The following is a 125,401-nucleotide window of genomic DNA, read 5'->3' as shown; positions in this document are numbered from 1 at the left end:
TTTTTGTATTTTTTAGTAGAGACGGGGTTTCACCGTGTTCGCCAGGATGGTCTCGATCTCCTGACCTCGTGATCCGCCCGTCTCGGCCTCCCAAAGTGCTGGGATTACAGGCTTGAGCCACCGCGCCCGGCCTTAATTTTTAAAAGAAATGGCGACATTGAAAAATAAAAGGCAACGGATATACGTTGACAAAATTCTGAGTGCCAATGCTTATTTTTATTTTGGGGGGATTTTTTGTTTTGGTTTGTTTTTTTTGAGACAGTCTTGCTCTGTTGCCCAGACTGGAGTGCAGTGGCATGATCATGGCTTACTGTGGCCTTGAACTCCTGTGCAAAAGCAATCCTCCCACCTCAGCCTCCTGAGTAGCTGGGACCCCAGGTGTGTGCCACCATATCTGGCTATTTTTTTTTTTTTTGTAGAGATGGGGGTCTCACTATGTTGCCCGGGCTGTTCTCAAACTCCTGAGCTGAAGAGATCCTCCCACCTCAGCCTCCTAAAGTGTTGGGATTGTAGGCATGGCCCACCATGCCCAGACTTATTTTTGTTTTTTGAGATGTGGTCTCCCTATATTGCTCAGGCTGGCCTCAAACTTCTGGACTCAATCTTCCTGCCTCAGCCTCCCTAGTAGCTGAGATTACAGGTACATGCCTGTGCACCCAGTTGACAATGTGTGTTTTTTGTTTTTCTGAGATAGAGTTTCGCTCTTTTGCCCAGGCTGGACTGTAGTGGCACGATCTCGGCTCACTGCAACATCTGCCCCCTGGGTTCAAGTGAGTTTCCTGCCTCAGCCTCTCGGGTAGCCGGGATTACAGTCAGGAAAGACTGTGTATTGTATGATTCTATTTATATGAAATGTTCAGAATAGGCAAATCTATAGAGACAGAAAGCAGATTAGTGGTTGCCAGGGGCTGGGGTGACAGGAGCGGGAGAATAGGGGAGTGACAGTAATGGATACGGGGTGCCTTTAAGGGTGGATGAAAATGTCCTAAAATTGATTGTGGTGATAGTTAATACATTAAAAACACTCAACTGGCCGGGCGCGGTGGCTCAAGCCTGTAATCCCAGCACTTTGGGAGGCCGAGATGGGCGGATCACGAGGTCAGGAGATCGAGACCATCCTGGCTAACACGGTGAAACCCCGTCTCTACTAAGAAATACAAAAAATAGCCGGGTGAGGTGGCAGCGCCTGTAGTCCCAGCTACTCGGGATGCTGAGGCCGGAGAATGGCGTGAACCCGGGAGGCAGAGCTTGCAGTGAGCTGAGATCCGGCCACTGCACTCCAGCCTGGGCGACAGCGCGAGACTCCGTCTCAAAAAAAAAAAAAAAAAAAAAAAAAAAAAAAAAAAAAAAAAAAAAACACTCAACTGTACACTCTAAATGGGAGAATCACATAGTATGTAAATTAAATATTTAAAACAATTTAAAAAACATATCAACCTAGCAATCATGCTTCTTGATATTTATCCAAATGAATGGAAAACTTATGTGCACAGAAAACCTGCACATGGATGCACAGAGCAACATTATTCATGAGTGACAAAACCTAGAAGCAACCAAGATGCCCTTCAGTAGGTGAATGGATAAACAAACCCTGGTACATTCAGACAATGGATTATTATTCAGAGCTAACAAGAAATCAAGTCATGAAAAGATATGGAAGAAACTTAAATGCATATTACTAAGTGAAAGAAGCCAATTTGAAAAGGATGCATACAGTATGATTCAAACTATATGACATTCTGGAAAAAGCAAAACAGTAAAAAACAAAGAAAAAAAGATAGTAAAAAGATCAGTGGTTGCTAGGGGTTGAGGGGAGAAAGGGATGAGTGGGTAGATCACGAGGATTTGTAGGGCAATAGAATTATTCTGCATGATCCTATAGTGACAGATACAGTTCATTATTCGTTTTTCAAAACTCATAGAACGTGCAACACCACAGGTGAACCCTAATGACTATAATGGCTCAACTATAAACTTTGAGTGATAACTGCGTGTCCATATAGGTTCATCAGTTTTAATAAATGCACCACTCCAGTGTAGGATGTTCGTAGTTGGGAAAGTTGGCAGGGACAGGGATTATATGAGAAGTCTCTGTACTTTCCATTCAATTTTGCTGTGAAGCTAAAACTCTTCTGAAAAATAAAGTCTATTTTAAAAAGATAGCAGCAATCTTCCTATTTTATGTGGGTATGTAAGCATATATAATTTCACTGTGATCTAGCTTGTATAATTGCTATGAGAAATTGACTGCAGATCTAATTGTAGCGTCTTTACAGGTGATGTGAGTTTTTCCTGTGGTCTTTTTCTTTTTTTTTTTTTTTTTTTTTTTGAGGCGGAGGCTCGCTCTGTCGCCCAGACTGGAGTGCTGTGGCGTGATCTCTGCTCACTGCAAGCTCCGCCTCCCGGGTTCACGCCATTCTCCTGCCTCAGCCTCCCGAGTGGCTGGGACTACAGGCGCCCGCCACCACGACCGGCTAATTTTTTGTATTTCTAGTAGAGATGGGGTTTCACCGTGTTAGCCAGGATGTCCTGTGGTCTTTTAAAATATTTCTGTCTTAAGTGTTCTGCATTTCCACTGCAGTGTGTTTAGGTGTTGACTCATGTTTATTTATCCTGTTTCCTGTAGCTATGGGTTCTAGTCTATCCTCAGTACTAGACATTTCTCAGCCATTCTCACTTCAAAGATGCCTCTCTTCCATTTTCTGTATTCCATCCTTGTGAAGTTCTGATCGGGATATGTTGAACCTTCCCATCCTACTCTTCTGATTTTCTTTTTTTCTTTTCTTTTCTTTTTTTCTTTTGAGACGGAGTCTCGCTGTGTCGCCCAGGCTGGAGTGCAGTGGCCGGATCTCGGCTCAATGCAAGCCCCGCCTCCCGGGTTCACGCCATTCTCCTGCCTCAGCCTCCGGAGTAGCTGGGACTATAGGTGCCCGCCACCTCGCCCGGTTAATTTTTTGTATTTTTAGTAGAGACGGAGTTTCATCGTGTTAGCCAGGATGGTCTCTATCTCCTGACCTCGTGATCCGCCTGCCTCAGCCTCCCAAAGTGCTGGGATTACCGGCGTAAGCCACCATGCCCGGTCTCTTATTTTCTTACTCTTATTTTCTATCTCCTTGGTCTCTCTCTTTCCATTTTGGATAAATTCTCTCGTCATCTTTATATACTCTTCTCTTTAACTCTTCCATGGAGTAGTTTTTTTTTTCACTTTTAATTCTGAGAGAATTGTAGATTCACATGCGGTTTTGAGAAATAACATAGAAAAATCCCACGTACTCTATCCAGTTTCTGCCAATGGTAACATCTTGCAAAACTACAGAACAGTATCATAACCAGGACGTTGACAATTATGCTATCAAGATACAGAATATTTCCATCACGCTTATGGAATCTCATGGAACATTTGCTCACCCAAGAATCCCTCATGCTGCCCTTTTATACCCACCCCTACTTTTCTCCCACCCCACCCATTTCTGGCAACCATTAATCTATTCGCCATTCCCCATTTCTATAATTCTGTCATTTTAAGAACGTTATATAAATGGAATCATACAGTATGTAACCTTTTGGATTGACTTTTTTTCCTCAGCATCATTCTGTGGAGATTCATCCCCTCTACTCCTATTTTTCTGGAGTCATTTGTTTAATAATGAACATGAATCATTTAAGGTGTTGAATTTTGTCCAAAACTTTTTTTTTGCTTCAATTGATATAATCTCGTAGGTATTTTTCTTTAGCCTATTAATATGGTAAATTATATTGATTGATGTTCAAATATTGAACCGGCCTTCCATCCCTGGAACCCTGCTTAGTCATGAGGTATAATTCTTTTTATATATTGCCAAATTTTATTTGCTAATACTTGTTAAGGTTTTGCACATCTATATTCATGAGGGAGATTGGTCTATTGAGTTTTTATTTCAACAATTATATTTTTAATTTCTAAACCCTTAGTTTGTTTTAAAATCTGTCTTGCTACTGACAGTCCCTTGTTGCTTTCATATTTTTGTGTTTCTAGCTTTGTTTCTTTGGTGATAATGAATTGTGAGTTCATATTTGGTTTATCTAAATCTGGGAGGAATCCCTAGAGCTTACTTTGGGGATGGTTTCCTCCAAATATAATTTGCATTTTCTTTTGTTGCATGCCAGAGAGCCACTCTCCTAGGGTCACTTTAACCCTCTTTGTTCCTATCTCCTCTCATCAGGTCTCAGGCCAAGTTCCCATTCCAGCCCTTTGCTACTGGCCCAAGGATCAATCTCTTGACAACAAGACTGCAGGTAGCATTTACTGTCCAGGCTCCTCTGCCTCTCAAGACTTTTCCCTCTTGAAAATTTCTCTCCATTTCTCACAAACCCAGCAAAGCAATACAAATAATGGTTTAGGCAAGATCTAGGATTTCCTTCCCTCCCTCCCTCCCTCCCTCCCTCCCTCCTTCCTTCCTTCCTTCCTTCCTTCCTTTTTTCCTTCCCTTCCTCCTCTCTCTTTCTTATTTCTTTTCATTTTCATAGGAGATGCCCTAAGAATATCTTGTCTACCACACTGCTGGTAGTGGAATGACATTCTATTGTACATCTACCATATAACAAATACTTCAATGCCTGACACTTCAAATGTTAAGAACAGGGAGTAAATTGAACCCTTACACATTGCTGGTAGGAGAATAAATTCAAGACAATAACTTTGGAGCACTAGTTATTATTATCTAGAAAATTTGCAAATGCACATATCCTACATTTTATTTCTAGCCCATACTCTACAGAAACTCTTCCACATATGGCTAATAGAGACATGGAATATTCATTGTGCATTGTTTATAAGAGCAGACTAAATGTTCATTAAGAGCATAATTGTGGTATGTTTATGCAATGGAATACTATGCAGCAATGGAAAGGAATAAACCAGACCCACAAGTATTAATATGGGTAAGTCTCACATACATAAGAAGAGTAAACACAAAGCAGAGAAATGCATATAATATGACTATGTTTGCAGAAAGTTTAAACCATGCAAAACAATAATAAATATGACTTAAGAATGCATATACATGTAGTAAGAATATGAAGAAATGCATAATAGCAAGAAACACCAAACTCAGGACAGCAGTTGCCTCTGAAGAGAAGGCTGAAAATATAAAATATAAATAGAAAGGCAGGCCCAGGGACTGAACTGGTATTGTTTGTTTTATTTCTTAAACTGGTGATGAGGACATGGTTATTCACTATATTACTCCTTGTACCTTTTAGGGGGTCTTGCCTTGTCTTCTAGCCAGCTTAATACCTCTGAGTACTTCTAATGGTGTGAATCCCAGAGTCACTAGTAGCGATGGAATTAAGTTCAGCTAGGAAGAATGTGTGGTATGAGAAGACACCTGAGGTCCACCAATATCTCTGAAGGCTGAGAAGGGGTAAGACTTGGCAAGTGTGGTGTTTTCAAATCCATAGGAGGGGAGAGTTTCAAAAAGGCTTATGTAGTAGGCAGCTTCTGAACTGGCTCCAAACAATCTCCACCTCCTGGTATTCACATTCTCATGTAATCCCCTCCCATTGAACATAGGATAGACCCAATCACTTGATTCTAACAAATAGAATATGGTAAATTGATGGGATGCCCTTTCCTAGCTTAGGTTACAAAAGAGTGTGAATTCTGTGGTGCCCAAACTCTCTTTTTCTGGCTCATCTTACTGGCTTGCTGTGATGAAGCAAGCTGCCATGCTGTGAGTTGTCTGATGGAGAGACCCACATGACAATAAACTGAGGGTGGCTGCTAGTCTACAACAAGCAATGAACTGATGTCTTCGATCCAACAACACTTGAGGGACTGAATCCTGTCAACAATAATGTGAGTAAGCATGGAACTGGAGCCTTCCTTAGTCAAGCTTTCAGATGAGACCACAGCCCCAGCCAACACCTTGATTGTAGCAAGCCATGCAATCTGCATGCCACAGAAACTATGAAACTACAGAAACTATGAGGTAATAAGTGTTGTTGTTATAAGTCATTACGTTTTGGGGTAATTTGTTGTGCCTCCATTGATAACAAATACAGATTTTGGTAACTGGAAATGGGGGGCTGCTGCTAACTAACACCTAAAAGTGTGGGAGCAGCTTTGGAATCCTTGGTGTGCAGAGGCTGGGAAGATTATGAGAAGCATATTAGAAAAAGCCTAAATTGCCTTGAACACATTGTTAGTAAACATCATGACTTTGAGGAGGCTGCCAATGGGGGCTAAAAAGGAAATGAGGAAAATATTATTAGAAACTAGAGGAAGGATGGGTGTGTGCTTATTGTATAGTGATAGAAAGCTTAGTGACATGTCAATCTGAAATCACATGGAAGCCAGAATATGTGGCTAATGAACTAGGTGATCTAGTTAAGAAGATTTTCAAGTGAAGTATTGAAGATGCCTCCTGGTTTCTTCTTGCTGCCTATAGTAAATTGCAAGAGGAGAAAGATAAATCAAAGGAAGGACTATTAAAACTATTAAACAAAAAAGGAGCCAGGACTTTATGATTTTGAAAGTTTGCAGTCTCTGTAGATGGCAAACTATATGAAAGTTAAGAAATGGCTTCTTGGCTGCATGCAGTGACTCATGCCTATAATCCCTACAATTTGGGAGGCTGAGGCACGAGGGTTGATTGAGTCCAGAGGTTCAAGACCAGCCTTGGCAACATAGTGAGACCCCTATCTCTACAAAACTTTTAAAAAATTAGCTGGATATGATGGTGCACACCTGTAGTCCCAGCTACTACGGAGGCTAAGGTGGGAGGACCACTTGAGCCTGAGAGGTTGAGGCTGCAGTGAGCCAAGATTGTGCCACTGCATTCCAGCCTAGGCAACAGAGTGAGACCCCATGTCTAAAAAGAAGAAAAATATTACTTCTGAGCACTGTCAGGAAAACATGGTCTGGCAATAAAATAAAGGCAAAGGTGTGACCTACCACCTTTCATTAAGACTTCAGAAAGACCAAAGAATCAGAGTATTAGTCACACACGGGGCTCTTTCAGGAGAATTAGGGTGTCCCTCCCCGCTCCTTTCCAGTAAAACAATAGGTCCTCCAGGAAGTTTAAGAGCATCGGCCACCAGCAGAAGCCCAAGACTTTTGACAAATAGAGTGAACTCTGGTGAGATTCACAGAAGATGCACAAAGTTTTTGAGAAAATTATATAAGCAGAAATACTGCCAGCTTGGGCTGAAAGGGACTAAGATGCACAAAATGAAAGAAGTCTTTTGGACCTCCAACATTTTACTGGGAGGAAAGAGGCTGCGAAAACCATTCAGGTGCAAAGGATTTTTACCTTTCATGATAAAGGAGGGATGGCTCAGAGGCCCAGCCAAGAGCCTAAAAGATGCAGGCAAAAGTCATGGAGAATTATTGCTAGGTCTTGAAACCTCATCAAGGAACTCCCAACATTTTAATCAGCTGGATTTGAGAATTTCTGTGAACCAGTGGTTTTCTTGCCTCTCATTTTCCCAATTTTTGATCAGGAATCTCTACCACAGCGATCCATGTCTGTCCCACCACTGCATGTCAGGTGGATTGATGCGGGGCACACATCTGGTGTCTTTGGTTTCATGAATCCACAGATGGAGAGGAAACACACGTGAAAGTTGGAGCTACACCCCAGGAGCCTCCATCACTGGAGGCTGGACCTGATTGAGATGATGATGCGGAACTGGACTTTGAGCTGATGCCAAAATGGAAGGAGAATTTAGGGCACTTTGGGAAGGAGTTAATGCATTTTGCATGTGAGGGGGTTCTGAGTCTTTGGGGGCCAGAGAGAGTGGACTGTGGTAGGTAGGCAGCTTTTGAGAGGGCCCTCAATGTCCCCACCTGTGAGCGTTCATAAGTGTGATGTAATTCCCTTTCCTTGAGCTACTGGACTTAATGAGCCTTTCTGAAACCAAGGGCACAGACCGGAGGCCCTCCAGACCCGAGTCCTGTGGTTCAATGCATGGCCCTGTAGCTGCAGGTTCCCTGAGAAGGGCGGATGGCAGAGCAGAGTGTGACATCTCCAGGTGGCTCCTGAGCACCTGCTCTGCTCTGTTTCCCCTCCAGGCTTTCTGATTTTGGCTTCTTGGCCGCTCGCCATCTTCCAGGCTCTCCACTCATTCTGTGAGGGCGTGACCTGATCTGTGCTTAGCCTGCAAGCTCTACTCTCTCCCCCGGACACCTCACACTCTGTGGGGACCCTGGAAAGAAAGGTAGCCTTGGGCTTCTTGGAAGTGCCAGGAAAGGAAAACAATCCAATCATTTAGGAGCTCCACTTCCCATTGGAGCTGGGGACCCTCATCCCCTAGGAAATGCTAGTCCTTAGTCACTGCCCTCCTGACCAGACCTGCTGCTGCTATGCCCAGCATCTTTTCTCACCAGCCTCATCCTAATATGAAGGCTGAAGGCACATTTGGGCTGTGCCAGGAGCCAGGGTGATTGACAGCTGGAGCTCCTAGAGGGGCTCATTAAGTGAAACTGCGTGGGGCCTAGGGGAGCTCACTTTCCCCTGCCAGTCCCAGACCCAGGAGATAAGCTGGGAGAGGGCAGGAGAAGGTGTCAGAGCAGCGAAGCTGGATGTCCTCTGCAGCCTGCCAGCTTGAGGCCCCAGCTGTGCCCACTGCCGAGGGCCAGCCTCTGCTCCTGAAGGCCCAACAGCCAGCCTGGAATATTCATAAGTGCCAGAGCCTCCCACCCCTGGGTCTGTGGGCCTCCTTAGAACCCCTGGAACATGCCCTTCATGGCCTTTCGTTCTAGAGACACCACAAGTTACTATGCACCACTCCCAACACTTCCTCCTCCCTGTCCAAGTCCTTGCTTTCCATCATTTCCCAGTCTTGCAACACACTGGGCCTGCCTGTCATTCTGATTTGCAAATTTAATCTCCCGAGAGCTAGTTATAATATGCAACATTATAAAGCAGAAGTACACGTGTCTGTGTCTAATAAGGGCTACTGGCGAGACTTCTTTTCTGTTTATACCCTTTTATCTTCTTTAAATATTTTTGTGTCTTTTTAGTTCCTTTCGAAATCAGGAGAAACAAGAGATATTTCCTTTTAGAAGGGGAAAAAGCCCGTTACTTCCCCTCCTGGTGGTAAAGAGCAAGGGCCCTGCAACCAGGCTCATTGTGTTTGAATCCTTATCCTGGGTGGCCTTGGGCAAGTCACTTAACCTCTCTGTGCCTTAGCGTTCCCATGTGTAAAATGGAGTTAACAATTCCTTCCTCAGAGGGTTGTGAGAATTAAGTAGTATGTATAAAATGCTTACTGATACATAGCACATCTTTTTTTTTTTTTTTTTGAGATGGAGTCTTGCTTTATAGCCCAGGCTGGAGTGCAGTGGCACGATCTTGGCTCACTGCAACCTCCATCTCCTGGGTTCAAGTGATTCTCCTGCCTCAGCCTCCCAAGTAGCTGGGATTACAGGCATGCACCACCATGCCCGGCTAATTTTTGTATTTTTAGTAGAGACGGGGTGTCACCATATTGGCCAGGTTGGTCTCCTGACCTCGTGATCTGCCCGCCTTGGCCTCCCTCACGCTGGGATTATAGGCGTGAGCCACCGTGCCCGGCCAATGCAGAGTGAATCTTAAATAAATATTTGTTAAATAAAATTTAAAACTCAGCTGCCTGGGAAAGGAGGCCGGTGAGTCGTAAGGTCCAGCGGCTCCCATCTCAGCCCCTACCTCCATCTCTTCCTACCCATTTCCGACCTCAGGGTCCAGATGTGAGAATTTGTGCTGGTTTCAGTTTCTACTCCAAGCTGTTGGCCCAGGACACTGCCCAACTCCAAGGCTCCTGGCAGGTCCTGTGCACTTTCAGTCACCTGTGTCCTTTACCTGTAAGCTCCATATTGAGGACCAGCAGAGCCTGTGGACAGGCCACGCACACCCCATCTGCTCTCCCATCTGACTTCCCAGTGTTACTGAATCCTTCCCTGGGCCACCTTAAGGCCCTAGGACCCTGACTGCAGACTACCTGGTCCTCCAACAGCACCAAGCAGGCCTGTAGCTCCACCAGCTGTGCTGACCCCTTGCCATGGGCCATGGTCTAGGACCAAGTCCCAGGCTTCCCTCTCTGGGTGCAAAGTCCTCTCCCTGCCGGTAAAGTCTGCGGTTCCCTCCCAAGGACCCAAACTCTGTCATCATCCTTTCTCAGCCCTGCCCTGCTTCTCTTGGGACAGAGACAAACTTGAAGATACTTGAGGATTCAGTTGTCACTAGTGAAGAATCAGGCTGGGCTCAGGCTGTGCAAAGACTGCTTTCTGGTATGACCAGGGAGGGGGACTGCGGGCAGAGCCAGGGGCAGCGAAAGGGGATGTGTAATGGTAAGGGGTCTTCCTCATGGAAGAAGAGGCAGGGCTGGGGTCACGTGAGGGCCAGAGTTTGGCAACAAGACAGCCAAGAGAGAGAAGACTGCTAGCTAAATAGAGTACTTCCTTGTGATGCTTTCTGCCTGAGCATCAGGGCTGTTCTAGAGATGGTTTCCAAAAGGAGCATCTGCTTAACAAGTGTCCTGGGGCAGTGATCAACCTCTCTGACCTTTAGTCTCTTTATCTGTAGGATGGGATGATAATGCCTTTCTCTAAGACGTGTCAGGAAGATCCCATGAGATATTGTTGTGGTGACTGCAAAGTGTTTAGTACATTGCCTGGCATGATAAATCTTAAACATGAATGCTGGGGCTGGACTTGGTGACTCACGCCTGTAATCCCAGCATTTTGGGAGCACAGGTGGGAGAATTGCTTGAGACCAGCCTGGGCAACATAGTGAGACCCTGTCTGTAATAAACAAACAAATAAATAAATAAAAATGCTGAAAAGCCTTCTTGACGGTTATTATCAAGGTCTGTCTTGGGAGGTGGGTCCTAGAATAAGAGACTGACTATGAGTGAGGCATTGCAGGCCAGATCACAAAGTGACAGGAGGCATGAGGTGAGCCTGGCGATGATGGCAGCTATCTTCTCATGACATTAATTCCCCAAGAAGTTCTCTACTCCCAAATTCTATGTTCTCCCTTTTTTGATCACAACTTAAAGAAACCCTAAGCCTGAGATGGGAGCAGTGATAATAGGTTCCACAAGCCTGGTTTATACCTGGAGCTCACAACAGTGCTGTGGCGGCTGTTCTGTCTGTGTGGAACAGCCCTGTCCCCCTCCCCAGGAGGCACCAGGGCATAGCTTGGGGTACCACTAAAAAGCAAATTCATAAAGACAGAAAGTATAATACAGATTACCAGGGACTAAGGGGAGGGGATAACAGGGAGTTATTTTTTAATGAGTACAGAGTTTCTGTTTGAGATGATGAAAAAGTTCTGGAAATGGATAGTGATGGTTGGATAACATTGTAATGCCACTAAACTGTACACTTAAAAATGGTTAAAATTGTTGGGCGCAGTGGCTCACACCTGTAATCCCAGCACTTTGGGAGGCCAAGGCAGGTGGCTCACATGAGGTTGGGAGTTCAAGACCAGCCTGACCAACACGGTGAAACCCCATCTCTACTAAATACAGAACATTAGCCGAGTGTGGTGGTGCACCCCTATAATCCCCGCTACTTGAGAGGCTGAGATAGGAGAATAGCTTGAACTCGGGAGGCAGAGCTTGCAGTGAGCAGAGATTGTACCACTGCACTCTAGCCTGGGCAACAAGAGTGAAACTCTGTCTCAAAAAATAAATAAATAAATAAATGGTTAAAATGGTCAATTTTATGTTATGTATAGAAATGTATGTGTATGCATATACACATTTTTCTCAAGTGCATGTAGATCATTCTCCAGGATAGACCATCTGTTAGGCCACACAAGAAGTCTTAATACATTTTAAAAGACTGAATTATCATACAACATATCTTTTATGAATACAATGGAATAAAAGTAAGAATGAATCACAGAAAGAAAACTGAAAAAGTCACAACTATGTGGAAATTAAACTTACTCTTTTTTTTTTTTTTTTTTTGAGATGGAGTTGCCCTCTTGTTGCCCAGGTTGGAATGCAATGGCGTGATCTCCGCTCACTGCAACCTCCGCCTCCTGGGTTCAAGCAATTCTCCTGCCTCAGCCTCCTGAGTAGCTGGGATTACAAGCATGCACCACCATGCCCAGCTAATTTTGTATTTTCAGTAGAGATGGGGTTTCTCCACGTTGGTCAGGCTGGTCTCGAACTCTCGACCTCAGGTGATCCATCCGCCTCGGCCTCCTAAAGTGCTGCGATTACAGGCGTGAGTCACCACACCCAGCATCTTACTCTTAACCAATGGTTATTTAAGAAGAAATCACTTGGGAGATGCTCTGAACCTGTTCTGGTTCAGGGTGTGCCCAGAAAAAAAAGAAGAAATCACAAAGGAAATTTAAAAATACTTAGAGATGAATGAAAAACATAAAAACAGGCTGGGTGCAGTGGCTCACACCTGTAATCCCAGCACTTTGGGAGGCCGAGGTGGTGGATTGCTTGAGCTCAGGAGTGCAAGACCAGCCTGGGCAACATAGTGAAACCCTGTCTCTACCAAAAATACAAAAAATCAGCCAGGCGTGGTGGCACGTGCCTGTAGACCCAGCTACTGAGGAGACTGAGGTAGGAGGACTGCTTGAGCCTGGGAGAGGGAGTTTGCAGTGAGTCAAGATCTTGTCACTACACTCCAGCCTGGGTAACAGAATGAGACCCTGACTCCAAAAAAAAAAAATTAAAAAAAAAAAAATATATAAACAACACATCAAAACTTATGAAATGCAGTGTTTTGAGGGAAATTTATAATAGTGAATGACCTCATTAAAAAAGAAGAAAGATCTCAAATTAATAACCTAGCCCAACTTTTCACAGAACTGAGAAAAAGAAGAGAAAACTAAACCTAATGCTAGCATAAGAAATAAATAATTTTTTTAAATGGAGATAAATGAAATGGAGAATGGAAAAACAATAGAGAGAATCACTAAAACCAAGACTGGTTCTTTAAAAGATCAACAAAACTGGCAAACCTTTAGCTATATCAACAAAGAAAAAAGATAGAGGATGCAAATAACTAAAATCAGGAACAAAAGTGTGGGTATTACTACTGACTTTACAAACTAAAAAGGATTATAAGAGAATACTATGAATAATTGTACACCAATAAGTTAGATAACCTTGGTAAAATGGGCAAATTCTTTGAAAAACACAAGCCACCACACTTACTCAGAAGACATAAGACATCTGAACAGACCTATAACAATGAAAGGGATTGAATTAATAATGAAAAACTTCCAAACAAAGAAAGGTCTAGGGCCAGATAACTTCACTGGTGAATTCTGCAAATACAGAAAAACTAATGCCAGTACCTCTCAAACTCTTCCAAAATGTAGAAGAGGGAACACTTTTTAAGTCATCTTATGAGGTCAGTGCTATCCTGATACCAAAGCAAGTCAAGGACACCACAAGAAAAGAACACTATAGAGGGTGGCTCTTACGAACATAGGTGCAGAAATCCTCAACAAAATACTAGCAAACTGAATCCAAGGGCATATTAAAGCACCATGGCCAAGTCAGAGATTTATCCCAGGAATGAATGGGTGGTTCAACCTAAAAAAAAAAAAAAAAAAAAAAAAAAAAAAAAATCAATCAGTGTAATATACCACATTAATAGAGCAAAAGAAGAAAATCATGAGATCATGATCAATGTTGCAAAAAAGCATTTCACAAAATCTAAGCGCCTTTCATGGTAAGAACACTCAGAAAAATAGGGATAGAAGGGAATTTCTCAATCTAATGAAAGGCATTTCTGAGAAACCCACAGCTAACCTCATAGTCAATGGTGAAAGACTGAAAGCTTGCCCCTAAGATCAAGAACAAGACATGATGTCCATTTTCACCACGACTATTCAACATTATGCTAGAAGTTCTAGCCAGGCAATTGGGCAAGAAAAGGTAATGAAAACCGTCCACATTGAAAAAGGAAGAAGTAAAACTATCTGTATTTGCAGATGACATGATCCTATATTTGGAAAATCCCAAATAAGTCACAAAAACTACTATTGCTAATAAACAATTCTAGCAACTTGCAGGGTGCAAAATCAACACATGAAAATGAATTGTGTTTCTACACACTATTAATGGACAATTCAATTTATAATAGCATCTGAAAGAATAAAATATCTAGGAATAAATTTAACCAAGGAAGTGAAAGACTTGTATATTGCAAACCATAAAATGTTGCTGAAAGACCTTAAGGAAGACCTGAATAAATGGAAAGACAACCCATGTTCATAAATTGGAAGACTTACCCTTAAGATGGCAGTACTACCCAAAGCTATCTAGAGATTCACTGCAATCTCTATTAAAATTCTGCCTTTTTTTTTTTTTTTTGGCAGAAATGGGAAAGCCAATTCTCAAATTCATATGAAATTTTAAGAAACATTGAGTAGCCAGAACAATACTGAAAATGAAGAACAAAGTTGGAGGACTCACATTTTCTGATTTAAAGACTAACTATAAAGCTGCAGTAATCGGTTGGGCGCTGTGGCTTACACCTGTAATCCCAGCACTTTGAGAGGCTGAGGCAGGGGGATCATGAGGTCAGGAGTTTGAGACTAGCCTAACCAACATGGTGGAACCCTGTCTCTGCTAAAAATATAAAAATTAGCCAGGCGTGGTGGTGCACACCTGTAATCCCAGCTACTCAGGAGGCTGAGGCAGGAGAACTGCTTGAAGCCGGGAGGCGGAGGTTACAGTGAGCCAAGATCACGCCACTGCACTCCAGCCTGGGTGACAGAGCGAGACTGTCTCAAAAAAAAAAAAAAAGCTACAGTAATCGAAACAGTGTAGTACTGCCACTGGGATAAACATGTAGAAAAATGGAATAAAATTGAGAGTCCAGAAATAAACCCATTCACTTAGGGTCAATTGATTTTTAACATGGGTAACAAGACCATTCAACTGAGGAAAGACTGTCTCTTTAACAAATGTTGCTCAACAAATCCACATACAAAAGAATGAGTTTTTTCATTCTTATCTCACACAATATACAAAAATTAACTCAAATACTTGAGGGGATGGATACCCCATTGTCCATGATGTGATTATTATGCATTGCATGCCTGAATCAAAACATCTCATGTACCCCATAAATATATATACCTTCTATTGTACCCATGCAAATTTAAAAATTTTTAAATTGGGCTGGGTGTGGTGGCTCATGCTTGTAATCCCAGCACTTTGGGAGGCTGAGGCGGGCAGATTGCTAGAGCTCCCGAGTTTGAGATCAGCCTGGGCAACATGGCGAAACCCCATCTCTATAAAAAATACAAAAATTAGCCAGGCATGGTGGCACAAGCCTGTGGTCCCAGCTACTTGGGAGGCTGAGGTTGGAAGATCGCTTGAGCCCAGGAGGCAGAGGTTTCAGTGAGTGGAGATTGTGCCACTGCACGTCAGCCTGGGAGCTGGAGAGAGACAAAAATAAAATTAAAAAAAAAAATTTTTTTTAATTTAAAAATTAACTCAAAATGGATCAACAACCTGACTATAAGGGATAATACTATAAAACTCTCAGAAGTAAAGATATGGGAAATCTCATGACCTTGGATTTGCCAATGGATTTTCAAATGTGACAACAAAAGCATGAGCAACACAAGAAAAAATAGATAAATTAAACTATGAAAACTGTAAGTTTCTGTGCATCAAAAGACATTATGAGGAAAGTAAAAAGACAACTTGCAGAATGGTAGAAAATGTTTGCAAATCACAAAGAAGTCTTACAACTCAAAAGCAAAAAGACAAACAACCAATTCAAAAATGAGCAAAACGGCTTGGATAGGCATTTCTCCAAAGAAGTGATACAAATGGCCAATAAGCACATCGAAAGATGCTCAACATCATTAGTCATTAGGAAAATGCAAACCAAAAACCACAGTGAGATGCCACTGCATATTTACTAGTATGGCAATAATTTTTGAGCACCAGAAAATAGCAAGTGTTGATGATAAACTTTTTCTGATTTAAAAACCTAAATTGGAATCCCTCCATATTGCTGGCATTAATATAAAATGGTGCAGCCGCTGTGGAAAGCAGTTTGGCAGTTCCTCAAAAAGTTGAACATAGAATGATCATTTGACCCAGCAATTCCATTCCTGGGCATTTACCGGAAAGAACTGAAAACAGGTATTCGAACAAATATTTGTACGCTTGTGTTCACAGTAGTATTATTCACAACAACCAAAAGGTGAAAACCACCCAAATGTCCCTCCGTGGATGAATGGAGAAACAAATTGAGGGACACACACACCCTGGGGCATTCAGCAGGAAAAAGGAATGAAGTACTGATACATGGTACACATGGATCAACCTTGAGAACATGCTAAGTAAAAGAACAGAAGGTCACATATTGTATGATTCCATTTATATGCAATGTCCAGAATAGGTAAATCTATAGAAACAAATCAGATTGGTGGTTGTCAGGGGTTGTGGGGAAGAGACAATGGAGAGTAATCACTGAGTGGGTACAGGGTTCTCTGGAGTGATGAAAATGTTTTAGAAATAGAGGGGGTGGTTGCTCAACATTGTAAATGCACCAAATGCCACTGAATTGTTCACTTTAAAATGGCTAACTTGGCCGGGCGCGGTGGTTCATACCTGTAATCCCAGCACTTTGAGAGGCCGAGGTGGGTGGATGACCTGAGGCCCGAAGTTCAAGATCAGCCTGGTCAAATGTTGAAACTCAGTCTCTACTAAAAATACAAAACATTAGCCGGGAGTGGTGGCACCTGCCTGTAATCCCAGCTACTTGGGAGGCTGAGGCAGGAGAATCACTTGAACCTGGGAGGCAGAGGTTGCAGTGAGCCAAGATGATGCCATTGCACTCCAGCCTGGACAACAGGAGTGAAACTCTGTCTCAATAAATAAACAAACAAACAAATAAATAAATAAATAAATGGTTACCTTTATGTTATGTGAATTTAAACTCAATAAAAATAAAATTGTGTAGTTATTGGATGATGTAATAGAATTTGGTGGTAAAATAAACTGGATTATAAATGTAAATGTATAAAATAAAATTACAAAACTTTTAGACGAAAACAAGAAAAAATCATCGTGACCTGGCGTTAGGCAAATAATTCTTAGACATGACACTAAAAGCATGATCCATAAAAGAAAAATTGGGTTTCACTAAAATTAAAAACTTCTTCTCTGTGAAAGATGCCATTAAGAAAACGAAAAGCGCTGGGTGCGGTGGCTCATGCCTGTAATCCCAGCACTTTGGGAGGCTGAGGCGGGTGGATCACTTGAGGTCAGGAGTTTGAGACCAGCCTGGTCAACACAGTGAAACCTCGTCTCTACTAAAAATACAAAAATTAGCCGGATGTGGTGGCACACACATGTAGTCCCAGCTACTTGGGAAGTTGAGGCATGAGAATCACTTGAACCCAGGAGGCAGAGGTTGCAGTGAGCTGAAATTCCACCACTGCACTCCAGCCTGGGCGACAGAGTGAGACCCTGTTTAAAAAAAAAGAGAGAGAGAGACCGGGCGTGGTGGCTCATGCCTGTAATCCCAGCACTTAGGGAGGCTGAGGCAGGAGGATCACTTGAGTCCAGGAGTTTGAGACAGCCTGGGCAACATAGTGAGACCTTGTTTGTACAATAAATGAAGAAAATTAGGCCAGGCACGGAAGCTCACACCTGTAATCCCAGCACTTTGGGAGGCCGAGGCCGGTGGATTATTTGAGGCATCAGTTTTTAGCTGACCTGCTACGCTTAACGGCAGCAATACCAAATGATTCCCCGCAATGCTCTGAGCCCTAGGATTTATTTTCCTTTTTACAGTAGAAGGCCTAGCCAGCATTGTACTAGCCAACTCATCATCAGACATTGTATTACATGACATTATGTTGTAGCCCACTTCCACTACGTCTTATCAGTAGGAGCCATATTCGCTACTATAGGGGGCTTTAGAAATTCAAGACTAGCCTGGCAAACATGGTGAAACCCCGTCTCTACTAAAAATACCCAAAAAATTAGCCAGGCTTGGTGGTGCGCGCCTGTAGTCCCAGCTACTCGGGAGGCTGAGGTATGAGGATAGCTTGAACCTGGGAGATGGAGGTTGCAGTGAGCTGAGATTGCCCCACTGCACTCCAGCCTGGGCAACAGAGCGACACGGTGGTGTGTGCCTATAGTCCCATCTACTTGGGAGGCTGAGGTGGAGGGATATCTTGAGGCTGGGATGTCAAGGCTACAGTGAGCTGAGATCACGCCAGTGCACTCCAATCGGGGCAACAGAGTGAGACCTTGTCTCAAGGGGGGAAAAAAAAAATCAATTCAGTAATAAAGTAAACAACCAACCCAATTAAAATATGTACAAAATAGACATTTCACCAAAGAAGATATACAAATAGCTATAAGCATATGAAAGGCTCTCAATATAGTCAATTTGGAAAAGCAAATTTAATCCACATTGAGAACCACTACACACCCATTCAAATTGCTATAATGAAAAGAATTGTTGAGATTAGGCCAACTACCAAGAATCTCTATTTCATGTACATTTGGGAACTGAGGAAATGCCCACTGCTCAATGGACCTATTCTGGGCTGGAGTTTAGCCAGAACTCCATTTATACCTAGTCACTATATGCTTTTATTCCTTTTTTTTTTTTTTTTTGAGACAGCTTCTTGCTCTGTGGCCCAGGCTGCAGTGCCCTGGCATGATCATAGCTCACTGCAGCCTTGAACTCCTGGGTTTAAGTGGTCCTCCCGCCTCTGCCTCCTGAGTAGCTGGAACTACGGGCATGCACCACCACACCTGGCTAATTTTAAAATTTTTTGTAGAGATAGGTTCTTCCTATATTACCTGGGCTGGTCTCCAACTCTTGGCCTCAAGTGATCCTCCCCTCTTAACCTCCCAAAGTGCTGAGATTACAGATATGAGCCACTGTGCCCAGCCTATATGTGCCTAATTCTAACAGGGGCCATGATTACACTTGGGATCTTAGGTTATTCGTATCTACTATAAGTCTGTGTCTAATTGTCCTCAAGATGTTTAGTATTTTCTTTCCCCAGTGCCCAATTACCCAAGTAAATAGTGTTATGTCCCTTTGAGGGAAGGCCTGAAGGAGTCATTACATATTCAATTGCCACGTGTTGCAGGAGTCTTCCTGCTGGAGTTGTAGGTGCTGCTTCAATCAGTGGGTTCTAGGTTCAAAAAATGACTCAGTGTAGAAACTGGGCAAGGGAGAGTGACTTTTTATTGGAGCAACTATCCTCAGCTTCATCATCACCCATCCTTGATTTCTTTTGATGGTTCAATTTGAATAGCACTCTGTTGGCTAATGCAACTATTTCGCCTTTTGTTTATACCAAGTTCTATGAACCATCTCCAGAAGTCTCTTCTGAACGGACGGTTAGCGCCACTCCCACCGTGCCGCTCACTACGATCATCGCGCCCCCTGGCGCCAGCAGTTCCGCGCTGCCACTTGTCCTCCGTGGCTCTGGAGTCCCGGCCTGCCGGTGGCTAACTGGGCCACTTTACAGAAGCGGAAGCAAGCTCGGGGAGGGTAAACAGGAAGGGTAACTAATTTTCCTGAGATCACACAGTCGGTAAATGATGGAGGCAGCATCCATCCCAGGCCGTCTGGCCCCAGACACCACACTTTTACCCAATTCCCACAACTGCCTGGAAAATAAATAGAAATCAAATAGAGGTTAACAAGGACCTTTGGGAGGTGTCCGGCGTTTGGGCGAGGGGTTGCTTTTCTGTTTCATGTTAGTCCACCGCCCTCACGTGGCCACGTCCTGAACTTCACCCTTGTTTGGTCCCAAACTGTCAAGACCCTCACCTTGCTGGGAGCCACAGCCCTGCTGGCCTCAGACTGCAGGACAGAATCCTTACCCCTCCTGGGCCTCTGTTGTGTTCTTTCCAAAGTGGGATAATGGTAGCAGGTTAATGGAAATGATTAAAGAAAATAATCCATCTAAATTCCTGGATCGAACGAAGGGCCCAATAAACATTAGCTGTGCTGCTGTAGTGCTCAGTGCTTCTCTCTCAAAAGCGGGTGGCAATAGACTCCCTCACACCTTTGCTGTCATGAGAACACTGCAAAGCCAACTGCAAGTATTAGGAATAGGTGTCCATCACGAGCCAACCCCGTTTCAAGGCTGCTTGGAAAACACTTTGCTAGACTAGCTTGGATCTTGCTAGCTTGACTCAGATCGCAGTTGAACAAATGCGCAGAAGAGGAAGAGATGAGGGAAGGCCTGGCTAAGTGTGCTCAGAGCTTCAATTTTGAGACTGTTCGGGAGGAAAAGTTCCTCACCAGACAGTGCCCTGCTGCTCTTCAAGCTAGAAACAGAAAGATTTCTCCACAGTTGGGGTCATGGAAGTGTGTATTTTCTTTTTTTCTTTTCTTTTCTTTTTTTTTTTTTGAGACGGAGTCTCGCTCTGTCGCCCGGGCTGGAGTGCAGTGGCCGGATCTCAGCTCACTGCAAGCTCCGCCTCCCGGGTTTACGCCATTCTCCTGCCTCAGCCTCCCAAGTAGCTGGGACTACAGGCGCCGCCACCTCGCCCGGCTAGTTTTTTTGTATTTTTTAAGTAGAGACGGGGTTTCACCGTGTTAGCCAGGATGGTCTCGATCTCCTGACCTCGTGATCCGCCCGTCTCGGCCTCCCAAAGTGCTGGGATTACCGGCTTGAGCCACCGTGCCCGGCCGGAAGTGTGTATTTTCCCTAAACCTTTCTTCGCTGAACCAGTTGTTGGAGCCTTCCATTTGAGACCTTGTGATGCCTTCACAGACATTATTTCTGCTCATCCACACAGCCAGCAGGGACTCGTGTGGCAGGAGGGGCAGGCTCAGAGTTAAGCAGCTGCTCCAACCTCACACGGCTAGCCTGGGCCTAATCTGGAGCTTGTCCCAGATCTGGAGCTTCCCAGGCTTGGCCCTGGGTCACTAGAGCAGAGCCTCCTTGCCTCTTCGTAGACGTGGAGCCAATTCACCGTGGCCGATCCCCAGCCTCACAGACTAAGGGGGCAGTTCTGGCCCTGCCCGCACCCCCACCACTGCCGAAGCCATCTCCGTGCAGACAAACACAAGCAGAAACTTCTCAGGATCTGCTGCCTCTTGTTCCCAGGAATTAGGCAAGCTTCTGTCTTGAGGACAGAAGAGGCAGCTGGAAGATCAGGGTGGTGGTTGAAGAGGGCCTAGGTGAGGTGCCATGACTCAAATGTCCCTAATGGGTGAGGGCTTTCGACCTTTGGAAACTGCAGTGGCAATTTTGGAGACAACGTTTAACTATAGTGTAAAAACTGCCAGTGTAATTTCTAATCCTGAAGAAATGTATATGTGGTTCCAGGCTAATGTTTCTAAAAGTCATCGAGTGACTTTACATGTCCTACTCCCGTATTTCCCCAAAGATGACTGTCTAAATGTCCCCAAGAGAGGCTTTGGAGTTCCTTGACTTCTCTGAATTGTTGTAGTAAAGATAAGGCAGAAATTTTGAAGAGATCAGAAAGAAAAACTTTAGAACAAATCTTGTCTTTTCTAGAACTGTCTTCATTTTAATTTACTGTCATATCAGATAACATGCCAGATGGAGTTTACTGTCTCTGACTTGAGTCAGACCAGCTGGGATGGGATCCTGCCTCCAGCAGTGGTGGGCCCCGGGAACATTTATTTCATCTCAGCATCAAGCATTCCCAAAGCAGCGGGGGCTAACAGGGCCGGCCGTAGAGATTACCCCTGCGACTGCGGGGCTGGCCAGCCACACTTCCCTAGATTTGTCTGTAGGGAGACATCAAGCCACATGGATTTGGACAGGTTGTTACAAACACAGACAGCAAAAGCAAAATCAGCATGGCGTGTCAGCTCCTTGTGTCCCTTGTCCCACAGGAGGACACCAGGCTGGAGGGTTGGGACACCAGATGGCATGGATAGTGGGTTGCCCTGCTGTGCAGCAGCCAGCTCTCAACTGCAACCCAGCACTCTACAGACTTAGCAGGCGCCTGCAGACTATCTTGTGGGAGCGGGGAGAGAGGAGGAAAGCGCTGTGCTCAACAGAAACTAGGGAGCTCCATGAGAAATGGCCTTGCAGCAGTTCCAAAAGGGTGGGGAGGCAGGTGAGACTGCCTCACGACAGCGATGCAGAGGGCCACTTAACGCCCCTTGCTCTGCGAGGAGTTGCAGAGTGTTCCACCAAGACGCAGGTCAGGTTGCCGTCGAGCCCGGTGGAAATGTGCAGGGTTGCTGGGCACCTGGCAGAGCTGGTCCCTCACCCATACTTTCATCATCCATAAAATGGGGATGTTAAGAATACCTACTGCAGCTACGTTTGACTTTTTTTTTTTTTTTGAGATAAACTTTACATAAAATTCACCATTTTAACCATTTCAAAGTGTACAATTTAGTGGCTTTTCATATATTCACAGAGTTATGCAACCATCACCATTATATAATTCTAGAACCTCTTCAACACTCCAGAAAGAAATCCAGTGCACACGAGCTGCCACTCCCCACTCTCTCCTTGCCCAACCCCTGGCAACCACTAATCCACTTTCTGTCTCCATGGATTTGCCTGTTCTGGGAATTTCATGTAAACGGAGTCATATACTCTGTGGCATTTTGCGACTGACTTTTTTCACTTACCGTGTTCGCAAAGTTCATCCAAGTTGCAGCATGTGTCGGTATGTCATCCTTTTTTATGGCCGCATAATAGTCCATTGCGTAGATCGTGTTTTGTTTATCCTTTCATCAGTGAATGGGTTGTTTCCACTTTTCAGCTATTATGATTGATGCTGTTCTGAGCATGAATGTAGGAGGGTTTTTGTGAACATATGTTTTCAATTCTTTTGGATATACCTGGGAGTGGAATTGCTGGGTCACATGGTAATTCTGTGTTTAATGTTTTGAGGAACTGCCAAACTGTTTTCCACAGGGACTGAGTATTTGATATTGGTGTGCACTTTTGACATAATAAACAACACTCTTAACAGAGCCTGGCCCACACCATTCATTCTTTCATCCCATAAATATTTTGGAGCACTTACCGTGTGCCATGCCTTGTAGACATGGAGATACAAGGATGACTAATGGACAGCCCTGCCCTCAGGAAGCTGGCATCTGTGTGTGTGTGTGTGTGTGTGTGTGTGTGTGTGTAGGGGTGTGTGTGTGCGCACGTGCGCATAATGTGTACATGGGGTAGGAAGGATGTCAGATGGTGATAACAGTTATAGAGAAACAGGCCAGGTGCAGTGTCTCATGCCTGTAATCCCAGGATTTTGAGAAGCCGGGGTGGGTGGATCCCCTGAGGTCAGGAGTTCGAGGCTAGCCTGGTCAACATGGTGAAACCCTGTCTCTACTAAAAATACAAAAATTAGCTGGGCATGGTGGTGGGCGCCTGTAATTCCAGCTACTTGGGAGGCTGAGGCAGGAGAATGGCTTGAACCCTGGAGGTGGGGCATGGGTGTGCTGGGTGGGCCTGGGATCCCTGTTTTCAGTTGGATAGTCAGAGAAGGCCTCACCGACAAAGAGAAGGAGGTGAGGAAATATGGATCTTCCAAGAAAAGGGGACTGCAAAGGCAAAAGTCCCAGAGCTGTGGCATGCCCGAGGGATAGCAAAGTGGTCAGCGAGGCTTGGGGGAGGGAATAGAGTAGCAGGGCATGAACCCCGAAAAGGAACGAGAGCCACAGCCTGTGGGAGCCAGGGGCCGTGGTGAGGACCCTGCCCTTCCTCTGAGAGGCGGGAGTGGCGGAGGGATTGGAGGTGCGGGTTCTGACAGGATCACCCAGCTGCTGTGCTGGGACATGGAAGGGCAGGGGCAGCGATGCCACTTGGAAGCTATAGCAGTGACTCTGTGGGGATACGATGGAGGCCTGGGCCAGGCGGCGGGCAGTGGAGACGGTGGGAGGGGCAGTTTCTGGAAAAGTGTGGAAATAGAGACAGTGGGATCTGCTGACGAAATGGATGTGAAGTGTGAGGAAAAGAGTAGAAAATGATTCCAACAGGTTTTGGACTGAGCAACTGGGAAGTTGTGCTATTTAGTGAGCTGGGGACCTCTTTGCTTTATTCACTGGAGAACCCCAAGTGCCTAGAACAGTGCCAGGCACTTAGTAGATGCCCAAGAAATTGAGTAAATGAAGAGGTGGCAGGATCCATAGTAAAGCCTCAGTTTATTCTTTGATACCTGTGGTCTAGGGGGACCCCGTCCTTCTCCAACTCTTAAACTCCCCAGATAAAGAAACTTGAGCTTCCACAATTTTTACCAGGTCACTGACCCTCATGGAGTTTTGCCAGAATGACTTAGAAGTATTGAAGCAGGATGGGACTAATGAAATCAATGTGCTGTGTTTGCGTAGACGTTATCTGGCTCTGTCTTCCCTTTGCTCCCAAGCAAATCACTCTTTCTTTCCTTATTATTATTATTATCACTTTTTTTTTTTTTTGACAGAGTCTCACTGTGTCGCCCAGGCCGGAGTGCAGTGGCGCGATCTCAACTCACTGCAACCTCTGCCTTCCTCAAGCGATTGTCATGCCTCAGCCTCCCGAGTAGCTGGGGTTACAGGTGCCCGCCAATACGCCCGGCTAATTTTTGGTACTTTTAGTAGAGACAGGGTTTCACCATTTGGCCAGGCTGGTCTTGAACTCCTGTCCTCAAGTGATCTGCCCGCCTTGGCCTCCCAAAGTGCTGGGGTTACAGCTGTGAGCCACCGCGCCCAGCCCAAATTCCACTCTTTCTATTGGTCACTTTGGGTCCCTGTTGTGTTGGTTGCCTTCTGAGGCACCTGCCATTTGTTTTATGGTTACTTCACAACAGGCACTATATTAGCACATTATTTAATACTATTATTAGCTACATTTAACAATGAGACAATAGGAACACTGTTTAATTAAAGTTAATTAACTTGGCCAAGATCACACAGCTAGTAAGTAGTAGGACCAAGATTGAAACTCACGTCTGTGCTTGTAACCACAGCATTTTATCTTCTCCCTGTTCTGGGTGGATATTCACTTGTCAGGAATATTTCTAAGGGAACTTCTGCAACCAGAGAGCAATTAGCCCTTTCCAATTCTAAGCTTTAATTCCAGAGTTCCATTCTCCAGGTTTTCCCTAACTTCACCTCCAACCCAACTTGATTTTGAGACCCGTCCACCGCCCTTGACACAAAAACGTGCATCTCCTTATCCCCACCATGAATTCCAAGTTCTAACATCTGATCAAGCAACACAACCATTTTCCCTTTTGCTTCCACAGGGTAGGCAATGTCAGCAATCCAGGAAGTTCTGCAAATTTTACCTCCCCAGAATTGACCTACCAATTATTACCCACGACTTTCCTCCTAGTCCAAGCATGATCTGAATACTTTTGAGGTAAGAGAGAGAACCCCAAGATGATTAGCTGAACCCTAATTTCTGATGCAGAAGATTCACATCCATTCTCATCATTCATTGTAAATTTTCCAACCACTTCTTTTTACAAACTTAATTCCATTCTTTCTCCCAACCAACATCTGTTATGGCTGGCTACAGAATTTATAAGCATCTAAAAGCTATCTTACAAACACTTCATCAAATGCTGTCTACTTGAAATGTCTTGTAACAACGTCTAAAATGTGTAATTTACAACAGTATAAGATGTGAAAAGTGCTATTTGTTGCAACCTTTACATTTTAGGATTAATGGTCAACCAACCCACCCCAATCCTTGGCGGCCAGACTCTACCGGAGCTGAAGGCAGTTTGAAAGACAGCTGTGTGAAAAGAATGTGTTGCCCAGGACCACTGGACAAGCGCCTGCCAGTGAACTTGGTGGGTTTCGGTTTTGTTAGGTGGACTTGCTTGGGACTCTATAACCATAAAATGGTGAACACTTGGAAAACGCTATGAAAGGATTAAAAGTTTTATCAAAATATGCCAATAGTGTTCTTAAAAAGATACAATCCGGCCAGGCATGGCTCACACCTGTAATCCCAGCACTTTGGGAGGCCAAGGTAGGCAAATCGCTTGAGCCCAGGAATTCGAGACCAGGCTGGGCAACATGGCGAAACCCCATCTGTACAAAAAATACAAAAATTAGCTGGGCATGGTAGCATGTGCCTGTAGTCCCAGCTACTGGGGAGGCTGAGGTGGGAGGATAGCTTGAGTTCAGAAGGTCTAGGCTGTAGTGAGCCAAGATTGCACCACTGCACTCCAGCCTGGGAGACACAGTCTCCAGCCTGGGAGACAGAGTGAGACCCTGTCTTAAAAAAAAGAAAAAAAAAAGAAAAAAAAAGATCCAATCCACCCTCCTTCTCAGAACACAGTGACTTGGGGGACAACCCTAGAGCCCTAGGCTGAAGTGAAAGACATTTGTTCAGGTAGATACTAAAATGTAATTTTCACCAATTGCTTTTAAACCTGCCGTTGGCTTGGCAGGGTACGGTGGCTCACTTCTGTAATCTCAGTACTTTGGGAGGCTGAGGCAGGCAGATCACCTGAGGTGAGGAGTACGAGACAAGCCTGGCCAACATGGTGAAAACCTGTCTCTACTAAAAGTAAAAAATTTGCTGGGTGTGGTGGCACGGGCCTGTAGTCCCAGCTACTCGGGAAGCTGAGGTAGGAGAATCGCTTGAATCTGGAAGGCGGAGGTTGCAGTGAGCCGGAGCCATGTCGCTCCAGCCTGGGCTACAGAGTGAGACTCTGTCTCAAAAAAAAAAAATAAATAAATAAAATGAAATAAAATAAAACAAACAAAAACAAACAACAACAAAAAAACCCCTGCCATTGGCCAGAGGCAGTTGGGTGTTCAAAATGGGGAAAAACAACCACCAAAAGCCAACAGGAAGTCTGAAGAGGGAAAAAAAATGGATAAGGAGCAAGTCTTGTCCCTTCTGGTCCTGAGTAGGTGGGGCTTATGTTCATGCTGAAGTTCGGGGGGCTCCTTCTCAAGTCCTTCTTTCTAGTCTTGCCCTGTGAAGCTGTAAGTAGAATCAGTATTCCAAAGTCCTTTTCTGGACTGAGGACAGAGGCCACACCTTCACCCCTCAGGCTCACACACCAGCAAGAATGGTAACCTGGATGGTCCTGAAAATTCTGTAGAAAAATGGAACTGAAATGGCAGATGTCACTAGAAGCATTAATAAAACACACACACCCCATAAGGAAACAGGAGAGGAAGCAGAGAGGGACAATAGGAGAAATTGTATTTCACAGGGGATTTAAAACTATAGAAATGAGGCCAGGTGTGGTGGCTCATGCCTGTAATCCCAGCACTTTGGGAGGCCGAGGCAGGTGGATCACCTGAGGTCAGGAGTTTGAGACCAGCCTGACCAATGTGGTGAAACCCCGTCTCTACTAAAAATATAAAAAAGTAGCTAGGCTTGGTGGCATGTGCCTGTAATCCCAGGTGCTTGGGAGGCTGAGGCAGGAGAATCATTTGAACCCAGGAGGCGGAGGTTGCAGGGAGTCGAGATTGTGCCACTGCACTCCAGTGTGGACAACAAGAGCAAAACTCCATCTCAAAAAACAAACCAAAACAAAAACTACAGAAACGCCAAAACACCAGTGCCACAGATGACCAAGTCTGTGTTGAACATTACTGACATCTTAAGATGACACAACACGGAAGTCACACTCAGTTATCTCAGCGAATGCAATGTAAAGTGAGGCGCACAACCCAAAGTTTATTCAAATCAGAAAACAGGTAAGCTTCATGACAGGTGGTGATGTTATAAAGGAAAATCTATATCAAGGGTTCAGTATGAATTAGTCTGGGAGCCTGCCACAATATGCAATTTACTCTAAAGTACGGTATCATCAGTGTGATATTTTCCAAGGTGAGTCTGAATCCTGAGAGGTCAGCACACGTGGTGGCTGCTATCCGATAGGGCAATTCAACAGACACTGCTAATTAGCATACTGTATATCTATTTATTTATTTATTTATTTATTTGAGAGGGAGTCTTGCTCTGTCACCCAGGCTGGAGTGCAGTGGATCACTGCAAGCTCCTCCTCTCGGGTTCACGCCATTCTGCTGCCTCAGCCTCCTGAGTAGCTGGGACTACAGGCGCCCACCACCACGCCCGGCTAGTTTTTTGTATTTTTTAGTAGAGATGGGGTTTCACTGTGTTCGCCAGGATGGTCTCGATCTCCTGACCTCATGATCCGCCCGTCTCGGCCTCCCAAAGTGCTGGGATTACAGGCTTGAGCCACCGCGCCCGGCCCATACTGTATATTTAAAAATGGACTTTCATGGGCAAAATAATGTCTTCTTGTCATGAGAGGTTCTCCTGGGCAAAATTAAATGGATTCAAGGCTGGCCAGAATAGCTTTCATGACTAGGGTGTTAAGAATCCATGAACTCTCCTTCAGTCCCTAGGGACAGCGGCTGAAGCCTGTGTCTGTTGGTCCAGGCCACTTGCCAATACAGGAGCATTGTAGAATCTTACCTCAGGAATATTGCTGCATCTACCTCAAGAAAACCTTATATACAGGGTGTGGTCAGAAAATCTACAAGGAGAGAGAGCTGGGACTCCATCCAACTTACAGAAGAGGATGCTTCTGGGCTGGTTTCACTATTAAATGAATATGGATCTCTTATGTGTGAGGCAGACTCCAAACGCTCTTAGTCTAATTTGGTAGATTTAAGGCAGCAGCTCACTCACCAGATCTGATTGGTCACGTGATCGACCAAAGGCAACAGGCTTGATGACCTTTGAAAACATTTCAATTGTGTAAGGGAGAAAGGCTCTTTTAGAAAATTCTTACAGGGGAAGTCTGTAAAAATCACAGTTGGCAAATAATGCTTAGACAAAGCTTGGTACCTACTGGGAACTCAAAAAGTATGTATGAACGAGAGCGAGCAGGTTTCTATAGACAGAGGAGCCAACATTCTACAGGCTACCTGCACTGTCTGCCAAGGACACAGTCGGATGCTCAGTTCCCTGTGGTTAGTAAAGGCCTCCTTGAAGAGAATCACTATCTAGGCCTGTGGAAAGCAGCCCCAGGCTTTGCACATGCAGCCCACGTTTTTTTTTTTTTTTGAAGACAGTCTTGCTGTGTCCCCCAGGCTGGAGTGCAGTGGCCCCATCTCAGCTCACTGCAACCTCCACCTCCTGGGTTCAAGCAATTCACTGCCTCAGCCTCCCAAGTGGCTAGGATTACAGGTGTCCGCCACCACGCCCAGTTAATTTTAGTATTTTTAGTAGGGACTGGGTTTCATCATCTTGGCCAGGCTGCCCTTGAACTCCTGACCTCATGATCCACCTGCCTCTGTCTCCCAAAGTGCTGGGATTACAGGTGTGAACCACCAGGCCCGGCCCGACATGGGTTTTCAAGTCAGCCATGTGCAGCCCTCATCCATATCTGTGCACTATTTGTACACCAAGTAAAGTTACCCGAGACAGTCAGACTTAAGGGGTTTTTTTTTGAGATGGAGTCTCGCTCTGTCGCCCAGGCTGGAGTGCAGTGGCGCGATCTCCGGCTCACTGCAAGCTCCGCCTCCCGGGTTCAGCCATTCTCCTGCCTCAGCCTCCTGAGTAGCTGGGACTATAGGCGCCCGCCACCGCGCCCGGCTAATTTTTTGTATTTTTAGTAGAGACGGGGTTTCACCGTGGTCTCGATCTCCTGACCTCGTGATCCGCCCGCCTCAGCCTCCCAAAGTGCTGGGATTACAGGCGTGAGCCACCGCGCCCGGCTTAAGGGTTCTTTTTAATTGATCTCTTTAGTTGCCCTAAAGGTAACTTACTAAAGTTAACGTGAGGACTTGAGAGCATTCTCCTTTGTGATTCTAGGAACCCACGTTAAGGCATTACCCACGTGATAGCAACCAACTAAAATGTGATGTAGAGGTTCAGGATCAACTTCTCTGAGATGAATCATCTTTCAAAACTTGAATTTGCTAACCAAGTTGAGGAAGTGGCAACAAACATCAAGTCACATCTTATTCGAGGTCTGCTGCAGGGTTCCTTAAGTAATGAATGTTCGCATTTATAGAACACTGACAGAGATGGGTTGAAAAACTACAGAAACCAAGAGGCAAGAGTACTAATTAGAAACAAATGTTGCATCTGCATGGTTGAAGCCGATGAGCACAGGGAATTAATTTTTACACTATTCTGAAAAACAGTCACTTGAATTTGGCTTTGGAATACTGTAATGACTTAGACATAGCCATGTTTAATAGCACAGAATTTCATTACCCTGTCACAATCTGAAAGTCTGCAGACTGCTGTTGCATCCTGCACTCTAACCCTAACCTCTATCCACTCCAGGCCAGACATAGGGCTTCAGTTACCATTGGGGATGAAATGTTATGAGAGACTCCTCCCCAACCTCTTCCCTTCACCCTGCCAACTGCCATCCTACCTCCAATCTCAAGGAGAGAACTGTTTTAGTGTTTAGTTGAGCTTTAGAAAGAGCACAGATAACTGTTACCTTTTTCCAGCATAAACACCAACTTTTGCATGTAATTCTGGGAAAATTTCGTACCCAGTATTTTTTTTTTTTTTTTTTGAGATGGAGTCTCGCACTGTCACCCAGGATGGAGCGCAATGGCGTGATCTCGGCTCACTGCAACCTCCACCTCCCAGGTTCAAGCGATTCTCCTGCCTCAGCCTCCCATTACAGGTGCCCACCACCAAGCGCGGCTAATTTTTTTGTGGTTTTTAGTAGAGATGGGGGTTTCACTATGTTGGCGAAGCTGGTCTTGAACTCCTGACCTCGTGATCCACCCGCCTTGGCCTCCCAAAGTGCTGGGATTACAGGCATGAGCCACCGCACTCAGCTATGTTTTTACTGCACATGAAACCAATATTGCATGTACCCCTTAAACTGTGCATGCAAATAATTAAGAAACAGGCATGTCATATAAACATTGCTGCAGGGCTTCTCTACAAAACTGTTAAGAGCTTTTAGCACCCATTCCTCCATCACACTTAGTTTTTCACACATGCCTATATCAGTAAGCCATATTAGACCCCACTTACAGTAGACTTAACATTGGTACTGAACACTGTTACAGGAATCCCATTCAAAAGATCCTTTTCTCCAGTCACCTGCTACCCTAACCTCTCTGTACAGAGTGTTCTCCTCCTACTCCCAACCCCGCTTTGTCCTTAACTAGAGCTATGAACTATTGACATGTGTGCTCACCCCAAGATCCATCGAGTAAAGTGTATAAAGTATTAATATTTGCAGTGAGGAGCCTAGCTTTTTTCTGTAAACTAAGTCTTAGACCTATCAAGAGAACTCTGGACCTGTTAGCTGTTCTCTAATTGTGGCCCACAGACGAGAAAAAACACAAAAGCCTTGGTGACCTTTGAAAATCTGTCAGTGTATTATTGAAATTTCTAATATTGAGAGGGAAAATGAGGGGTGGGGATAATGGACTGGGTTTTTTTTTGTTACATCTATTATTTCTAATAGTGTAATGTGCTATCCTAAACTTCATTTCTCTGGGGACCACAGGGAGAGAAGCTTTCTTTTACTTTACCTGAGCCTCATTATAAGAATCCACTATTTTGTTAGTAGCAAACCTAGGTTCTACTTCTGTGGATTTTTTTTGTTTTAAACAAAACAATGCAATATAAATACAATAATTTCACGGTAGCCAACCATAGAAATTGTATCAATTATGATTGCAGCCATACAAGGAAGCACAGTTATTTCTATTTGTTCAGAGTTGAAATTAAACTTCTTCCAGAGCACCTTGAGGAGAAAGATTTAAATGATTTCTTAACAGGAAGTAAAGACAAGCACTGTAGAACATTTATAAACTTATATCCTAGACGCTCAAAACTCAACAAAACAAAAACTTCTCAAAATTCAGGATCTGGTCCTTAGAAATTTGAAGGTACTGCCAAAATAAACAGTGGTGTATTTTGATTTTGTCTCCTGTCCATCAAAGTCTTTGCAATTTTTATTCAACAGTACATCCAGTAATAAGATTTTGATCCAGAAACTAAAGAAAAAGGACACAAGAATTTCAAGGGCTTGAATATATTTTTATATTGATATTCTGTGTCTTTCTACCCTAAAATAATACATTATTGATTACATACAGGATGAGGTGAGGTATTTGTAAAATATCTGGTAAAAAATAATTAATATACAGTATTCTACATGAGATGGAATCTTATGACTCCTTAGGTCTTCTGCAGTGTTAAAGTGATCATCTAAATTAAACTGCTCTGAATGGACTTACATTTGTTCCCTAAAACCATGTTAAAAAATGAAGGCTCTTACATTTTCCCAGAATTTGTGCAGAAAAGGGAAAGTACATAATTGGCATTTTTAAAAATTTCTGACATCCAAAATAATGCATTCACACAAAACCAGGATCTCCCACGTTTAGCATAAAAAGAAAAAAAAAATACTGGATTAGAGATATAAAATCTCTGAGTAATGGTTAGGTTAATCCACCAACACCAAAGAAATTCAAGTGGTCAACAGTCTTGAAAATGCTTTATTGAAATGTGTGACTTAGTGCAGATGTGTTTGAAAGACCACAGCTTGAGAACTGGTTTTTGAAACTTCTCAACAACCAATCGAAAAAAAAATGAAAATCCCTACTGGGCTTGACTTCTAGTGTAACCAGAAGCCTGGTGTAAAGTTTTCCTTTAAACATTTTCCATTACAGAAACTAAAGAAAACAAAGCTATGATTGGAGTTTGAAGTTTCAGAGGAGAAGCAACAGTTTTTCAGACATGTAGGGTGACTTCTTTTTTGGTTACATTTGGATGAACATGGACTTCACAGTTCTCGGAAGAACACCGGAAAGGTGTTCAAGTCTGTATGCTTGTCATGTTGAAGAAACGGAGATACACGGACAGGAAAGGAAAAGGATGACAGGAGAAAGAGAGGAGACTAAGAAAAGGGCTCAGAGAAAACAGAACTGGAACGAGACATGATTAGGTTAAGTCTGGTTATAAATTTATCAGAAGCTGTGCGCACCTTTTTAAAAGTCCTAAATTTACATTCCAAAAACTGCCCTCCCAACCCCCAAACCCGCTGTCCCTGCCTTGGAGCTATTGTGAAAGTCTATGCACAAAAACCGAAACAGGAAATAAAAAATAACCCAGCCCTTCCAAACCCCAAAACAAACCCAAAAAAAAGCTGTACATTTTTTTTTACACATAGGATTAACAATATAGGCATATAGGTGGCATGATTCAATTAAAAGGCTTTACTTTTTATGCCAGAAAAAAAAAACCCAATAAATAAAAGGTGCTAAAATTAGCATTAAGAATTTGGTTGTAATATATTGACAAATCTGGGAAGGCAAATCCTCAAAGCTCCCCTGATACTGATCTGTCTCAGCAAACTACAAAGCAAATACATAAATAACGCAAAATATGATTGAGAATGTGAGATTTTTAAAAACAAAGACAACATAATTCAGGTTAACTCTGTTGAACAGTCAATAAATGAAATTCATCTACACCTGAATAAAACATATTTAACAATTGAAAAAATTTTAAACAACCACAAAAAGTAAAAACTTTAAACAAACATGAACAGGATTTGTTTTTAGGGCACACAAAGGCCCCTGCAGCAGATTCCAACGGTAGCTTTACTGGTGTGTCTTCTACAGATGAGTTAAAGAGACAGGCTGAGCTCCACACAGGCAAGATGACTAACAGGGAGACAGGACAGTCACACAGGGCGGAGTGCCACACCCGGCCACAATCCCCAGATTCCACTGCAGAGCTGGCTTTGTGCGTAGGAGGCACACAAAGAAAGGTGATTCAGGCAGACATTATTCAAAAGCTACTTCGTAGTGTAACCGTTGAATAATGTTTGGGAAAGCTTTGGGCTTTGTATTTTTTTTTTTTTAAGTTTTACTCCTTGTATTTAATTTTTTAAATAACAAGGTCACTAAAACTCATGCACGCTGCAAAAAACCTCATGCAGTAGTTAAGGTAAACCATCCAAGCAGTTTTTATTCATTAATATTCATAAATACACACAGCAGCTTCATTAGAGATTTCAATTTTCCTCTTCAGTTTGAATGTGGAGTATTAGGACAGCCTTTTGCATGTCAAGGTACAGGAAGCAGAGATCACCCCTGCACTGCTACCTACATTTACCTGCTAGAAGTAAAAATTAGTTAAGTGGAAATGATTATCATATATATTTTCTCTCTTCCTTTTGAATGTACACAATGTAACAAGAGTGACAGACCTGAAATTACAATCACCAAACAAACCCAAGATAGTTGTTGTCCACTTTCATTGGCAAATACAGCACAGAGGACATTGTCTGCGAATTGGGATGTCATCAAAGAGGAGGTGGTGGAGGCTCATTTCCTTTATTACTCTCTTTTAAATTTAGGTTTTCTAAAGCAACATCTAAAGGCATAATATCTACACAGCCCATAGCACCAAAATCTGCCATCTCCCCCCGATCATCCTCGTCTGAGGATGAGCTCTCTTCACGCACTAAAGTGGACAGAAGGAGCTCTTGGACAAACAGGCTGCGGTCTGCACGCTCGCTTTCCATGGACTGGCGCTCCGTTTCAGACATTTTAGGATCATTCAACCTGTTTAAGTTAAAAAGAAAAGACCTTATTGTTAAAAAGTCAATGAACAATGGCATGGCCAGTATCTACAGTGCTCTCCACTGTGCAAGTTTTACAGTTGGCAAAATTCAGAATGAGACATTGCTGGAATATCTGGCTCTAATTTATCCTTAATTGTGTTGAGACGAATTCCCCACATTTGTTGCAATACTGTTACCTGGAGGTGCAAATCTATGCTTTAATTAGACTCAATGAGAAAAAAAAATACATTTAGACTTTTTCCACTCCAGAGAAAGCTAGGTGAAAATTTTCTAAGGAAAACAGGATTTCTTATAGATTAGACGCTTGGGAAAGCATCTAACCAGAATTTCATCTGGGGGTAAATACAGGAAAATAAAAACACAAAAACAAAATCTGCAGTGAACAGAATATTCAACTGAAAAATATCCGAAAATTTCCTCTGACTTTTCTCTATTACTCTATTTAATTCTTCCTGGTATATGCAGAAGCTAGAGAGGGCAAGAAAACACATACACCCTCCTACATTTCTTCTACCAAGGACCTACCGTGTAGCAGGGCAGACGCAAGGTCTACCTGCCTGACTTGCTCCCCTGACACATGTACTTATGAGATCTGGGCTATGCTGGGAAACCCGGCTCATATGCACAGAGACTGGACAGATGTTAAGAGCTGAAAATTCTACTTACCACTTGTTACTAAACTTGTTAAATTACTTTAAAATGTCAATCTCTGGCCAGGTGCAGTGGCTCACACCTGTAATCCCAGCACTTTGGGAGGCTGAAATGGGTGGATCACTTGAGATCAGGAGTTCATGTCCAGCCCGGCCATCAGGGTGAAGCCCCTTCTCTACTAAAAATACAAAAATTAGCAGGGCGTGGTGGTGCATGCCTGTAATCCAAGCTACTTGGAAGGCTGAGGCACGAGAATTGCTTAAACCCGGGAGCCGGAGGTTACAGTGAGCCAAGATCGTGCCACTTCACTCTAGCCTGGGCAGCAGAGTGAGACTCTGTCTCAAAAAAAAAAAAAAGGTCAATCTCCAACAAAAAAATGATATAAAATTCTACTTAGTTTCAATACTGGTTTTCTCTACACTTTCAGTGGCAAAGAAAGGGAAACTAGCAGAAGCAATGGGGCAGCAAAAGGAACAAAGAGGGAGAATATGGGGACACTGAAAGGAGGCCCGGCAGGCACACATGACAGGTCTTCTCCCTGAGTACCCAGAGGCAGCACCCTGAGCCCAGAGACAGATCTATTCTATGCTGCCCTACTGCCTGGCACCTGCTCCCTGCTGTTCTACCAGCACTGCAAGGCACAGGAGCACCCCCATGCCACCATGGATGATACTAACGGCGGGTCGGGCTTTGCGTGCATTAGCTCATTTAACTCTCTGAGTTAGGGACTATTATTATCAACATTTTACAGGAAGAGGAAACTGAAGCAAAGGTTAAGTAATTTGCACAAAATCTCATAGGTGCTAAGTTCAAAACCACTAAATAATTAGGTATCTATGACTCAGAAAACAAAAGATCAAATTTCAGAACTGAAAGAATGCAAAAATATCTGAAAGGTAATTACAGAAAAGCCATAAAATCCACATTGAAAGGAAATGACTAAAAAAAATTAAGGATATCATAAGAGAGTATCTAATGGAATAGAAGATTGAGTAGACTACACGTTTTCAACCCAAAGCTATAAAAATATTACGAACTGAAGTCATTCCATGTTCTTAGCTTTGGAAAAGGTCTTTGGTAAAGAAAAAAAAATTTTAGAGAAGTTAAACCTTGTAACAGAAAGATAAAGAACGTAAAGAGGACTACCCACGTAACAACGAGGCGAACTAAAGACATACAGGCTGCGGCCTTCAGTCCTCGAAAGAACATGCAGTAACAATATTACTGTCTGTTTTTCAGGGAAGTAACTGAGAAGACACCTCATTCCTGAGAGGCAGGTAAAGTCTGCGTGTGAGGTACTGGTACTAGGTCTTGACTTCCTGATGAAATATAAAATTTAGGATATAAATGAAACTGCAAGGCTTGCGAGGATCTTCAAGTTGGGGTTAGCAAAATGAGCTGGTCCCATTGTCAAAAGATGAGATCTGGCCAGGCACGGTGGCTCCACAGCTGTAATCCCAGCACTTTGGGAGGCCGAGGTGGGCGGATGACCTGAGGTCAGGAGTTTGAGACCAGCCTGGCTAACATGGTGAAACCCCATTTCTACTAAAAATACAAAAAATTAGCCGGGTGTGGAGGTGTGTGCCTGTAATTCTTGCTACTTGGGAGGCTGAGGCAGGAGAATCGCTTAAACCTGGGAGGTGGTTGCAGTGAGCTGAGATCGTGCCATTGCACTTCAGCTTGGGCAACAAGAGCGAAACTCTGTCTCAAAAAAAGACCGATCTGACACACTCCAACAATCACTTTCTAAAAGGTCAACTATCTTGAACTCCAAAGAAACTGTGACCTTACCATCAGTTCCAGGGCAACATCAATAGGAACTGCCCCTGGTCAAAGAAAAGACCAAAAATAAGGCTTGGGCCCTATATATATCACATAAGAGCTGAGTGACCAGAGACCAGGATCTCTCCTGAATACACTGCAGCCGTTCTCCTTGCCTTGAAAATTCACAATGCATGTTAATACATGTGAAGTTCTGAGAAGCCCAACAGTAAATAATCTCTTTATTCTTCTTACTTTGCTTTCTCTGACCTTATTAATTGGGGGTGGAATAACATAATTACATATATTCCTTAGAATATATGAAGTTAAGAGAGTATTTCTGGGGAAATATTGCCTTAAATAAATCATATGATACAATAAAATATGTGGACAGTGGTTTGCAAATTACATGGTACCATACAATGTACAGTATCAGATGACAGAAGGGGAATTTCAAGAAGCTACAACCAGAATTCAGAGAGAGCACTCAGAGGTCACTCCTACCATGCTCTGAGAGTTGGGTGTGGAATAAATGCACAGACAAGCTCACTGAGTAGTTTGGGTCTTAAAAAAAAAAAACAAAAAAAAAAAAAAAAAAAAAAGCATAGGGCAAGGGTGGACAGGAAGATGTCTTTTCCAAAGGGCACTGGCAAGACATTCCACCCACAGTTCTGTGAACTCTCAGTAGAAATGCACACTAGTACATCTCCTTTTTGAGGCAGGAACTTAGATGTGGTATGCTACAGACCTGCTGCTGGTCAGTCCCTATAGGTAAGGCTGCATGGCAGCAGGTAGCTCCATCTGTGGCCCTGTGGTTCTCTTACATTAAAGCAGCATTATCTGCTAATAACCAGGCACAGTTCCTGACCTAGCAGAGGTAATTCAAAGGTAAATTACCCATTTACATTTTTTTTCTTGGTTTCATAACAAATAATAATGAATACCATTAATTGGGCCTTTACTATAGGGCAGATACTGAGCCAGACCATACACATACCAGTATTCCATTTCATCCTCAAAATAATTCTCTCTCTAGAGGCAAAACTTCTGGGATACTGATGATAAAATTGAGGTTTGGAGGAGTGAAATGACTTGCCTGAGGTCCAAAACTTGCAAGTGGCAAAGCTGGGGCTCTAGTCCAGGGATTTTCAAGCATTTTTTATTCTGCACCCACACTATGTTATTTATAACCATACACATGCACCACTGGATTAACAGAGTATGAGATAAAAGAAATATAAGTAGAAATTATAATATTTTCTTCTGACATCCCAATGAATTGTCATACACACTGCATTTTGGAGATAATGATGTATTACACAAACTCTATTCTTCATTTTAGTGTTCTTTCTTTATATTCCTCTCTGCTCCCTTAAAAGCCCAAATTAGTCCAGGTTCATTATCTGTTGAGGCTAAGTCTCCACTCATCATTGCTCTTTTAAAAATTCTTTATGTTCCTGAAAGTCACATAAAATGCCTATGAAGTTCTGGCAGACAAATACATACAGTTGCTAACAGTTTCAGAAGCAAACAGGAACTCCATCCAGTAAAGTAGTTTACTGTTGTACTGAATATTATTTATACCATGGGAAGTCATTTTTTTTAACAGTTACTTTTGTGTGCCAACCATAAAAATTTAAATCTAGCTTTTTTAGAAATTCATAGGAGAAAACTGTCACTGTATTATGAAATCCTTCTTATACCTTTTAATATTTCACAGTAGATTAAAACTGGCAATAAAAAGCAATGTTAATTATGATAAATGCACCTAATATGAACCATATATATATATATAATGATATAGTGTTTAATGTTTTATGGGTACTATGGCAAAACAATTCATATTATATGATGATATATACCTTGAGAACAAGAAGACCAGTTATTTTATTTTAGAGACAGGGTCTCACTCTGTCACCCACCCTGGAATGAATGGCATAATCTTGGCTACTGCAACTTCTGCCTGCAGGGCTCAAACAATCCTCCCGCCTCAGCCTCCTAAGTAGCAGGGACCACAGGTGCGCACCATCACACCTGGCTAATTTTTGTAGAGATAAGATTTCACCATGTTGCCCAGGGTGGTCTGGAACTCCTGGGCTCTGGCAATATGCTTGCCTTGGCCTCCCAAAGTGCTGGGATTACAGGTGTGAGCCACTGGGTCTGGCCCAGTATTCTTAATTTATCTAAAAGAATTACTATGTTTCACATTCTTCGGGAAATACTGAATATGCAGTTTTAATCAGAGATTTGTGAGTTTTAATCAAACACAGAATTATAAAGAAATATATATGCACAAAAGAGAAAAGATAATTCCAGACTGTAGTGGCAATAAAATACTACTTCCCAAACAAAATTCTATTAACAAATGAGCTACCTTGTTAAAAGAAACTGGGAATTCTGGAGAGTCTGCTGACTGCTTTCTGTATTAGCTATGTTGGTTGTTGCTGTGGATTGTGTGATTGTAGTGGTGACACTGCTTGTGTTAGTACGCCGGGTTGCGTTGCGTGCGGTCTCCAGTTGTTGCCGTGCTGCCTGGGCATGCTGCCGTTCTAGCTGCAGCTGCATCTGCAGTTGTTGTAACTGAGAAGCGGAAGGGCCAGAGGAATTAAGCTGTCCTCCTGCAGAACGTCTCACTCCTGATAACTGAGATAAAAGCTCTGCCAATGGAAATGAAGACAATTAATGTCTGCTTAATACTGAGGAAAACAAAACGCTACAGATCACTCTTTTACTGGAACAACATCAAAAGCATTGTGAACAGGTAGGTAACCACAGCAGCAGAGAGTTTCAGTTAAGAGCTGAATACCTTCTAGAATGCCTCCTGGAGGCAGGAGTTACTGTGTACAGAGAACGCAAATGCATACGAATATCGACCCAGACCCAACTATGTTTGCTTTAAGTAAAACTTAAATTGTCTTTAAAATTATCTGCATAATAGACTAATTTAGTTAAGCTTTCTCTTAGTATTTAATGAAGTGGTTTATCTGCGGGCCCAATTATAATATAAGCTTTCTCAATATGTGTTTCATGGAAGCAGGGATGAGGTCTACTGTTGACTATATTCCCAGCTCTCAGAACAGGGCCTGATATAGCAGGAATTCAAACATTTACTGAATGACTGAATGAATTATTAGGATTTAGTCCAAGAGGCCTGGATCATTTCTGATAGTGGCCCTTGAACACTCGCCTCTGCCTTCTCCCTCTAGTACCTTTTGGTACTGCTGTTTCAGAGTACCACTGCAGTAGGTACCACTAGCAGTGCTCAGCAAGGCTCCTGAGAACCTGTTGCATCTGACTGTACAGCGTACTTAGTGGCCTGTTATGATCCAGACTGTCTTGTGTCCATAAGGCTGTACTCATTAAGAGAGGTGTAGACCTTTGCCCCTGCACCCTCATCTACGTAAGGTGCAGTGAAATGCCTTCTTCCAAGTGGAGGGTCTACCTCGCTTATAGGGAACCGATGATTGCCTTGCACACACTCTTAGGCCAGCAAAAACTCTTTATCATTAAAACTCATTAACAGTTTCTGTTTTCTTCTTCACTGTTGCTTTATCCCAGGCTTTTGATAGCACTCTTACACCACTCTTTCATGGAATATACAGTCTATCACTAAAATAAACTAATTTTCACTGACAGAAAAAAAACAAGTGAAAATTTCTCAAATTTGAATTCTGCTCTCAGAAACTACTTTAATTTTTAGTGTCTGCCACCAAAATAGCAGGTAAATATTCCCTTTGGATGAAGAAATATTTTTTAAATCCCCCAAACTCAGTTTGTTAGGCTTTTGTTCTTGCACACCCAAATGTTCAAAGCACATTTGGAATTAAAATTTTATATGGTATATCTAACTTTTTAATAACATGATAGGTGTAAAATTATTCTTAGGTTTTTTTTTCTTTTTAAAATTTTTATTTTAGATTTGGGGGTACATGTGAAGGTCTGTTACACAGTTAAACACATCACGGGGGTTAGTCGTACATATTATTACATCACGCAGTACCCAATTAAGTCCAGTACCTAACAGTTATCTTTCTGCTCCTCTCTCTCTTCCCACCCTTCCCCAGTGTCTGCTGTCTCCTCCTTTGTGTTCCTAAGTTGTCATTTAGCTCTGATGTTCTCAGTTTCTATTACAGATTTACACTTACCAGTGTTTCAGGTGTTCTGCAGGGCACCTCATGGCTTCCAGGTAGGTGCACACTTCACTACATGGACACATTTCAGAATTGTTGCTTTAAATGTGTGCACACGTCCCACAGTCTTACCACTTGTCTGCTTGGTGTGTCTTGCAGATTGTCAGGCTACAGTGATTTCTTATATTTTATTCTGACCCTGTGTTCTGCTACCAACTTCCCAGGTTTGTCATGTACTAGACCAGTGACATGGCCAGGTTCAAAAACTGTGTATTTTTGTTTTTGTTTTTTTTTTAAGATTTTCCCCAAGCTATTAAACATGTACCTTTCAGTATGTTCTACAACAATATAGTTCTCAAATCAAGATCAGGACATTAAGTCCTACTTTCCTTTCTTCCATGAGAAGAGCTTAATTTTTTAGTCTTGTCAATTAGCTATAGATAACAGTTCTGAAATGTGTCCATGTGGTGGAATGTGTACCTGGACGCCATGAAGCGCCCTGCACAACACCTGAGATAGGCATAAATCTGTGATAGAATTTTACAGATAACATGTTCTTAAAAATGTTAGCTATGTCTTATAAAACCTTAATTTCAAATGTGCTTTGGACATTTGTTATGTGTACTTACGGAGGTTTAACCATGAAATTTTGGAGGTATTCAAACTGAAATCTTTTATGATTTCCTTGGGCTTCAATAGAGGCCACAAATACAACATAAAACCATTTTTCATCATCTTATGTCTCTAAGAACAGAAGTCTCCCACTCCCTTTACCTGCAGGAGACATGTTCCAAGACCCCCAGTGAATGGCTGAAATGGGCATCTGGATAACACAGAACCCTATATGTTTTTTCCTATATATACTAATCTGTTGTGCTCAAGTTTAATTTATAAATTAGGCACAGTATGAGATTCACAACAAAAGAGAGTAAATCTAAAAATACACCATGAAAGTTATGTGATGTGGTCTCTCTCCCTCTCAAAGGATCTTACTGCCCTGTACTCACCTATTTTTTGACTGTAGTTGGTTACGGGTAACTGAAACCCAGGAAAGCAGAACCACATACGAGAGGGGGACTACTGGACTTAAGTGATACCAGAAGAGTATGAATTACTTTATGTTAAGTATCTGCTTTGAACACATTTTACACTTTTAAAGTATTTGGCAATTTTGTGAAGGAACATGGCTTATGATCAGAGAGGTGAGGCTACAAAAATCTCACAATTTTTTTTTTTTTTTGAGACAGGGTCTCACTCTATCACCTAGGCTGGAGTGCAGTGGTGCGAGCTCGGCTCCCTGGAACCTCCACCTCCCAGGCTTGAGTGATTCTCATGCCTCAGCCTCCTGAGTAGCTGCGATTACAGGCGCCCACCACCACATCTGGCTGATTTTTGTATTTTTAGTAGAGATGGAGTTTGGCCATGTTGGCCAGGTTGGTCTTGAATTCCTGGCCTCAAGTGATCCACCCGCTCCAGCCTCCCAGAGTGTGAGCCACCGCACCTGGCATCACAAAAAGTTTTAAAAGGAGCTCCTCCTTCCCCTGCCATTTCCCTTATTAATGTGAAACTAACTTACCAGCTATAGGATCCATGGCTTCCCTATTGCTTGGAGAATATGAACTTTGAGAAGAAGAAAGTCCACCAGTAGAACTGCTAGTAAAGTGCATGTTTGATCTACGAGCACGAGGACCTCCTAATCCCCGGCCAGGGTGAAACATTCTACGTACATGTCGAACACCACTCGATTCATCATAACCCAAAAGTTAAGAAAAAAATGAAAATATTTCACAGAAAGAAAAAAAAAAATCACTTGAGCCCTTGCTAGACAGATATAAAGACTTCCTGAATTGTAAGCATTTAAAAACAGCACATTTAACTTAAAAGTGCAAATGTCCCAACTCTATCTATGAGGGAGGGCTATTAACCCTAAAAAAACACTCAAATATAAGGCAACATGTGAGTGTGTGTGTGTGTATTGGCTGTGTGAGGTAAGAAAGCTTCTCTATATAGCTCATGAAATCTCAAATACCACCTATAATGAAAAAGGAATAATATTGAATTTATATTCAGCAGATCAAAGATTCCTTTTGGATTATTAGTTTTAATCTGTCTTCAAGCTTCTTTCCAATGCTGCTGCTAAGCAGAAAACAGATTTGCATTTCTTGTGTAAGACACACAGACAGATTAACATGACATTTATCACGAAGTCAAATTCCCAGCAGCCTCAACCATCTTATATAGCTGAGTTTGAGTCAAACTGAAAAAGGTCCTGAGTCGCAAATAGCTGTCAAAACTCATGAAGACAACCCTACGTTTCCACAAAGGCAAATAAGAGGTGGGGGAGGCCAGATCATATAGAAGAGATTTTTCCTTTAAAGCACCAAACAGACCAGCTTTATAATGCAGATTCATTTTTTTGCTGGCTTCTCAGTTTTTCAGCTGATGGTTCTGGAGTTATTTAAGGACCAGACGGGCAGCTCCAGGAGGCCTTCAGGTGTCACTGTACATGCAGTGTTCCATCATATTAATAAGGATGGTTTGGGTTTTAGAGAAAGTGATACGATCATATTTATATATTTGATAATTTACATATTATGATTTTATATATATATGTATTTTGAGACAGGGTCTCACTTTGTTGCCAGGCTGAAGTGCAGTGGTACAACCATAGCTTACTGCAGCCTTGAGCTCATGGGCTCAAGCCATCCTTCTACTACAGCCTCTTGAGTAGCTGGGACCACAGGTGTGTGCCACCATGGCCAGCTCATTATTTTGGTAGAGACGGGGTCTTCCTATGTTGTCCAGGCTGGTTTCGAACTTCTAGGCTCAAGTGATCCTCCCACCTTGGCCTTTCAAAGTGCTGGGAGTATAGGCATGAGCCACTGTACCCAGCTGGTGACAGTTTTAGACGAACAATTCATAACCTGAAACCAGAAGCAAAGACCACAAAATTAATCGCTCTGGTAGGCCAGTAATCTCAGGGAACACTGCCAGCAACTGTTGAGAGATAAGGAAGGGAATGAAGAAATAAAATCAGGAGGCTGGGCGTGGCGGCTCACACCTATAATCCCAACACTTTGGGAGGCCGAGGCGGGCGGATCACTGAGGTCAGGAGTTCAAGACCAGCCTGGCCAATATGGTGAAACCCCATCTCTACTAAAAAAAAAAATACAAAAACTGGCCAGGCGCAGTGGCTCATGCCTGTAATCCCAGAACTTTGGGAAGCCAAGGCGGGCGGTCAGGAGTTCGAGACCAGATTGGCCAAGAGACCGGCCTGGCCAATATGGTGAAACCCCATCTCTACTAAAAATACAAAAATTAGCTGGGCATGGTGGCGGGCACCTGTAATCTCAGCTACTTGGGAGGCCGAGGCAGGAGAATTGCTTGAAGCCAGGAGGTGGAGGTTGCAATGAGCTGAAGATCGTGCCATTGCACTCCAGCCTGGCCGACAGAGTGAGACTCAGACTCAAAAAAAAAAAAGAAAAGAAAAGCAGGAAAGGAAATGTAAAGCTAGAGCTGACCTTACGCTATCCTACTTAGGAACTGGGCAGGAAATGGCTCTCTTTGGAGAAAGAGACCCCAAAAAGGAAAGGAACACTAAGATGCACACCTGCCCCCACCATCTCACCACACCACAGCCACAACAGGGTAAGGCAGCAGAGGAACAGAGAGGGAAAGCAAATAATGCCTCTTCATATTTAACTAATTAAATTTTAATTTGGATTAACATTTTCCGCTTTTGTATGAAAATGCCATCCTGGAAGACATAATCTGGTCAAACTGCCTTAAAAAAATCTAATTATAGTGAACTAAAGATGAAGGACAAGTCAACTTTCACTTAGTGAAAATGGTTCATGCAACAGTGATAGTATATAAAAAGAGAAATCAATTGCATCTCAACACTGAGTCACTTCTAGGAAAAGTTCAAATAAGTAAAAATAATTTGGAGATTACTTTTCCTCTTTTGGGGGATATTATCCTTAAAAATAATGAAAATGACAAGCTGGATGCAGTGGCACTTGTGTGCCTATAGTCCCAGCTACTCAAGAGACTGAAGCAGGACGATCACTTGAGCTCGGGAGTTTGAGACCAGCCAGGTCGACACAGCGAGATCCTGTCTCCAAAACAAAAAATCAAAATGACAAACATTACAAACAACTCTTTTCCTTGTCATCTCTTAAAAGGATATTAAATCTCTAGGGGCTCTGTGTTCAAGTGTAAGATGAGCTGCAAAGTCATCCGTGACATGATTAGGATCGCCTCCAGGTAACGCTGCACATATTGGACAAATCTGAAATGGAAGTAAAGAAAGCAGCTTAATAAATGAATGTCAATAAGACATCTTTCCGGACGAGTATTCTGTTGTTTTACTATTATCAAGTTTTAACCATAAAAAACTCAGCAGATCCTGAATTAGTGAAAACCAGTAGAAGCCTAAGCAAGAACTGTTCACACAAGGTCCCTCAGGGTCAAACACAACAGTTTCAGACACACCAAACTTGATCTCTGGCAGGGCCTTCTAACAGCCTGCCTGATTCATTCGTATGGCCTAGCAAAATAGTTTCCATTAAAAAGACTTTAAAAATATGCTATTTAGTGCACATTTATGTTTAAGTCCAGTCTTGAATGGTAAAGACAGATACAAGCCTATGGCACACTTCTCCAAAGTAAGCTATACTTGAGAGACAATTCCCAAATAAGACAGCAGAGGTCTGATTAAATGCAACTGTGCAAACATTCAACAGATATGTTGACTGTAAGACAGATTATGATTACTCATAATATGCAAATGTGGTCTATAAATTTATGAATGTGACTTCCAAGGGGCATATTGAATGGAAGTCAATTTTTTAACCTTATTTTCCAAAGAAATGGGTGGTAGGCCATAAGCTTGTAACCAGGTCAGGCTCAAGGAGTAGAAGCTCAACTTTCCATGGGCCTTTTGGCAAGAGACAGGAGAAAGTAGGAATAAAATGATGTGTACACAGTCACGGTTTGGGGAGTGGGTGACAAGTTGGGAAGGCGGTGTCTATAGTTAACAGAATTGGTGAAACAGGGAAGGAGAGGGGAAGGATAGAAAGAATGAGGAACTTTTTAAAGAGGAAAGGCCCTTACTCTTCCGAAATTCAAATGGGCAGATAATGTTCTAACAATGGTAGCCAAGCCTTGAAGTATGAACAATTTCAATCTTAAAGAACAGGGCCAAGAAGAAAGGTCTGAAGCAAGGGGCATGACCAAAGGGAGCCCCAGGAAGTGCACAGTTCAAGTGGTAGACTTGTGTCTTTATAAATAAATAAGAAGGTTAAAGACAGGATACGTGATTCATCTTGCTAGTACTTGAGCCAAAATTCTTTCACCTAGGCAAAATCTAGGCAATTGGTCAGCCTTATTATCTGCTGACAGCACACTGGGAGTAGGTGGTAGTGCTAGAGATGAGGGGAGATGCGAAAGGTGAGACTTGGAAGGACAATCCTGGGGTATGGAGGGAAAACAAACTGCTCTGATTCCTGGAGCCCAAACAAACATAACTTTCCATCATCTAACAACTAGACAGCAGAAGTCCCCTGAGAGTTCAACTCTGATTTGGTATCAGTCTCTCTTATGCCTAATCAGCTGTCCTGATTATGTGACTCAGGACTCTGAGAAATATCCTCAGGAAAACCTAAATATGTTCATGAGAAATAACATTTAAGCATGACAGTGTGCAAAAGAACTAGAGAGGTCACAATGGAATGTGATGAGGCAAATGAGAAAAAGTAGTAGATAGACCTGTCTATGCCTTTCTTAAAAGATGCCAGGAAGGTGGTCAGATTCTTTCCTCTGTCAGTAAAGTAGCTGTATGTGTCACAAGTTTACAGATTATCCACTCTCTCTTTACCAGGAATTTAACTTCTACTATCTGTACCATTCCTGTACTCTGACATTACCTGGTTATGTCTGATATACCTATTTTACTTTTCATGTGCTTCTGGTCTTACCTAGCTAAACTGTAAACTCTTTGAGAGATGCAGCACAGTATGATTGGTCTTTGGTTTTAAACTCCAGACAGATTTGCTTTAAAAAAAAAAAAAAAAAAAAAAAGGACCAGCAATGTTTGGAGAAACAGAAAAAATGTTCCAGTTATTTAAAAATAAAACAAGCTACCTTAGAGACTCATCATTTTGAAAAAGTTAACAAGTGCTGGGTTATAGTCTTACTACAATATTATAAGGCTGTATAAGATTTTTATTTAAAGAGAAAATAACCACCAAAAGGAAAAGTCATCTTTCTTCTAAGATACCTTCCTTTATATTGGCCTTCAGGTAAAATCTATAAACAACTTGAGCTCTCCAGAGATTGCTGCAGAGGCTTCAGTACTTGAGGGGACATAAAAATGTTGGCAGATGAGAAAAGTCTCCACAAGGATATAAATTCCTAGAAGGAAAACAGAATGGGAAGCAGAGATACCAAATGTACTAAGAATGTCCTAATAAGATAGATAATTTAACAAGTAGAAAAGTACCTTTAAGAGGAGGATATAAAATAAAGCCAAGATCCTTCCTTATTGTGTATTGACTTTGGTTCTATACTCAAAATTTTTTTTATTTCACTGGAGTAACTATGTTAAGATGGCAGGATGAAGGTATTCAGAACTGCTTCATTCATAGAGAAATAATATAAAACCAACCAATCAACCAACCAAAATTCCATAACGTCTAGGGATAAAGAATTACTGAGGATAAGAAATTACTATGGCGGGAGGATCACCCAGGTTGACAGCTAGCATAGAAAATCAAGAGGCTAGGCAAGGCGTGGTGGCTCATGCCTGTAATCCCAGCACTCTGGGAGGCTGAGGCGGGTGGATCACGAGGTCAGGAGTTCAAGACCAGCCTGACCAACATGGTGAAACCCCATCTCTACTAAAAAATACAAAAATGAGCTGGGCGTGGTGGCACATGCCTATAATCCCAGCTACTCAGGAGGCTGAGGCAGGAGAATCACTTGAACCCAGGAGGTGGAGGTTGCAGTGAGCCAAGATCGCACCACTGCACTCCAGCCTGAGCGACAGAGACTCCATCTCAAAAAAAAAAAAAAAAAAGGAAAAAAGAAAATCAAGAGGCTAGATTTAGAACCAAGTGGAAGATGTTGCCACACTTGGGTCACATAAAGTGAACTCAGATGAGGACTTGGAAAGGAAAACTAAGCTCAGATGCTGATGTGACCACAGAGGCCTGGTCATCTTTTAGGTTTTACATTTTATATTTAGCAAGCTAACTTACGCTTTAAGACAAAAATGCTTGTTCTTAAGACTGTGTTTTCTGAAAGGAAATGAAGGGAACAAGAGGAAGAAAAAAAAAGGAGAGCAAAGCGGGGCAAGAGAAATGGAAAAGAGGTGGTGGGGAGTGGGAGGAAGCAAGCCACTGTACCACTCATGGCCACAAACACTTCTTAGTTTTGAGTGTGTCTTTATTTCCACATCATGGTGCCTAATATCTCTTACAGCACAGGAAAACTCAACACAAGGGTAATTTTAGGGTACTGACCCTAAAATTATGACAGCTTGTCAACATTAATATTTATAATACTTCCACTGCCACATGATAGAGTAGTATCTGTTATTTGTACAGGAAAATTCCATGTAACACACAAGCTTAAAATTATAACAACTTATCAATTAAGATTTACTTAACTGGCTTAAGTCAGTATTTCTTTAATTTGGCTAAGAATATAAATCATCGCTGGGCGCGGTGGCTCACGCCTGTAATCCCAGCACTTTGGAAGGCCAAGGCAGGCAGATCACGAGGTCAGGAGACTGAGACCATCCTGGCTAACACAGTGAAACTCCATCTCTACTAAAAATACAAAAAATTAGCTGGGCGTGGTGGTGGGCGCCTGTAGTCCCAGCTACTCGGGAGCCTGAGGCAGGAGAATGGCATGAACCCGAGAGGCGGAGCTTTCAGTGAGCCGAGATTGTGCCACTGCACTCCAGTCTGGACGTGTCTCCAAAAAAAAAAAAAAGAATATAAATCGTCAGGGCCAGGTGCAGTGGCTGACGCCTATAATCCCAGCACTTTGGGAGGCCGAGGCAGGTGGATTGCCTGAGGTTAGGAGTTTGAGACCATTCTGGCCAACATGGTGAAATCCCATCTCTACTAAAAATACAAAAAATTAGCTGGGCATGGTGGTGTGCGCCTGTAATCCTAGCTACTCAGGAGGCTGAGGCAGGGGAATTGTTTGAACCAGGGAGGTGGAGGTTGCAGTGAGTCAAGATGGAGCCACTGGATTCCAGCCTGGGTGACATAGCGAGACTCCGTCTCAAAAAAAAAAAAAAAGAATATAAATCATCTGGAGCAATTGTTAAAAATACAGTTTCCTAGTCCTGGAAATAGAGGGATTTAACAATCTATTTTGACAAAGGTCCTGGTTGATTATTAACAAACTATGTAAGTTTGGCAAATACAGTTTAAATATACAATGATATTCAAAAACTGTATTTACTCTGTTATACGAAAACACCAAATGTTATTGTTACCTAACATAACAAAAAAATTTGGATTCACAAATGTTCCTGCCATTCTCAGTGTCGTCTCTGCTATTGCTTGAGTTTCCTCTTCTCCTTCACCACGCCACTGAGGGTCACCATCAATCTTGCTTTTTATCTGTAGCCCCTTTGGAAGCCTTTACTAATTGAGGTAAGGTCCCATTCCAAGAACATACAGAGTCTCCATTTTTCCACGTGGTTCCAGCGCATGACTGCCAGCCAGCAACCAGTTAGGGCACATTATATAGCACAGTTGCCAATGTCTTTAAAACATACCTTCTGAAGTCATTACTCCACATATAAACACCGAGTCACTGCTGAATGCACAGAACTTTTCCTCTATGAAAGCACCTGAAGTCAGCATGCGTGATTTTTTTTTAAACAACAGCTCCACACATTCTTCCCCATACAGTTATCAACCATTCTAAGGCAAGTTTGGATTTCCTCTCGCCTCTCTCTTGAACTAATACAACCACATCAGACAGCATTCTCTCTCTGGGTACTATGCACAGCTTTAAAAACTGTTCTTTATAACCACCTTCCTATTTCTAGTTCAAGGATCTATGCTATGAAATCCAGGTAAACTGGTAAAGTTAAAGTTCTGACTGTTATATTGTATAATTTTGTTACCATGGACTAATCCATTAAGCATTTACTGAGTACCAAATCAGAACTAACTTAACACTTTAGGTTAAAACATTATCAAGAAATGAGCATAGTTCCTGCCAATATTAAAGTTCATATGAATTTCATTTCTTTTTAAAAACTGGGGCCAAAATTGGGGCAGGGCACAGTGGCTTATCCTTGTAACCCTAACACTTTGGGAGAATGAGGCAGGGGGATCACTTGCAGACAAGAGTTTGAGACTAGCCTGGGCCACCCAGTGAGAAGCAGTCTCTACCAAAAAAATTTTTTTTTTAAATTGGTGTATATTTTTCATTATTTCTTCAAACTGGGGTACAATTCACGTCTCTGCTTTTGAGCGGCTCTTAGAACTCAGCCACAGAAACACCCAGGCTTATTATGCCAAGGGATTTTCTGATCACCTGCAATACAATGGGGGGAATGGGGTTTAAAACACTTTTTCCACAGAAGAGTAATGACCCAAAAAGACTCATCCGAATTTAAAGCCAACACACAAAACCTGTTGACACGTGTTATACTTTAGTGCTTATACAAAAAAAAAAAAAAAAAAAAATTAGAAGAACGACATTCTATTGAGCTAACTAACTGCCACGGCCAATGACAACTTCAGGCTTTTGGATCTCCTTCCCAATTAAAAGTATTAGTTTATCCTACAAAATCTGCAGATATAATGAATACAAGACAGAAACTGAAGTTTTGCTTTGAGAATATACATAAAGGACTAGTGGATGATCTATGCTACATGGTCAAGAAACTCCTTTTGGGCCTTGTAGAACCATCTAGCTTGTAGCTACCTGCACCTTGGCCATCCATTTTGCCAATATAAATAAAGGTCCTTTCAAGAGTTGAGTGAGCGCACTGTTCAACTAGATTACAATCTAATTTTCTGCTGCTGCAGTGAACAGTTAATAAGTGTCCAATTATAAGTGAAATTAACTTACAATTGTGAATTACTTCATATTAAATTATTTTCCCTCTCAATTCCATTCTCCCATAATGCTGAAGTTAGATTTATCACTGGCTTCTAAAAAGCAGCATCTACATGTAATTTCATGTAATTTAGGAAGTCCTAAAAAGCAATTATGTTTTACATTTAAACATGGTTCTTGTACAAAAATTTATGTGTATGACATCTTGGGAATTCACAAAACTTGAAATAGTATTAATATAATTTAGCAATACTGAAAAATAATTCCAAAGAAATCAGAAAGCAGTTCACAAAAGGGCTTGCACTCCTGTGAGAATCTAACGATGTAGCTGATCTGACAGGAAGTGGAGTTCAGGCGGTAATGCCCGCTGGCCCACTGCTCATGTTCTGCTCTGTGGCTCGGTTCCAAACAGGTCATAGACGGGTACTCGTCTGGTCCCGTCTGTGGCCCAGGGGTTGGGGAACCCTGGTCTAGAGGACACATGAAGGTAATGTGGGACAAAGCAAGACAGCAAACAGAGCATTCAGAAAGGAACATGTTAACAGGAATAGAAAAGGAGATATAGCAAGTTGTTGTGTAGATATAATCCCCCAAACCAAAATGATGTAAATCCCTCTTGAATTCCCTAATTCAAAAATGCAAAACATTGAAGGGTGAGAGAGGACACACAGTATTATCACCTGGACAATTACATGTAACTGTAGCACACTGGAGTTGATAATATGTTTCACATATATACAGAGAGGCATTCAAAACACTTAACAACTGGTATGGCACAGGCACCAATCCTTCGGAATGGACACTAGTCAGCATGCTACACTTGACTGCACCTGCTGAATGCCAGCCCTGCCTCTAGGACTTGACCCATATGACCTGAAGAAATCTTGTACTTTAATATTAAAGATTCTTATCTGCCTGCCATTTTTCACTTTGAAATGTCTGGGTGTATGGGTGGGAACAGAGGTAGATATAGTATTCATGTGAAGATTAAGGGCTAATGAGGAGAGATAAATCCTTAAAATATTCCACAAAAGCCAATATGAAAATAGAGTGACAAACTGCCTTGGGCTATGTACCAAAAGCCTGGAAACTTAATGAAGGCATAAACACAACTCACAAGAAATAGACCATGAAACCATTTGCAGGTGGTGGGTATTTAATTTTCAAACTATGTATCAGGTATGCCAGAGTGTAAACAACAAATTTTGAGTATTTACTTTCCGGGGGGTGGGGGTTGGGGAGCAAACCAACAAGAGGCAACGTTATGGAAAACTGGGTTGTCTTGCCCTTGTGGGGAGATGAGAATACTATACTAGGGACTACTGGCTGATAATAATAATAATAATATATATTATTACTTGTTATATATCATTATATATATTTATTAATGATAATATAATGCTATTTATATATTATATATAATATATATAATAATACATAATTTTTTTTTGGAGACAGGGTCTTGTTCTGTCATCCAGGCTGCAGTGCAACGCAGTGGCACAATCATGGCTCACTGCAGCCTCAACCTCCTGAGCTCAAGCAATTCTCCCACCTCAGCCTCCCAAGTAGATGGGACCACAGGCATGTGCCACCACGTCCAGCTAATTTTTAAATTTTGTGGAGACAAGGCCCCACTTTGTTGCTCAGGCCAATCTCAAACTTCTGGGCTCAAGCAATGCTCCCGCCTCAGCCTCCCAGTGTTGGGATTACAGGCATGAGTCACTGTGCACAGTCTGATAATGATTTTAAGGATGCCTAATTTACAATAAGAACTCCATGTTTATCTTATTGTATTTAGGTAAAGGACCCAAACTTAACAGAAATTAAATCAAAGAAAAATGATTCCAAGTTTTCCACAACAACCAGCATGGAGATGCAACTGAGTCAGGATTCTTCATACTGGTATGTGGGACTGTACCAAAAGGAAGCAAAGTCACTTTACAGAATAAAAAGAACAAACTAAGAATAGTAATAAAATGTGACAACAGTAGTCTGAGGCTCTCCTAGGTGCAAGATCAGAGCATTTCTGAGCTGTTAAGACAGTAACATTTGGCTTGATGTCTATACAAAATAAATTTACCTACTGCTTGATACATGTTATAACAACTTCAAGCATCAAACTAGCTGTGTCAGTGGGAATAAAAGTAACCCTATATTATATGCATAGCTGTAGCAGAGTTAAGTAGAGACTCTGGAACTCAGAGGGACACTAGCTGAGTCCAAACACCTGCCCCTACCCCTGCCCCTTACTAAGCTGAATGTCCTTGAGCATGCTACTTTATTTCTCTGGGTTTCAATTAATTTGTTTTGAGTACATTTAGGGGTTTATTAGTTGATGCAATATGCAATTACTTGTGCCAAAATTCTCCCAATTCAGTATCTATAGTTCCATATAAAGCCTTCACTTTACCTATTATTATCAATGGTAAAGAGGTGGGGGAGAGACTCTTAGGTGTACTTTATCATTTCTTGAAGGTGGATGCATGCTGACTCAGATGTCAAGTAAAAAATCCAACAAGCTTTCAAGGTAAGACTTTCTTTGTGTATTATTCTGGGTCCATGGCCTTTAGCCACTGGAAAGATCAGGATAGGAAGAACTTCTAGGGACCCCAGAGCTTGACCTAGGAAGCAAGAGATGTGATCTGATGAAAACCAGGTAAGATCAGCGATATGCTACAATGAGATGTGACAATGGATTATTATGACACTACCAAAGGTTTTTAAATTTCCTTGTGAAGTTCCTTGTAGAAGAAAAGTTAAGCAGATAGCAAGGATACTATAACAAGAGATGCACTGCAGGTTGCCGTCCTTTTAACCTTTCACAATGCATTGAATAAAGGGCTCCTGAATTTGGTCAAGACTCCATGCTGTGGTTTTAGCTACAGGTTAAGAAACCCAGTGTGGACAGTAAGAGGTACTATTTTGCAAAAATGCAGCCTCCCATGATGTATAAAATTTGCTGTTAAAAGATGATTTTAATAACTATGCAAATGGTATCATTACACTGAGCAGGAAGTAGATGACAGTGACCTAGCTTTATTAATGTTAGAAATAATGTACTTTACAACATCATTTTAGTCATAAGGCTGCTGCTTCACTTACCACTTCTGTTGATGTTTCTGCATGTTCAGAAGTAACATGTTCCTGAAGAGATGTCTCCGTATAGCCCATTTTTCCACAATAGGGACAAGTAAAAGACTGTGGCTGCTCTACAGAGAAAGCTTCCCCACCATAGTATAAATCTGAAAAATAAAGTAGAATTGCATTGAGGAATATTAGTTTTTAAACACATAAAAATGTAATAAAGAAAGTGTGGGCCAGGAGCAGTGGTTCACGCCTGTAATCCCAGCACGTTGGAAGGACAAGGCAGGTGTATCACTTGAGGTCAGAAGTTCGAGACCAGCCTGGCCAACATGGTAAAACCTCGTGTCTACTAAAAATACAAAAATTAGCCAGGCATGGTGGCAGATGCCTGTAATCTCAGCTGGTCTGGAGGCTGAGCCAGGAGAATTGCTTGAACTTGGAAGGCGGAGGTTGCAGTGAGCCAAGATCACGCCATTGCACTCCAAAAGAAAGTGTGCCTAAAATATTCGACAACCTCATGTGGTCAAGGAATGCTTAGGTACCTATTTACATTTGTAATATCCTTATTCCCATGAGGACTCCATGTTATTCCTCCAAAATTCCTTCCCCAGATAGCTACTATATATATAGCCTTAAGAGAGAACGAAGCAAACAACTCCATCCTCCTTCACTTATTTGAAACACTGGTCATTTTACATCTGGCTCTAATTTTATTGTAATTTATTTTTTCCTTATCTGTATACACTGTGGCAACACTGATATCAACAGAAAAAATCAGGAGGGTCCACCAAGAAACAAGGACAAATGTGCTCAGAGGGAAAGACAGACAACCATGATCAATACGAGAACTGCCAGACGTAGTTAGCTGTCTATAGAACACGCTGCTCTCAGAGCATGGAGGACAATGCTAACTTAAGATACTACCAACAACATTAAAAAGGTTTTTTTTGAGACAAGGTCTTACTCTGTCGCCCAGGCTGGAGCACAGTGGCATGATCACAGCTCACTGCACACTCAGTATCTGGGCTCAAATGATCCTCCTGCCTCAGCCTCCGACATAACTGAACTACAGGTGTGTGCCATCACACCCGGTTAATTAAAAAAAAATTTTTTTTTTGGTAGAGATGGGGTCCCATCTTGTTGCCTAGGCTGGTTTTGAACCCCCAAAGTGCTGGGACTACAGGCATGAGCCACCACGCCTGGCCTGTCACAAAATATTTCGCCCAACTGGTTTACTGGAAAACTAACCAGTAGTCTGTGGGAATAATTTGTTCACCTCATAAGTTTATCTCAAGGAATAAGTCTATTTTTTCCATTAGGTAATTGCTATGGTTTGAATATGGTTTGTCCGCACCAAAGCTCATGCTGTGGCTTCGTCTCCAATGTGGTGGTGTTGGAAGGTGGTGTCTTTAGTAGATGATAAGGTTGTTAAGAGGTATTAATGCCTTTCTCAGGAGTGAATTCTCGCTCTCTCAGGACTGAATTAGTTCCCTTGAGAGTGAGTTATTTTAAAGTGAGGCTGTCTGTCACTTACAACTGTTTGGTCTCTTTACACATGCCCACTTCCCCTTCTGCTTCTCTGCCATGTTATGACACAGCTGAGCCCTCACCCGAAGTCCACCAGATGCAGATGAACCGTCTTGGCCCTGTTAGCCTCCAGAATTGTGAGCTAAACAGACCCCTTTCCTTTAGAAATTATCTAATTTCAAGGATTTTCTTATACTAAGAGAAAACAGAGAGACAGAAACATAAAATAAGATGCAAGTATATTCAGTATGTTATGCCACCACAAGGAATTATTTAATTATTTAGCATAAAACAAACACCAAATTTAAGAGAGCTTTTATAAGAAAAGAAAATGGAAGAAAGTGTTCATTACATGATAGATTTGTTCATATTCATTTTTAGGGAGATTTAAATGATCATAAAAGTTTTATGTATTATGTATATATTGACCATTTATTAGGTGTACAAGACTTGTCAGGTGGATTTGGAGTAAGTGGGGATAAATATATTAAGAAGAATAGAACTTCCTCATCTCATAAAGGGCATCTACCAAAAACTCAGCAAACATCATTTACTGGTGAAAGACTGGATGCTTTCCCCTAGATCAGAACAAGACCAGTGTGTCCACCCTTGCCGCTTCTATTTAGTATTTTACTGGAGGATCTATCCAGAGTAAATGAAAGGTATCCAGATAGGAAGAAGTAAAATGATTTTTATTTGCAGATGACATGACCTTGTGTACAGAAAGTCCTAAGGAATCCACTAAAAAAAAAACTCTTGGCGCCGGGTGCTGTGGCTCACGCCTATAATCGTAGCACTTTGGGAGGCAAAGCAGGTGAATCACTTCAGGTCAGGAATTTGAGACCAGCCTGGCCAACTAGGAAAACCCCATCTCTATTAAAAATACAAAAATTAGGCTGGGTGTGGGGGCTCACGTCTGTAATCCCAGCACTTTGGGAGACCAAGGCGGCGGATCACCTGAGGTCGGGAGCTCATGACCAGCCCGGCCAACACAGTGAAACCTCGTCTCTACTAAAAATACAAAAATTAGCTGGGCATGGTGGTGCACACCTGAAGTCTCAGCTACTCAGGAGGCTGAGGCAGGAGAATCACTTGAACCCAGGAGGCGGAGGTTGCAGTGAGCCGAGATCGCGCCACTGCACTCCAGCCTGGGGGATGAGAGTGAAACTCTGTCTCAAAATAAAATAAAATAAAAATACAAAAATTAGCCAGACATCGTGGTGCATGCCTGTGATCTCAGCTACTTAGGAGGCTGAGGCAGGAGAATCGCTTGAATCCAGGAGGCAGAAGTTGCAGTGAGCCGAGATTGCACCACTGCACTCCAGCCTGGGCAACAGAGGGAGACTCCATCTCAAAGAAAATAAACAAACGAACAAACAAACAAAACCCTCTTGGAACGAATAAAGAAGTTCAGCAGCACTGTGGGATACGAGATCTATATGAAAAAAAATCAATTGTTTGTCTATATGGTTGCAATGACCAATTCAAAAATAAAATTAAAAAAACAGCCAAGCATGGTGGCTCATGCCTGTAATCCCAATGCTTTTGGAGATGGAGGCAGGAACCACTTGAGCCCAGGAGGACAAGCCTTTGCAACGTAACAAGGCTTCACCTCTACAAAAAATTAAAAATTCAGTCTGTTGTGGTGGCATGTGCATGTGGTCCCAGCTACTCGGAAGGCTGAGATGGGAAGATCACTTGAGCCTGAGAGATTGAGGCTGCAATGAGCCATGATGGCACCACTGCACTCCAGCCTAGGTGACACAATGAGAACCCATTTCAAAATAAATACATAAGATAAAAATTCCATTTAAGACAGTAAAAGAATACAGATGCTCCTTGACTTACAGTGGGGTTATATCCTAAAACTTGAAGAACCTATTTTAAGTTGAAAATGCATTTAATACACCTAACCTACCAAACATCATAGCTTAGCCTAGTCTACATTAAATGTGCTCAGAACACTCATGTAAGCCTACAGTTGGGCAAAATCACCTAAAACGAAGCCTATTTTATGAATTATTGAAGACTGCACCGAAAATGAAAACAGCATGGTTGTATGTACTTAAAGTTCTGTTTCTACTGAACATATATTGCTTTTGCACCACTGTAAGATAAAAAAATCATAAGCTGAACCATCATAAACTGGGGACCATCTATTCTTAGAAATAAATTCAATGGAAGTGCAAAACTCATACTGTGATAACTGCAAAAGTGTGTCAAAAGAAATTAAAGACCTACATAAATGGAAACATATCCCATGTTCATGGATCAGCAGATTTAGTATTATTAAGATGGCAGTACTCTCCAAACTAATCTACAGATTCGACATAATTCCATTCAAAATCCTAGTTGGCTTCTTTGCAGAAACTGACAAGCTGAATCTAAAATACAGAAATGAAAGAGACACAAAATACCCAAAATAGTCTTGAAAAAGAACAAAGGTGGAAGACTTAGTCTTCTTGATTTCAAAGCTTACTATGAAGCTACAGAAATCAAGACGGTGTAGTACTGGCATAAAGACAGACATATAGGCTTGGCACAGTGGCTCACGCCTGTAATCTCAGCACTTTGGGAGGCTGAGGCGGGCAGATCACGTTGAGCTCAGGAGTTTGATACCAGCCTGGGCAATGTGGCGAAACCCCATTTCCACAAAAAATTAAAAAATCAGCTAGGCGTGGTGGCTTCCACCTGTGATCCCAATTATTTGGAAGGCTGAGGGTGGAGGATTGCCTGAGCCTGGGAAGCAGAGGATGCAGTAAGCCAAGATCACACCACTGCACTCCAGCCTGGGTGACAGAGTGAGACTCTGTGTCAAAATACAAACAAAAACACCAAGCATATAGATCGATGGAATAGACTGAGAGTCTAGAAATAAACCCTCATTTACAGTCAACCTATCTTTAACAAGAGTGCCAAGACAATGCATTGGATAAAGAATAGTCTTTCCAACAAAAGATATTGGGACAACTGAATATTCACATGCAAAAGAATAAAGTTGGTGCTTTACCTCATTCCATATATAAAAATTAATTCTAAATGGGTCATATATCTAAATATAAGAGCTAAAACTACAAAACTCTTAGAAGAACACACAGGTTTAAATCTTCGTGACTTTGAATTAGGCAGTGATTTTCCAGATACAGCACCAAATGCACAACAAATGAAAAAATACATAAATGGGACATTATCAGAATTAGAACTTTTGTGCTTCAAAGCACACCACCAAGAAAGTGAAAACACAACCCACAGAATGGGAGAACATTTTTGCAAATCATCTATCAGATAAAAACTTATCTATGAAATAAAAAACTATTACAATTCAATAACAAAGACATATTATCCAATTAAAAAATGGGCAAAGGATCTAGGTATTTCTTCACAGTAGATATACAAATGGCCCATAAGCACAAGAAAATATGCTCATAATTTATATTTCAGATAAATATAAATCAAAACCACCTGAGATACTACTTTACACCTACTAGGATGGCTGAAATAAAAAGGACAAAAAGTGTGGGGCTAGGTAAGAAATTATAGTATGAAGCCAGGTGTGGTGGCTCATGTCTGTTATCTCAGCACCCTGGGAGGCCCGCAAGTGGATCACCTGAGATCGGGAGTTCAAGACCAGCCTGGCCAACATGGTGAAACCCTGTCTCTACCAAAAATACAAAAATTTTCTGGGCATGGTGGCAGGCACCTGTAATCCCAGCTACTTAGGAGGCTGAGGCAGGAGAATCGCTTGAACCCAGGAGGTGGAGGTTGCAGTAAGCCGAGATGGCGCCATTGCACTCCAGCCTAGGCGAGAAGAGTGAAACTCTGTCTCAAAAAATAAATAAATAAATAAAAATTATAGCATGAAACATTTATAGATTTTCTTACAATGTCTTCTAATCAACTGTGGAAACAATCTTTTTTTTTTTTTTGAGATAGCGTCTTGCTTTATTGCCCAGGCCGGAGTGTAGTGGCACAATCAGGGTTCATTGCAGCCTCGACCACCTGAGCTCAAGTGAGCCTCCCATCTCAGCCTCCCATGTAGCTAGGACTACAGCTGTATGTGTGCCACTACATCCAGCTAATTTATTGTATTTTTGAGGGGTGGGTGCAGAGACAGTTTTCGCCACGTTGCCCAGGCTCGTCTCAAACTCCTGGACTCAAGTGATCTGCCCATCTAAGCCTCCCAAAGTGTTGGGATTACAGGTGTGAGCCACCACACCCAGCCAACAATCTGCTTTCTGGTCATTACAAAAGTTATTACTGCCAGGCATGGTGGCTCACATCTATAATCCCAGCACTCTGGGAGGCCAAGGCAGGTGGATAACTTGAGGTCAGGAGTTCAAGACCAGCCTGGCCAACATGGTGAAATTTCACCTCTACTAAAAATACAAAAAAATTAGCTGGGCACAGTGGCACACACCTGTAGTCTCAGCTACTCAAGAGGCTGAGGCAAGAGAATTGCTTGAACCCAGGAGGCAGATGTTGCAGTGAGCTGAGATCTGGCCACTGTATTTCAGCCTAGGTGACAAAGTGAGACTCTGACTTTAAAAAAAAAAAAAAAAGCTATTATTTGTGTGTTAATAGCAAGAACAAAAGACAGACCATATTTCTTCTTTACTGAAGCACTCTTCTATTTCATACCTTGTCAGTGGTGTGTATTTCTGAATGGTTTTTTTAAACAAGTAAACTATGATTAAGACGAACAGACAGAATTACTTGGTATATGAAAGTAAGGCCGGGTGCAGTGGCTTATGCCTGTAATCCTAGCACTTTGGAGGCCGAGGCAGGTGGATCATGAGGTTAGGAGTTCAAGACCAGCGTGGCTAACATGGTGAAACCCCGTCTCTATTAAAGATACAAAAAATTAGCCGGGCACGGTGGTGCACGCCTATAATCCCAGCTCCTCGGGAGGCTGAGGCAGGAGAATCGCTTGAACCTGGGAGGTGGACGTTGCAGTGAGCTGAGGTAGTGCCATTACACTCCAGCCTAGGCGACAGGGCAAGACTCTATCTCAAAAAAAAAAAAAAGCCGGGCATGGTGGCTCACACCTGTAATCCCAGCACTTTGGGAGGTTGAGGCGGGTGGACTGCCTAAGGCCAGAAGTTCGAGACCAGTCTGTTCAACATGGTGAAACTCTATCTCTACTAAAATACAAACAAATTAGCCAGGTGTGGTGGTGTGCACCTGTAATCCCAGCTACTTGGGTGGCTGAGGCAGGGGAATTGTTTGAACCAGGGAGGTGCAGGTTGCAGTGAGCCAAGGTTGCGCCACTGTATTCCAGCCAGGGTGACAGAGTGAGACTCCATCTCCCAAAAAAAAAAAGGTAAGATTTATTTAATGTTTAATGAATCTGGGGCCTCATGGTATGCTGCTGGGGAGTTTTAGAACACTTTGCCTTTACTTCTTCACACGTACATACAATTCTAAATGATGTAATTCATTAAATTTTTAATTACTTACCAAAATCTACCCTTGTTAATATGCACTGCATTGGGTGGTCAGTTGTATGCCTTGTTGTTGTTGCACCACTTTCATAACAAGATGCACAAAGATCGTAATCGTAGCAAATTAAACACTTATATCTGCGACCTCGAAAATTTCCTTTTAAACATGCATCACAGCTGACACCTATAAAAAAAAGAAATATCTTTTGTTACCAGTTATAAAGACCACTCTTGATTTCATTTTTATGAATGTTTCAGGTGCTCATTTAACCCCACATATCCTTTCCAAAATGACTAGAAATGACTTAGTAAAATGGTATGGGAATTTTTAGCCATGTGCTGGATTCATTACTCTGATTTATATACTCCAGATGAAAATAATTTAAAATGACTGATACAGGCTGGGCGCGGTGGCTCACGCCTGTAATCCCAGTACTTTGGCGGGCCAAGGCGGGTGGATCACTTGGGGTCAGAATTCCAAGACCAGCCTTGGTCAACATGTTGAAACCCCGTCTCTACTAAAAATGCAAAAATTAGCTGGGCTTGGTGGCGGGTGCCTGTAATCCCAACTACTTGGGAGGCTGAGGCACAAGAATTGCTTAAACCCAGGAGGTGGGGTTGCAGTGAGCTGAGATCACGCCACTGCACTCCAACCTGGGCAACAGAGCAAGACTTTGTCTCCAAAAAAAAAAAAAAAAAAAAAAAACCAAACCAAAACCAAAACTAAAAACAAACAAAAAACCACTTAAAATTAAATAAAGTAAAATGACTGACACAATGTAATCACCCTTTTCCCCCCTTAAAAAATGCCTTGATATAGGCCAGGCATGGTGGCTCAGGCCTGTAATCCCAGGACTTTGGGAGGCTGAGGTAGGCAGATCACGAGGTCAGGAGATGGAGACCATCCTGGATAATATGGTGAAACCCCGTCTCTACTAAAAAAAAAAAAAAAAAAAAATACAAAAAATTAGCTGGGCTTGGTAGCAAACACCTGTAATCCTAGCTACTCCGGAGGCTGAGGAAGGAGAATCGCTTGAACCCAGGAGGCGGAGGCTGCAGTGAGCTGAGACCAAGCCACTGCACTCCAGCCTGGGCGACAGAGCGAGACTCCACCTCAAAAAAAAAAAAAAAAGCCTTGATAAGCCAGCAATAAAGTAAAAACCAAGATGAAGAGGTGACTGACTGGAAGCACTAAAGAGGGCTTTTCACAATGAGGGTATTTGCGAAAGCAGGTAAAAATCTAAGTTTAAGTTCCACAGCATTACAGGACAAAGGCCTACTGAAGGTGGGATAATTAACAGAAGATTCCTCATAAAACCAAGATCCTAATATACTCTCACAATGCATGGGTGGGCTAGAAATCCTCCCTAGGGGATTACAAAAATTACCCTAGTGAAAGCCCCCTGCCCTGAGGGCACAAAATAACAACAAAAAGCCATAACCACAAACCAGTCCTCATGGGTTTATAGCCCAAATTCTATCAAATGGTTCCAAAGACCTTGGGTCAAGAATTTTAAGTGGTCTTAAATTAGAATTGACAGCAAGCATCTGGCATATATTAACATCCAAGGAATAAGTTCATAATTTAAATCATAAAATACAAAAAAGTAAAGCACCATCAGAAAGAACTAGCAGGAGCAGCAGAATCAGTCATGAGTTCGTATCAGAACTGGATATCAAATAATTCTTAACCTGTTAAAAGAAATAACTGAGTGTTGTGCCTAACACCTGTAATCCCAAGCACTTTGGCAAGGCCAGGCCCTCAGAGGGATGGCTTGAGGCCAGGAGTTCAAGACCAGCCTGGGCAACATAGAGAGATCCTGTCTACAAAAAAATTTAAAAATTAGCTGGGCATTGTGGCCTGTGCCTGTAGCCCTAGCTACCAGAAGCTGGAGGAAAGGGAGAATGAGGAATTACAGTTTAGCGGGTAGGGAGTTTTGAAGTCTGGGATAATGGAAGAATTCTGGAGATGGACAGTGGTGATGGTTCCAAGAATATGAATATACTTAATGCTACTGAATTGTACACCAAAAAGGGCTTAAAATAAATTTTATGCTATGTATATTTTACTGTAATAAAAAAATATGCCATTTGCAACAGCATTTTTAAAAAGTGCCTCTGAATAAATCTAACCAAAGATAGGTAGCCTTTTATGAAGCAAATGAGTACAAATGTATTCAAAGACACTAAAGGACTTTAAAAACTACAGATACCAACTTCATGGACTGGAAGGTTCATAATAAAATGTCAACTGATTTGTAGATTCAAACAATTATAACCAAAATTTAAAAAGAATTTTTTTGTGGGACATGGTAAGCTGACTCAAACGCTGACACTAGTTACAAAAAGGGCCAAGGACAGTCAAGATGCTCCCAAGAAAAACGAGATAGAGGGACTTGTTTTATATATAGAGAGAGCTACACTAATAAATAATAAGTAATACAGTAACAAATTATAAAGCTATAATAACTATAAGAAGAAGGAATGGCACCAGCGTAGAGACAAACTGGCCTATGGAATAGAATGGAAAGCCCCGAAGCAGAGGTTGAAATCTGTTTTACGACAGCAAGGTCACTAAAGAACACTGAGAAAAGAAGGGAGTGGACAATAAATAGTGCTGAACAGGTGATTATCTACGTGTGGGGAAAACAGAATTAGATCTCTTCCCCATATCCCATACACACAAAAAATCAATTCCACATGGTTTAAAGACAGATTCAAAAGAACAATGAAAAATATCTCTAGAAGACAATATAGAATATTTTTATCAGCCTAAAGTAGAAAACAATTTCTTAAATAACTATGTTAAGACTTTTTCTTCATCTTTTAACAGCCTCCACTGACTGAAAATACAAGGCTCAGAAACTGGTGATATGTACAACATACATGTCAGACAAAAGTTTGGTATTCAGAATGCATTATGAACTCTTACATATCAGTAAGTAAATAATGAACGCTCAATAGAAAAATGGAGAAACCTGTCAAAGGGCACTCAAAGAACAACAAACATAAATGGCCAGTAAACATATGAAAAGACGCTCAGTCTCATTAGTCATCAAAGAAGTGCATGATTAACATCCGTGAGCTAGCATTTTACATTTACCAAACTGGTAAGAAACTACAAGTTTCATGATGTCAAGTGTTAATGAAGATAAAGGGCAGCAGAAGTGCTTATACCCTGCTGGTGGGAGTGTATGTCAGCACAACCACTTTGAAAAATTTGTTCATATTTTAGTCAAGTTAAATACATATACCTCCTATGATACCGTAATTTCACTCTTAAATACGTTCCCAGGGGGAATCTTTTGTCTGTGTGCACCTAGAGAATGTAGAAGAATGTTGACGGCAGTTTTTGTAACTGAATTTTAAAAAGGCGATTCAGGGACCGGGCGTGGTGGCTCATGCCTACAATCCCAGCACTTTGGGAGGCTGAGCGGGCGGATCATGAGGTCAGGAGATCAAGACCATCCTGGCTAACATGGTGAAACCTCGTTTCTGCTAAAAATACAAAGAAAAATTAGTTGGGCATGGTGGCGGGCGCCTGTAGTCCCAGCTACTCGGGAGGCTGAGGCAGGAGAAAAGCATGAACCCAGGAGGCAGAGCTTGCAGTGAGCCGAGATCACGCCACTGCACTCCAGCCTGAGCGAAAAGTGCGAGACTCTGTCTCAAAAAAAAAAAAAAAAAAAAAAGACTATTCAGATTCAAAAGCTCAACAGTTCAATATGCACAGAATGAATTGGAAAAAGAATGAATCAAAGCAACAGGTAAGAACATCGCCTCAGATGAATGAAAGAAAGTCTCAAAGAATACATATAGTATAAAATTGAAAACCAGTATCTAGTTTAGGAAATCAAACATGTAGTAAAACTATAAAAGGAAAATGAGGGAACGATAACATTTTGGTCAGTGGTTCCCTCTGGGGGTTAAGGGGCTGAGGAGATGAGTGTGTGAAGCTTTTAGGGATCTCGAAATGTAACATTTTTATATCTGGCCAAGAGGATCTGTAGTACCATTCTTCTCCTTTGCATTTATTTTATGAAAATTCTCATATATCCAACCAATATTTTATTTTTAAAAGTTCTTTCCTTCCTTCCAAACAAACAAAAAAACAAAAAACAAAAACATAAAGCAAAGCTGGAATTGTTTACAACCACCTTTGGGCTGTCAGTTCAAGGTGGAAAACCGGAAAACTAACATAGTTTTGGCAGACTGTAGATTTATTTTTGAGACAAGGTCTTACTGTCACCCTGCCTGGAATGCAGTTGCATAATCTTGGCTCACTACAGCCTCGACCTCCTGGGTTCATGCCTTTCTCCTGCCTCAGCCTCCTGAGTAGCTGAGACTACTGGTGTGTGCCACCATGCCCGCATAATTTTGGTCAGGATGTTCTCAAACTCCTGGACTCAAGCAATCTGCCTGTGTCAGCCTCCCAAAGTATTAGGATTACAGGCATGAGCCACTGAGACTGGCCTAGGTTGTAGATTCTTAATGTTTGTTGAATGTTTTTATTAAAAAACAAAAAACACCAAAAAAAAAAATCAGGCCAGGCACAGTGGCTCACGTCTGTAATCCCAGCACTTTGGGAGGCTGAGACAGGCAGATCACAAGGTCAGGAGTTCAAGACCAGCCTGGCCAACATAGTGAAACCCCATCTCTACTAAAAATACAAAAATTAGCCAGGCGTGGTGGCAGCCACATCCCAGCTACTCGGGAGGCTGAGGCAGGAGAATTGCTTGAACCCGGGAGGCAGAGGTTGCAGTGAGCCGAGATCGCACCACCGCACTCCAGCCTGGGGCACAAGAGCGAGACTTCTTCTAAAACAAAAACAAAAACAACCACCAAAAAACGAAACAAAAAAAATGGAATTCCCTGTTATTACTTAGCCATTAACAATAACCATTTAGACAAATCACTTAATGTTCTCTGCTCAATCTTTCTTCATCTATGAAGTTTGCTATGAGAAGCAAATGAGGAAAAAAAGATATGAAAGTCCTAAATTCTAAAGTGGTAATATTAACTTATTCAGATGCAGTAAGATTTTTTTTTTGAGACAGAGTCTCGCTCTGTCGCCCAAGCTGGAGTGTGGTGGCACGATCTCGGCTCACTGCAAGCTCCACCTCCCGGGTTCATGCCATTCTCCTGCCTCAGCCTCCCGAGTAGCTGGAACTACAGGCGCCCACCATCACGCCCAGCTAATTTTTGTACTTTTAGTAGAGAGAGGGTTTCATCACATTGGCCAGGATGTTCTTGATCTCCTGACCTTGTGATCCGCCCACCTTGGCCTCCCAAAGTGCTGGGATTACAGGCGTGAGCTATAAGATTATTTTAGTACTTTCCTAGAATACAATTTGATCTCAGTAATATACACAACCTTTTAAATTACTTTTCAAAATATCCTTCGAGATCCTTGATCTCAAAAGCTGCAGTGAGACTCCCTGAGCAACTTACAATGACAGCCAAATGATGGCATCATCGTGGCAATTTTTCAGCAAATTCAACAAATATTGATTATCTAATATGTAATATGTTTTAGATGCTGAGGATATAGCAATGAACAAAACAAAGCCTGCCCCCAAGAAACTAACATTTAGTATGCACTAAGACAAGCATAAAAATAAAAGTTGGCTAAGTGTGGTGGTGTGTGCCTGTAGACCCAGCTTCTCAGGAGGCTGAGGTGGGAGAATTGCTTCAGCCCAGGAGGTCGAGGCTGCTGTGAGTTATGATCATGCAACTGCACTCTAGCCTGCAGACAGAGCAAACCCTGACTCCAAAAAAAGAAAAAAAGTTGCAGAGCATGGTGGAAGTAAGTGCTATGGAGAAACATAAACCAGTGAAGGACAGCGTGGGCAAAGAAAGTATTACTAAAAAAGATACTTGAGCAAAGAGACGGAATACTTAAAAATTTGCTTATTCAAAATAGCTTCCAGGCCAGGCGCAGCAGCTCAGGCCTGTAATCAATACCAACACTTTGGGAAACCAAGGCGGGCAGATTGTTTGAGTGCAGGAGTTTGAGACCAGCCTGGGAGACATGGAGAAACCCCGCCTCTACAAAAAACATAGAAAAATTAGCCAGGTGTGGTGGTGAGCGCCTGTAGTCCCTACTACTCAGACTGAGGTAGGAGGATCACTTGAGCCTAGGAGGCTGAGGCTGCAGTGAGTGGAGATTATGCCACTGCGCTCCAGCCTGGGTGCCAGAGTGAGACCCTATCTCAAACAAAAACAAAATAGCTTTCATGCATGATGATGCTTTAAGCACAACACTGAAAATAATGAATGGCGGGGGGGGGGGATACCTATGATACCTATTTAGGTTCACAAATGGTATAATAACATGGACAAACAATTGTACTGTGAATTTAGGTGCCAGGAAGGTAAACCCAGCTCTGAACTTTTTGGTGTGTAGCCTGACATTATTCTGTAGGCCTGCCTTCTCTTTCTGAGGTGGGGATGCCTACTGGCAAGTATAGATGAACAAAGCTTAAGGCAGCTGTGCATGGTGATATTGATAAACACTGTATCTTTCAGTAAAAAGATGCTGATACTTATCCCTTGCTCACTCTACTCTTGTGATTTAATTCAAAGCTACCTAAATGGTTCACATAAGGGATGGGGGTGGTAGCCTCAGGCTTCACTTAAACCCAGCTAGAGTTCTGTAACTGTAAGCCCTTTAAAAAGGAAACAGGGTTTGTTTGTTTAAATTTACTGTCTATTTGCGATGAAATCATTTCTGTAATATATATTTTTTAGCTTCTCAAATACTGAAAGGCCTTTTATGATTCAAGATCAGTATTTCAAATACAGATACATCATACATATATATAAAATATTTAAGTCAAACTTTAGGTAAGTTTACAGCAGGGTTTCTTACAACATAAGATTCACTTTATTAATAATCTCTGTGGCGGCCGGGCGCGGTGGCTCAAGCCTGTAATCCCAGCACTTTGGGAGGCCGAGATGGGCGGATCACGAGGTCAGGAGATCGAGACCATCCTGGCTAACATGGTGAAACACCATCTCTACTAAAAAAAAAAAAAAATACAAAAAACTAGCCGGGCGAGGTGGCGGGCGCCTGTAGTCCCAGCTACTCGGGAGGCTGAGGCAGGAGAATGGCGTGAACCAGGGAGGCGGAGCTTGCAGTGAGCTGAGATCCAGCCACTGCACTCCAGCCTGGATGACAGAGCCAGACTCTGTCTCCAAAAAAAAAAAAAAAAAAAATAATAATAATAATCTCTGTGGCAGCCATGCTACAGAGGGTTTTTTGGTGATTAGCAAACTATGAATAAGAAGTTGAGCTAAGTAAAAATGTTTTATAACATACAGTTTTTCCATATAGTCTGCTATCATCCTTTCTCATTGTTTTGTTTACGAAAGCTCTGTCCTTTAATTCCTTCTGTTGTCATAAACTTGTTGAAGGTAATATTTAATTTTATAGAACATTTCATACCATCTAAGTCTCTAAATAAAAGTATACAAGCACAGACTTTTTCAATTTCTCAATAGTAGCCCATTGTCCCCCTTAGAATGACTCTCACTCAATACAGAGGACCTCCTAAGTATATCTGTCAGAATTTGTATCATTTTATGACACAGACTAACAAAACCTGCTCCACTACTGTCAACTACAGGTAATCGAACGTTCCTATGGGAGGAAATAAGCTAGCTCTTTGCTGCAGTCCCTTGGTTAACAATAGTGATTCTACCTGGTATCAGGAAGTCAGAGAAATCTGAAACAGAACAGATACATGGCATATGTAAAACTATCAATTCCTTCACAGGAAGAATGAAGTTGCTTCTGATGAGGTATCAGTACACTGTATTTAAGATATTAAAAAATCAAAGTTCTGGCTGGACGTGGTGGCTCACGCCTGTAATCCCAGAACTTTGGGAGGCCGAGGCGGGTGGATCACCTGAGGTCAGGAGTTCAAGACCAGCCTGAAACTCTTTTTAGTAGAGATGAAACCCCATCTCTACTAAAAACACAAAAATTAGCTGGGAGGTGGAGGTCGCAGTGAGCCGAGATCATGCCACTGCACTCTGGCCTGGGCGACAGAGCAAGACTCCGTTTAAAAAAAAATCAAATCAAAGTTCTGAAAAGTATTATAACAGAAACAAGAGTTCAAATATTGTAAAATAATGCCGTGAGAGGCAAAGCTGAATAACCACTAGTTGTCTAGATAGCACTGATATCCATTACATTAAAAAACATTTAGGTTTCATTTACCTTACACTACATATATTCTGCAAAAACTGAGTTAACCAAATAATAACATGTGCAACCCATCACTGAATAATCTAGCTTAGTCACGGCTGGGCACGGGGGCTCACGCCTGTAATCCCAGGGCTTTGGGAGGCCGAGGAGGGCAGATCACCTGAGGTCAGGAGTTCCTGACCAGCCTGGCCAACCCGGTGAAACCCCATCTCTACTAAATATACAAAAATTAGCCGGGACTGGTGGTGCGTGCCTGTAATCCCAGGTACTCGGGAGGCTGAGGAAAGAGAATCGCTTGAACCCGGCAGGCAGAGGCTCGGGAGGCTGAGGAAAGAGAATCGCTTGAACCCGGCAGGCAGAGGTTGCAATGAGCTGAGATTGTGTCACTGCATTCCAGCCTGGTAACAGAACGGCACTCCGTCTCCAAAAAAAAAAAAATCTAGCTTAGTCATACTGTGTCATAAAGAAGTTGAGAAATCACTTCTTTGTGATTTGTAAAATCACGAAGTTTGTAAATGGTAGTTTGTAAAATCGTAACTTGGACAAGCTACATTATAAGGTTAAGGTGTTATATTTGTAATCCCCCATCTTTTCTCATTGTTTTGTATATTTAGAAGTTCTGGAAAACAAACGAAAGCTATGAACTAAAATTTTAAGGAGAAAAGGATGCCCTCTAGTGGGAACACTTTTTTTTTTTTTTGAGACGGAGTCTCCTTCTGTCGCCCAGGCTGGAGTGCAGTGGCCGGATCTCAGCTCACTGCAAGCTCCGCCTCCTGGGTTTACGCCATTCTACTGCCTCAGCCTCCGGAGTAGCTGGGACTACAGGCGCCCGACAGCTCGCCCAGCTAGTTTTTTTTTTTTTTTTTTTTTTTTTTGTATTTTTTAGTAGAGACGGGGTTTCACTGTGTTAGCCAGGATGGTCTCGATCCGCTGACCTCGGGATCCGCCCGTCTCGGCCTCCCAAAGTGCTGGGATTACAGGCTTGAGCCACTGCGCCCTGCCTGGGAACACATTTTTAAAAAGCCACTGAAATAATATGTAGTCTTTGCTTTCTTATTAAAAAAAAAAAAAAGAAAAAAGTTTCTAATATTCGTTTACAGCTTTTTAAAGGAGAAAAATCTCAGGTTGGTATACCTTTTACTTTTTAATAAAATTAGTTTTTAGCTAGGGAATAGAGAGTTGATGGGAAAGAAAAGGTCAACAAAGGGCAAGTTACCTTCAAGACACACAGGGAAAAAAGAATACAACAGGAAGTCGACCTCATCTGGAATTTGAAGGCCTGGGATTACACAGCACTTGTCATTGACAGCCAATTTTGACTTCTAGCTACCATGTGATGGGGGCGGGGCGGTGGAGAGAGGGAAGGCCTCTTTTCTACTTCTGTGAAATGTCTGTGTATTGTCTCTTCAAGGCCCATGCATCTCTCCAAGTGTGACTTTTTGAAAAAAGGGTATGTATCATATAGGCTGTATCATTTTGACACTGAGAACTGCCCAAAGAACAATACTATTAAATGATAGACAATCTCCAAGAAGAGACTCTGCATTTAAGCAGTTGAAAAATTGTGCAACCCTTAGAAGAGGATCTCAGATGAACACAAAACCAAGTAAAAAAGATGAACTAGGCTGGGCACAGTGGCTCATGCCTGTAATCTCAGCACTTTGGGAGGCTGAGGTGGGAGGATCACCTAAGGTCAGGAGTTCGAGACCAGCCTGGCCAACACTGTGAAACCCCGTCTCTACTAAAGATACAAAAATTAGCTGGGTGTAGGGGCGGGTGCCTGTAATCCCAGTTACTTGGGAGGCTGAGCAGGAGAATTGCTTGAACCCGGGAGGTGGAGGTTGCAGTGAGCCAAAATTGTGCCAGTGTGCTCCAGCCTGGGTGAAAGAGTAAGACTCTGTCTCAAAAAAAAAAAAAAAAAAAAAAGACAAACTATAGTATAAGTAACTCAATGAAAAGTATAAGTAACCAGAATTATTTTGCTTAAAGAAAACGGTCAAAGGATACTTCCAGATGTGAAACTGCTGGAGGAAGGAAATCTAAGACAAAGTTTATAATGCTTCATAAACTGGGAGCCTACGTCAGGAGCGGAGAGTTTTTTCATCTTCTACTTAAGAATCACAGAGGAAATACAAATCATCCCTTGCCAAAACAAAAAGAAACAAAAAGAAACTCTAGGATTTGTCCGTGTGTGTGTGTTTTTTTAAGAGCTTTCCTTATTTTTAGAAATAGGAAGAGAATAAAAAGGTCTATTAAACATACATATAACTCTATATATTCGTATTTTTAAAAACCTATGCCCTGTGTTTAAGGGACAGACTCAAGAGGAGAAATGGGGTATTGAGACCCGCTCAGACTCTTCAAGAGTAAACCTATAGCTAAAGAGATTCCACAGCAGAGAAAGAGAAATGAAAAAGGGGGAGAGCATGATCCAGAAACAAGATCCAGAAGAAAGAGAACCAAGAAGCTCAGTAAGTAGGTTTTGCAATGTGTACTCCTCACACGGTAGTCTTATTTGAATGAACTATATGTTCATTCAGCATTTAAAACATTTAAAACAACCCTTTCTTACTGGAAATTGGCTTTTCTACTTTTTTTTTTCCAGGTGGAATTCTGCGAGTTCTGTGATACGTAACAACAAGGAGAATCCACCCATCCTTTCATTATTTATTATCTATTATATGCCAAGATACAGCAGTGAACAAAAATATTTGCTGAGGATACAACAGTGAGTAAAAATTCTTGCCACACAGAGTTCCCTCTAGTGGTTTAATAGCAGGTTCCTTCACTTTTAATTATGTACCTAATGACTTACATATATTACTTTGCCAATCTTCACAAAGTCATGAGGTAGGTGGAAAGTGATAAAACTTCTTTTGTGGCTATAGCTGATTTAAAGCTGGTTCAAATCTGCCCAACAAAGTGAATAGAAAAATGGGTGAAATATTGTATTTAAAGAGTTCTTTATGAACTTTGTGAAAGACGGAAGATTAATTCATTTCTAACAGTTTTCAGTATAGAGGAACTTGGTCCTCTCTGGAATAACTGATTGGTTTGCCTGATTTTAAAGAACTGATCTACACTCTTTCATTTGTTCGTAGAAATGCATCCCTGTTTTGAAAACAGAAACTTAGCAACAATGGACTTGCTCATGAGTGAGCTTAGGAACAGCCTTTCAGAGCCTCTTATCCGGAAATAGAGAAGCTTCTATATTACTCAATCTACTATTATACTCTGCCATGATTAGAGCTGTTTTCTGACTCATAAAATGAAGGAAGAGGAGGTGGATAAACAGTGCCTGGGACAATGTGGGAATTCAATAATATCTATTGAATGAATGAAGTAAATGAAAAGAAGGGGATGTTTTCCTAGGGTAATTAGATAAGAGCTCAAAAAGAGAGAAGGGAAAGGGGGAGGGGATTAATGTGTGTCTATAACAGACTTTTTTTTTTTGGAGATGGAGTCTCACTCTGTCGCCCAGGCTGGAGTGCAGTGGCGCTATCTTGGCTCACTGCAACCTCTATAACAGACTTCGTGATGTAAGAACTACTGAATAATGAAAGTAGAGGGGGAAAAAGAAGGCCCTGAACAAGTACTTGTTTTCTATAGGAGGAAAAAAAATTAAGTAGATAAAAATGCTATACCAAATACCTCCAGGAGTAAGCCACCAGGTGGCAACAACAGCCCAGGAGAACTAGGTTGCAAGTTTTAACAGGTGGTTAGTGGGGAACAGGTTTTGAAGAAATGAATCCTGTCAGCCATGGTTTTGTGATAAAAAGTTTACATGTAAAAACCAAAAATAACGCCAGGTGAGGTAGCTCATGTCTGTAATCTCAACACTTTGGGAGGCTGAGGCGGGAGGACTACACACACACACACACACACACACACACACACACACCCCAGTATTTCCATATACATTTGCAATTCAGTTTAGTTGCTTTAAACAATGCACACTAGATAGAAACTGCTCTGTTTTGAAAATTCTGCAGACAGGTCTGTGGGAGCAAGGCAGAGAGAGCTTGGTTTAGGCTCCAACTTTTCCCAAAAAAGAGCTCTTTTAAGGGAAGGTGATGATTTTTAATGTGCTAAAGACTTAGTCACTTAACTGTTGATTCTTTTACAGATGGATAAACGGAGGCACACAGGCACTAAGTAATTTGCTCCAAAGGCAGAGTCATTAAGTGGCAAACCAGTGATTAAGGGTTGCCTACTGAAGCATATCGTTTGATAATAATCTTTTCTTCCCCAGAAGTAGATGCCTTCAGAACTGTATTTATTATGATATGGAGATATATATTTCATGCTTTGTTTATTGTTTTTCCCTTGACTTATTTTTTAAGAAGATTGTACCAATTACCTAACTTCTCTGGAATGAAATCCTGAAATTGAGGAATTACTCTTGAGGCAGGTGCTTATAGATATTTATTTTCAGAGATTTATCACCAAACAAAGCTCTACTTAAAGTCACTATTTTAAGTTCTTACTCTAATGTAGTGTTTTCTCAACTTTTTGAAAATTACAGATACAACTTACAGGCAATGCAAAAGACTGTGTACCACTGGGCACTGAAAACAGAGTCTAAGAGTTGTTTAGAAAGCCTTCCCATCATATACTTGGCTGATAATGTATGCACAGCAACAGGTGACCTCTAGCCTGAAAAGACACACTACACGTAAGAGAATAATGTCATTTCAAACAATGAAAGGGGGGAAACACATTTAATGTCTCCCCTCCCCCACCCCACTTGCTCTGTCGCCCAGGCTGGAGTACAGTGGCGGGATCTTGGCTCACTGCAACTTCTGCCTCCAGGGTCAAGTGATTCTCCTAGCTCAGCCTCCTGAGTAGCTGGGATTACAAGCGCATGCCACCATGCCTGGCTAATTTTTGTATTTTTAGTAGAGACGGGGTTTCACCATGCTGGCCAGGCTGGTCTGGAACTCCTGGCCTCGTGATCCGCCCACCTCGGCCTCCCAAAGTGCTGGGATTATAAGCATGAGCCACTGCACCCGGCCTAAACACTCTTATACTGACTTTCTGCAACTGTTTGAGGGAAAGGAGAACTGGAAATCCTTAATGTACCACAAGATATATAAGGAGGGAGCAGAAAACATACTGTTTGCTAAATTTTTTTTAATGTTATCTAAACTAGAAATGTCTGCATATGTATTTGTGACAGACTCCCAGTCAAGTAAGGCACATGACAGCTCCTTATATTGAGGTAGGAAAAGATCTGCCCTGGATCTGTATTTTAAGACCATTTCTCATTGACTTAACATTACTATTTCTAACAACCAAAATTTTTGAGCACTTGTAATACCCACTTAGTGCTTAGAGCTTAAATGGGGAATAAGGATAAGTAAATAAGCATTTAAAACAGTACGAAGACTAAGGGATAGAGATCTACAGAAACACAGCCAAATATATAAAAATGATGAAAGATGATTTGTTCTAGTTGTACAACAGACTCACCCTGACACAACTCTTCATACCAAGCAGTTCCTGAAGTCCTCTCTAAGACACTGAAATACAACTTCAGGTCCCTTTGTTCTAATGTGCTCTACATACAGAGCAGTTATTCTAAATCCAGTCTCAAAAACTCACCACAGACATGAATTAAGTCACTTTCCCCTGTTTTGCAGGCTAACCAATTTAAAATGTTAGCAAGTCCTCCAAAATCCTACCTTCAACTGTTAAATTACATTTCTTTATGTCTGCGCCAGTTTCTTCAGGGATTTTAAAATAAAGGGACCTCCAACAAACATCAAACTCTGGATAGGAGTAGGAATAATTAATACAAAGTATAGAGAATACCCTAGCCCTGGGGGAAAAGAGGTGTGGTTTATGTCTAGTTTAGGAGGCATGCAAGTCTGATTTTAGACATGTTTGGTTTGAGGTGATGAGACATGCAAGCTGAAAGGTAAACAGTTGGTTAGGATAAGCTGATCTTTGGGAGACTTTCTCTGAGAGAGGATGTTTAAGAGTGATATATGGTAGTATGGAAAAGAAAGAAAGAAGGGACTAAGCATAAAGATAAAATGAGGAAAATGGATAGTGCTTATACAGTTTGAAGTGAATTTCAAATAAACCAAGGTATACAAACACAGTATAATTACACAAAATGTAAAAGTTTTTTTTTTTTTTTTTTGAGACAGTCTCGCTCTGTTGCCCAGCCTGGAATGCAGTGGCGCGATCTCAGCTCACTGCAAGCTCTGCCTCCAGGGTTCACGCCATTCTCCTGCCTCAGCCTCCCGAGTAGCTGGGACTACAGGCGCCTGCCACCACGTGGGCCTGGCTAATTTTTTGTATTTTTTAGTAGAGACTAAAAAATTAGTTTCACTGTGTTAGCCAGAATGGTCTCGATCTCCTGACCTTGTGATCCGCCCACCTCAGCCTCCCAAAGTGCTGGGATTACAGGCGTAAGCCACCGTGCCCAGCCAAAATTTAAAAGTTTTTAAACACTGGCTTTAATATTCATTTCTTCTTTCCTCCACTTACAATGTCTAGCCATGAGCCTGAACAGTATGACCCTAGCAGGGCACCATCCAGAAAATGCATTCATGTTAATAATGCACCAAGAATGACTGAAATGCAACACACAAAAAACAGTTCACTCATGTAAAAACAGTATGGCAATAACTCCAACTCAGAAAATTCAACAACACACTTTAAGGGCATGTAAACAAATATCAACTTTATCAGGATTTGAATCTTGCCTGTCTATAAAGAGATTGCTTACCTGATCTTTGCTTTCCCTGTCAATGAAAAAAAGAAAAAGCATCATCTCTCTACATTACAGGACCATCACAGGCCCATAAACATAATCCCTTTGCCCTTCCTCTACATTTCAAGAACATTTGAAGTAAAGTAGGTTGATGGTTGGTTAGTACTACCGTTTCTCAGCTCCAAGCCTGCTCTGCTGGGTCTAGGAAATGGGTCTCAACCAGGTGCCATGTTGCCCCCTAGGGGTCACTTAGCAATGCATGGAGACACTCTCAGTTCTATTAGTGGGACAGGGAGGGTTACTGGCATCAATTTTGTAGAGGCTAGGAATATTACTAAACATCCTACAAAGCACAGGACAGCCCCCTGGCCCAAAATGTCTACGACGCCAAGGATGAGAAACCATGGCCTAGGAAGTGCTGACTCATTTATTCAGAATCCCTTAGCAGCTTGCTTCTGGTTTACACTGTGCCCATGAGAGGCTTCACAGGGAGAGAACAAAATGGGAAGAGGTCAGCATCCTTCTAGCAGCAGGGCTTCTTCCATCCAGAGCTCCAACACTAGCATCTTCGGGCACTCTTATCACCAGCTAGTTGCATCCTGCTCAGAAGGCCAAATACCAACTGTGCCGAGATGTGCAGGTGAGACTTTGAACTCCTAAATTCTAGTTACTTGTTTTTCCTTTTTTGCAATGATGGTTTTACATCTATACTGTCCAATAATAGCCATTAGCAATTAAAATGCCTTGTCAGGTGACAGGGCCTAGAAGCAGTGATACAACAAGTTTACCAACCAAGTACCAAGTAAGTCTAAATAGCATCCTCCACTAAGAGGAACCAGGGCTCCTCACAGAAATGAAGGATTCTATGGGCTGCGCAGGGCAAATACATGAGCCTGTAAATATATCCAGTTCTAAATGAATCATCTAGAAACGTCTGAGGAAGAACGACGGGGACATATCAAAAGTACACAGAAGAAACTTTAAAGGGGTTTCACCAGCCAAACCTGGGACAATTTGAGCATCAGGATAAATAATAAAAGTAACAGACTGGCCGGATACGGTGGCTCACACCTGTAATCCAAGCACTTTGGGAAGTCGAGGTAGGCGGATCACAAGACCATCCTGGCCAACATGGTGAAACTCCATCTCCACTAAAAATACAAAAATTAGCTGGGCATGGTGGTGTGCACCTGTAGTCCCAGCTACTCAGGAGGCTGAGGGAGAAGAACCACTTGAACCCAGGAGGTGGAGGTTGCAGTGAGCTGAGATTATGCCAATGCGCTCCAGCTTGATGATAGAGTAAGACTCCGTCTCAAAAAAAAAAAAAGGTAATAGATTATAACTCACTGAATAGTACCGAATCCACGACTCCATACTGATATAAAGGAATATATAAATCAGAAGGAGGAAACAGAAAAAAAAATCTTCCTTGTGGTAGACAGATTGACTAGAAATTACATTCCAACTTCTTACTTCACTGGTACTAGAAGTATGCTGTCCAATATGGTAGCCACTAGGCACATGTCATTATTTAAATGTAACCTACTAAAATTAAATAAAACTAAAAATTCAGTTCCTCAATTGCATTGGCCACATTTCAGGTGCTCATATGGCTAATGGCTGCTGCATTGGACAGTGGTGCGCTGGACAATGGCATTTAAGAGACTGAGCCATAATTTTGTGAAAATGATGTCTAGAACAGTCTTTTTTATTGAAGACAGTCTCATTCTGTCACCCAGGGTGGAGTACAGTGAGGCAACCTAGGCTCACTGCAGCCTCTGCCTCCCTGGTTCAAGCGATTCTCATGCCTCAGCCACCCAAGTAGCTGGGGTTACAGGTGCACCACTACACCCAGCTAATTTTTGTATTTTTAGTAGATATGGGGTTTCACTACGTTGCCCAGTATAGTCTTGAACTCCTGGCCTAAAGTGATCCCACCTCAGCCTCCCAAAGTGCTGGGATTACAGGGGTGAGTCACGGCACCTGATCTAGAACGGTCTTAAAGTAAGATCTCATTTTATTGCTTTCTGAAACTCTTAAAATTTTGTAATGAAATTGAAATAAAAGACAATTTCACAAGGATAAAGAGAATAAAAGAAACAAGACGAATACAATTTTGGATGCTGAAAAGCAGAATTAGATAACTGAATTAGGAGACTGGAAAGAGCTGAATCCCCGTATTGGCAAAGGGGAAAGCTAAGAAACAAACCAATTTACCAAGCAAATTCAACAAAATGTCTGGGACTGGCAGCAACATTGCTGGAACCCTGGTTAGGGTGAAGAACTGCTGAAGGATAGAATATGGATAAAAGGTCTTTAAGAAGCAGTTAAATCTCTTAAGTTGCTTCTTCAACATTATGCTGCACTTCAAGTGGAAAGTAGAAGTTTATTCATTAAAGAGGGTCTCTGACCCCTAGGAACTCAAGACATCATTGAAAACAGAGGGATTAAGTAAATCATTTCCAGAAACAGAAAAAAAGAAAGAAGAGGAGGGGGGAAGACAGAAAAGGACAGAAATTAGAACACAGAAGAAAACTGGAACCCTACTCTAGAAGATTCAATATCCTCAAAGTAAGAAAAACGGAAGGGAGGAAATAATCAACAGAGTAATTCAAGAAAACTTTCCAGAACAGAGAATAGGAGTTGCCAGGCTGAAAGGGCCCCTGTACAGCAATGTCCCACTGAAAAGGCATCTGTACAGCAATGCCCCACTTTCTTGGCACCAATTTTCTGTATTAGTCCATTTTCACACTACTATAAAGAACTACTCGAGACTGGGTAATTTATGAAGGAGAGAGGTTTAACTGACTCACAGTTCTGCAGGTTTAACAGGAAGCATGCATGACTGGGAGGCCTCAGGAAACTTACAATCATGGCAGAAGGTGAAAGGGAAGCAGACACCCACTTCACAATGGTGGAGCAGGAGAGAGACAGAGCTTGAAGGGGTAAGTGCCACACACTTTCAAACAACCAGACCTCATTATCTCGAGACCAGCAAGGGGGAAGTCCGCCCCCATGATTCAATCACCTTCCAATGACATATGGGGATTACAATTTGAGATGAGATTTGGGTGCGGATACAGAGCCAAACCATAACATATACATACAAAAGTATGGGGCGTGGTGGTTCACACTTACAATCCCAGTACTTTGGGAGGCCAAGGTGGGAAGACTGCTTGAGCCCAAGTTTGAGACCAACCAGGGTGATATAGTGAGACCTCCTATCTACAAAAAATTGCCAGCTATTTGAGAGACTGATTGGCGGAGGACTGCCTGAGCCTGGGAGGCAGAAGTTGCAGTGAGGTGAGATTTAGCCAGTGCACTTCAGCCTGGGAGACAAAGCAAGACCCTGTCTCAAAAAAAAGAAGTACACATCAATACTTGCAGTGCTTTCAGTCTTTCCAGTGAGTGGCTGAAACAGGCACACAACAGCATGAAAGCTGAGTGGCTTGATATGCATGTTTCCAGCTTAGGTCCAACAAAGCAATGCTCTGCCTTCTTGTTTCAGCTCTCATTTTGTAAACAAGTGTCGTTTTCATGGTCTGTTTAGTCCCATGTTTTCATCTTTTTGTGCTGTTTCTTGGTGGTTTCACTAATTTAAATGGCTCCCAAGTGTATTGCTGAAAAGCTGCCTAGTGTTCCTCACCACCACAAGGTTGACATGAGGCTTACAGAGAAAACACATGTATCAGGCATGAGTTATAGTGTTGCTGGCCTTCAGTTTAATGTTAATGAATCAACTATATATATATTTTTTTATATATTGTACTGTATTTTATATGTAATATATAATATATATTTTAGCAGAAATACACATAAAACAAGGTTATGTATTAATCCATCGATAAAAATGTTATAACCAGAGGCTCAGAGGAACCTCAACCTGAATTTCCTCTAGGAACAGAGGTTCAGTAATTGCTAACTTGGTGTTCATGTAAACTTTATAGAACACGACTAGCAGCTGGGTGCAGTGGCTCATGCCTGTAACCCCAGCACTTTGGGAGGCCGAGATGGGTGGAACACTTGAGGTCAGGAGTTCAAAACCAGCCTGGTCAACATGGTGAAACCCCATCTCTACTAAAAATACAAAAAATTAGCCGGGCGTGGTGGCAGTGCCTGTAATCCCAGCTACTTGAGAGGCTGAGGCAGGAGAATTGCTTGAACCCGGGAGGGGGAGGGGCAGTGAGATGACGCCATTGTACTCTAGCCTGGGCAACAAGAGACTCTGTCTCAAAACAACGACAACAACAACACAACTAGCACCTACAACAAAAATTAATTACACATATGTACATAAAATCATACAATATCATACATTTTCTTTGTAACCTGAGGACACAATGGTACCTGGGGTCCAGTACCCACATCTTATCTGAACTTGGCTGGTCTTGCCCAAGTGATGTTGAAGTTCCTGCTCTCCCCTCAAGGAAAAAGGTTCAGTTGATCTCATTTTACCCCATGAGAGTGTCCCACTCTGACCTATTCCTGGGACCTGGAGGTGGGCCAAGTGAAGAGCAGTCCTCTGACTACCCCTCTGCTGGAAATCCAAGCTGGTCCATATAATAATCCCGCTAAACGCTCCACATATGTTGGGTCCTGAGTTTCCAAAGTGCATTTGCGCCCTTGCCCAATGATTTCTTCAGACTCTTGGAAACTCAGGGAAGCTGAAGGTAGACTCTGTTCAGCTTTTCTTCTAAGGGCTTCCCCCTGATAGTGCAAACTGCTCTTTCCTCACATGGTGAGGCCTAGGCTTGCTATTCCATGTTTCGTAACCAAACAATATGTGGCTCAGATAGAAATGGATAGATTGGGAGTAAACCTGCACAGAAAGGGAAGAGGATTATCGAAACGAAGATCCAGTTAGTGGTTATGGACATGTGGACGAGATGTTCTATTTCTTTGTTTTTGAGACTGAGTTTTGCTCTTGTTGCCCAGCCTGGAGTGCAGTGGTGCCATCTCGACTCACCGCAACCTCTGGCTCCCAGGTTCAAGTGATTCTACTGCCTCAGCTTTCCTGAGTAGCTGGGATTACGGGCATGTGCCCAGCTAATTTTGTATTTTTAGTAGAGACGGGGTTTCTCCAGGTTGGTCAGCCTGGTCTCGAACTCCCGACCTCAGATGATCCACCTGCCTCAGCCTCCCTAAGTGCTGGGATTACAGGCGTGAGCTACTGCGCCTGGCTGAGATGTTCTATTTCTTAATATGAGTAGTGGATGTGTGGACGTTTGTTTTATTCTGTTTTTACTGGATACATACTTTTGTACACTCTTCTAAATGTTATGACACATTTCACACACATACATAAAAATTCCATTCTCAAAGAACTGGTTGGCCATATGTCTTTAAAATGGCAAATATTATTTAGATTTTTTAAAAAGACATACACTTCTTGAAAGAAAATGAGAATATTTAGTGGGTAAGGCCTTTCTATGCAAATATAGGGAAAGTGAAACTATAAACAGGGGAAAGTGGAACACCCTGTAAATTTGATCATAAATACATATAACACTTTAATATTGGCAAAAGGTTCCATAAACAAACTCAAATGACAACAAGTAGGGAGAAATATCGGTAACAAATATAACAATGGACTCCTAAACATTAAGAAAAAGACCAGTAGGAGGGGGGAAAAAAATAGAAAAATAGGAACTGGTATGTGCCCAGGCATTACTGAGGAGGAAGTATGTCATTCAAATACATGCTTGGTAAATAAAAGAAGTATGCCTAATTAACAATAACTTATTGCATATTTTCAAATAGCTGAGAGGATTTTGAATGCTCTTAACACAAATGAGTGATAAATGTTTGAGGTGATAGATATGCTAATTACCCAGATCTGGCCATTACACACTATATGTATTTACTGAAATATCACTATCGGCTGGGTGTGGTGGCTTATGCCTATAATCCCAGCACTTTGTGAGGCCAAGATGGGAGGACCATTAAGGCCAGGGATTGAGACTATCCTGGGAAACACAGTGAGAGCTTATCACTACTTTATAAAAAAATAAAAATAAAATAAAATAAAATAAAGCAAAATATCACCATGTACCCTAGAAATATGTGTAATTATCATGAGTCAATTAAAAATAAAAAATTTAGGCCACGCACAGTGGCTCATGCCTGTAATCCCAGCACTTTGGGAGACTGAGGTGGGTGGATCATCTGAGGTCCGGAGTTCAAGACCATCCTGGCTAAAATGGTGAAACCCCCCTACTAAAAATACAAAAAAATTAGCCAGGTGTGGTGGCAGGCACCTGTAATCCCACTTACTTGGCAGGCTGAGGCAGGAGAATGGCGTGAACCCAATGGGGGAGCTTGCAGTGAGCTGAGATCGCACCTCTGCACTCCAGCTTGGGCGACAAAGCGAGACTCCGTCTCAAAAAAAATAAAGAAAGAAAATAAAAAATAAAAAAGCAAAATATCACCATGTACCCTAGAAATATGTATAATTATCATGTCTCAATTAAAAATAAAAATTTAGGCCAGGTACGGTGGCTCATGCCTATAATCCCAGCACTTTGGGAGGCTGAGGCAGGTGGATCATCTGAGTTCAGGGAGTTCAAGACTAGCCTGGCCAAAACGTGGTGGAACCCTGTCTCTACTAAAAATACAGAAATTAGCTGGGCGCAGTGGCAGGTGCCAGTAATCCCAGCTACTTGGGAGACTGAGGCAGGAGAATCACTTGAACTCGGGAGGCGGAGGTTGGAGTGAGCTGAATCCCAGCTACTCGAGAGGCTGAGGCAGGAGAACTGCTTGAACCTGGGAGGCGGAGGTTGCAATGAGCTGAGATTGTGCCATTGCACTCCAGCCTGGGCGACAAGAGTGAAACTCCAGCTCAAAAATAAATAAATCAATAAATAGGCCTACAGTCCTCCAAAATTTTCAATGCCATTCATAAAAAGGCCTAGTTCAAGCAAGACTCACGAAAATCCCAAGATAGAAGATTGAGGCATGACCGGTAATATAAAAGATAGGTAAACAATCCTGTGAATCACAACTGGCTTCATTCTCAGTTAAGACAGACCCTGTGCCCACCACCTGCCCCCCTCCAAAAAATTCGGTTGTTCTCATGCTCTGCAAGAGTTCTAGCTTAGGCACCACCCACAGGTAAGAATATACTGTAGTCCTCCCAATCCAAAGTTTTGTTTTCTTCGTGTTGTTGTTGTTTTTCTTTTGAGACGGAGTCTTGCTCTGTTGCCCAGGCAGGAGTGCAGTGGCGTGATCCCGACTCACTGTAAACTCCACCTCCCTGGTTCAAGCTATTCTCCTGCCTCAGCCTCCCGAGTAGCTGGGACTACAGGCACCCACCACCACACCCGGTAATTTTTGGTACTTTTAGTAGAGATGAGTTTTCACCATGTTAGCCAGGATAGTCTTAATGTTCTGACCTCGTGATCTGCCCACCTCGGCCTCCCAAAGTGCTGGGATTACAGGCGTGAGCAACCGTGTCCGGCCCCAAAGTTTTGCTTTCTGAGGTTTCAGTTATCCGTGGTCAACAACGGTCTGAAAATATTAAATGGAAAATTCCGGAGACAAACAATTCATAAGTTTTAAACTACATGCTGTTTTGAATAGTGTGATGAAATCGTGCACTGTCCCACTCGGGAGGTGAATAATCCCTTTGCTTGGCGTATCTGTGCTATATACCTGCCCAGCAGTCACTTAGTAGCTGGTTATCAGATGAAAAACAGGATACACAGGGTTCAGTACTATCCACAGGTTCAGGCACCCACTGGGTGGTCTTGGAAAAATGTCCCCCTCAGATAAAGGGTGACTACTGTAAGGCAGAATCAGGGCCTTTACCCTACGCTAACCCTTTTTAGCTTCCTCACACAATTACATGCTTGCTATATCTTCCTTCATCTGCCCAGTTATCTTGGGCCTGTAAGGTCCTGTACTTAACCCTATTTTATACATGTTTTTATTAGTGACTTAGAAAATGACAGTAGGCCGGGTGTGGTAGCTCATGCTTGTAATCCTAGGCAGGAGGATTCCTTCAGCCCAGGAGTTTGAGACCCACCTGGGCAACATAGGGAGGCCCTGTCTCTATTTAAAACAAACAAACAAAAAAATTAAAAATAAAAAGAAAAGAAAATGACAGCAAACATTTATAAGCTTGTGCATAAAACAAACAGTTAAAATGCTGGATGACAGAACAGAGATTGAAGCGAGGCAAATGCGTATGTAAAACAAGATGAATTTTAAAAGGACTTCGTACAAAGTTTTGCCTTTGGATAAAACAACAATTCATGCGATAAGAAATCCTGGAATAATTAAGCAAAAGCTTAGCTTCAATATTAGCTCAGGATGAGATACAGTTGCTAAAAATGCCAGCAAATAAACAAGCAAGCTTAGGTTGCATTAATAGCCATACAAGATTCATAACTGTGATATATCTACAACATTTTACTCTTGCCAGACCATATGTGAAAAACTACATTCAGTTCTGTGTGTCTTGTTTTAAAATGGGAAACAAGTACAGTAGTATATATAGTTATATAGTTAGTATATATAGTATATAGACAGAATGGCAAAGTATCTAGAAACTACACCAAGATAAATTACTAAAGGACAAAATGGGCTGTTTAGCAAAAGAGCTGGGAACAGGCAATGCTGAGGGGATGCCACAGCTCCATACAGAGCTATCACAAAGAGGCAGTACACTCAGTTCTCTGTAGTTACTAAGGTCAAAACCAGGAGACAATAAATGCAACCTGGTATCCTGGATCACACACAGAAAAGGAATATAAGTAAAAAAAAAAAAAAAAAAAAAAAAAAGTAAAACCCCAATACAGTCAGGAGCTTTATTAGTAATAATGTACCAGTGTTAGTTTCTTAGTTTTGACAAATGTACCAAGGTAATGCAAAATATCAACATTAGGAAAAACTAGGTAAGGAGTATATGGGAAGTCTCTATACTACCTTTGCAACTTATCTGTGAATCAAAAATTATCCCAAAATAACAGCTTATTTTTAAAAAGTAAGCTAACAAGGAGGCAGGTGGTTCAAAGGATGATTCTCTGATGGTACAATGAATGCTCTGTCAATGCATGCGTTATGGTCAGAGTTTAAAATGCAAACTGAAACATGCTTTTGAAAGGGTTTCTGCATATTTCATAGGACACTGGTACCATCTAAACTGGAGGTTAAATGAGTTTAGTAGGGCCATTAATATTTATACTGGAGCCTGAAAACCAGAATGTAAAGAACAAAGCTAACTGAAGTAGATCCATCAATACTAGAAAAGTAACAATTTTGTATTTGCACTAATGTTATTAATACAATCAATTCTTCTACTTGTTTTGAGGAGGATGCCAAAGCCTACCATGATTAGGTCAATGAAGGACTGCATATTTGATGGTGGTCCCACAAGTTTATTATATGATATTTTTACTGATACCCTTTCTATGTTTAGATATGTTTAAAACCACAAACACCATTGTGTTATAATTCCCTACAGTATTGAGTACAGCAACATATTATGCAGGTTTCTAGCTTAGATAAACAATAAGCTATCCACATAGCCTAGATGTACAGTAGGCTGTACCATCTCGGTTTGTGTTAGTACACTCTATGATATTCACATGATTATGAAATTGTCTAACAATGGATCTCAGAATGTATCTATGTTGCTAGGCAACATGTGATCGTGTGTTTTTCAAACTACAGGTTTTCAGTAAAATCAGTTCAGTTACTATCGCTCTCAACTGGGAGGTATCACCCCCACGGGACATTCTGGAATGGTATGGGGGCTATTTTTTGGTCATCACAATGATTAGGGGCTGCACTGGCATTTATTGAGTAAAAGTGCCAAAGATGCTAGGCGTTTTGCAATGCACAGAAAATGCAATAAAGAATTGTTCGGCATCCCAACAGGATTTTCTAAACCTCCTACCAGACATTCAAGAAGGAAACTAAAAACCCAAAACTGTAAATTATGTAAGGCTGGGGGCCGGGTGCGGTGGCTCACACCTATAATCCCAGCACTTTGGGAGGCTAGGGCAGGCAGACCACTTGAGGTCAGGAGTTCGAGAACAGCCTGGCCAACATGGCCCTGTCTCTACCAAAAAATGCAAAAATTAGCTGGGCACGGTGGTGTACACCTGTAGTCACAGCTACTCAGGAGGCTGAGGTGGATACAGAATCACTTGAACCCGGGAGGCAGAGGTTTCAGTGAGCCAAGATCACGCTACTGTACTCCAACCTGAGTGACAGAGAAAGACCCTGTCTCAAAAAAATGAAAAAATTAATTTATTGATAAAATAAAATAAAATAATATAAGGCTGTGAGTAGTGGTTCATACCTGTAATCCCAGCACTTTGGGAAGCAGAGCAGGAAGATCACTTGAGACCAGGAGTTTAAGACCAGCCTGGGCAACAGTGAGACCCCATCCCTACAAAAAAAAAAAAAAAAGAAAAGAAAAAAAACCCCCACAAAACAAAACTAACCCCAAAACTTTAGCTGAGCATGGCGGCACTTGTTTGTAGCCCTAGCTACTCAGGATGCTGAAGTGGGAGGATTGCTTGAGCCCAGGAGTGCAAAGCTGCAGTGAGCTATGATCATGCCACTACACTCCAGCCTGGGCAACAAAGCAAGACCCTGACTCTTAGAAAAAAAAAAAAAAAGTAAAATTATCGAAGCACAATACCTAATTCAATTGTTTACCTTAACACAAAATATTATTTCAGTTTTAGTAAACACTTATTTTTCTAGTATGTCACTATTCCACAAATATTGTTTTGCTTCATTTAGAACTTTACCAAAGACTGTTTAACATTCCAGAAAATTGGATGACAAAGCCATTTGTAGCTGACTTTCCAGTACACTGTACCTGATCAGACTGCTTTCAGAGCTATAACTTCCAAATATGAAATAGAGACCGAAGATATTTATTTCTAAACATTATTAAATCACAAGGGGCTTATGAAACACACGGTTCTTGCTAGATTTTATTAACATTAAAAAATATATTTCATAGCCGGGTGCGGTGGCTCACGTCTGTAATCCCAGCACTTTGGGAGGCTGAGACAGGCGGATCACAAGGTCAGGAGATTGAGACCATCCTGGCTAACACGGTGAAACCCTATCTCTACTAAAAATACAAAGAAATTAGCCAGGCGTGGTGGTGGGTGCCTCTAGTCCCAGCTATTCGGGAGGCTGAGGCAGGAGAATGGCGTGAACCTGGGAGGCGGAGCTTGTAGTGAGCTGAGATCGTGCCACTACACTCCAGCCTGGGCGACAGAGCGAGACTCCATCTCGAAGGAAAGAAAAAACATACATACATACATACGTACATATATATATGTGTGTGTGTGTGTGTGTGTGTATACGTATTTCACATCAATATCATCTTAGTTATGTTTAATTTTTTGTGACACAATAGACATCTATGTTGTAAAAATTAAATATTGAACTTACTTATTTTGAGGTTGCTATCATTTCTTTTTTTTTTAATGTCCCCTGAAGTCAACCACACATCTATTACTGTTTCTTTTTCTAATCTATCCTTTATTCCCCATTGCCTATCAAGAGATATCTTCTCTAAGGGACATTTAAGTACTAGGGGCTGAATGTAAATGCCACCAGGTTTTCTGTGAGATTTCCTCACTTCTTTGTCTCATGTCAGGGCCTCTAACTGGGAATTATTTTGATACTATAATTAGGGCAAACTCACTGGTGACTACATGATACTATTTTTATTTTTCCGTGTGGAAAGTATGTAATTTGTCTTATGTTATCCCTACATCAAACAAAATTATTTCCCCCTTTCTCTTCTATGCAAATAATTCTGCTTTTACTCATTCTAACAGTTTTCATTCTCGTATCTCCCCATATCTATAAATAGTAAAGGAAAATGAAAGTTCTTCTGATCTTATTTCTTTTAAGTCCAACTTATTTATTGTAAATAGGTACTCAGTTACTTCACTATAATGTCAGATTCTAATGTAGTTAAAGACTCACCTATTAACCTTATTTCAGGATAATCAATAGGCATTAAAATATATGTTATAAAAAATAAATGAGGCAGGGTGTGGTGGTTCATGCCTGTAATCCCAACACTTTGAGAGGCCGAGGTAGGCAGATCACAAATTCAGGAGTTCAAGACCAGCCTGGCCAACATGGTGAAACCGTGTCTCTACTAAAAAAATACAAAAATTAGCTGGGTGTGGTGGCAGGCGCCTGTAATCCCAGCTACTTGGGAGGCTGAGGCAGAAGAATTGCTTCAACCCAGGAGGCTGAGGAGGCAGTGAGCAGAGATCACGCCACTGCACTCCAGCCTGGGCGACACTTGGATAAATAAGTAACTAAGTAAGTAAGTAAGAGGCTAGGTGCAGTGGCTCATGCCTATAATCTCAGCACTTTGGGAGGCCAAAGCGGGTGGATCACCTGAGGTCAGGAGTTTGAGGACAGCCTAACATGGTGAAAACCCGTTTCTACTAAAAATACAAAAAAATCAGCGAGGTGTAGTGGTGCGCACCTGTAATTCCAGCTACTCGGGAGGCCGAGGCAGGAGAAGCACTTGAACCTGGGAAGCAGAGGTTGCAGTGAGCCAAGATCACACCACCGTACTCCAGAGTTTAGGCAACAAGAGCAAAACTCCGTCTCAAAAATAAATACATAAACCATAAATAAGTAAGTAAGTAAAATGTATTTTTTGGCTGGGTGTGGGGGCTCATGCCTGTAATCCCAACATTTTGGGAGGCCAAGGCGGGCAGATCACTTGAGGTCAGGAGTTCAACACCAGCCTGGCCAACGTGGAGAAACCCTATCTCTACTAAAAATACAAAAAAATCCAAAAAACAAAAAACAAAAACAAAAAACAACAGCTGGGTGTGGTGATGTACACCTGTAATCCCAGCTACTCAGGAGGCTGAGGCATGAGAATCACTTGAACCCGGGAGGCAGAGGTTGCAGTGAGCCAGGATTGCACCACTGTACTCCAGCCTGGAAGACAAAGTGAGATTCCATCTCAAAAAAAAAAAAGAAGAAAAAAAGAAAATTTATTTTTTGCCGTAAGTCAACATCAAATTAGTATGCAAGGCACTGTTAAGTGCTCCCTCAACCCCAAGGCCTTTCAACACTTATAGATGAGGCACAAACTGAACAGACACCACTCAACAATTCTACAAGGTACCTCACACTCCTTGCCTCCTTCAGAAAGGTCTCCTCCATTCCTGGGCTCTGTGTCTTACTCTGTGATCCATTTCCTAATATGTTGCCTTTCTCTTAAGAGGAGACCATGGGGGAGTGAGGGTTAAGAAATATATGCCTTCTTCAAGTCCCCCCTCAATTGCTTTTTCACCTTTTTGGTCTTAAAAGCAAACAAAAGAATCATGGGCATGGTAATTGCCTTTTTAGATATGATGAAATCCAGAAAGCCAAAAGGAAAGGCAGAGGATATGTCTAAAATAAAAATGAGTATCTTTTTGGGGAACCAAGACACTACATATAAGCCAAATGAAAATGGAAAAAAAATCCTATAATATCCTCAAGGCCTACAACAATCAGGAAGAGACAAGCAATTTTATGAGGGAAAAAAAAGTGAGCACCACAAAAAAAATTTTCAGTGAAACTAAGTAGCAAACCTGTTCTATGACTGAGTAGTTGTCACACTAGGCATAGTCATGCACAACACTTAAATCAACAATAGACTGCTCTCATAAGATCATAAATTTTTATTGTATCTTTTCTGTTTAGATCCAGTTATTATTCTGTTATAATTACCTACAGTATTCAGTACAGTAACATACTGTACAGGTTTGTAGCCTAGGAACAACAGGCTATGCCACATAGCCCAGATGTGTAGTAGGCTCTACCATCTAGGTTTCTGTAAGTACACTCCATGATGTTCACACAATGACAAAATCACCTAATGATGCATTTCTCAGCACGTATCCCTGTCATTAAGCAAAGAATCACTATACAAACCCAGCTACTTATGAAATTATCTCATTAATTCTAGTAATTTTTAAAGAGACTCTTAGGTTAGGCCGGGCGCAGTGGCTCACTCCTGTAATCCCAGCACTTTGGGAGGCCAAGGCGGGTGGATCACCTGAGATCAGGAGTTTGAGACCAGGCTGGCCAACATGGTGAAACCCTGTCTCTACTAAAAATACAAAAATTGGCTGGGCATGGTGGCGCATGTTTGTAATCCCAGCTACTCAGGAGGCTGAGGCAGGAGAATTGCTTGAACCCAGGAGGTGGAGGTTGCAGTGAGCCAAGATTGTGCCACTGCACTCCAGCCTGGGTGACAGAGCAAGGCTCTGTCTCAAAAAGAAAACAATAACAAACAAAAAAACTCTTAGGTTATTTAGGTATAAAGTAATATTAGCAAAAAGAGATGATTTTTAGCTCCTATTTTCAAATGTTTGCTTATTTATACTGGTTACTTGATTTCGTATCTTCCTATTGTCAATTGACCAGTGGTTCTTAATGAGGGTGACATTACTTTAGAGAGTAAAATGAAAATTTGGTTGTCACAATGATTGTGTGACAGGTTGGCATTTGGGAGAACACTATCAGCGATTCTAGACATCTGCAGTGTGACAGACAATACTATACAATGAAGACTCATCTTTCACATAACTGTCAAATGTCCCAAAAGAAAAACCTGTTTATAATTACTTGAGTGTAGAAGCTAACTCAATTTTTTATACAGACACTAAGAACTTTTGCAAGATTTTAACACACACTGAAATCACCAGTAATACAATTGTTTGGAACTTGACACCATGAGCTGTTCAAAAAGAAACAACATTGATGGCAATGCTGCTTGTGGTATCTGAACTTCAATACAACATGTCTGTTATGGACTTGCATCTGAAGCCATCACATTCATAGAGTATCTGACTTCTTCATTACTGCTTCAAATAACTTCCTGAGCATCTGTATCTTGAAAGGCATATTATTTTATCATATATTGTTTTCATTTTTCCTTTACATTTGAGCATTCCAGTGATTTCTTTAAAGTATGTGAATAAGAGTTCTCTTTAAAAATGGATTTTTTAAAGACACAGGGTCTCACTGTATTGTCCACGCTTGTCTTGAACTCTTGGCCTCAAGTGATCTTTCCAACTTGGCCTCCCAGTGTTGGGATTACAGGCATGAGCCACAGTGCTCAGCCAACAGTTCTTTATAAAATAATTCTAATGAATAAACACAGAAATAAAAATGATAAAGTTGGAAAATCAACCTCTTGCAATTACTAACAAAGAATAGATCCAAGCAGCTCACATTAGTGACAGACAATAAAGGGACAGCCTGACATCTGAATCCACTGAGACAACCAGACATTGTAAGCCTGTCAGTGTGATGTAGTAAGAAGTATAATACTAACATTTTTATAAAAACATTTTCAGCACCTATGAAATATTCTTACCAAAGACAAAAACCTGAATCAAGACTCTAGAACTGATACCCCGAAACTCTGAACACATCTATCATACCAAGAAAAACAAAATAATAAAATTGGCCAGGCGCGGTTGGCTCACGCCTGTAATCCCAGCACTTTGGGAGGCCAAGGCGGGTGGATCACGAGGTCAGTAGTTCGAGACAAGCCTGACCAACATGGTGAAACCCCATCTCCACTAAAAATACAAAAATTAGCTGGGCTTGGTGGTAGGCGCCTGCAATCCCAGCTAATTGGGAGGCTGAGGCAGGAAAATTCCTTAAACCCAGGAGGCGGAGGTTGTAGTGAGACGAGATTGCACCACTGCACTCCAGCATGGCCAACAGAGCAAGACTCCGTCTCAAAAAAAAAAATTAATAAAATTTAAATTTCAAAAAAGGCTCTAGAACTGAGTACCACTTAAAAGAAATATAGGTGATGAAAATTACATAGTAAAATATCATTAAAATGCAATCCCAAATATGGGAAATACTATCAAAGGAATGATCTAGTTTTTTCAACAAATAAACAGTATTTTCAAAAGGAGGGCTACTATAAATAGACATTTTAAAGGACCTATCAACCAAATGTAACATGTGGATCTTATATGGATCTTGATTTTAACAAACTAAAAAGACATATTTGACAAATGAGAAAACTGAACATGAACTGAGTATTAAATATTAAAGAAGTGTTGTTGGCCAGGCGTGGTGGTTCACGACTGTAATCCCAGCACTTTGGGAGGCCGAGGCAGGTGGATCACCTGAGGTTGGGAGTTTGAAACCATCCTGACCAACATAGAGTAACCCCGTCTCTACTAAAAATGCAAGATTAGCTGGGAGTGGTGGCGCATTCCTGCAATCCCAGCTATTTAGGAGGCTGAGGCAGGAGAATTGCTTGAAACCGGGAGGTGGAGGTTGCAGTGAGCTGAGATTGCACCATTGCACTCCAACCTGGGCAACAAGAGCGAAACTCTGTCTCAAAAAAAATAATAAAGAAAGAAGTATTGTTAATTTAGTGAGGTGTGATAGTAACATTGCAATTCCACATACACACACACACACACACACACACACACGTGTGTGTAGTACACTATCCAGTAGTTATGGATAAATACAGAAATATTTGTGAGTAAAAGGATACACAGGTCTAAAATTTGCTTTAAAATGTTCAAACTCGCCGGGCGAGGTGGCTCAAGCCTGTAATCCCAGCACTTTGGGAGGCCGAGATGGGCGGATCACGAGGTCAGGAGATCGAGACCATCCTAGCTAACACGGTGAAACCCCGTCTCTACTAAAAAATACAAAAAAAACTAGCCGGGCGAGGTGGCGGGCGCCTGTAGTCCCAGCTACTCGGGAGGCTGAGGCAGGAGAATGGCGTGAACCCGGGAGGTGGAGCTTGCAGTGAGCTGAGATCCGGCCACTGCCCTCCAGCCTGGGCGACAGAGCCAGACTCCGTCTCAAAAAAAAAAATGTTCAAACTCAAAAATGGGGGTAGGTCAGGTGTGGTAGCTCACGCCTGTAATCCTAGCACTTTGGGAGGCCAAGGTCGGTGGATCACTTGAGGTCAGGAGTTTGAAGCCAGGCGGCCAACATAATGAAACGCGGTCTCTACTAAAAATACAAAAAATAGCCACGCATGGTGGCGCGTGCCTGTAATCCCAGTTACCTGGAAGTCTGAGGCAGCAGAATCACTTGAACCCAGGAGGCGGAGGTTGCAGTGAGCCAAGATTGCACCACTGCACTCCAGCCCGGGGGACAAGAGTGAAATTGCTTCTCAAAAATAAATAAAAACATATATAAACAAACAAACAAAACATGGATGTAGAGAATTGACCAAAAAAATGATAAAATGTTGATGTGAAGCTGGGTAATAGATTAAGAGAGTATGTCAACTATGTGTTAATCTCGGTCCATACAAAACAAATTATCTCCCAACAGAAAAAAGTGATTATCACCTCGGTGATCTTCTCTGTATTCCAGGTTGACACTATCTGTGGATCAACACTCTGTGAGCTACTCAATCGTAATGAGCTCCTCTTATATTATCATCCAACACATCTATTATGTCCATGAGGACAATGACAGTCTTGTCTGACACTCCCTAATGAAGCAAAGATACTGTCTTTAGTTTTTTTGTTTTGTTTTGTTTTCCTGTTTCTGTTTTTTTTTTTTGACACAGGGTCTCACACTATTGCCTGGGCTGGAGTGCGGTGGCACGATCATGGCTCACCACAGCCTCAACCTCCCGGGCTCAGGTGATCTTTTTGTCTCAGCCTCCCAAGTAGCTGGGACTACAGGCATGTGCCACCACGCCTGGCTAATTTTTTTGTAGAGACAGGGTTTTGTTATGTTGTTCAGGCTAGTCTCGAACACCAGGGCTCAAAGGACCTGCCTGCCTTGACCTCCCAAAGTGCTGGGATTACACACCGAGCCCAGCTAAAAGATACTGTCTATGGCGATGCTCTGATACACCAATTTAGAAGCCCAGTCGAAAAAGACCTAAGTTTGGTATGCTTGGTCTTGTATACCCCCAGTGGATCCTAATCACTATCTTTCATGGGCTTTTCCTTAACAAAACTGTTCTTTTCACTGTTCACAAATTCTCCCTTGTGTTTTCCTGCCCTAGCTGCTGTCCTACACACTCATTGTCCTGGAATGTCTATCTACTTCTACTTTCTTCACAAAACTTGCTCAAACTCCTCCTCAGTCCCCTGGCTTTCATCTGAACACATTCTTAATTCATAGACTATGGAAAGGAAGAGACTATTTGTAGTTCTTACTGTCCTATAATTTTAAACAGGTAAGCCTTGTAGTGTACCTTGTATTTTTCTTTCCCATTAAAATAAAGATTCCTTGAGGGCACAGACCATATCTTATACAAAGAAATGTACCTTGCATGTTGTTAGCACTCAAATTATATCCAAAGTCACCACGAAGAATATGTGAGGTGTTATATATGTTAGCTCAATTTAGCCATTCCTCAATGTATACATATTTCAAAACATGTTATATATAATATGTACAATATATACAACGTGTCAATTTAAAAACATACAAATAAGGCTGGGCGCAGTGGCTTATGCCTGTAATCTCAGCACTTTGGGAGGCCGAGACAGGCGGAGCATGAGGTCAGGAGATCAAGACCATCCTGGCTAACACAGTGAAACCCCGTCTCTACTAAAAATACAAAAATTAGCTGGGTGTGGTGGCATGCGTTTGTAGTCCCAGCTACCTGGGAGGCTGAGGTAGGAGAATCACTTGAACCTAGGAGGCAGAGGTTGCAGTAAGCCAAGATCGTGCCACTGCACTCCAGCCTAGGCGACACAGTGAGATTCCATCTCAAAAAAAAAAAAAAAAAACTAAAATGATGACTGCTTACCATATGCTAGGCACTACTCCAAACATCTTATATATAAAACCATCCAATAACAACCATTCTCTGAGGTTACTAAACATTAAGCCTATTTCATAAAATGATACAGAGAGAGATAAATAACTTACCCAAGGTCACAGTAAGTGACCAGGCTGGGGTTTGAACTCGGGCAGTCTGGCTCCAAAGTTCTATTCCTAACTTCATTACTCATCATCTCAGGAAAAAGTTAAGAGTAAACAGGAAAATTTCATCCATTGCAGAAGTGTGGCCTCGGGGTACTGATGAACTAATAAATTCTCTCTGAGCCTGTGGTTTTGGGTCTCTTATACCAGCAGCATATACAGTAGAAAATGGGTTTGAAATATGAGTCACAGGATCTAGATTCTAGTCCTGACTTTGTCACTAAGTTGTAGTATGATCTCAAGTAGTATGGTTCAATCTTTCCTCTAGACCACAGTTGGAGGTATTATTAAAGGGGGCTGGTGAGGAGGCTGTTGTGGCTGATTTCCTTCTGGACCAAAAGGTCTATTATTCTATCTTCCTCTTGATTTTATTGGAGAGAAATGCACTAAAATAAACTAATTCATTATCCAGCTGCCAAACTGGCCTATTTCCCACAGTGTGATCTCCAGGCCTGGACCTGTCTCACTGTAGCACTGGCACAGAAGACACATCGGGCTTTCTATCTCTCTCCTGCAACTGTGGGAAAAAAGACAAAGTTCACAGGCCACCAAAATGATGTCTACCTGATAAAAGTTTAAACTAGAGAGAAAGGCAACATAATCACATCAACTCCTGACTTCAAGATTTCTAACGATATTGCTGCTGAGCATGTATCTATTTATATTCATTCAACCAAATTAATACACTTGGGTCATCCCAATGGCCTACACAACATCTCCACTTGAACATCTAACAGAAATCCCTAATTCACGCCTGAAACAGAACTCCTGACCTCCATCTCCAAAATGCTTCTCCCTTCCTCCTGCCTTTCCCGTCTCAGTAAATGGCCCTCTTCTCTACCATTTGCTTTCACAAAGACGACTGAGCTGTCATCCTTGATTCCTCCTTTCCCCTACATTACACCAGCAAGTCCTCGTTGTCTCTACCTTCAAGATACACCTGGGCGAGGCCACCACTACTCATCACTGTCATGCCTCCACCCTAGCTAAAGACATCTTCATCTTTTGACCAAAGCAGCCTTCCAATTAGGAGTCTTGCCTTATACTCTTGCCTCACTCCACCCTGCAGCTTAGAAAGATCTCAAACACAAGTGGTTAAGTCAGTCACTTGCTCAAAACCATCCACTGGGTTTTGAGCAAGAATCAAAATCAAATTCCTCACCATGGCCTAAAATGTCCCATATAACCTGGGCCCAGTATCCCTACCTCATCTTCTCTGCTCTTCTTTGCCTAGCAGCTTCAACCACCCTGTTGTTCCTCAACCAACCTACCGTGTTCCAACTCAGGGCTTTTATACTTAATGAAGTCTTTGCTCCAACGTCACCTCCTCAAAAGGCCTTCCCTGACCATCCTTTCTAAAACAGCCACACACCCCAATCATCTGACTTCCATGGTTATGCAATTTTTTTTTTTTTTGATTAAAATAGAGACAGGGTCTCCCTGTGTTGCCCAGGCTGGTCTAACTTCTGGGCTTAAGCAATCCTCCCACCTCAGCCTCCCAAAGTATTGAGATTACAGGCGTGAGTTACTGCACCCAGCCAGGTTATGCAATCCTTATTCTCTCACTCTCCTTTATTTCCTTCAGAATATTTATCACCTTCCAAAATGATGTTTCATTTCTACTCCACTCCCCAACCCCCAGTCTCCACTAAAATGTAAGCTTCAGAGTGAGAAGAAGTTCCTCTTATCTTTCATTACTCTATCCCTAGCTTCAGTAATAGTGTCTGGCACAGTATTTGTAGAATGAATGAATTTTCCCAGTCTCTATTATGTGCCAAAATATGCACTAGGTGCTAGAGATACCTCCAGCTGTTGTCATTTCTCCTTCCCTTCAGAGCCAAACCTTTGGGTAGTGTCCTCAATTTCTCATGCTCAGTCAGAATTTAACACATTGCAATCTGGGTCCAGCCCACTCCTTTGAAACTGCTCATTAAGTTCCACAACCTTCCCTACTCCAATGGCTCAAGCCAATGAACACGGCATTCCTTATCTTCTTGACCTTCCTGTAGCGCTATTGACCATATTCTTCTTCAGGAAAATCATCACTTAAGTTTCAACACCAATACTCTCACCTGGTCCTCCCACTCTCCAGGCTGTTCAGTTATTTTCCTGCTCCTTCAATGCTCAATTCAGTTTCCTTATCTTCTCAATCCATGTATTTTCACCATCCCTGAGCAATCAATCACTCTACAACAATGGACACCTCTTAGCCTAGACCTCATGTTCACATGTTCAAATCCCCCTGGACATCTCTACCTGGATGTCCCTCAGGTACCTCAAACCCAACATGCCAAAACCAAAGTCCCTTCTCTTTTCCCTGCTTCCTGCACCCACCCTCAAAGCATGCTTCTCTGTCCTCTATATGCATCATGATGAATGGCAATACCCAATTAATCAAGCCAGAAACGCAAGTTTCTTAGACTTTTCCTTCTTCCACAATCTCTGTGCCTAATCAATCACCAGATATGCCTCTTATTCACCTCTACAGCAATGATCTTTTCTTGTGGTAACCAAACTGTCTCCCTCCTATACCTTCCTCCCTGCATATCCATCCTCCAAAGTGCTATCTTTCAGAGCACAAAAATCAGATGTTACTCCCTGGCTTAAAATTACCTACAAACTCACTCCTCATCACCCTACCCTCTTGACAAAGCTCATCTCCTAGCATTTGTCCCTCCCTTTCTGCCTCAGCAATGCTATCTACGCCTTCCCCCTACACCACAAGCCTGGCAATCCATCAACTATCATTCTTTTTTGAGATGCCTTTATAAATTCACCAAAATATGGAGCCTCTGTATCTGTTTTTTTCTACTATATCTGGTAAATATAAATTTATTACAGTTCTTACTACACTGTATTATAATCACCTGTCTCACAGGACTGAAACTCCCTTTGTTATTTTGTCACCAGTGCCCAGCACATCTCCACAAAGTAAGTTTTCAATACATATATATTAGAAGAATCGATTAAAGCAAAGGTCAGCAAGCTATGGCCCATGGACAAATCTGGTCCCCTATCTGGTTTTGTGCAACCTGCTAAGAATGGTTTTTACACATTTTTAAATGATGGTGTGGGGGGATCTTAGAATAATACTTGGTGGTGCCTGAAAATTACATGAAATTCAAACTCAGTGCCCATAAAGATCTACCAGATCACAGCCATGTTCATCTGTTTATGCACAGTCTTATGGCTGCTTTCATACCTCAACAGCTGAGTAGAGTAATTGCAATCAAGACCATGTGGCCTCCAAAACCACGTTTGCTATCTGGTTCTTCAAAGCAGTCAGATGGCTTCTCAGCTAAATATGAATGATCGTGGGCTTTGGTCTCTAATAGAGTTTGATTTAAAATCCTGGCTTTCTCTCTTACTACCTATAGGACCTAGGACAAATAACCTAACCTCTCTGAAACTCAACTTCCTAATTTGTAAAATGGAATAATAAATGCCTGGCTGGGTTGATCTGACATTTTAAGCCTTTATTAAACTGAGGTCTCTGCTGTAAGAACCAGTCTAAAAGTTCTTGGTACAGAGCTTAAGGTTAAGAACCCAGACCTGGGTTTGAGTTCTAGCTCTTCAGACACTGTGCCATCTTGGGCAAGGTACTTAACTTCTCAGGGCATTAATTTCCTAATCTATAAAACTGAGATAATGATACATATCTCATAGGACTGTTTAGAGACTTAAATGAGTTGGTACACATGAAATGCTTACAACAGTGCCTGGCACGTAGTAAGCATTCAATAAATATTAATATAGCAGATGCTTGGTTAATATTAGTTTCTCCCCTTGCTGCCTCTTCATCTACTCTACTTCCCATTCCCATTACCAAGAAGCCTACATTTTTTTTTTTTTTTTTTTGAGACGGAGTCTCGCTGTGTCTCCCAGGCTGGAGTGCAGTGGCGCGATCTCGGCTCACTGCAAGCTCCGCCTCCCGGGTTCACGCCATTCTCCCGCCTCAGCCTCCGAGTAGCTGGGACTACAGGCGCCCGCCACCTCGCCCGGCTAGTTTTTTGTATTTTTAGTAGAGACGGGGTTTCACCATGTTAGCCAGGATGGTCTCGATCTCCTGACCTCGTGATCCACCCGCCTCGGCCTCCCAAAGTGCTGGGATTACAGGCTTGAGCCACCGCGCCCGGCTACATTTTTTTTTTTTTTTTTTTTTTTTTGAGACAGAGTTTCGCCCTTGTTGCCCAGGCTGGAGTGCAATGGCGCAATTTTGGCTCACCCCAATTTCTGCCTCCCAGGTTCAAGTGATTCTCCTGCCTCAGCCTCTCGAGTAGCTGGGATTACAGGCATGCGCCACCACACCCAGCTAATTTTGTATTTTTTTTTTTTTTTTAGTAGAGACGGTGTTTCTCCATGTTTGTTGGTCAGACTGGTCTCGAACTCCCGACCTCAGGTGATCTGCCCACCTCGGCCTCCCAAAGTGCTGGCATTACAGGCGTGAGTCACTGCGCCCGGCAGAAGCCTACATTTTTAAGGAAACAGACAAGTCAGTCAACACCCACATGACAAGAGCTATTATACTATAAAAGATGTCTTCCAAGTCAATACACAAGCAGGGTCCTCCTCTTAGCTCTCTGTTTGGGCTGACTGACTCCTCTGTCTCTTGCTTCTAAATATGAACATACTTCTCCCTTCTCTATGCCTTCTTCCTTAGAAATCTAGCCTATCCCCAGGCTTCAATGTAGAAGGCTATGAAATTCTTAAATCCCAATTTCTCTTTCCTGAACCCCAGAGTAGTATTTCCCACTTCTGATTTCTGTCTAGTTGCCTACCATCACCTTAAATTCAAAACATCAAAAGCTGAAAAAGATTTTTTCCTGTCTCTCCTCTCCTAGCTGCCCAATTTACTAGAAGAACCTGCAATTCTTCCTGCACTCTGGCTGGCTGTCCTGCAATTTATACCTTATTCCTTGCTCTCTCAACAACAAGCTTTTATCTTAAGGCATCTTTTTTCTTTCTGTTCCTATGACCATTGACTAACTCAGGTCTTTTTTATTTCAAGCTCAAGCTCATTCCAGCAAAAAGGTCTACAGGTATCCCTGCCACAGGCACAGGCACCAATCTCTCTCTCACATACTACCATACCAATCTTCTTAAATGATACCAATTTTCATTGTTCCTTTTCTCTGCTTAAAACTTTTAATGCACTACTCCTTCTTCCATCCCACAATCTGTATGGGAAAAGAACAAGACTGACCTTCACGTGGCAATCAAAATCCTTCACTTATCTACCTTGCTCCCACCTCCATTTCTTATCTTATCTACCGTGATAAAAAATACCATCACCTTACATTTATGCAGTGCTTTATCTAGTTTAGAAAACCTTCTAACATGCACTGGCATTTCATCTCGACAAAAGCCTTAGAGAGTAGCTAAACAGGCATTAGTGTCCTTCTTTTACAGATGAGAAAACAGACTACTAGCATTGAACTGAAGTCCAAACAAATGAGTCCCCTGGAACCTTAGGTAAGTCAATCAACCTTCCTTTTTTTCTTTTCTTTTTTGAGATGGAGTCTTACTCTGTCGCCCAGTCTGGAGTGCAGGCTCACTGCAACTTCTGCCTCCCAGGTTCAAGCGATTCTCCTGCCTCAGCCTCCGAGTAACTGGGATTACAGGCGCCCGCCACCACACCCAGCTATTTTATTTTTATTTTTAGTAGAGACAGGGTTTCACCATCTTGGCCAGGCTGGTCTCGAACTCCTAACCTCGTGATCCACCCACCTCAGCCTCCCAAAGCACTGGGATTACAGGTGTGAGCCACCGCGCCTGGCCCTAATATACTTCACTCCCACTGCTAACATATGGGAGTCTTCTGTTCCAGAAACTCTGGTCTCCTCACTGTTGTCCCACCTACCTCTCTCCAACACACTGCATGTTTTCTTAGTTCTGCACTTTACCTCCTACATTCTCTCACTTGGCAGCTCCCCTTCCCCCAACTCATCCTATAAAAATACAGTACTTCTTCAAGTCTTGAGTTTAAATGCCACCCTAAGGAAATCTCTTCTCTGATGCCCAAATAACACTTCATTCCACTTGCCAACACTACAGAACTTGTAGTAAATGAGTTGACACTTTTAAATGCCCCAGTCATACGAGGGCTATTTAATTTTAAATACTTAGACCTTATTGCTTCAGTCATACCACATACTTCAGGAGTAAAAATTCTAACAGTTTTCTATATGCCTCATAGTACCTATCATAATACCTTGCACATAAGGACCCAAAGTTTTAGGTTGACATCCAAGGCCAGTGTTTTTCAATAGGAGGTGACAATCCATGAATAGAATGTGAAATCGATCTAGAAGGACATAACTAGTATTTGGTTTTTAATGAAGCAGAATAGAAAACAAGGTATATGTTTCAAAGTAGTGATAAGTACTATTTTGCATTACTCTTGCTTCATTACATATGTATGTGACTACTGGATCAGAACATAAAATATATTTCTCAGCACGTGTTTTTTTTTTTTTTTTTTTAAAGTTTGAGAGCTGCTAGTTTAGATGACCCAGTTTCTAGGCCCAAGGTTTTTTGTTGTTGTTTTTTTTTTCTTGAGATGGAGTCTGGCTCTGTCACCCAGGCTGGAGTGCAGTGACACGATCTTGGCTCACTGCAACCTCCGCCTTCCGGTTTGAAGCGATTCTCCTACCTCAGTCTCCTGAGTAGCCGGGATTACAGGTGCCTGCCACCACGTCCAGGTAATTTTTGTATTTTTAGTAGAGATGGGGTTTCATCATGTTGGCCAGACTGGTCTCAAACTCCTGACCTCGTGAGCCGCCTGCCTGGGCCTTCCAAAGTGCTGAGATTAGAGGTGTCAGCCACCAATCGCAGCCGGCCAGGCCCAAGGGTTTTACATTCAAACTAGAAAGATTCACTTTCCATCAAACCCCACACCCTTCAGGAAACATCAGTTAAATAGAGTAATAGGGGTCAAGAAAGACAAAGCTTAAAATAATGGTAAATGTAGGGAAAGTTTGTAAAGTAATGTTCTTAGAGGTGTTTGGGACACAAACTGAGTATTTACTTTCCACCCTCTGCCATTTATTTAGTCAAAAAGACCTTTCTGTAGAAGCAGGGCTTCCGAAATGTGTTTCTCAAAGCATTCACAGTTCAACAGTCCTCAATACAGCCTACAATGCAACGGTGTGCAAGATCTGGCTCCAACTACGCTAACTTCACTTCCTACCCCTTTCCACCTGAACCATTGCCCTCCAGCCACACGGCCTCTGTGCTGTTCCAGGAACATTCCAATTTCCGGACCTCTACACTTGCTGTATCCTCAGTCATATTTTTTCCCTTTATTTATTATTATTATTATTTTTGAGATGGAGTCTTGCTGCGTTGCCCAGACTGGAGTGCAGTGTTGTGATCTCGGCTCACTGCAAGCTTCATCCCCTGGGTTCACGCCATTCTCCTGCCTCAGCCTCCCAAGTAGCTGGGACTACAGGCGCCCGCCACCACGCCCAGCTAATTTTTTGTATTTTTAGTAGAGATGAGGTTTCACCATGTTAGCCAGGATGGTCTTGATCTCCTGACCTCATGATCTGCCTGCCTCGGCCTCCCAAAGTGCTGGGATTACAGGTATGAGCCACCATGCCCAGCCATTTTTTTCCTTTAAATCTCTCTCATTTAACTAAGGTTTTTCTTAAACGTCCATCTTCAGACAGTCTTCTCCTGACCACCCTACCTAAAGCAGCCCATACTTTGGCCAGCCATGGTGGCTCATGCTTGTAATCCCAACACTTTGGGAGGCTGAGGCAAGAGGATTGAGCCCAGGAGTTTGCGGACATCCTGGGCAACATAGTAAGGCCCCAATTTCACAAAATAAATAAACAATAGAAGTTTCTTTCTTTTTTTTGCGATGGAGGTTTGCTCTTGTTGCCCAGCTGGATTGGAGTGCGATGGTACAATCTTGGCTCACTGCAACATCCGATCCCGGTTTCAAGGAATTATCCTGCCTCAGCCTCCCGAGTAGCTAGGATTACAGGCATGCGCCACCACACCCAGCTTATTTTGTATTTTTAGTATGGGCATGGTGGCAGGCGCCTGTAATCCCAGCTACTTCAGAAGGCTGAGGCAGGAGAATTGCTTGAACCCAGGAGGTGGAGGTTGCAGTGAGCTGAGATTGGGCCATTGTACTCCACCCTGGGCAACAAGATCGAAACTCTGTCTCAAACAAACAAACAAAACAAAACAAAAGTTAGCCAGGTGTGGTGGCGCAGGTCTGCAGTCCCATCTACTCGGGAGGTTGGGGTGGGAGAATCTCTTGAGGCTGGGAGGTCAAGGTTGCAGTGAGGTACGATCACACCCCCACACTCCAGCCTGGGCAACAGAGTGAGACCCTGTCTCTTAAAAAAAAAAATTAAGACTTTGTTAGAAAAAAATGTAAATATATCATAAACAATTCTATGTCAGTTACATGTTGAAATAGTATTCTGGATATATTGGGTTGTTATTTCATTATTAATTTCACCTCTTTTTTAAAAATGTGGCTACCAGGGAATTTAAGATTATGTATGTGGCTTACATTAGATTTCTACTGGATAGCAATGGTCTACCCCAATTCTGCAAGTATCTCTTTTCCACTGGTAGCTTTTAAAAAACTTGTAGAAAATGATCTAGAATAACGAAAAAACATGAAAATATACAGTATGTCTGACTCAGAATGAAGATACTGAGTGTAATATAGGAATTGATACTGGTGTAATATAGGAATACTTGTATTTCTCATCCACTGTCACTTGATGTTCTTATCACCATTTTTCTAGAGAAGAGAAAATCAGTCCCACCTCTGCGACCACTATGTGTATTCATATGTAGAGCCATACAAACACACTGTATAATTTACATTGACTTAGAACCGCAATTAACTACATACAAATCCCTAATAGTGTCAGACTAAACATCAAGATCTCTGAATACGAAAACTACCTGGGTTCCCATTCATCATCCAGCCATCCTCAACTCCCAGCATGTATTTCATTATTATAAAAAAGAAGGGCCGGATGTGGTGGCTCAGCCTGTAATCCCAGCACTTTGGGAGGCAGAGACAGGTAGATCACCTGAGGTCAGGAGTCCAAGACCAGCCTGGCCAACATAATGAAACCCTGTCTCTACTAAAAATACAAAAATTAGGGCGTGGTGGTGCATGCCTGTAATCCTAGCTACTCGGGATGCTGAGGCAGGAGGATCACTTGAACCCAGGAGGCGAAGGTTGCAGTGAGCCGAGACTGCGCCACTGCACTCCAGCCTGGGCGACACAGCAAGACTCTGTCTCAAAAAAAAAAAGAAAAGAAAAGAAAAGAAGGAACACATCTGTAACTCCTTTATAACTCCTTTATATAATCCCTGTCTGCTCTACTTCAACATCCTTAACTCCTAATTTAGAAAACTTCTCTGCTCACACTGCCAAACCTTTACAACCACAGAGCACACCAAAGAAGAATACTGGTGGAACAATAACAGTAGGGTCCAGCTATTCACCCCAGTAGTTGTTAGTTATCTAACCATTCACAAAAACCCATAATGCAAAAAACTACAATGAACACAAAAATAAATGTTTAATCCCTTTAGCTCTTTTCTAAGTATCAAAACATAATTACAAATCTGTGAGGAATCGCCAGGCGCAGCGGCTCACGCCTGTAATCCCAGCGCATTGGGAAGCTGAGGCAGGAGGACCAATTGAGGTCAGAGGTTCGAGACCACCCTGGACAACATGGTGAAACTGTCTCTATTTAAAAAAATACAAAAATTAGCTGGGTGTGGTAGCAGGCACCTGTAATTGCAGCTGCTCAGGAGGTTGAGGCAGGAGAATCATTTGAACCCAGGAGGTGGAGGCGGTAGTGAGCCGATATTGCAGTACTGAACTCCAGCCTGGCTGACACAGCGAGACTCCATCTCAAAAAAAAATTTTTTTAAAGCCTGGTGAATAAGACAGGAGTGCTACTGGAGAGACCCTTTACTTTGCTGAGTAGGAGGACGACAGAGTCTTAAAGGAACAATAAAAGTCATAACCAAATAATAAATAATCAAATACACCTATAACTGTTCCAAGTCAACTCATCTACCTAGTACTCTAAGAAGTGACTCTCCTAATGAAAACCCTCTTACTATAGAAAAAGCTGATATTCATGACACTGGCACCGAGTACCAGCAACAGAGCAAAAAAAAAAAAAAAAAAAAACACACACATTAAAATTCAACAGAAGATAATGTGCAAACCTAATTAGTCATGATATCAAGATGCTTCATCCACTTATTCTTCTGCTGTCCCTTCTAGCTGAAGGTAACACAACTGACCCACTCTTCTGATTTCAGTTTTTTTTTTTTTTTCTAGTAGCAGTGATCAATTTACAGGGATCCATCCATACCTCTTCGCCCATACCTGTGGTCACTGGCAAAGTTTGATGGACTGCTGGCTGGCACTGTGGCCATACAAGAGATGAGACTAGGCCAGGTGTGGTGCTTCACACCTATAATCCCAGCACTTTGTAAAGCTGAGGCAGGAGTATCGTTTGAGCCCAGGAGTTCAAGACCAGCCTGGATGACACAATGAGACCCTATCTCTACAAAAATTTTAAAAATTATTCAGGTGTAGTCCCAGCTACTTGGGAGGCTGAGGTAGGAGGATCACTTAAGCCCAGAGGTTGAGGCTGCAGTAAGCCCTGTTTATGTCACTGCACTCCAGTCTGGGTGACAGAGTGAGACTCTGCCTCAAGACAAAAAACAAAAAGAGATGAGGCTAATTGTGTATATGAATTGGATGGACTCATAATTCTACTTTGCTACAACTCAGAGAGCCAACAACTAAAAACAATTCTATAGGCAGTTATCATGATTAACAAACACCAAGAGGACCATCAGGGATGTAGCAGAGAGGGAACGGTGGGAGGTGCTTAACAAGGCAATTCATCTCTTGTTCATTTCATTGGGCAGAGTTTTCACTTCCTGGTACCCAGCTCTCAAGACATTCCATCAGGCATGAGAGCTGGTTTTCTGTTTCCAATATCCCGTAGCTACAGATCCATTTCCAAGCTTCATACCCACTCTGCCTGTCTTTCCTCTGCCGACACCCACCTGGCCGCTGGTCCTTACCAACCCAAGAACAGCCTATCTTTTCCTGGCTCCTCACTTCCTTCCCATGTCATCTAGGTAATATGTTCCCTTAGGAAACTGTCTGCCTTACTCCAGATCTTTAACATAAATCAAGACATGGCTAATATATAAAAATAACCGGCTGGGCATGGTGGCTCACACCTGTAATCCCAGTACTTGGGAGGCTGAGGCGGGCAGATCACCTGGGGTCAGGAGTTCAAAACCTGCCTGACCAACATGAAGAAACTCCATCTCTACTAAAAAAAGAAAGAAAGAAAAAAAAATACAAAATTAGCCGGGCGTGGTGACGCATGCCTGTAATCCCAGCTACTCGGGAGGCTGAGGCAGAAGAAACACTTGAACCCAGGAGGCAGAGGTTGCGATGAGCCAAGATCACTCTATTGCATTCCAGCCTGGACAATGAGAGTGAAACTCGGTCTCAAAACAAAACAAAACAAAAAATTACCACATTTTAAGATGCTCTGATCTGTATACTGCCTACGGGTTCTTTCCTCAACTTTAATGAATAACTTCAAAGACTGAAAAAAAAAAAGACTTTATCATTTTAAGGAAATGAAAAACATCATGGTCCTCAGCGCAACACTAAAATTAATAAAAAAAAAATTAATCTTCTATAAACAAAGACTTATTAGGAACAGCATTCTACTTTTAACTTTTATGAATATATGCAGTTAGGGAATGCTTTGAGTCCATATTCATAAAAGTAGCCCCACAGCAATATTTATAAGGTGATTTTTTTTTTTCTTTTTTTTAAGACAGTTTCGCTCTTGTTGCCCAGGCTGGAGTGCAATGGGCCATCTCGGCTCACTGCAACCTCCACCTCCTGGGTTCAAGAGATTCTCCTGTCTCAGCCTCCCAAATAGCTGGGATTACAGGCACCTGCCACCACGTCTGGCTATTTTTTTGTATTTTTGGTAGAGACAGGGTTTCACTATGTTGGCCAGGCTGGTCTCAAAATCCTGACCTCAGGTGATCCACCCATCTTGGCCTCCCGAAGTGCTGGGATTACAGGCATGAGCCACATGCCCAGCCCATAAAGTGATTTAAAAAACATTATTTCTATGGTAATTCAATGACACCTTAGCCTTCACTAAAAACTTTTGGAACTTCTAGTTTAAAAAACAGAAAAAACATGGCCAGGCGTGGTGGCTCACACCTGTATCCCAGCACTTTGGGAGGCTGAGGCAGGTGGATCACCTGAGGTCGGGAGTTCGAGACCAGCCTGACCAATATGGAGAAACCCTGTCTCTATAAAAATACAAAATTAGCCAGGCACGGTGGTGCATGCCTGTAATCCCAGATACTCAGGAGGCTGAGGCAGGAGAATCGCTTGAACCCGGGAGGTGGAGGTTGCGGAGAGCTGAGATTGCTCCATTGCACTCCAGCCTGGGCAACAAGAGCAAAACTCCACCTCAAAAAACAAACACAAATTAGCCAGGCATGGTGGTACATGCCTGTAATTGCAGCTACTTGGGAGGCTGAGGCAGGAGAATTGCTTGAACCTGGGAGACGGAGGTTGCAGTAAGCCGAGATCATGCCACTGCACTCCAGCCTGGACGACAAAGTGAGACTCTGTCTCAAAAAAACTCAAAAACCAAAAAACAAAAAACCTAGGCAAATATATATCGTAGATCTCATAAAGTTGATATTTTGAAAAGTAAGTTATGATGCGGGGATTTCTTTTAAAAAGGTTGCAAAGCTTAATATGAAGGGATCTGTTTAGATATTTCACATCATAAGTTTCATAAGCTCCTACTGTGAAAAAGTTACCATCTTACAAGATTGCTGCTGAGGCTGGGCGCAGTGGCTCATGCCTGTAATCCCAGCACTTTGGGATGCCGAGGTGGGTGGATTACCTGAGGTCGGGAGTTCAAGACCAGCCTGACCAACATGGAGAAACCCGTATCTACTAAAAATACAAAATTAGCTGGGTAAGGTGGCGTATGCCTGTAATCCTAGCTACTCAGGAGGTTGAGGCAGGAGAATTACTTGAACCCAGGAGGCATAGATTGCGGTGAGTCGAGATCGCACCATTGCACTCCAGCCTGGGGAACAAGAGTAAGGAAAAAAAAAAAAAGATTGCTGCTAATACATCTTAAAATCCTCAGACCAAAAGGAAATTCTTCCAAATTAAGTTCCCAATTTGAAAGAAGAACATGTAGTCATGTTTTGCTACATTTTAACTTAAACATGAATGTAAAAATACGGGAAAATGAGCTCCAAAATGAACTTTAAATGAAATCATGAAATCAAAGACCCCAGAAATTAAAATGTGATTCATTTTTCCATAAATTTACATTCTTATACATTCTCCATTGAAAGTCAAGGTAAATATAATTTACGATTTATTGAAACTGAAAAAGTTGCTGGGCATGGCAGCTCACACCTGTAATCCCAGCACTCTTGAGAGCTGAAGTGGGAGAATCACTTGAGCCCAGGAGTTTGAGACCAGCCTAGGCAATAGTGGAAGATCCAGTCTCTGCAAAAAAGAAAAAAAAAAATAGCCGGGTGTGGGGTGCACACCTGTGGTCCCACCTGCTTCGGAGGCTGAAGTGGGAGGACTGTTTGAGCCTGGGAGGTCAATGCTGCAGCAGGCTGTGCTCGCGTGCAGCATGGGCGACAGAGACCCCTGTCTCAAAAACAGAAAACCAACTGAAAAAGGCTTAAAAATGTCATAACATTTTAATAGATTATAGTTAAAGTAAAATAAGTTATAAGAAGATCTGATGGTAAGGATCTTATCAGTGGGAGTCCATTTACATTTCTACAGGGAGGCAAAAGGCACTGCATTAAAATCACATGCTAATTACCAATGTTGGCTCTGCAGTCCCCAAATTCTAAAACCAAATTATTTCTGTCTATATGTGTGCTTCAGTGGCAGATAACATGTTTTGAGAAGAGAAAATTAAGGCTGGGAGCAATGGCTCACACCTGTAATCCCAACACTATGGGAGGCTGAGATAGGAGGATCACTTGAGCCTGGGAGGTGGAGGTTGCAGTGAGCCAAGATCCCACCAATGTACTCTATTCTAGCCTGGGCAACAGAGAGAGACTCCGTCTCAAAAAAAAAAAAAAAAAAAAAAAAAAAAAGAGAGCGAGAGAAAATTAGAATCTACTAAGAAAAAAGTGGTACAACTTTCAAAAAGTTGGAGCTGCCATTCTGCAAAATATACATATTTCAAAACATCACGTTATACACGAGAAATATATACAATTTTTGCCAATTAAAAAATAAAAACAAAAAAAAGTTGGGACTAACTAGATTAATGGCTTACGTAGTCTTGTATTTTACATTTTAAAAATAAATAGTATCAGATACTTCTGAGAATAGCACAACAACATGACCACCTGCTCATTTATCCACTATCCTTTTTACATATGAAAATCTTCAAAAAGCTAGGGAAATTATAAATCAGATAAAGATAAGGACTCTATTTTAAATCTCTCTCTTTTTTTTTAAAAGTGATAGGGTCTCTCAGCCTCCCAAGTACCTGGGACTACATGTGCACATCACTGCAACCGGCTTGAAATCTCAAACAACTTTACCGAAAATCAAAAGTGGCCCAGAAAGAGTGAAGAAGGTGCTGGGTGCAGTGGCTCACACTGGTAATCCCAGCACTTTAGGAGGCCGAGGTCGGTGGGTCACTTGTGATCAGGAGTTCGAGACCAGCCTGGCCAACATGGTGAAACCCTGTCTCCACTAAAAATAGAAAAATTAGCCAGGCACAGTGGCAGGCACCTATAATCCCAGTTACTTGGGAGACTGAGGCAAGAGAATCACTCGAACCCGGGAGGCGGAGGTTGTAGTGAGACAAGATCACACCACTGCATTCCAGCCTGGGCGACAGAGCGAGACTCTGTCTTAAAAAAAAAAAAAAAAAAAAGGGAGTTAAGAAGGCACTCAAGAAAAAAGTGCTAGAATCACAGTAGAGTACCTCTCTGAAATTTGACAAAATTAGTAGGAGAAAAGTTGGTAATTACTTTGTCATCAATGTTTACCCCTTCCTTATGCCATGTTTCACACTGCACTGTGGAAGTTAGATAAAAAAATGCATCTTCCTCGCCAGACTTAAGGTAAGGAGCTGCATCTCATTCACTTAGCCCCACATTCCTTGGAACCTAGCAGACTGCCTTACACATAGTAGTGACTGAAACGTTGAATGATTTAAGGCGACACGTGTACCGAGATCCAGGTAATCAACGAGGCTCTAATCTATTCAAGAACATTCATAATTTCATTTTAGCTAATAAGCAGTGAGCAATTTGATAAGTTGCTTTTTTTATTTGGAAAGCTTTAAAAGTAGATTTTAAGCTCTGAATAACATACTTACATTTTAAATGTATTTGAAAGTATGGCAGTGACACATTTTAAAAAATACATCAAGATAAAAAATGATTGGGTTCACTGTGAACTAGACAGTGTTGGTAGGGTGAACATAAAGTGACTGGGCACTAAAGTCTACAAAACGTTAACATGACAGGAACACCACAAAGTGAGTTAAAAGTGGCCCTGGAATTCTCCCTGGAAAAGTAGTAACGGGCAAACAGGAAAAATATAGAGTACTGCCATCTCCATTAAGGGTCTGGAGGGTGGGGAGCCTGTTGCCCACTCATGAGGAACAATTATTTCCATTCCACATGGTGCTGCTGAAAAGTGACGTACAGAGGAGCTGGTTCAGTCTGTGAACTCATTTCCCATCACCCAAAGGAAATGATGGAATACCAAGCCAACTGGGCCCCTTCTAGACTCTTGACAGTTCAAGCTCTATCAACTCTCTAAAGCGCCAGTCTAGGGCAGAGGTAAGGTAAGGCAAACTACAGCCCTCAGGCCAAATCCAACCACCACCATTTTTTTTGTTTGTTTGTTGTGGAGACGGAGTCTCACTCTGTCGCCCAGGCTGGAGTGCAGTGGCATGACCTCAGCTCACTGCAACCTCCGCCTCCTGGGTTCAAGCAATTCTCTGCCTCAGCCTCCTGAGTAGCTGGAAGTACAGGCGCCTACCACCACACCCAGCTAATTATTGTATTTTTAGTAGAGACAGGGTTTCACCATTTTGGCCAGGCTGGTCTTGAACTCCTGACCTCAGGTGATCCACCCGCCTCGGCCTCCCAAAGTGTTGGGATTACAGGCGTGATCCACCGCGCCTGGCCCACCACCAGCTTTTATACAGCCCAAAAGTTAAGAATGGTTATTTGTATTTTTGAATGCTGGGGGTGTCAAATGACAAATCATATTTCATGATACATGAAAATTATACGAAATTCGGCCAGGCGCGGTGGCTCACACATGTAATCCCAGCACGTTGGGAGGCCGAGGCAGGTGGATCACAAGGTCAGGAGTTTGAGACCACCCTGGCCAACATGGTGAAATCCCATGTCTACTAAACAAAACACAAAAATTAGCCAGGCGCAGTGGTGGGTGCCTGTAATCCCAGCTACTTGGGAGGCTGAGGCAGGAGAATCACTTGAATCCAGGAGGGGGAGGATGTAGTGAGCCAAGATCATGCCACTGCACTCCAGCCTGGGCAACAGAGCAAGACTCTGTCTCAAAAAAAAAAAAAAAATTGTATGAAATTAAAATGTCAGTGTCCACAAATAAAGTTTTAATTGGAACAGAGCCATGCTAATTCAATTACATGTTGTCTACAGTTGCTTTCGTACTATTATAGCTCACTAAGCCTGCAATGTTTGCTACCTGGCCCTTTACAGAAGCAGCATGCTGACCCCTGGACTAGAGCATTTCTCTATGCTCCTGGTTGCACTGCCTTTCTCAGAGGCACTGCTTCACAAGGTTCAGCCTTCAAGCCTGACAGGTGTCCATCTCAGGACTGTGTTGTCCAAAGTTACATTAGTAAAATAATAGGATTTAGTGTAATTCATTAGGGTGGGTACAAAGACAAAGAAACATATTACTTGCACACACAAGGCCCTGAAAAGGAAGCACCAGGCAAGTACAACATGATAGGCTTGTTCAAACCTTTTACCAGACTATTACATACAACTTGGGGTCACACTACTGAAATGAGAGTGTGAAAGGAAATGAGAACTACAGAGAATTTGGAGGTGGACAGATGACTGAGAGAGGAAAAATCACACCACTAAAGAAATACTGAGGCCAGGTGCGGTGGCTCACACCTGTAATTCCAGCACTTTGGGAGGCCAAGGCAGGTGCATCACCTGAGGTCAGGAATTTGAGACCAGCCTGACCAACATGGTGAAACCCCGTCTCCACTAAAAATACAAAAATTAGATGGGCGTGGTGGCGGGCGCCTGTAATCCCAGCTACTTGGGAGGCTGAGGCAGGAGAATGGCTAGAACCCGGGAGGCGGAGGCTGCAGTGAGCCGAGATGGCGCCACTGCACTCCAACCTGGTGACAGAGCGAGACTCCATCAAAAGAAAGAAAGAAAGAAAGAAATGCTGAAAGAAATGGGATTCGTTGGCCCAAAAAAGGGAAAGGTAAGAAAAGAACAGCAAGGTTGCCATACCCTGTATTTGCTGATAAGTCAAAGTCGTACTGATGACAATAATGAGTCTGAACTAATATTCCACAAAACAGATATCTAATGAGTTAAGTGTGATTCATGAGACTGCTATTCCTGTCTCAGACCATAAACTAGACCCCTGAAAGATAATCACTTATCAAATATTGTACTGTAAGTCTTCAACAGATGTATTTAGGTATGGTCCTTTTTCATTAGGTATGTTCTATTTTCTGACATTAACGTAAGTTACTAGGAAAGGTGTGCTACTAGTATGCTGAGGTTCAGTAATATTCAAGTAACTAAAAGGTAACAGAAGTTTCGTAACCACACACCTTTGCACAGGACCAAATGGGGGGAAATGGGCTTAAATTACAGAATGTACATTACATTCAAGAATGTTCCAAATATGAGATTTTAATTACTCCAACAGAGCACGGGGGGTGAAGGAATTTTCTTCCCAGGACACTTCAATTAGAATGCTCCTCTGGAACTATCTGTGTGCTTTCTTAGACCAAGGAGAATGAGTCTGAAACACTCTTCCATGGCTGTGATTCTGTAACTTTAACTCTCCCAGTTTTGAAGCGTTAAGAAAGCCTGCAGCCATTGCTCACTTTTGTTTTGTCTTGAAAGTGGTCAGTGTACACAGGACTACAGTTTAAGATAAACTTTAATATCCCAAATTGAAATCTGATTATAACTTTAATTACAAGTTCTTAAAATTACAGAGATAAGGATACATTTCCATGAAGCAGCCAAAGTGGGAAAAGAGGCACAGCTTCCCACTTACGTGTTCCTTTCTATTAGGCTAGGTACCTCATTATTTCAAAATGTCCAACACTTGAACACAGTAAGTACTCAGTAAATGCTTTGCGAAGAAAATATAGTATATTTCATATTAGTTTTGTAACTTTTAAAATACAGAATCGTTGAACACAGAATGTTGAGTCAATTTCAACGCTGTAATTAGTAATGCGAATTTTGAAACTTGTTCTAAATACAATTTTAATCAATCTGAGTTTTTCAGCCTTAAAATTCTAAGGTCTGTATTTCCCAAAGAATATCTTTCCCACAGTGCGAAGCACACACTAAACTGACTCACTAAACTTTCTCCACTCCTACATCACCTATACAGGATTTTAAAATCGTGAGTACACAAACTTTCAAGCCACTTCTACAATCTTGTATTAACCTTAACAGGGCAAACTTTCCGCCTTAACTTTCCTCTTAACACTTTTTATCCAAAAACCTGTAGTAGTGAAACAAAGAAAACACAACCCCCTCCTCCTTTTCTAAACCATATGGCAGTACATTAAAGTTAACTTATTTCTTACCAGCTCAAAGCCTCGACCCTAAACATTTGTCTCTTTGTGCCCTGGGACTGGGCTTAGAGCAGTCTGCTTATTTGCAACTGTACTCCAATCGTGTTTTTAAATCGCATAACAAGGTCCAAAACGACCCCCGACCATGAATAGACCTCACCATCGTCATTTTCCAAAACCTTGTCTGGTAGGCAGCACATGCCGGCGAGGGCACCGGGGCCGGCGGGAAGCGAGCCCTGCTCTGCCTGGGTGACTGAGCAGGGAGTTTGCTTGCTGCGGCGGGGTCGGATCCACCCCGGGAACTTGGTTACCCGAGCCCAGGGACGCGCCGAGGCCTAGCCGCGAGGCTGGGGCGGGCTCCAGGCGGCGAGGGCTTCCCGTCCCCTGGCCGCAGAGCCTTCCCGCCAGCCCCGCGGTCGCCCGCAGGCGGGGACACTCGCCGTCGTCTCCCGGCGACCGGACGCGCCTGCCGGGTCCCGGACCGGCTCTTTTGCCTCCTGCTGCCGCCCGCGGCCCGGCTCTGCGACCACACCGGGCTCTTCCGGGGCGACGGGAGCGCTAGGCCGCGCTGGGGCCCGCGGCTCCTGAACCGGCCGGGCGGGCCTCGGCGTCCGGTATCAGTCCCGAGGGCCGAGCTCCCGCCGGTAACGGGCCCCGCCGCCTCCCCTCCCCCCCCGCCCCATGACAGTGCAAACCCTCCGGCCGCCCGGGCCGCCCCGCCTCCAGCACCAGGCCCAGCTAAGGGCCGCGGCCGTGGCGGCAGCGGCGCAGCGGCTCTCCGCCCTCGCTCGCTCACTCCCGGGTCCAGCGCCTCGGGCCCGGCTCGGGCTCGGCCAAAGTCTCCGCCGCTTCCTGGCCGCCCTCTGCCGCGCCGGGCCCGGGCGGGGTAGGCCGAGGCCCGGGCGGTGCGGGTGGGGGCGGGGGCTCCTCTCACCTTCATGTCGGGACATCCTAGTTCAGACGGTGGCGGCGCGGCCCCTCCCGGGCTCCGGCTGCAGTGTCCCCCGCGGGGTCCCGGCGCTGCCCGCGCCGGCCGGCCGACTCCCACTCGACTCCCGGGCTCGGCCGCGGGGGCGGGGTGGGCAAGGGAGCGCTCCCGCGGCGGCGGCGGCGGCGGCGGGGAGGCGGCGCGGGGCGGGAATGGGGCCGGGCCTGGTCGGGGCTGAGCTCCTCCAGGAGGCGGGTCCGACGCCGCGGCTCCGCCGGCGCCCGCCGTGACTCCGGTCACTCTCGGGCCTGCCGGCTCCCGGCAGCGGCGCGGCGCTCCGCAAATCCCGCTCCTCCCCTCCCCCGGCCCACCCCCCGCCCCTCTCCCCCGGCTCCCGGCCGCCGCCGCCTCCTCCTCTTCCTCCTCCTCCGCCTCCTTCCGCCGCCCGCACGCCAGCTCCGCCTCTCGCTGCCCTCGCCGGGCCCAGCCGCCCGGAGGCCCCGCGGCCGGCGGTCGTGACAGGGGCGGCGCGGCGACGGCGGCTCGGGGCGCGGCGCTTGCCAGCGCTAGCCAGCAGGCCGCGATCGAGCGCCCGTGCCCAGCCTTGGCCTGGCCGCCGCCGCCGCCGCCGCGCCGCGCGTAGGGAGGAAGAGGAAATGCCCGGCGCCGGCTCCCGCTGCTCACCCGCGCGGCCTGAGGGGCGCCCGCCAGCCTCGCCGCCCCTAGCCCCGCCTGGGGCGGGCCTAGGCCGGGCTATAGGGGCCAAGGTCTTGGACTGGGCCGGCCGCGGGAGGTGGGTGCTTTTCGGCGCCGAGCTGCGACTCGGAGGTGCTCCTGTCCCCAGGTACATGGCTTCCGGACCGGCCGCGGGCAGCGAGCTCCGGTCCCACGGAGAGGCCGCGGACCGTCTGGGGACTTGTGTTTATGTGTATTTTAAGCCATCAGCCCAGAAGGGAAAGGCGACTGACCCCCGGTCGTCGCCGGTGTTCCCCGGCCGTGTTACTGGCGGTCGGGAGGGAAGCCAGGAGGCTGCCAGGATCCGAGGCCGACTCCTTGCGAACCATCTCCGTTAAAGACTCCGCGCCGGGCAGCCCGGGAGTCCGGCGGTACCCGCGCAAACTTTGTCCCAGCGCCTTGGCTCACCGTGAATGCCCTGCCTTGAAAACTTGAGTTTTTTGTTTCCTGCAAATGGTCTGCTTTTCCCATTTTATCTGTGTTTTCCATTTTTACCTTCTTATTGTCAACTTTGTTTTCAGGCGTTATTAATTCGACAGATCTTTGTACTGCCCCTTACCACGTGTCGGTGGTAGCGTGGTTTGGTGGAAGTAGATCGCGCTTTGAAGACAGATCGGCCATGGATTTTGGCTCTGATACCCTCTGTGTAACGTGGACGAGCTACAAGGCCTGCTGAGCCTCCATTTGTCTGGTTTTTGTGGTTGTTTTAATTTATGTTTTTCCATTTGAAGTTGTGGTTTTTGCATAAAATTGAACTGTTAGCCGGCGAAGTCAACTGAAATTGGAATCTAGGGTACTGCTTGCTTTGGGGTTACTCTTATACTGTTCACCATTCACTGTGTGACCTCTCAACCTCTCTGTGCCCTGACTTCTCTATCTTTAAAATGGACGTAACAGCAGATATATAATAATAAGAGGTTTGGAAGTTAAGTGCTAAAATGCATATAAAATACCTATCACAGGACACAGTAAAAAGATTGTTACCGTATTTCATTGAATCTGGTTTTAAGACACTTTCTGATTTTAAAGAAACTAAAAGCTCATCTTAAAGTCCAGGAAGTAGGTTTTGGGTCCCTCAGAACTCCCGAGGGACTGTATTTGGTAGTAACTAGTGTTAAACTGTAGTTTAAATGAGGACTTTGTCACCAGAGATAATTTCATTGCCTATATGGAACTTCTGCACAAATTTATTCCATTTCTCTTGTAGAAAGAGGTCCAACCTGGCTGTAAATGGGGTGTGGTGGAGTAGAAAGAAGGGTATTAAGTAAAGCTAGTTAACGTCTATTGAATGCTTATCCTGTGTCGATGCCTTTCTGAGCATTTTATGGTGTTGGCATATGTGATCCTGGGTATCAGGAGCCTCAGTTTCTTGGGCTGTAAAAGTGGGGACAACCACGCTGATCCCATTGTCTCCTGATGGGTAAGTGATGTCTATAAATAAATTGTATAGAGATTAAGGCATTATCAGTACTATAGTCTGATAAAATGGTGGAACAGATAGGAAAGCCTACTACAGTACTGAACTGCAGGAGGGAATAAGAGTAAATATAGAGATTTCATTTGCTTGGGTTTTGCAAACGGTTAGCTAACTAAACAGATAACTTTGTTTTTGATAGTTACTTCGTTGTTTTCAGTCAGATAAGAGTAAGGAAAGAGAGTAACGAAACCATTCTCAGAAATATTATGGTTATTTGGGGTTTTCATGACCTTCATTCAGTTAGAGGTCAGGCTGTTCAATTTAAAACAACCTTTTGCTTGCTGCCCTGCCATATGGGAAATTTCATTCCAAAAAAAAAGGATTAATTTCCAGCCTGGGCGAAACCCCATCTCTACAGAAAATACAAAAATTAGCGGCCAGGAGCGGTGGCTCCTACCTGTAATCCCGGCACTTTGGGAGGCTGAGGCAGGTGGATCACGAGGTCAGGAGTTCAAGATCAGCCTGGTCAAGATGGTGAAACCCCATCTCTACTAAATATACAAAAGTTAGCCGGGTGTGGTGGCGGGTGCGTGTAATCCTAGCTACTTGGGAGGCTGAGGCAGAGAATTGCATGAACCTGGGAACATATCAGCCTAGGTGACAGTGAGACTCCATCTCAAAAAAAAAAAAAAAAAAAAATTAGCAAGGTGTGGTGGCATCTGCCTTTCATCCCAACTACTCTGGAGGCTGAGGTGGGAGGAGTGCTTGAGCCCAGGAGGTCTAGGCTGCAGTGAGCCGTGATTGCACCACAATATCCTAGTCTGAGTGACAGTGTGACACTCTGTCTCAAAAAAGAAAAGATCAAGAAGGATTAATTTAAATCCTTATACCAAAGTGTCTACCAAATGATTTCCGTTCCACTCCAGAAATGTTTTCCTCTATTCCCTTCCTCTCTCTGCACCCCCCTGAGTTCTCCTTTCTTCTGTGGACAACTGTAACTAATGCATGTTTTTGCTAGGCTAACCCTTCTTTCATACCATGGCCCAGTTATGTTTTTTCAAATAAGCTAATGGATGTAAACACTAGTGAAATCTGAATAAGGTCTGTAGTCTACTTGATAGTATTGTACCAATGTCAGTTTCCTGGCTTTTTGTATTTCTCCATAGCTTTATAAGATGTTCCCATTGGAGAAAGTGTACCTGGGCCCTCTTTGCAACTACCTATGGGTATATGATTATTTCAAAGTAAAAAAGTATAGGGACAGAAATTAGATCAGTGGTTGCTGGCAACTGGAGCTGGGGAAGGGTGGACTGATCACACTTTTTGAGATGATGAGAATATTCTATATCTTGATTGTGGTATTTACATGACTGGATGAATCTATGGATCTGTCAAAACTCATAGAACTATAGACCTAAAAGGGTGTTTTTGTTTTTTTTTTTTTGAGACGAAGTCTCTCTGTTATCCCCCAGGCTGGAATGCAATGGCAGGGTCTCGGCTCATTGCAACCTCTGCTTCCCGGGTTCAAGTGATTCTCCTGCCTCAGCCTCCCGAGTACCTGGGATCACAGGTATGTACCACCACGCCCGGCTAATTTTTTGTATTTTAAGTAGAGATGGGATTTCACCATGTTGGCCAGGCTCGTCTCGAACTCCTGACCTCAGGTGATCCATCCACCTCGGCCTTCCAAAGTGCTGGGATTACAGGCGTGAGCCACTGCACCCAGCCAAAGGGTGGTTTTTACTTCTATGTAAATTATACTTCGGTAAACCTGACTTAAAATAGGGAAAGCAAGCTCTTGGCCAGGTGTAGTGGCTCACGCCTATAATCCCAGCACTTTGGGAGGCCAAGATGGGCAGATCACGAGGTCAGGAGATCGAGACCATCCTGGCTAAATGGTGAAACCCCGTCTCTACTAAAAATACAAAAAAATTAGCCGGACTTGGTGGTGGGTGCCTGTAGTCCCAGCTACATGGCAGGCTGAGGCAGGAGAATGGCGTGAACCTGGGAAGTGGAGCTTGCAGTGAGCCGAGATTGCGTCCAGGCCTGGGCAACAGAGCAAGACTCCCAATCAAAAAAAAGAAAAACAAGCTCTTATCACCCCAGCCTCCTGGGGCTAATAGGATGAAATGTAACTTTAAGGCCAACGTGCTTTTCCAGCATACGGACTCTTCCTCCTGCCAGTGTACCCTGGGCTTCCTTATACTATATTAATTCCTGCCCTTGCGCCTTTGTGCATTATCTTCCTTCTCCTTAGATGGAGCATAGGAAAGTAAAGTCAAATTCGGGTTCCCTGTACTCCTGTAAGCCTTCCCTGCCTCTCTTAGGCACACCAGTAATTTCCTAACTTCCTCCTCTGTTCACTCATGTCGTGCTGTAATTTCTAATTTGTTTTCATCTTTTTTCTCAACTAGACTCCTCAAAGGCAGTGACCACATTGTTCTTTGTCTCTGGGATCCAGTAGTGTTGAATGAGTGAGTGAATGAATGATTTATTTATTTATGTATGTATGTATTTATTTATTTTTGAGATAGAGCCTCTCTCTGTCACACAGGCTGGAGTGCAGTGGAGCAATCTCGGCTTACTGCAACCTCCACCTCCCGGGTTCAAGTGATTGTCCTGCCTCAGCCTCCTGAGTAGCTAGGACTACAGGAGGGTGCCATGAGGCCTGACTACTTTTTGTATTTTTAGTAGAGACAGGGTTTCATCATGTGGCCCAGCCAAGCTGGTCTCAAACTGCTGGCCTCAGGTGATCTGCCCGCCTCAGCCTCCCAAAGTCCTGGGATTACAGCCATGAGCCACCACCGCGCAGGGCTGTGAATGATTTAGAGCTGAAAGAAAAAGTAATGGTTCTCAAAGTGTGGTCCAAGGTCCCCAAGAGGTGAGGTGAGTTGCTAGGATTTTCACGCTTTAAGCAAACAGGAAACAGCACATCCTAACAGACTGAATGCAGAAGAAGAGAATCTAGCTGTCTTCATTTAAGCCAAACATTAAAGAGATCTGCAAAACAATATCGTACTTCCACATTTTTTGGGAAAAAAATAGTTATTTTTCTTTAAAACGTGTTATATTTCTAGTTAGTGGATTTATTACTGTTTTCAAGTGACTGCTTTTTTGTTTGTTTTTTTTTTTGAGCTAGTCTCCCTCTGCCGCCCAGGCTGGAGTACAATGGGGCCGTCTCGGCTCACTATAACCTCTGCCTCCTGGGTTCAAGCAAGTCTGCCTCAGCCTCCCAAGTAGCTGAGATTACAGGCCCCTGCCACCACGACTGGCTAATTTTTTTGCATTTTTAGTAGAGACGGGGTTTTGCCATGTTAGCCAGACTGATCTCAAACTCCTGACCCACCTTAGCTTCCCAGAGTGTCAGGATTACAGGCGTGAGCCACTGCACCCAGCTGACTACGTATTTTAAAAATATTTTCTCAGTTTTCTAATATGAAAAATATTGACAGATAAATTTTTTTTTAAAAGTTCTTAGGGCTGGGCACGGTAGCTCACGCCTATAATCCCAGCACTTTGGGAGGCTGAGGTGGGCAGATCAGGAGCAGGAGTTCAAGACTAGCCTGACCAACATGGTGTAACCCCATCTCTACTAAATATACAAAAAAAAAAAAATTAGCTGGGTGTGGTGGCGCGCACCTGTAATCCCCGCTACTCAGGAGACAGGCGGGAGAATTGCTTGAATCTGGAAGGTGGAGGTTGCAGGGAGCTGAGATCGCACCACTGCACTCCAGTCTGGGTGACAGAGCGACTCTGTCTCAAAAAAAAAAGGTTCTTTGGTGTCTGTGACAATTTTTAAGAATGTAAAAGGATTTTGAGACCAAAAAATTTAAGAATCTGTGCCTTAGAGACTATTAACAACCCCCTCATTGTTGAAATGAGAAATGATAATGATGCTGACATTTAAGTAGTGCTCTGGTACATGTGGCAGGCCTTTTTATAAGCACTTTACTTGAGGGTACTATTATGTCTTCATGTTACTGATAAGGCAAGTGAGGCACAGAGAGGTTAAATTGACTTGCCCAAGGCCATGTTGCTAATCACTGCTGGAGCCACAATTTGAGGCCCTGATATTGACTACAGTTTTCTGCCACTTCCATGAGGTCTGGAAAGGGTCAGAAGGCCCATGCCATCTGGTTACTTCACCAGCTCTCTATTGTCTACCAATCTCACAGTCACTATGCAGGAGTCACTGAGGCCTCAGTTCTGCTCTGCAGTCTTCATCCCAAATTCTGCCACCCTGAATGTTTTCAAGCAAGGCCTTACAATTGGCTGTACAAGGCCTTGATTTTTTTCAAATCTATGTCCACTTCCATTTCAACCACACATTCCTCTCTTGTGACCATGCTTGAAACTCTAATCATCTGTCTTATTGTAACTTCCTATTTTTCAGTTTTCTTACTCTCTACCACTAAACCATTTTTTTTTTTTTTTTTAAATATACAGTGTCTTGCTGTGTCACCCAGGCTGGAGTGCAGTGGTGCATCATGGTTCACTGCAACCTTGAATTCCTGGGCTCAAGCAATCATCTGTATTTCTCAGCGGACACTGAGTAGCTGGGACTACAGGCATGCCCCACACTGCACCCAGCTCATTTTCTTATTTTTTGTAGAGACAAGGGTCTCGCTTTGTTGCCTAGGCTAGCCTTGAACTCCTGGCTTTAAGTGATTCTTCCACCTCAGCCTCCCAAAGTGCTGGAATTAATAGGTGTGAGCCGCCACGCCTGGCCTAATCCTTGATGTTTGCACTTGCTGTTATGGTGTGTGTGTGTTTGTTTTTCTGAGACAGAGTCTTACTCTGTTGCCCAGGCTGGAGTGCAGTGGCGTGATCTCAGCTCACTGCAACCTCAGCCTCCTGGGTTCAAGTGATTCTCCTGCCTCAGCCTCCCAAGTAGCTGGGAATACAGGCGCTTGCCACCATGCCTGGCTAATTTTCATATTTTTAGTAGAGACAGGGTTTCACCATGTTGGCCAGGCTGGTCTTGAACTCCCGACCTCAAGTGATCCATCTGCCTTGGCCTCTCAAAAGTGCTGGGATTACAGGTGTGAGCCACCGTGCCCGGCCATTTTTTCTTTTGTTTTTTCCCTTTTTAACTGCATTCTCTACCTGACCCAACTGGTGCCCTGTGGTCAACTCAGACTTCTCATTCATGCCCTCAACTCCTTAAACCCCTCATCCTCAAACTCTACCAGCTTTGCAAGCTTCCAAGCCTGAATTGCCTGACTCAGTTTATCCCTATGTATATCTGTTTGGGGTGTAGAATATAGCAACTAAAAATGATAGAAGTGTACAGATTGTGGCTGTTATAAATCTAGGGCATTCAACTACAGTTGGACCTCAGTGCCATTGAGCAATCTTTGTCTGTGGTCAGAACCCTCTACTATAAACATTCACCACTTGGTTCCAACTGCTTACTTACCGAGGTGCCTAATAGATAACCTCACCTTCTAAATCACAGAGGGAGGAAAGTTCAAAATGCAGGAACTTTCACTTCCTACTGTGAGCCTCCAAGGGAATGTGTACATCTGCATCCTGCTGCCTCGTGCATGGAGATATCCTTTCTGTTCAGCCCTTCCTCTGTTATGATCCCACTTCATCCCATCTCTGGGATCTTACTCCTTCAGCCCCCTGCTTGGCATCTGTACTTTCAGCTGCTCAGCCTCAACTGGTCCGTTGCCCTCAGCCAAAAAACACCCCTTCAACCCTGTGCTCCCTCTGGTTATTACCCTATTGTTTCTCTCCATGGACAATCTTCTTGAAAGAATTGTCACTCCCCTTCCTCAGCTTAGAAACTGGTTTATCTGATTGCCTGATTTTTGGTGCTGTTGGTCACCTTCTCATTTTCTGGGATACCACTTTCATCATCTTCCCTTTCATGTCTTTGCTCTTTTTGTATCCCCCATTGGATTGAGCAAAGTCACCAACCTAGTCAAGTCACCCCCACCCTGCAAGATGAAACACAGCGGTCATCCTAGACTCTTTCCTCCCATTTATCTTCCAGAGCCAATTGCCAAATCCTGTGATGTTTACCCATTAAACATCTGTCAAATCAATCCCTTTCTCTTTATTCCCATGGCCAACAAACCATTCCAGGCTGCTACCGTCTCTTCTTGAGATGTGGCGTGATCTTGGCTCCTCACCAACAATCATACTCCGTTATGTGGTCTTTTGTACTGCCCTGAGCAATAATGATGCTGAAGGCCACCCCCCACAAGAGAAGTCTATGCCAGAGAACAAGAGTGACCAGAAGAGGCTCTGCTCACAGAAGTCAGAGAAGCAGTCTTCAGGCAGGGAGACCATTGATGTCCACCCAGCAGAGATACCTCATGAGATAGATTGAAGTGTGGCCCCTGGATTTCAGAAATGGATGTCATCTGTCCATGGACGAGTAGGGTCAGAAGCTGCATTGCAGTAGGCTGAAGGGAGTCCTTGGAAGCCTGGAAACTGACAGTAGCTATACATGACTTCTAGAAGATGAGCTGAAATAATATGAAACAAATTCAACCACTAGGAATCAAATAAATCCAAATTAAAAGGAGACACCATTTCACCTCTTAAATTGGCAGAAAAATAATTTTAATAATACTTGATAATGAGGGTGTCAAGAAAGAAACATGACTTGTTACAAGCATTCCAAATGGGATTTTATGGTAGGTTTCAAGAGCCATAGATTTTTGCCCATTCTTTGCCACAGCAGTCCTGGCTCAACTCAGCCTATTTAGGTAATTACTGATACATGCAAAGATTTTAGACACAAGGATGTTTGTCACAGTGTTCTTTTTAATATTTAAAATTGAAAATCTATAAATTATTGTCTATCCAAACCAAAAGCAGCAACTAAAAATGGGTAATGAACTAGAAATATATTTATGATATGTTTTTAGCAAAAAAAGCAGGTTATAAAACATTCTTTTCTAAATTGTGTATGTACAACCTGATGTCATTATTGTTTTTGTTTTTTGAGACTGGGTCTTGCTCTGTCACCCAGGCTGGAGGACAGTGGCATGATCATGGCTCACTGCAACCTTGACCTCCCAGGCTCAAGCGATCCTCCCACCCTCAGTCTCCTGAGTAGCTGAGACTACAGGCATGCACCACCACGCCCAGCTAATTTTAAGATTTTTTTTTTTTTTTTTTAGAGATGAGGTCTTGCTATGTTGCTTATGCTGGTCTCAAATTCCTGGCATCAAATGATCTTCCCACCTCAGCCTCCCAAAGTGCTGGGGTTACAGGCGTGAGCCATGGCACCTGTCCTCATTTTTTATTTTTAATAAAACACATAAAGATTGGATGGATACCAGAGTCAATATGGTTATGGGTGTATAATATGGATGATTTGTGTTACTTTTGTGTTACCTAGGTTTGTTATCTGGTGTATTGCATGATGCTGAGGTTTGGGGTATGAATGATTATGTCACTCAGGTACTAAGCATTGTACCCAGAAGGTAGGTTTTTAGCCCTTGTCTCCCTCCCTCTCTCCTCCATCTAGTAGTCCCCAATAAATACATATTTATTGAGTCTTCTGGGTCCACTGAGGACACAATGATGAAAAAGAAAACCATGTCCCCATCCTGGAGGTATTTACATTCTGGTGACAAAATTAATTGAAGCAGTTATGATTGATGTTTTGAGAGCTTATGATAAGGTGTGAAGGCCTTTTTCTCCTTTTAGTTTTGAAATTTTCTGTAATTAACATACACTGGTTTCATAGCCCTTTTATTTCTTTTTTCTTTCTTTAAAGAAGGTTGGCAGAGGCCGGGCGCGGTGGCTCACACCTGTAATCCCAGCACTTTGGGAGGCTGAGGCGGATGGATCACTTGAGGTCAGGAGTTCAAGACCAGCCTGGCCAACATGCGAAACCCCATCTCTACTAAAAATACAAAAATTAACCAGGCGTCATGGCGCACTCCTGTAATCCTGGCTACTTGGGTGGCTGAGGCAGGAGGATCACTTGAGCCCAGGAGCTGGAGGTTGCAGTGAGCCAAACCATGCCACTGCACTCAACAGAGCAAGACTCCATCTCAAAAAAAAGCTTGTCAGAGAAATAAATGAGAAATAAAAGGTGGTAAGTGGGACTGGGCATGGTGGCTCATGGCTATAATCCCAGCACTTTGGGAGGCCGAGGTGGGCGGATCACCTGAGGTCGGGAGTTCGAGACCAGCCTGACCAACATGGAGAAACCCCGTCTCTACTAAAAATACAAAAGTAGCCAAGCATGGTGGCTCATGCCTGTGATCTCAGCTACTTGGGAGGCTGAGGCAGGAGAATCGCTTGAACCCAGGAGGCGGAGGTTGCTGTGTGCCGAGATTGCATCATTGCATTCCAGCCTGGGCAACAAGAGTCAAAAAAAAAAAAAAAAAAAAAAAA

At 42.7% G+C, this 125,401-nt stretch overlaps 1 protein-coding gene across 1 annotated transcript; it reads right to left on the bottom strand.

Moving 5' to 3' along the window:
• Positions 1-32,348: 32,348 nt before the first annotated feature.
• On the bottom strand, positions 32,349-115,274 carry KCMF1 (potassium channel modulatory factor 1). Its single transcript, XM_025354774.1, has 7 exons — positions 114,889-115,274; positions 61,170-61,337; positions 54,204-54,343; positions 45,196-45,297; positions 42,583-42,757; positions 39,251-39,533; positions 32,349-34,444 (listed from the first exon to the last, which is right to left on the bottom strand). Exons 1-7 carry the CDS (start codon positions 114,902-114,904, stop codon positions 34,183-34,185), a joined length of 1,146 nt encoding a protein of 381 aa, XP_025210559.1. The 5' UTR covers positions 114,905-115,274; the 3' UTR covers positions 32,349-34,182.
• Between the last annotated feature and the right edge of the window lie 10,127 nt (positions 115,275-125,401).

This window comes from Theropithecus gelada, chromosome 13, assembly GCF_003255815.1.
Source record: "Theropithecus gelada isolate Dixy chromosome 13, Tgel_1.0, whole genome shotgun sequence".
Lineage (NCBI taxonomy): Eukaryota > Metazoa > Chordata > Mammalia > Primates > Cercopithecidae > Theropithecus > Theropithecus gelada.
This window is presented reverse-complemented; position numbering and strand designations above follow the sequence as displayed.

What these genes read in the sequence shown, in the direction of transcription:
- KCMF1 (XM_025354774.1), bottom strand. An exon ending in ATTAACAAGGGTAGATTTTG is followed by an intron (nt 54,344 to 61,169) that starts GTAAGTAATTAA and finishes TTTATTTTTCAG; the next exon opens with ATTTATACTATGGTGGGGAA. An exon ending in ACAGAGCCCCTAGAGATTTA is followed by an intron (nt 42,758 to 45,195) that starts ATATCCTTTTAA and finishes CTTTTGGGTTAT; the next exon opens with GATGAATCGAGTGGTGTTCG.